Source organism: Capricornis sumatraensis, chromosome 3, assembly GCF_032405125.1.
Source record: "Capricornis sumatraensis isolate serow.1 chromosome 3, serow.2, whole genome shotgun sequence".
Taxonomy (NCBI): domain Eukaryota; kingdom Metazoa; phylum Chordata; class Mammalia; order Artiodactyla; family Bovidae; genus Capricornis; species Capricornis sumatraensis.
The window spans coordinates 7951592-8091398 of NC_091071.1; the positions used below are offsets into that span (position 1 = coordinate 7951592).

At 51.6% G+C, this 139807-nt stretch overlaps 5 protein-coding genes, 1 non-coding gene and 1 pseudogene across 11 annotated transcripts in view; 3 read left to right on the top strand and 4 right to left on the bottom strand.

The window, feature by feature from the left end:
• Positions 1-703: 703 nt before the first annotated feature.
• Positions 704-13836, bottom strand: MDH2 (malate dehydrogenase 2). 2 transcript variants are annotated; one of them, XM_068967384.1, is made up of 9 exons: positions 13680-13836; positions 10128-10296; positions 8561-8644; positions 7995-8104; positions 6530-6655; positions 4497-4574; positions 3511-3610; positions 3039-3190; positions 709-1829 (listed from the first exon to the last, which is right to left on the bottom strand). In XM_068967384.1, the coding sequence occupies exons 1-9, from the start codon at positions 13743-13745 to the stop codon at positions 1698-1700; spliced, it is 1017 nt and encodes a 338-aa protein (XP_068823485.1). In that variant the 5' UTR covers positions 13746-13836; the 3' UTR covers positions 709-1697. The 2 variants fall into 2 exon arrangements, with proteins under 2 accessions (XP_068823486.1, XP_068823485.1); XM_068967385.1 differs by lacking the exon at positions 6530-6655 and having other exon boundaries at positions 704-1829.
• Positions 13837-13995: 159 nt separating this feature from the next.
• On the top strand, positions 13996-43890 carry STYXL1 (serine/threonine/tyrosine interacting like 1). The gene is made up of 9 exons (XM_068969158.1): positions 13996-14105; positions 21682-21785; positions 22702-22763; positions 23456-23600; positions 26412-26557; positions 32580-32725; positions 35541-35638; positions 36190-36302; positions 43759-43890. Exons 2-9 carry the CDS (start codon positions 21683-21685, stop codon positions 43888-43890), a joined length of 945 nt encoding a protein of 314 aa, XP_068825259.1. The 5' UTR covers positions 13996-14105; position 21682.
• A 2154-nt stretch (positions 43891-46044) lies between these two features.
• TMEM120A (transmembrane protein 120A) lies at positions 46045-51375 on the top strand. Its single transcript, XM_068968884.1, has 12 exons — positions 46045-46177; positions 47805-47923; positions 48140-48256; positions 49625-49684; positions 49871-49966; positions 50045-50134; positions 50334-50399; positions 50500-50561; positions 50667-50759; positions 50878-50942; positions 51019-51087; positions 51164-51375. Exons 1-12 carry the CDS (start codon positions 46097-46099, stop codon positions 51275-51277), a joined length of 1032 nt encoding a protein of 343 aa, XP_068824985.1. The 5' UTR covers positions 46045-46096; the 3' UTR covers positions 51278-51375.
• A 265-nt stretch (positions 51376-51640) lies between these two features.
• POR (cytochrome p450 oxidoreductase) lies at positions 51641-106426 on the bottom strand. Of its 2 annotated transcripts, none has more exons than XM_068968883.1 (16): positions 106409-106426; positions 77279-77470; positions 64789-64837; positions 60687-60815; positions 59481-59630; positions 58928-59052; positions 58444-58533; positions 57998-58096; positions 56912-57028; positions 56690-56808; positions 53663-53844; positions 53397-53546; positions 52829-53099; positions 52604-52749; positions 52441-52526; positions 51641-52121 (listed from the first exon to the last, which is right to left on the bottom strand). In XM_068968883.1, exons 2-16 carry the CDS (start codon positions 77461-77463, stop codon positions 51977-51979), a joined length of 2043 nt encoding a protein of 680 aa, XP_068824984.1. In that variant the 5' UTR covers positions 77464-77470; positions 106409-106426; the 3' UTR covers positions 51641-51976. The 2 variants fall into 2 exon arrangements, with proteins under 2 accessions (XP_068824984.1, XP_068824983.1); XM_068968882.1 differs by lacking the exon at positions 106409-106426 and adding an exon at positions 78384-78487.
• Positions 93887-94495, top strand: LOC138076146 (large ribosomal subunit protein uL6-like; annotated as a pseudogene).
• Positions 106427-111420: 4994 nt separating the features above from the next.
• Positions 111421-111491, bottom strand: TRNAY-GUA (transfer RNA tyrosine (anticodon GUA)). Its single transcript has one exon. It is a non-coding gene; the product is annotated as a tRNA-Tyr (tRNA).
• A 24567-nt stretch (positions 111492-136058) lies between these two features.
• Positions 136059-139807, bottom strand: part of RHBDD2 (rhomboid domain containing 2) — an 8054-nt gene continuing 4305 nt past the window's right edge. For all 4 annotated transcript variants that reach the window (XM_068968280.1, XM_068968279.1, XM_068968278.1 and 1 more), the window contains one exon: positions 136059-137000. In XM_068968280.1, the coding sequence (XP_068824381.1) occupies positions 136643-137000 (358 nt within the window). In that variant the 3' untranslated portion in view covers positions 136059-136642. The remainder of the gene's footprint in view (positions 137001-139807) is intronic.

A 139807-nucleotide genomic window follows, 5' to 3' on the forward strand; every position in this document is an offset into this window, starting at 1 on the left:
GCACCACGACGTTCACAGCCATGTTCTTCCTAGGAGTCAAAACCCAAACCACCTAACTACCCAACAAGAGTGGAGTACATCTTATAGTACATTCACCTTAAGGATTACCCAGCAATTAAGCAGGCGATGCGGGAAAACGCATATATACTTACAGAAAAGTCACATGTAGCAGCTCATCTCCATAGTTGGCTCCGACAGGACCAGGCCTTGGGTAGTCAGGCCCTTGAGGCTCTTCCCACTATGGACCAGGGCTTGCCTTGTGACTTGCTTAAGCCACAAGGAAGTAGCAGAAGTGATGCTGTGCTGGTTTCGAGCCTAAGCCTTAATGCCAGGCAGCTTCTGCTCTTGCACTTTTGGGAACCCTGAGCCATCAAGAAGAAATCCGCGCACCCCACTCTGGGGGCCTCATGGGGCTCAGCTGTCCTTTCATCCCCCCTAGTAGCAGCCGTGAGCCCGAGACATCATCTTGAACGGGCCGGGCTGGCCAAGCCCCTACACGTAGCAGAGCAGAATTTTCTGGAGGAAACTTGTCAACTGCAGAATTGTGAGAAATTCTGCACAACTACACTATGCTTGTTACACAGTAGTTAACCAGCAGGACAGGTTGCACGGTGGCACAGGAAGCATTCTCTCTGCTTTTGAAATCTGCAAAATTAACAGCATACATACTATCAACAGTGATAATTTCCTGCTTTATTATTTGGCTTACATTTTAGGTTTTCAACAATGAACATTATCACTTGTGTAAGAAAACAGCAATGTCATACTGACATTTAATTGGGGGGACAGGAAAGCTGCAGATAAGTGTCTGTCCACTGGGTGAAGCTCCACCTACCACCTGCCTTTCACTGAAGGTCATCATCACCTGTCGTCAGGAGGTTCTTTTCTAGGTATGGAGCTCCCAGTTTCCATTTTAGAGGCCATGGCTTCTGGGGAGCAGCCTGTGCCTGAAGGGAGGTGGGCCTCCCCTTAATCCCCTACACTTATCCTAAGCCCAGCTTACGCGCGAAGGCTCCTTCCGGCGACTGACGAGGACAGGAACCCCCCGCCAGGTGTCCTCGGCTCCATGGCGACAGCTGGTGTTCTGGCTTGGCTGTTCCTGGCCCTGCCCAGCCTTTCGCACGATTCTGTCTTCACCGCCACTTAACATCAGGGCTCAACGAGAAGAGGATGAAATCCAGCCAGCGGTGCTGGTTGCTGGGCCAGAAAAACCACGGGACAGGAGACAGCGGTCTGGCAGCGAGCGGGTGAGAGGACACGAAGGAATCAGGCCTGAGCAGGCCTTGCCCCAGCCCACACGCCCGGGGGCCGTGACAGCTCACAGCGCAGGCTTGGGAGAAGCAGTTACTGATCGAGATTTTAGACCTGAAGCTACTGAGGAGACCAGGATGCTTCAGTCTAAATTTTAAATAACATGTAGTTCTGACTCGTGATGGGAGAGATGCCAGACAGACACTCTGCAGTAGGCTCTAATGGGGAAGAAATCGCAGTATTTAATTGGAGGAGACCTCGAAAAAGAAAATCAAAGCCTGCTTTTATTGATGCACCGACAGACTGACCGAGATTGGGAAGGGGTGGTTCATTAATACAATCCTCCTCAACCAAGCAAATTGAAACGACAGAAGTATCTGAAACGGCTTTACAGTGACATGATGCCTTAATAAGTTAAGGAGACCGACTGCTCGCTAAGTGCCTTCTCATTTCATGTTCTTGACAAACTCCTCTCCTTTCTTGATGGAGGCTTTCAGCTCAGGGATGGCCTCGGCAATCATCTTTTCTTCGAAAGGGGAGACCTTGCCGATGCCTAGATTCTTCTCGATGCCCTTTTTCTGAAGGAGAGAGGAGAGATGGTAATATTTTACAAGAAAGCTTCCCTGAATGAGTTTGTTACAGAAGAGCCTGCTTGTAACTTCATCAGCCCTGCCTAGCCTGTCTACACTAGCGGCTGGTGGCTTTGGGCAGCCTGCGGAGGGAGTCACACGCATCGGGGACGGGACGGGATGGGTATGAGCCGTGCTGGGAACTCAGGCTGCTCTCAGCCAGCCCCGGGCTGGGGGCCAGGCCCTGGAACTCACTGTGTGCGCAGCCCAGTGGCTCACACGCCAGGTCTGTCTCCTCATCTGCCTCACAGAAGGCTGCGAGGACAGACCTGGGTCAGCTGGTACACAAAGAATTCAATTAGTAACACGAGTTATCCTCCCCAACACAAGAGCTTACTTCTCGGAGCTAGTTTCTTTCCCAAGTTGGTTAAGGACTGAAGAAACACTTAAATGTCCACAAGAACCCAATGTAAATACATAGGCAAACGCTGGTCATTAGGAAGACGGCAGCCTGGCATCCAGGCCTCCTCAGATGCTCCCTGGTCGGAACCATCAGCCCCTGGGGCCTCATTGTGCCACACACACCTGCTCAATGGGCTCCGGGACTAACCTCTTCAGAGAGTCTCGGGGATTGTGGACACCAGGGGGCTATGGGAAGGGCTTCTTTCTGGGCCTGAGAGGAAGGGGAGCATACACTAGGCTGATCCCAGCAGGTGCCCATGGCTGAGACATGGCAAGCCGCTCCCTGAACACCCAGTAGGGGTTAAGCAGACCGGACGGCTGCCCACACCAGCCTGGCTGAAGCCGGCAACTGGACGAGAAGGGCCCTGTCCCAGCGGCCCAGCAGCGTTGGAACTGAATGCCTAACAGCGGCATAGGCCTCGGCAGGTCCTGGGCTCAGGACAAGCACAGGCTGGTGTGGGGAAGCCACTACTGGGAGCCGTCCGCGAGCCACCTCGGGGCACGAGGGTCCCGTCAGGATGGCTGCCCTGGTGGTCGCTGCCAACCAGCTGTTGGAGCCACGAGAGCCTGTCAGCCTCACAGACGGCGGTGTCTCCCTGCTCCTGATTCGGTGGCGCTTCTACACTCCAAAGGTGGCAGGACGGTCCCTGCTCACGGACATCCGAGTCACGGAGCGAAGGCTCCAGGTACAGCAGCTGACTCTCCACTACAGAACGTGCCCCTCCTTCAGCCAAGCCCCGGCCCCCAGGCACGTACCCCCAGCAGCAACGGTGTGGAGAAATACGGACAGTCCGTTTCTTGGGACTTAACGAAGGAACATTCAACGACTCCTTCCTTTCCGTTCATCGCGTCCACGAGGGAGAAGACAAAGCGGGCTCCGGCGTATGCCATGGACAGGGTGGCAGAGCCTAGGAGGACACAGGTGCGTGAGCCACGCCAGCAACGCAACCTGGAGATCCAGGCGCGCTCTCCCTCCAGCTGAAAAGCCACCTGCGTAGCCTCCAGCCTTCTAATCATCAGGAATGTACGTCAGCATTCCCTGACCCAATAAATGCATGAATGGCATGGAATTAGCTCTGCTGACCTCAGACACTACTCCATGCCACCCAGCAGGGGGGTGGCATGTCAAGTGGATGGATGTGAAATTGGGAAAAGGCCCTGCTCCTTGCCAGGTGCTTGTGTCTTCAGCTCAGACTCTAACCAGGGCCCGGGGCCACCCGAGACCTACCCGCTCCGGCCTTCGCCTTGACCACCTCGGTGCCGGCTTCCTGGATCCGACCGGTGAGGGTGGCCAGCTGGTCCTGGGGCAATTCCACCTTGGGGGTGCACTGCAAGCAGAAGCCACAGGGCCTGTGTGAGCAGGGCCAGGGTCCACGACCCCACGCCCTCGGGGCCCGGCATCGTAGCCATGTGGGAAATCAAGACCCTTTCTTTAAAGAACAAGCTGACTTTGTTGGGAGGTGCAGTGAGATCCCCACTCATGTTTTAAAAACTTGTTGTATTTTGGACTAATTTTAGACTTACCAAAATGCTGTAAAAATAGCGGGAAGATTTTCCTCACCTGCCTTACCCTGACGTTAACATCTCACATAACCAGGGTGCAGCTATGAAGAGCAGGGAGTTAGCATCACGCGCGAGCAACTAGACCACAGACCTTATTCACTCGTCACCAACTGTCCCCCTCCCTCCCTCTGCTGTTCAGGGGCCTGCCAGGGCCCATGGCACTCAGGGATCTCGCCTCTGACTGCTCCCTCTGCCCTCCCATCCTTCATGACAGGGGTCAAGGGCACCGAATGCTCGCTCTGTGGGATGTCCATCAATTCAGATTTGAAGTGTTTCCTCAGTATTTTCTTCCGAGGTCAAGAGGTGATTTATCTCATTCTCAGGGGTGTTTACTTTGTGTCCTCATTTTTATACAAGGAGACCTTGCCTGCTCTGACCTAATCGGGAAGGCAGGAGGTGCTTCCACCGGCAGTTTTCAGTGTGTGTGGGAGCTGGCTGTTCTAACACCTTCTGGCCGCACTCGCTCCCACAGCCCCCAGGCCATCAGGAGACCCCAGACAAGTGGGGTGGGGCTGCATCCACAGTAGGAATCCTTTCCAAGTAACCACGGAGGGTGAGGTCTGCCTGCCCCAGGGCCCCACCGTCAACCTCTGAAGGGCGCTCGTGGTCTGGGGGCCCCCGGGCGAGGAGACACACACCCCTGACACGCACCTGAGAGATCAAGGGGATGATGGTTTTCCCAGCATGGCCACCGATGACGGGGACGTTGACTCGGGCTGGGTCCAAATCCTGGTCAGGAGAAGCGTGAAGTCTGATTAACTTTTAAACAAGCACTTTGAGTGTCAAACATGTTATATGCACCTAAAGCACCAACACTGAGAAAATCCACAAAACTCAAGAACAAAACGAAGGAGCCGGGAAAGAGGCCACGGGCGACGCCGGCCGCGCCCACCTCTCCCACCAGCCCCCGCGCCTGCACGCTCTGACACCAGCTTGGGCACGCTCAGCGAGGAGCACCTGGCATCTGGTGAGGACACTGAGGCTCTCCCTTCACAGCGGGCTGGAGATGGCCTCCCTGGAGGGTCCCAGCGGGTCCCCCTCAGCCTGACAGCTTTCTGGGACCAGAGGCCGACAGCCCTCCTTCCCACACCTGCTGTCGCGCCTGCCTCAGCCCAGACTCACGTGCCCACACTGCGTTCACCGTGAGCAACGCAGATTCTCTTTCCCTCGTACAAGAGCGAGATTCTAGAAGAGGCAGGGCTGAGAAGTCTGTCAGCTCAGTGACTGGGACCAAAAGGAGGGAACCACGTGGAAAGGGGTCATGACGCCACAGTCGGTTAAGTGGCGCTTATTGCGACGGCTGATTCACTTGTTAAACCTGAGGCATGGTGCCGTCCCCCACCCTCCGAGAATCTGCGAATCAGGTATTTCTTATCGCAGAAAAAGACGCTGGTGGGAGTTATGGGAGAGGGGTTATCAGTCCCCAAGTGCTGCAGCTGCTAAAGACAGATGCCCTGAGTTACGAACCTGCTTCACTGAGCAAGGGGAGCCCAGTCACAAGGGTGGGCAGGCCCAGCAGCAGAGGGCTAACGGAGCAGGGAGCTTGCATAGGGTGCCAGGCTGGACACCTGGGACATGGCATCAACAATCCCACTCCAAACACACATGTGCTGAACTGGCTATTCAATCCAACTGTCTCCGGAATTGTTGTCGTCCCGTCGTGTCCAACTCTTTGCGACCCCATGGACTGCAGACTGCCAGGTTCCCCTGTCCTTCACTATCTCCCAGAGTTTGCTCAAACTCACTGTCTCTGGAATTAAAGCGTCTCTTTCCACTTCACTCCACAGAGCTCCCAGGCCCTGGGGCCACATCTCAGGATCTGCCCCGTGGAGACAGAGGCTGAGGAACACGCCACAGCAAGAATGACCGTGGAGAGAGGTGCTGAGTGCAGGGGCGGAAGATGGAGGTCAAATCCTGCGCCTGTCCTTCTCTCCAAGCCACGTGCTTGACAATTATTCCTAACTGGTGGGAGGTAGGATGGGAACCCTCCTCTGCAGAGTCACAAAAAATGGCCTGAAGCTTAGGATGGATGTTTATTGGGGAGGGAGGAAGTGGTTCTGCAGGGTCCACAAGCAGGGACTTTAGACAGTGAGTTGTGAAACACACCGAGGACTCTGGACCCGGTGCCGGTGCCACACCCACCCCAGGACAAGTCTGGCAGCTCAGAAAGAAGTCGGCAGCTGGCGAGAGCAGAGGGGAGTCTAAGTCACTACCGGTTCCCGAGGAGGAGCGAATCAGGACACAGACTGGGGTAACAACGCTGACACCATCTCAGGAGCTTGCCCAAGCCCTTCCTGTTTGCTCATCTTACCGTTTGCCTAACGATGAGCAGGTCAATCCTGCAAAGGTCAGTTATCAGAGGCGGAGAGTACCAGGAGCACAACCCACTCCAGCCAGCGAGAGACCCTGGGAAAGCCCGCACCCTGGATGCCGCGGGGAGGAGACCGAGCTGGTCAACGCAGGCGCTGGCCAGTCTCAGCCCGCAGGCGCCTGCCGTCTGCACTCCCCACGAAAACGTGAGAGCTGCCTCCCATGAAGGAGGTGAGCTTGGAAGACATTTACCACCACCCTCAGGTCACACGTGACCTATCGGGGCCCTGGTGTCTTCCACGCCCATCAGTGAGCCAAGGATGGACACGGAGGATCAGAAAGGCCACGTGAAAGATGCCCGACGCAGCTCTTACCTTCAGCTCTGCAACGAAAGCGTTGGCTCGGACAATGTCCAGGGTTGTCACCCCGAAGATTTTATTGGGGTTGTACACTCCATGTTTCTTGAAAACTTCCGCTGTGATTGGGATGGTGGAGTTAACCTAGTAAATCCAAGAGAAAGGCACAATTCACCTGCATTCTGAGAGCAGAGCCATGCAACAGAAGGAAAAATCTCATCAGACTACTAGCAAGCCTGAAGGTATCACATTAAGTTGCCCTGTCTGGTAACTGAGCCTCACCGTGGAAGGCCCCCTACTCTGCAGGCACTCTTCCCCTTGGTGACCTCTGACCCCAAAGTTCACATATGCACGTGACCCCTCATCAGTCAACTTAAAAATGTGACGAAGGCTCCGCAGGCCAAGCTCTGCTCCAGCTGGGCCTTAGGCCCTAAAGACCATTCTTAAAACAAACAAAAAAAAACAGCCTAGTACAGGGCTACAAGCTCAGATGGCCCAGGGCCAAGTTCCAGCTCTGGCACTCTGCATTGTAACCCTGGGCAAGTTATGTCAACTCCCTGGGACTCAGTTTCTTTATCTGTAAAAATGGAAGACAACGACCTCATGATGTTACCATGAAGGTTAAGTGTCTTAATATATGGCAAATGCCTAACATATGACCTGGTATATGGAAAAAAATAAGACAAAACCAGCAAGATTTATATCAGGTACTGGTTAATCAGCTCCCCAACAACTTCTGACCAGTGGCCCCTGAGGAACAGGGAGCTGCTTGGAAAGGGCAGGACCCTCTTCTCAGAGGTCCTGGCTGCAAGCTCGGGGTGTTCGCCCGCGGCCACGTCCCTCAGTCGAGAGCACTGCCACCACACCTCACCCGGTCCCTCTCGCACTCGGAGACCAGAGTCCAGATTCAATCAGGAGGGAGGGACGGAGGAGGCCGCTGTCAAACGCAACCAGGGGCCCTGCTGGGGTGGGTATTCGCGCCCTAGCTGACTTCTCAGGGGGACACAGCTCCCGACCCGGAGTTTGTGAACTGAAGAACAAGCTTCCTGCAAAAACCAGCGAGCAGGGCCTGGGTAGGGGCGAGTGGGGGCAGCTGTGTACGTGATCAGGTGTGAGTGTGAGGAGGGAGAGGCCGGAGCGGCGGGAACTGCAGAGCCTGAGTGGAGCACAGTGAAAGGAGCTAATAGGCTGCCGCAATCTCAGCTACAGGCGGCCTGAGGAGTGGACCTGCTTTCCAGGTGGAAGGACTAAGATACCGAGAGGGGAAGTGACCTGCACAAAGACACACGCTTGATGGGAAATTCAGGTTACCACTCACGTGGCCACAAAGAATCCTCAGGAAACAGAATTTAAGGGCCTCTTAGTATTCATCCCCTTGATCCACTTCAGCACATCACCCGCTTGCTCCCCCCTCTAAGCACAGCCGCACACGGAGCTTTCAGGCGGCACTTGCGGCACCCACCTGCCCGCGGCGGGCACTCACCGGATTTGAGATGATGCAGATCATGGCTTCCGGACAGTGCTGGGCACAGGCAGTGGTCAGGGTGGCCACAATCGTGGCGTTGGTATTGAACAAGTCATCTCGGGTCATACCTGAGAACGATCCAATTCAATGTTCATAAAGCACAGGACGAATTTCCAAACACGTGCCAAGTGCTGTGTGTTTGTTGTTAAGGAAATTTAAACATGAGGGACACAGGGTCCCTGTCAAGTAAATCCATCTTGTAGGGAAAACAGCCCAGTGTGACAAGTGCCAAGACAGAGGTCCGTGCGGGTGGAGCGTGGGGGGGTGCGGAGAGGGGAGTTATACCCGAGGACGATCAGTAAGCCTTCCAAGGCAGAGGTGTGTGGAGAAAAGGGCGTTCCGTGCGGAAAACTCAAGAGACTGGGCAAGGGGACCCAGTGACTCGTGCAGGGGTCTGTCCCCATGGGCATCTGGGAGCCTGGAATCTTTTCTGCAGCAGAGAAAAGACCGGCTCCACTTTTCATGGAAAGCCATGTCCTTAGCTGACTTTCAGGGAGATGCTAGGCAAGGCTTTCAACACACACCTGGTTTTCTTGGGACTCCTGCCGGAATGACCACCACATCGCAGCCCTTCAGGCAGTCTGGCAGCTGCTCAGGTCCGAGGTAGCCTGGAAAAAAGAAAACAGTTAAGTGAGCAATTTCAGTTTCCGACCCGCAGAGGCCAGCACATCTACACAGACAGAGCCCAGGAGGACAGCCCCACCCAGGTCCAAATCTGACCAAGGCCTCGAGACAGGATGGAAGGGCTATCTGTGAAGGGGTTCCTCTCCTTGAGAACTACCGCCATGGTCTGGACGACTCTGGCTGGCAGGACAGTCCCTTTCACTCCACTTTTCCCCAGCCTCCCTACAGAATGGAATAACCATCCAAGTCGGCCACTTGGCCTTATCTGACCCGACTTGCCAGCACCGCTGAGCCCTGCTCAGCTCCCGCTAAGAGCTGCTTATCCCACAGCACGGTCATTCTAACAAAAGCTCCACTCTGGGGTCAGATCAGAAGGGGCACTGGAGGCCAGGAGAGAGAATCCACGACACACAGGGACTCTACATATTAGCACCAGCTTTGTTTACGCCTATCGCCTGAGGAGAAAAAGGTTCACTTTCAAACATCTCAGGGGAATTGGCCCCAATGACCAAAACCTGCTTTGATTTGACTTTTCCCTATTGTGTGAGCTTCTGGAAACTCTAAAATATACAGCCCAAGAAAAAGTAAGCAAACGAATGCACAGGGACCTTGGAAGGCACGCGAGCGTGTGACCTGACAAGTCAACCTCCTGTGTTGTCTACACCCACTGAAGCCGTGTGCAAACACCATTGGCAGCCTCACACCATCAGTGGAGACGGGAAGCAGTGCAAGCTTCCTGCACAGCAATCTGACATCTACAGTAAAAGCTGTAAAGCAGCCGTACCTACTCATTCTACTTTTACGATCCTAAACAAAGTGTAAAGATAAAAAGACGCTTATCACAGCTTACATAAATATTTATAGAACAGCACAACACGAAACAGCCAATGGCTAACAGCATGGGTATAACAATAAATAAGCTATAACTTATAATACCTCTTAAAAAATGACTTTACCAAGAATTTGGTGACATGGATAAACGCTGCTATAATGAGCAGGCTATATATAACTCTATGTGATTATGAACGACTTCTTGGATAATATACCTATATTCATTTCAGATTTCCCTAAGGTGGCCGTGCTTTGAAGAAGCTGGCGAGAGAAACCCTGGGGTGGAGGGATGGCCCGGCCCAGAAGGCACTGGCAGCGCACCAGGGACAGCGCCGCTTACTGCCCCCACGTCCCTGCAGGAGTTTCCCCCCACCCCTGCCCTCCTATGATTTTAAATCATAAAAAAATTTTAAATGGGAAGATCAGGCCACTGTTGTTTTTCTGAAAGACACTAGTTAACATTTTTAGAGACAAGTCCAAAAAGCTGCAATAATTTATAAAATTAAATTCTAAAATGGACACGGAAACCCCAAGTCTCTGAACACCTAGTTCCACCCAAGAATCTCACTCTAAACCTGGATCCTGGTCTACTGGGGAGAAGAGATGAAAGGTCCATGGGGTAGGCGGGCCCAGTACCTTTAACGGTCGCTCTGGTCTCGATGTGGCTCAGGTCGGCAGCCACTCCAGGCGTGTGAGCGATATCGTAGAGGGTCAGGCGGCTCACCAATGGGCTGTTCTTCAGAAGAAGCGAAAGTGGCTGCCCAATTCCTCCGGAAGCCCCCAGCACGGCTACTTTAGCATTGTTCTAGAAAGAGGCACAGAGAGAGGACTCTGAAGACGGAATCAGCATTAAAAGGATTCACATGGTAAAAACTGCAGACTACGGCCCCTGGCCTCCTTTACTGCAGTGGTCCCAAACGAAGAGGCGAAGGTATTCCTACCACCCATAAGGCCCTGTTTCTTTCAGGATGTTCAGAAGCATGCCTCAGGAAAACAGGGGACAACCTGTGCCTTCAGATACTGTGAGAGTCAGGGCACACTTCTCCCGTACCCTCGAGAGACAAGCAGACTACTCACTCGGCCACTGGACTGCTAACAGAAGCCTTGCCTGCAACGTGCAGTTTTAAAAACTATAAACAAATATTTATGAACTCCTACCAATGGGCCAGTGCTTGGACCTGGGGGCTGTAGGAGTGAAACAGGCCTTGGCCAGCTCCAGAGCGGCCAGGCAGTGAGATGCCCAGGAGCTGAGGGCAAAGAGCTGTCCTGAAGCGAAGTCCTGCCCTAAAGCTCACTCCCCTTACACAAGAGGCACTCTCCCCTCTAGGTCTCGGGCAGGGCCTAACCCAAACCCCAGCCAACCTCAGGGAGGCTGTTTCTAGCCTAAACTCACAAACGAGAAGGGGAGCCTATCCCGGCAAGCAGGCCAGGAAGAAGACAAACTGAGAAAAGAGCAGCCACAGGAGTTCAAAGGCCAGGACACAGTCCTGGAGGGCAGCGTCTACACTACGGCTGCTGCGGCTGCACGTCATGGTCCACAGCAACAGAAGCCAGCAATACTGGCCTTCTGTCAACAAAACCAAACCAACCAAAAAAAAAACCTCAAAAAAACCCACCTCACACACAGTGTGATCTGCTTGAAGAAATTAAAACTTGAAAGGGCATATACTATAAGTAAGATTCAAATTCACGTTTGTTTTTTTTTAAGTTGTACCCCTGACTTCACAGAAAACTAGCTGGACCAACCACCCAGAACCTGAAGTGTGGAGTCTCACTCACCTCCGGGGCTTCAGCGATCACCCTCAGTCCTTGTCCCAAATCCCAGGGACTCCCAGATTCCAACTCCACATCTCCAGTTCTCTTAGGCATCCCACTGGTCCCACTTACCCAACTGTGCAAATAAATTTATCCTCGCATCCTCTCCCATCCCTGTCCCCAAATGGCACCTGTGTTCCCCCACATTCAAACCTTTATTCCTATCTTCTGCCTCTTTGCTTACTGGAGACACCCAGTTAGGATATGAAGGAGCTGGCATCTCAAACATCTCCCTAACCTGCCTCTGATTTCCATTCTGATTCCACTGTCTAACTTAGGTCCTCAGCTCTACCTCTCAACTATCCTCCCCCAAATTCAAAGTTTTCATCATTGCCTTGCTCAAAAATCTTCTCAAGTTCCTCATGCCCAGATTTCTCGGCCTGACTCCCACGACTGACCAGGGTTCCAACACGGGGGGCAAGACACAGTCCCCTTGGTGTGCGGGATGTCAGTGTGGAAGACTGCGTCTTAATTCTGTCTAACAGGTGAAGAATTAATATCTACCAGGAAACAGACAGACCTGGCGTCCTCAACTAGGGTCCTTGGATCAATCAGTCCCCTGTGACAAACAAGACGAATGTAACACACTTTCAGTGGAATGAGGCCACGTTACGTTTTGTACAAGGTTTCATCAGCTCCGCTAATATTTATAAAAACATAACTTGTAAATGGTGGAATCTTTACAGTGAGATGAGAAGCTCTGGTATTGCAGGACAGCTCACGATCTCTTCCTAAACAAGCTGTTGCCAGATTTCACATCCTTTCCCACTGTTTGGCATACTGTTTAGCAGTAGGCTTTGAAAATGGATATATAGTAACACTTCTTTCACAAGTTTGCTTTTTAAAGTCTGTATAACAAACTATTTAACAGCTTGTTTTTAAATTTCTTTCTTGTGTTTATATATTAGAACATTAGTACATACAGAGACATAAATACACGGAGGTTGAATGCTCATTCCATTTTTCCTGTTAATGACACGGGATCTAAAGTCTCTAGGCCAATGCACCATCTGGCTCAAGCTCATCTTTCTGACTTATACACCTGCCTTCTCAACGGCTCTGTCTGTGTGTCCAGTAGGAATTTTAAACTCAATATATCCAAACCTGAGCTCCTGATATCAATACCACTGCCAACTCCCATCACTCTTTCCGAGCGGTTTTTCCTACCTTAGCAACTCAACTGCAAAATCCAAAGCCTTGGTTTTCTCCATGTTCCTTCTTGTCTCAATATCGTTCATGAAATCATACCAGCAAATATTGGTCTTATCCTCGGTTAGTTCCCTTCCCCTACTCCTCAGTGTCACTCTCCAACACTCCCACTGGTCCTCGGGGTCCTAAGTTTACTCACTTTTGGCATAAGTACTGCTTCTCACCCATCCTGCTATCACCTGCAGCACCCAACACAGTTCTGGGCAAGCAGATACTCAAAGGCACTTACGTGTCTATTTATTTTCCAAATGAACTGAACACACAGGAGACTGGTCTGAAAGGCAGAGGCTAAGAAATGCAGAACCTCATTCAACAATCACCTCCCTTTTAGGGCAAGGTACTTAAGAGGCGATGTGGGTATTCCAGGGTTCTCATACTTGGGTTGTATTAGAATCACCTGGGGCTCTTGGTAAAAGCAGAGGCCCAGCGGGTCCTATCTCCTTCACTGACCCTCTGTCTCTGATCTGTATCAGTATTCTGGTGATTCTGATACACACCAGAGTTTAGGAATCGCTGCCCGAGACGGCTAAAAATAGCTTAGGCTTAAGTAGTTCCAGGCCAGGCCAGGCCCAGGCGGTCCACCACAGGCAGCAGCCTTCAAAAGGTCCTTAAGAGGAAGCAGAGACTTCGGGTTCTTAGAGGGAAGGCTTGGTGATCCAAAAAGAAAAAATTACAGTGGTCAAGAGAGGGGAATTTTAATCCTCTGGCCAAAAGACTGTGTAACCTTGGACCAGTGTTTTACCCTGGGTAGTTCTGTCTGCACTATGAAGTTAAAAATTACACAATGCTTGTACGGAAGCTGCAACAACAAGGTTAGTCTCTCAAAACACTACGGAAGGTAAGTTACTTTAGGCCCTACAGCCCTGGCTTCTCAAGCTTGAAGGAGCACAGGTCAAGAGCAGATTCTGGGGGTGAACGGGCAGGCTCGGAGAAGCACCCCGGTACTGGAGCTGGGCTATTTCCCACCTCCCTGACTCCGGGACTTTCTCCCCGCACCTCCCGCCCAGTATCAGGGCCGACCCAGCCGACACAACTGCGGGTCTGCACCAGGCGGCCCTGCGGTCCAAGCTGACTGAGCCGGGGTCAAGGCTGCCCGCGCGCCAGGAACACACGTGGCCTAGGCCGGAGAGCCTCCACCTGCAGGCTGCCCCTCGCAGGGCCTACCTGGGCCGAGGTGCTGAAGCTGCGGCGGAGAGCGGCGCCGGCAGGCCGGGCGAGGGCGGAAAGCATGGCCGGGGCGGGCGGGGCGCGGACAGGCTGGCAGAGGAGCTGTCAGCAGACAAGTGACTCCAACGACCTCCACACTGCACAGGACCTCCCGGCTCTGCTCCGCCTTGTCTCGCGAGAGCGGCGCTGCTTCCGGCGCCCCCACTTCCAAGCTCTCGCGGTATCTCGGCCACATCCGGGCTTTCTAGGAGGCCCGCAGAAGGGTGCTTCCCGGAGCGCATTCTTAGGCTGGGTCGTAGCGCTGGTCGTGTTGCGTGCGGCCTGTGAGGCAGACGCGGTCAGAGTGGGAGGGAGAGTCCGCACTCGAGAGGTGGAAGAAGACGGGCTGTAGGCTTGGAGAGCCTTAGAGGAGCCATTTTGCAGGTGGGGCCCCAGACAAAGGCTCTGACAGGGCGACCGACCGATGTCAGGTCGGAGGTCCGACGGAATGGGTGCGATCCGAGCCGTCCTTCCCCTCCGCCAGCTCAGCCAAACCCACCCATCTTGTCCCTGGGGACTGGAGGAGCTCCGAACTATGGAAAGCTCTGGAAAAGAAACGGGGGAGGGGAGGTTGAGAGCCCCGGGATTGAGGTGGACGATGGGGGCTTTTCTAATCTGTCGGTCCTGTGCACCACCCCTGATCACACACAGTCCGTCCACTTTTCGTTCCTCCTGATGCCCAGGACCGTCTATTAAGTTTACAAAGCTTTAGGGACACCACTGCCGAGAATGACAGATCCTGAGCACTGACTCATCGCTAGAGTTTATAGATGCGGTAACAGATATCCAGGTGATAAAACTTGCAAAGTCACGCCGTCCCTCACCTCTGGTCGGCCCAGCAATGCTGTCAACCTGGCCACATCGTTTAAGCTTTAGGAGCCAAGAAACCATGTTGAGCACAGTTAAAGTGGATTTGTTCAGAGTCCACCACAGAGAAAGTGAAGACATGGTTTTTGCTCACTGGAAGCTTACCATTCAAATGTATCAGTATACTTAGAAGCTTCATTTGCCCTGCTGCTATTTTCTGGGGGGTGCAGAGACCTCCTTGCCCTCCAAAAGTTCAGGGTCAAGTGGGGCAGGTCGTTGTGTTGCAGGTTGTTACCTTGGAGAAGTGTGCAAACCCAGTGAGGGGGAACGGATGACAGCCTACTTGGGAACGGGGAAGCAGGAGGTGAAAAAGAACAGTTAGCCCAAGTACTGACGAACATATAAGTAGGAGGGCACGCGTGATGGCGGGCTTACTCTTTCCTGCCTCCTTTCCATTTGTTCATTGAGCTGCTAAGACCACTTGCTTCACAGGTGAGCGAGGATCCACACATTTTCTGCCTTTAAGGAGCTCACAGTCTAGTGAGAGAGACAGGTACATTGCAAGCAGCATGATATGGGCAACACTAGAGAATTTTGAGGGGCTGTGGGAACGTAAAGTGTAGGTTAAGGGAGTCAGAGAAAGTGAGGTTTGGAGAAAGAATGAGACCTATACTTAACAGGAACAGATCACCTTTAATGAGGCGAGAAGGGGCAGCAGTCAGATGAGTGAGCTGCTGCGCTAAGTTGAGAAAAGAGGAGGTATACAGACAACATAGACGTGGAAATACATTGTCTTGAGGGGCTGTTTTTCTTCAAGATCGTTTGGATTAGTTAACTTTTAACAACGGGGCAAGGAATTCCTGAGACCGGCTGGAGACTGGGACCAGCTGGAAGCTGGACGTAATCAATCTTAATGTCCATTCCTTCCTTCAGGGGGTGAGAGGGGGGCTCCAGGGAGTTCTTTGTCCTGTATAGAATGGTGAGGAAGACCCCACCATTGGAGGGGAGTTTTAACTCCAGGCCATTTTGAGCCGTGTAGCTTTCCTTCACAAAGGAGGTCTATCTAACTCAGATTTGGGGTGGAGGTGGGGGCCATGTGAGAGAGGACTTTGGAGGATGAAACATCTAAGCTGAGATGTAAAGGAAGAACAAGAGTGAGGCCGTTCAGCGCCACAGGAGGGAGAGATCCTTGCACGTGGGCTTTGGAGTTCCCAAAGGAGGGGCGCTGGGAGTTGGGCATTTAACAATAGAAAGTGTTCAGATGGGAGAGGGAAAAGAGCCCAACGGAAAACCTGGAGGAGGGGACAGTGAACAGATCATTTCTGTTGGGAGTTGGGACATGAGAACAGTGTCCTTTATTGTATCACTGACTGTGTTCTCTTGTTAATTGTTTACCCCTGTATCTTACCACGAGAACTGAAAGCATCGTGCAGTCAGGTACTTTGATCTCTATTGTCCAGCACCTGACCAGGTTGAGAGTGGGTTTCTGAATTTGGGGAGAGTCAAGTGGTTTTAGATACAAGACTGGAAAACCCAGATTGTGCAGGGTTTATGCATGTTAGCTGAGAAGTTTGTGTTTTATTCCTTGGGAAGCAAGTGTTTATCAGAGGCTTTTGTGATGCCACCAGAACTGTGTTTGAGGAAGATTAGACTGACCTTGGTATGTCAGAGATTCCAAGGGAAAAATGTGCAAGGCAGGGAGGTTGTTCAGGAGGCTTATCTTCCATAGTATTTTGAGAGACTAACCTTGTTCTTCTTGCAGCTTCTGTGCTGCAAGAGTCTTAGGAGATGATAAATAATCTGAGTTTTGATGGTAGTTTTAGAAATGGGGAAGTGGGGCCAATGAGGGAGAGGGAAGAGTTGATAAGAATTGTTTGTGCCCATCTGGATTTAAATAAAAGTGCTGTGGGAACTCAGCCTGAGAGAAGTTGTGTGGAAGGAGAGCTGTGTGGAGAAAAAGTAAAGAGCTCTATTTTAGATGGGCTGAATTGGAAGTGGTGATGAATTGTCCACATAAAAGTATCAGGGGACACTTGGGGGATTACTCCAGAGGAAGTATGGGATTGAAACCCCTGAGAGAGGCCAGGGCTGAAGTCATCCCTGTAGAGGGGAGAGTTGAGGGCACAGGAGAGAAACTGGAGTCAGATTCTCATGTTCACTGCTACATCTGGGGCTGGGACTTCTCCCCATCCCTGCCAAGTCAGTCAGCCCCTGTCAGCATCTCTAGGGCAGGGAACCCCTACCTCCCAAATTCTCTATTGGGCCATCCCCACCGAAAGTAGAGAAGTGTCCTCGTATTTCAGGGCATTCCAAAAATTGCCATATACTTTACATACGATACAGTATACAGATCTTAAGTGTGCAGTTTGGTAGTTTTGACAGTTTGTAGTCTTGTAACCACCACCCAAAACAAGCTATAGGAACATTTTCTTTATTCCAGAAAGTTCCCTTATGTCCCAGTCCCCCAGAAAATAGAAATACCTGACTTCCTGACTTCTACCACTATAGATTACTTTTTCTAGTTCTTCACTGCCTATCTTTATACACAATACAGGAAATATACTGATGCCCTCCTCGCTGCACCCCCACACCAGCCGCGCACACGCACCTACACTGACCATTTTGATCCTTGCATAGGCTTTGGAGCACAGTCATGAGCTATCAAATTTTTGCTCTTAGGTGCACATATTCTGTGCTAACTTATCTTCTCTTCAACCCTAAAATTGTACCACAAGTGAAGTATTTTACCCAAGTGAAGTATTTTAAAATCTTTCAGATCCTTGGAGCTAAAATGAAGAGTTAGAAAGATGTTAATTGTCCAACCTGTATGAGAGTTTTATTTTCCTCTAGGGAACCTAGAATATTGGAAAATGGGGGCATAAATGTTTAAATAGAGCTATGTTTATATAGCTTAATTTTCAGTCGTGGCCCATCCCTGCTGGGCATCAAAGGTCTTGGCTTTTCAAGTTACGTGCCAGCAGAGCAGCCGGGAGGCGGTGGACTGGTGACAGCAGAGGCAGCCTGAAGGTGCTGGCCAGGAGCTCCCATGAGCTGAGATGCTGATGGGGGCAGTTCTGAGTTGGGAGCAGAGGCTTCAGTCCCCCGGGCCAGCCAGAGGTCAGGGAAGTGAAAACAAAGCTGGGTCCAGAGCTTGGACATGTCCAGGAACCCATGTCAGGAGCAAAAGGTGGGGCACAAGCCTGGCTGAGCACCTCATCAGTATTTGTTTTATGGTTCTGTATAAAAGTTCGATATCAAAATATTCTTAGGACCTAAATGGTGGAACCAAGAACCTCTCATACCCTTCAGAGTTTGGAGCAGGAATTCCCTGGTGGTCCAGTGATTAGGACTCCATGTTTCCACTGCCAGGGGCGCAGGTTCGATCCCGAGTCGGGGAACTACGATGCCTCATGATGCTCAGCGTAACCAAAAAAAGACAAACAACTGTGGAGTTGGGATGGAAGGGCTGTTTGCTGTGTCCAGGCCTCTGCCTGCCCAGTCCAGGGGCGCTCCTCACCGTGGCTCACAAGGCTGCGTCTTCTCTCAGGAGTGTGCAGTTAGGGTCAGGATGTGCATACCCTCCTGAAGGTTGCCAGCAGGTGAGGCAGATTTTGCCTGACAAGTGAGAGTGCACCCTTTGGGAAGGAGAGATGTCAGAAGGAGCTGACTCCTGGGGCTAGACTAGGTTTTACCTGAAAGCCCAGAGACAGTCTGTTAGCTAGTGAATGAAGAGATGGAGGTTGTCATGGGGAGAAGCAGGTGGGAGGCTGAGGATGGACTCTGAGGGATCAACGAGGTATGTTAGGAGCCAGCTTTTAGGTTGGCTTCATGAAGCTTGGGGACGACACAGAGTCCATCCTCTTTCCCTGATGCTCACCACCTCCAAAATGGCCTGAGATCAGGACTTTCAGAGGCAGAGGACCTGGGGGGATGAGTTGGGAGGTCCTTTAGGAGGGATCTGTGTGTGGCATCTAGGTGTATGGCATTAAGTCAGGATGGGCCCATTGGTGAAGGCAGGAATGGTGACTAGTAATAATGTATTCGTTAAACACATGCTGATTGAGCATTGGTCTGCATCAGAAATCCTGGGCCCTGTGTGGGGATACCGCAGTGAACAAGAAGGGCAAGGTCCCCACTCTTGTGAGCCATACATTCCACTGTGAGGAGACTGATGATAAAAATAAGCAAATAAGTGACTACAGGAGAAGACAATGAACTCATACTTCACAAAGATCACCCTGCCTGCCATGTGAAGTTTAGACTATAGGGAGAAAGCAGAAGCAAGAAGCCCAATTGGCAAGTACTGCGTCCTTGGCAGAGAGATGCAAGTACTTTGGTCTAAAATGTTAGCCCTGGAGATGGGCTTGGAATATATATATTTAGGTGTTGTTGCTTAGTCACTAAGTCATGTCTGACTCTTTTGGAACCCCATGGACTGTAACCCACCAGGCTCCTCTGTCCATGGGTTTTCCAGGCAAGAATACTGGAGTGGCTTGGCATTTCCTTCGCCAGGGGATCTTCCCGACCCAGGGCTCAAGCCTGCATCTCCTGCGCTGGCAGCCAGGTTCTTTACCACCAAGCCACCTGGGAAGCCCAAGATATTTAGGTAGTAGAGCTAATAGATGGGAGCTAATGGGAGGGAAATGAGGGATTAGACATGTGACCTCGAGTAACTTGGTGGATAATGGTGCTGTTTATTGAGACAGGGAAGACTAAAAGACAAGAAGATATTGGAGATGTGGGCTTGTGTAATTTAAACCTTCTTTTCTGGCTACATTATACTTGAGCTACCTATCAGGCATCAACATGGAGCCTGGAGCTCAGTGGAGAGGTCAAGTAGAGGCTATGATTTGGGAGTCATTGGTATACAGGGTGTATTCAAGGGACTGGATGAATCCCCCAGACTCTAGGGGAGTGGTGGTTGTCACCTAACGGTGACTTTGCCCTTCTTGCAGGGGACATTTGGTGACATCTGGAAACACTTGTAATTGAAGGGTGGGAGTTGGTCCTGGCATCTACTGGTAGAGGCTGGGGATCCTGCTAAACATCCTGTGGTGTATAGCTCAGCCCCACCACCAAGAACTACCTGGCCCCGCACGTCATTGGTGCCAAGGCCGAGAAGCTCTGTCCCAGAGTGAGAGTAGAGGTAGAGAAGAGAGGAGACGGCTGTGTCTGAGGGTGTGCTCGTTGGGAGAGTTGGAGCCATCTGCGAGGGAAGCGGGAAGCCCAGAGAGTGGGGGGTCCTGGGAGCGGGGAGTGTTTGGGGAAGGAGGCATTCAAGCGGGTTACAGAGGAATGACTAAATGGGTTAGGCAGGAGGAGTATTTGTGATGACCTTGATAAGAGCAGGTTCTGTGGTTTGGGGTTAGAAGTTCCAGGGGAGAAGTTTGTACCAATAGCTAACAATTACCGAGCACTTCCTCCCTGCTCAGAATGTCTTCCACGTGTAATTTCATTGATCCACACACAACAAGTACCATTATCCTTATTCTATAGAAATGGTAATATGATTTTTACCCCTATTTTACAGAGGCAGAAACTGAGGCACAGAAAGGCTAATTATTCCCTGAGGACAGGCAGCCAAGAATAAGTGGCACAACAGGGGTTCAAACTAGAGTTCAGAGGTGAGGAAGTGGAGGCCGTGTAGACATAAAAAGGTCTCAGCTGACAAAGGGAACAGAGATAGGCACAGAGGATGCTGGTGTGCCACTGGGAACGACCTACATGGAGACCGAAAGTGATGTTGGAGGGAAGGCTGAGAACTGAGGTGCTGGTGGAGGCGAGAAGGTTCCAGGGCCCAAGACGAGGGGTTAGCCTTTCTGGGGAGCATCATATTGGTAATCCTGAAGTGGACCCTAACTGTCCACTTGAGCAAGATTGTCCGTGGACTTGACTGGCCTGCAGAGGTCTGCAGGCTGTTCTTGGTCACTCCCACCCTGGCTAAAAGGTAACCTCCTTGCAGGAAGCTGCTGCACAGGCCCAGCCTTCCCCGCTCAGTGTCCAGGGGGCAGCAGAGACAGTCGTACCCAGGAACCAAGAGCAGCCCTGTAAGCAGGAGCCACAGCCCAGGCTGGCCGGGCAGTTCTGTCAGTACAAGTGAGCGATGCGCCACCTCCCAGGAAGCACCACGGTCTTTACAATAAGCCCATAAGGCCCCCACAAGGGACCTGCATCAGCCTCCCCAAGGTCTTCATCATCACTCTCCTCCCACTGCCGTCAGCCCAGGCTCCTTTGGAAACCTCAGGTGCTAAGTTCCCTCCTGCTCTCAGAAGTATTCCCACCTCCTTCATCCTCTCTGTCTCCTCCACCTGCTTAAGTCTTGCCTAACCTCCTGTCTCAGCAATCACATCTTAGACAGCCCTCTGACCACCCATCCCCGCCGACTAGGCGAGGCCCTCCTGTTGGCACCTCCTGTGGCACTGGATGCTGACCCTTTTATAATGCTTTCCCTGCTTAATGAAGTATTTTTTGGTCCAATGTCTGCATTCCAGCCTAGACTGTAACCTTCATGAGGGTAGGTCTAGATGACCACAGGTATTTCCAGTGCCTGGCATGTAGTAGATGTTCAGTGATGACTTACTGAAAGAAGAAACGGATTGGTGACTGTTTTACAACCTGTTTCATTCAGTTATGTTGTGTGCAATGTTTATCTCCCCTACACACATTTCACTTTAAGTTTTTAAAGTTTCCTTGATCACTTTGGTGATTATTTTCACCTTTGTTTGAACACATGTTAAGAAAGTTTAATTATCTTACTTGGTAGTCATTCATCTAAAATAGAAAGATGTACTAAGCTTTTGGGCTTCCCTGATAGCTCAGTTGGTAAAGAATTTGCCTGCAATGCAGGAGACCGTGGTTAGATTGCTGGGTTGGGAAGATCCGCTGGAGAAGGAATAGGCTACCCACGCCTATATCCTTGGGCTTCCCCTGTGGCTCAGCTAGTAAAGAATCCACCTGCAATGCGGGAGACCTGGGTTCAGTCCCTGGGTTGGGAAGATCCCCTGGAGAAGGGAAAGGCTACCCACTCAATAATATTCTGGCCTGGAGAATTCCATGGACTGAATAGTCCATGGGGTCACGAAGAGTCGGACACAACTGAGAGACTTTCACTTCACTAAGCTTTTATTAATACGTTATCGATTCTTTCCTGTAGGATGACTGGTTTGGTTTTGTGTGAACCAACAGAGCTTTACAACATCTTGAATCAGGTCACAAAACTATCCAGATTAACTGAACCCAACTACCTCTGTTTATTGGGTAAGTACTTTATTTATGGCTGGGTAGGTCTTAGCTGTGCCAGGTGGGATCTCCCATTGCGGTGGGCAGACTCTCTGGTTGTAGTGTGCGGGCTTAGTTGTTCCACAGCATGCGGAATCTTAGGGACTGAACCTGCACCCCCTGCTTTGGAAGAGGGCTTCTTAACCACTGGACCACCCGGGAAGTCCCAGTTTCACTTGTTTTTAAGCCAGATAGACCATGTCTCTGACCTTCGCTCAAGACTACGCGATGAAGATTCACTTATGTTGTTGCATGGAGCTAGAGTGTAGTTGGTTCATTTTTGTTATTAGATCATGTTAGAGATAAACAAAGGGGAAGACAGGATTTAATCGGTAGTGTACCATTGCAATAGGGAGGAGCCCCGAGTGGACAGGACTCCAGTTTGCACAGAGGCCTTTGCGATGGAGAGTGAGGGAGTAGAGAGGGGGAACGTGGGGCTCAGAGGCAGGGAAGTGAAAAACTACAAACTGGGTGGGAGTTGGACCATGCGAAACCCAAGGGGGCTTGCTAACGTGCTTATCGAAGTTAGGCTCTTACCCTTCTCAGAGGCGGGGGACAGGGGCCCTGTCTTCAGGTGCCAGCTGGAGCAAGCAGTAAGTTCTTTGGTGGCCTTGAGTGTCCTCAGGCAGGCACTTCACAAGGGCTGAAGGCAGCCTTGGATGTACTCTTCAGCTGTTTCTGAAGGTAAAGATGTCTTCAGATGTCTGTAGTTTTTTTCCCCCATTGATTTTTAACTTCTTTACAAATTCTGGATACAAGATTTTGTTAGTTATATGTATTAGAGCTATTTTCTCTGTTTCTGGCTCATCGTTTTACTTTAATGTATTTTAATGTTCCTGTTGGTCACGTGTTCCTTCGCAAAAGCAGTTGCTCATTTGATACTTTTCCTTTTCAGATGTGCGGTCCAAATGGGAGTATGATGAAAGCCACGTGATTACAGCGCTCCTCGTGAAGAAGGTATAGCGACAAGAGTCCGAAGGTGGGGCAGATGGGCTGCCTTACTGGAGGGCCGGAAGAGTGGGAGATTTTATCCGAGGTCCAAGAGGGGGCACCTCCTACTGGACACTGTGGGCGGCAGGGCAGGACCCCGTGTGTCCACCACGAGGGTCTCTGACATTGTCACACACTCCCTGAGGCCTCTCCCTGTCCTCCGTGGGCAACAGCTTCATTAAGCAAATGTTGATTTCATTCTTTGATGGGCCAGGCAGTGTTATGGACCCTGGGGTTGTGACTTTTGCCCATTCAAGCCTGTCTGCTTACTGCCCTCTTCATGGCGGATTTGGGATTTGGTCTCCATCGCCCACACCCTTCTCCAGAGGGTGTCAGTAGTTCCGGTGGCCACGGCTGCCCTCTCAGCACCTGTGCCAAGGCTCCTAATTGGCTGTGGGCTGGCCACTAGACCACTGTTCTTTGCCAGCCTCTCATCTCTGGTCTAGTCAGCCGTGGACAGCTTCTCCCAGGAGGGACCATGGGTGTGGAAGACTCTTGGAACGTGGCAGCCTCTCTGGTCCACTCTCAGGGTTTCCAGGCCTGTGTGTAGTCAAGGAGGGGGACGCTGTCCCACCTGGGCGCCTCCCAGTGCTGGTGTGCAGGGCGTGTGGACTCAGCCTAACCCACCAACCAACAGGCTTCTCCGGTGGTTTCTTTAGAGGGCAGGCAAATACCTAATCCCGGAGTCTGTGGATCTGGAGTGTGTGGAACACTGTGTGATATACGATAACAACACCATCTCCCCGGAGCTAATGCTGAAAGACGACGGCAGTGATGATGACGGCGCTGACGACGGCAAGCACAGTGAGTCTGTACCAGAGCAGCGAGAAGAGTTAAGTTACCGAGCGCTTTTGCCACGTGCCGGGAGCTCTGCCTGGGCCACCTCTACAGAGCAGCCCGATGGGGACGGCAGTGTCAGAACCTGGGAAGGGTCTGGGGTGTTTCCTTCTTTGCAAGGTGACAAGCGAGCCTGCCGTGGTTTCGTGGATGCTGGCGCAAGACCTGAGGCTCCTGGCTCAGAGATAAAAGACTTTATTTCTCAGAGCAATAGAAGTAGCCAGAAAGCAGTGGGTGGTATTGTTAGCGAACTCTGAGCTTAGGGGGCCTAAATCTTTTCTAACAAACATGCAGAAAGCCTGCCTGCCCTTGACTCTGGAGGGAGGAACTGTCTCTATCAACCAAGGCTGTTTATTACACAGATATTCTTGAAAAGCCAGCGCCTTTGTTCAAACGACATGTAGAAACACGAAAGGCCGTGGAGAGTTGTCTCTTAGTAAGTAATGTCTCTGTTTTATAGAGGAGGAAATTGGAGTCCAGGAAGGTGAAATAACTCATTCCCCATGTTTGGGACCGTGGGTTTCTACTGCTGTGTAACAAATTACCCCCAAACTCAGTAGTTTAATACCATAATCATTAGTTGTCTGTTTGTTTCTGTGGAATTTGGGAGCACTTAGCTGGGAGGTTCTCACCTTGTCCTGAGGCTGTAGACATGACGTCAGCCAGACTGCTGTCCCAAGGAGGTGAGATGGGGCCAGGATGACATGCCTCTGAGATGGCCGCTCCCGTGGGAACACCCAGGAGTCCTCTGTTTCTTACTGCACGGACTTCCGCAGATGGCTGCTTAGACGGCCTCATGACAGGGCAGCTGGTTTCCCCCGAGGGAGTGGGCCAAGACAGAGGGAGAGGAGGGGACAGCCACGCGCCTATTTATGACCTACCTGCCCTTGAGACGGAAATACTAGGTCACATTCTGTTCATGAGAAGCAAGTCACTGAGTACAGCTACCCCTACAGGCTGCTGCTGCTGCTAAGTCGCTTTAGTCGTGTCCAACTCCGCGACCCCATAGACGGCAGCCCACCAGGCTCCCCCGTCCCTGGGATTCTCCAGGCAAGGACACTGGAGCGGGTTGCCATTTCCTTCTCCAACCCCTACAGGAGAGGGGAATTAAACTAAAGGGAAGCATTTGAAAGTGTTTGTGGGAAGAGTTTTTAAACCACCACACGTAGTAAGTGGTGGGGCCAGGATTCAAACCCAGGCAGTCTGGCTCTGTCTGGTCTCCCACGGCTTGAATGGTGATCCTGGAGAACAGTCACGTCATCCTCGAGCTGGACCGTGGCCAGTTCCAGCCTGCTTCACGGAGGCTCCGCTGCATTCTCCATTCAGCCCCTGCTTTGGGCTGACCACGCATTGCTGCTGCTTGCCGGCTCAGTGACTGATAGGGGTGGATGAGTTCCATGGGCTGGGCGTTCATACCAGTGGCCACTGGGTGGCGGTAGGCTTCCACCTGTAATAACACCAGTTTTCTCAGGAGGCCCTTAGCCAGGAAATTGTCCCCTCTTTGCTACACTCATCCCTGGTCTGCAATCCTAGGATTGTCGGCTGAAGCCTAAGTCTTAGGAAATGGTGGTCAGTGAAAACAATCCCCTCTACTGTCTGTGCCTGACCTCACTTTAGCACTATGGAGCCACCATCCTCACTCGGTAAAAAATCACAATCACAGAACAACAGAACCCAAAACCACACACTGATAATTTGCTTACTCAGGGAAGAGTGCACAGTCAGGGACACCTGCAGCAGCCAATGGCTCGATGGCCACAGTGTTCTTTGTTTACTGATGTGGCAAGCAACATTCTTCATCCAGAGTGTATACCAGAGAGAAGTTAAACATGTGCACACAAAACCTTGTACATGGGTGTTCCTGGCAGTCTTATAATAGGCACAAAATGGAAACACCTGAAATATTCATCAACAGATCAGTGGATAAACCACAGGTGGAGAGCCACACAGAGGAATATTATTCAGCTATGAAAAAGGCTGGAGTGCTGACACTTGCTGCAACATAGATGAAGTTTGACAACATCATGCCCAGGGAAAGCAACCAGACACAAAACGCCACATTTATATAATTCCATTTCTAGAAAATGTCCAAAACAGGTCAAGCCATAAGAAATTAGGTTAGAGGTTGCTTAGAGCTGAATGTTTGCAGGGAAGTGAGGAACGAAACCCTCTAACTGGTACATGGTTTCTTTTGGAGGTGATTAAAATGTTCTGACATTGACTGCAGTGATGGTTTCACAACTGTGCATACATTAAAAAACATTCATTTCTATACTTTAAATGGATGAATTGTGTGGTATATCATTTATGATATTGTATATACACAGACGTGGCTCAGCTGGTAAAGAATCCCCCTGAAATGTGGGAGACCTGGGTTCGATCCCTGGGTTGGGAGGATCCCCCGGAGAAGGGAAAGGCTCCCCATACCAGTATGTTGGCCTGGAGAATTCCGTGAACTGTACAGTCCGTGTGGCTGCAAAGAGCTGGACACGACCGAGCAACTGTCGCTTTCCGATACACATGCGCATTCCGCTTATGTTGGATCGTCCTTCCTTGCAACAACATGGAAATGAAAATGAAATCTTGGAGTTTACAGACAAAGATCAGCTTACTTGGTGGCGAATTGCTTTTTAAATTTTAATTGTAGCTTTCATCTCTGTTTATATTCGTTTCAGTTTCCTCGATAGCTGTTTTCCAGAGTGGAGTGCCTGTCCACTGGGCCTCTAGGCAAACGGTGAGCACACAGGGGACAGTCACCTCTTTGGTCTCTGCTCTTAGGATTAGTGCTTGGAGCGGCTGTTGAGTGCGGCAGAACCCTGACCCACCTCACCCGCCACCCCGTCCTTATCCTGAGAGGAGGCTTCGAGCACTTCTCGGCCATGTATCACTTCTTCCGGACACAGAAGATCATCTGGATGCCTCAGGCAAGCTGTGCACTGAGCGCAGGCAGGCTCAGGAAGGAGCGGGGCCTTTCCCTGGGGGCCGAAGGGGTGGCGAGCAGGGCTGGAGAAGCAGGAGGAGGCAGATGGTGTGGAAAAGGTGGAAGAGATGTTGACGATGGCTTGGGAAGGAACTCGGGCAGCCAGGAGGTGCAGTCCAGTCCAGTGTGATGAATTTACGAGTGCCAGATGGAGGCAGAAGCCAGCGTGGTGTTTCGTCGATGGGGCCAGCTTAGAGAGCAGGGATCCGTGGCGGGGGCCTCTGGGCGATGGGTCGTGGTCAAAGCCACACAGGCAGGGCCATCCTTAGCTGTCTGGCCTCACAAACCCTGCCTGGGTCCAGAGGATACAACGAAAGGGTGAGATAGCAGCCCCTGCCTACAAGGATTCCTTTGTCTACTGGCAGAGACAAGGGTTGTAACAAAGTGTGGCCAAGGTGTTACACAGGGTGTCAGGAGCCAGACCAGAGGATGAATAAGGTGAGCACTGAGGGGCAGTGACAGGCAGACAGCGGTGCTCCCTGGGGGAATTTTATGGCATCTGGTTTCTTGAAGAGTCAGAATGAAATGGAATGTGAACCTGCAGGGGTTTCATTCTTTCTAGCAATTACTTCAGCTGTGCTCTCACTCGCCGTGGGCAGCATCATGGGCCGATACCATACTTTCAGACCACTCTCAGTTATCAGAAATTTCAGTTTCGTCGTACTATAAAACAACTGGAGAAATGTGCCTAGGAACTGGAATTTGGTGATAGGAAGGAATTCCACCTGATGCGAAGAGCTGACTCATTGAAAAGACCCTGATGCTGGGAAAGATTGAGGGCAGGAGGAGAAGGGGACGACAGAGGATGAGAGGGTTGGATGGCATCACCGACTCAATGGACGTGGGTCTGAACAAGCTCCGGGAGTTGGTGATGGACAGGGAGGCCTGGCGTGCTGCAGTCCATGGGGTCACAAAGAGTCGGACACGACTGAGCGACTGAACAACAAGGAATTATTGTTACAGATTTTTTTAGGTTGTGATGACATTATTATGGCTATGTTTCTGAGAATGTGAGTCTCTATCTCTTAGAGATACATAATGAAATATTTATAATTAAAATAACATGATGTCTAGAATTTCCTTCAAAATAATCTGGGGCGGGTCAGCAAGTTGGAGGTATATATGAAACGAAGTGGGCCATTAGTTGATAATGAATGTTTGCTGAAGGGTGAGAGATCCAGGAGTTTGTTACATTATTCTCTCCACTTTTGTGTACTTTTGAAATAATTTTTTAAAAGGGAATAAAACGGTCCAGTTCAAGCTAGGCTAGCTTAACGTTCTAGTCTCAACTCACGCCTTCTCCCTTCCCAGAGCTGGGCAGCCTTCCGTTGTCTGCAGGCTCGGGACTGGGAATGGGGAGGAGTGTAGGGTAGCTTCAAGGATACCTCCTTACTTCCCCTCTTCCGGTCCTGGTCCCTTTGGTGCTGGGGGTCCGTGTGGGCCCTGTCTTGTGGGACTGGCTGCTTATCAGTGGTGGGGATGTGCCCTCTTCTCATCCTGCCCCGCCTGGTTCTGTGTGCCACAGATGATGGCCTTTGAGGCTGGTTTCCTTTCCATCTGGTACCAAGGATCCTTCAGAGAGAGCCAGCTGAGAATTCCTGACAGGAATACCTGCCAGGTCCCTTCCCTTCCATTGGCAGCTCATGACCTCCCACCCCGTCCACATTCCTTCACCTGAAGCCCAGAATGAGCCCCCAGAGGGTGTGATGGTAGGAATGAGGCTGCTCCTGGCCTTGCTGGCACAGCTGCTCCAGCCAGCCTGTGTGAAAAGGCGAGGACCCACACCTGGGGTCATACCTGTTCCCAAGCGCAGGGTATACGTGTGGCGCTCTCCAGGGGACGTCCTCACCTTCCACTGGGCTGTAAGTCTTGGCTCAGCAGCTATACAGCCAGTCTTCCCGGGTCCCTCCAGGCGCCCCTCTTTGCCCCCAGAGGAGCATCCTTACTGGCTTTGTGGCGACGAGAGGGGCTCTTTCTTGTCTGCAAACCTCACATGCTCATAACTCCTCTTCTTTCTCTTTTGTTTAATATTCACTTTTGGCTGCAGTGGGTCTTTGTCGCTGTGCATGGGCGCGCTCCAGCTGCGGAGAGCAGGGGCTGCCCTGGGCGTGGCGCTCAGGCTTCGCGTGGCCGCAGCTTGGCTTCCTGCGCATCTCGCGCTCTAGGTGCACAGGCTTCAGCAGTTGCAGTGCACGGGCTTAGTCACTGTGTGGCCTGTGGGATCTTCCCAGACCAGGGGTCAAACCCATGTCTTCTGCGTTGGCAGGCAGGTTCTTAACCACTGGATCCCCAGGAAAGCCCCTTTATTTTTCTCGTAAAGCTTTAGGAAGGTGGAACTGGCATAGGTTAAAACAGCACATATTTAGAATGTACAGTTTGGTCAGTTTTGACATGTATACACCTGAGACTGGTCCTTGCCCCAGTCTTCTTAAGTAGTTTGGGAAGAGGGATGGGGCGGCGGCTGGTGGTATCTAGCAGGGCCTGGACAGGTGAGTTCTATGCTGCTTGTTCGAGGCCTTCATAGGATGTACTTTCCTAGACTGGCTTCTCCCTACTTTGGGACTTTTGTTACTAATTCAGGGGCAAGAATGAAAGCCCCACTCCCTTCCTGTTATGTGTTTTGAGACGTTGTGAAGCAGACGTGTCTCTGCTGCTCCCCAAGGAACTCCTACCAGGGGGATGGAGGCACGGAGTTTAGACTCTGAGATGGCCCCTCTACTTTAGACCAAGTGACTGCTAATTTCCTGTTTTATATGTTGTTGTCTAGTCGCTAAGTCATGTCCAACTATTTGTGACCCAGTGGACTGTAGCCGTGTCGGGGGAAGGCAGTGGGCTCAAGTTGGACATGTTAGTTTGTGATACTGGTTTCTTTTACATTTGTCAATGTGGTTGTCAAAACTGTGTCCTCTAGAATTAATAGGCAGTGGCTGTTTAGAGCAGAGCATGTTTTTATCCATGTCACACCCGCTCCCCCACGGCCCTTAAAACTACTGGGAAAGGAAGCTGGTTCGAAAGCATCAGGAAGAGCCTTGACAGATTTGTGGTGAGAGTGAGTGAGATTATCCGCATGAAACCAGGAGGAGTTCACTTGGCTCCAGCAAGCTGAGTGTCCTGAGGGGGTGGTCACCCTGAACCCTGGGGAGCGCTTTGGGTCACACTTGCAGGTAGTGAGCCTGCCTGCCTGCCTGCATGTGGAAGGGCCGAATGTCTCACAGACTTGGGGGTTGACTCGGAGTGGTGTCTGCTCATTGATAAAAAAGCTTTTGAGGTCGACAGTTTCAGAGGAATGTGGGCTGGTGGTGGGTTCACTGGGAGGGGAGGTGTGCTGAAGCCAGAAGGCTCTGAAAGCCTCAGGTGGACTGCACACTAGCTTGAGGTCTTGAGATGTTGTTTCTGAGTCAAACTAGGAGCCAGAGGTGGTTTAGAACTGGTTTGACCTTTAAAATTATATTGGTTAGCATTTCCTATGGAAAACTGATGAAAAAAGGGGGGTTTCTAAACAGTTTGAACATTCTTTGGCATTGCCCTGCTTTGGGATTGGAATTGGCCTTTTTTCAGTCCTGCGGCCACTGCTGAGTTTTCCAAATTTGATGCTGAAGTGGAAACTCCAATACTTTGGCCAATGATGCAAAGAGCCAACTCATTGGAAAAGACCCTGATGCTGAGAAAGATTGAAGGCAAAAGGAGAAGAGGGCAGCCAAGGATGAGATGGCTAGACAGCATCACTGACTCCATGGACATGAGTCTGAGCAAACTCAGGGACAGGGAAGGACAGGGAAGGACAGGGAAGCCTGGCATGCTACATACAGTCTGTGCGGTCGCAAAGAGTCAGACACAACTCAGCGACTGAACAACCACCACCACCACCAGATCATATTCTATAAATATCAGTTTATTCAATGTTAGTGGATTTCTTTTTCTTTTTTTCTTTTGAGGTTATGCCTAGGTTTTATATTACTAAATATAACAAGTAAGTTTCCGGTCTATGTCAACAATAAACAAGTATCCCCTGTTTTATTACCGACATCTGAACTGCAAGAGGTCACCCAGGGAACCATTAGGGGCATTTTCATTAGTCCTGGAGGCATGCTTTGAGAACAGTCTTAGACTGGTGTGCTTCTCTGGCTGTTTTCCAACTTGTTTATAAGTCTCATTAATAATTGTTTACTAATTATTTTTGTTAATAATTGTTTCTAACCACCTGATGGGTGCTCTAATAATCTTTCCTTGGAAACACGCAAATTTTGTAATCCACCCCCCCCAGGTTTATTGAGGTATAATCGACGTATAAGATTGTGTAAGTTTAAGGCGTACAGCATGATTTGATACACATATATGTTGCAGCTTCTCTGGTGGCTCACATGGTAAAGAATCTGCCTGACATGCAGGAGACCTGGGTTTGATCTCTGGGTCAGGGAGAGCTCCTGGAGAAGAGAATGGCTACCCACTCCAGTATTCTTGCCTAGAGAATCCCATGGACAAAGGAACCTGGAGGGCCGCCGTCCATGGGGTCCCACAGAGTCAGACAGGACTGAGCAACTAACACTTTCACTGTCACTTCATATGTTGCAAGATGATTACCATAGTAAAATGAACACATCCATCACCTCACACAGTTACCGTTTATGTGTGTGTGAGCGATGAGCACATTTAAGATGTACTTTCTAGAAATTTTTCTTAAAATTTCAAGTATATAATACTGTGTTGTTAGCTGTAGTCACCATGCTGTACATTAGATCCCCAGAACTGATTTGCCTTATGTCTGGAGGTTTATAACCTTGACTAACATCTCCCCATTTTCCCCACCCCCACAGCCCCTGGAAATACCATGAGTTTTGCTTTTTCAGAGTTCCACATGTGAGTGAGATCATGCAATTTTTTTTTTTTGACTGATTCACTCAGCACAGTGCCCTCAAATTCCATTCATGTGGTCACAAATGACAAGATTTCCTTCTTTTTTATGGCTGAACAGTATTCCATTGTATATACATGCCGTATTTTCTTTATCCATTCATCCATTGATGGACTTCTAGGTCATTTCTGTATCTTTTGTGAATAATGCTCAAATGATCATGTGGGGTGCAGATGTATCTTCAAGATGGTCATTTCATTTCCTTCAGATATATACCAAAAGCGGGATTGCTGGATCAAATGGTAGTTTTGTTTTTAAATTTTTTGACATAATTTTTTAAAATTAAATTTTGTTTTATATTGGGATATAGTCGCTTTACAATGTGGTGTTAGTTAAAGGGGTACAGCAGAAGTGGTTCAGCTATTTGTATACATATGTCCACTCTTTCTCAAGAGTCTTTTCCCGTATAGGTTATTACAGAATACTGAGTAGAGGTCCCTGTGCCATTCACTAGGTCCTTGTTGATTATCTGTTTTATATATTGTGTTGTGTGTATGTTAATCCCAAACTTGTAATTTATCCTTGCTCCTACATCTTTCCCTTTTGATAACCGTAAGTTTGTTTTCAAAGTCTGTGGGTCTCTTTTTGTCTTGTAAGTTTATTTCTATCATATGTTTTTACTTTTTGTGTGTGTGTGTTTTTTTTTCTTTTGTGTTTTTTTTTGTATCATATTTTTAAGATCCCACTTATAAGTGATACCATATAGTGTCTGTCTTTCTCTGTCTGACTTATTTCACTTAGTTACAATAATTTCTATGTCCATCCATTGTTGCTGCAAACAGCGTTACTTCATTCTTTCATATGGCCAAGTAGCATTCCATTGTATATACGTGCCACGTCTTCTTTATCCATTCCCCTGATGTTGGACGGTTAGGTTGCTTCCACATCCTGGCTGCGTAAATAGTGCTGCAGTGAACATTTGCTTAGTCTCATTCACTATCCCAGTCTGCCTTTCTAAGCTTGTTTGCTGAGCCGCATCTCAAGAGACAAAACAGAAACAGCTTCTTCTCTGGGGATTATTATCACAGCCAGGCTTTCTCCATCCCCTCGTCAGGAACTGGATGCCTTCCAGCCATACCCTATTGAGATAATGCCAGGCAGGATCTACCTGGGAAATTTCAAGCAAGCCTGCGACCCTAAAATTCAGAAGGATTTGAAAATCAATGCACACGTCAACATCTCCATGGAGACAGGGCCATTGTAAATAGATATACCGCTGATATTTTTTTTAATATTAGTATTATTTATTTATATAAGCCTTCTAGTGGCATGCACTGATAGAACTGAAATGGCTTTTAGAAGTCAGTACACACTGGAATGGGGTCTGCGTTGTTTTCATCTGTTGCTAGCCTGCTCTTGACTTCCCGGCATGAGCATAGCACCCTCTGCCCCAGACTGAGGCCCTGCACTTGCCCCACAGCCCGCACTTAAGCCTCACCAAAACTAATGCTGTCTTGGTGCTTTGACATTCTGATGCAAAATAATCCTGGTTTACCCTGCTTTCCTTGTCTCAGGCCCTCTGAGAAGTGACCCCTCTCTTAGTCCATCCGGGCTTCCGTAACAGAATACTGCAGACCAGTGGCTTACGAACGACGGGCTTTCTCATGGTGTGGAGGCTGGGAAGTCCAAGGTGGAGGCACTGGCAGATTCCGTGTCTGATGAAGGCTTGCTGTTGGTTCACAGATGGACTCTTCTTGCTGTGGAAGGGGCAAAGCTCTCTAGGGGTCCCTTTCACAAGAGCACTAATCCCACTCATAAGGGTTTCTGTTTCTGCCCTCATAAGCTAATTACCTCCCCAAAGCCCCACCTCCAAATACCATCACTTTGGGAATTAGGGTTCAACATATGAATTTGGGGAAGACATAAACATTGGATACAGCAACTGTTATGCCTCAGATTTTCCCTGGTGCTAGGGACACACACGCGCGCGCGCGCACACACACACACACACACACACACACACACCATTGTTCATGGAGCAGGAAAGTTCTTTACAGCCTTGCTTGTCAGCCTGTGTCTTCCCAGCCATGTCCAGTCATGATCATCAAGGCCTCTATTTCCTCTAGTTCCTAATCAAAAGCTAATAAAATTCAGCTCAGAGAGAATTTATATAACACAAGAATTCAGTGAAGCATCTGGTACTAAAAATTACTATGTGAAAATCAATAAATCTTAAGAAAATCACATCAAGGCACTTAGTGAGACTGCTGAGAACAAGAGAGAGAGGGAGGAGAAGCAGATAAGTAAGACATGACTTTCAAAGGAACAATAATTAGACCAACGACTGACTCAACAGAAATCAATGAAAGGGGAATATGGAATATGTCTTTGCAGTCTTTCTGGTGATTCCCCACCACCTACCATTCACAGCATTTGGGCTAGACTTGCTGGGGTTCACTAATGGGTGCAGTAAAGCAAAAGTGATGGGCTGTCATTTCTGATACTGGGTCACACATAGACCGTGGCGTCTATCTTGCCGTGTCTTGCTCACTCACCCTGAAGGAAGTCAGCTACCATGCTGCCAGCTGTCCTCTGGAGACAGGTCTGCAAGGCAAGGGCCTGATGGTTTTCAGCGAACAGCTAGTGATGAGCCGAGGCCCTTAGTCCAAGAGCCCGTGAGAAACTGAATCCTGCCAACAGTCATGTGAGTTCCATGGTTGCTCAGTGGTTAGGACACGGCGCTTTCATTCCTAGGGCCTGGGTTCATTTCCCGGTGAGGGAACTATCTCGCAAGCTACCCAGTGCAGCCAAATCAATAAACAAGTTAAATTTAAATTTCTGATTGTTGCTAGCATATGGAAATCCAGTTGATTTTTATGTTAACCTTGTATCCTTCAACTTCCTCCGTCCATATGTCTCCTCCATTGTTAGGCTTTCCCCAACTCCCTCGACTTTTCCCTGCCCCTCCTCTTCAGCAGCATGTGTAGGTCTTTATCCTAAAGCCTAGCTGATTGGATTAGCCATTTGTTTCTGTGTACACCCCTCCCATCAGGGTGAGAGCTCCTTGAAGCTGGGAGAGGCCCTATTTGATTCATCTTGTGTCCACTAGGGTCCACACTATAGGCATTGAGCGAGTGTCTGGGGAAAGAATGAATGATTGGGGATAGATGGATGAATGGATGGTGGGTGGGTGGTCGGGTGGGGAGGGAGAGAGAGAGGAAGGGGAAGGGAAGGATGGACGGACAGAATGAATGCATGCATGCATGGTGAATGGTGCTTGTATTTTTCATAGCAAATGCTCATGAAGAAACTAAACCAGAATATTTTCATTCCTGAATCTACTGCACCTTTCTGCATGCCACAGTGAATGGCCAGCAGGCTGTATTCTTTGTAAATAGCATTTACCAAGTGCTCACTGCACACCAGGCATTGTGCCAAGCTCCTTGCAGGCGTCTTCTCTTGGAATGTGCCTCATGCCTCATCTCCCTCTTCTCTCTCCCTTGTTTATAAAGCTTTAGCCACTCTGATCTCCCTGATGTTTCTCAAGCATACTAAATATCCTGGCCCTTGGAGCCTTTGCACTTGGATTCTCCTCTACCTGGAACACTCTTCGCTCAGATAACCGCCTGGCTTGTCTTGTCACCTCCTTTAAACCTCTTCCCAACACCACCTCCTCAGGAAAACCTTCCTGACCACCCTATCTAAAACAGGAGCCCCACCACTCTCCGTCAGTCTTGCTTCCTCCATTTAACATAGCAGACTCATTACATGTTTCCATCCTCACCGTCTGCACTGTGTTCCAGGAAAGCACCAGGTTTGGTTAATAGCAATAACATCCTGTTTACTGAGCGCTGTCACGTGCCAAGCAGATTGCCAGATGCCTTACATAGATGAGTTGATTTAATCTACACAACACCCCTCTGAGGCAGGCGCTGTTTTTCTGAGAGGGGACCATTTATTTACCCCCATCTCCCTGCTCAGCCTCCTCCCCTTATGGTCCTATTGCTGTGGATGAAGGACACTACAGCCAGGCTCTGGGTGAGTCTGCCCGATGACATGCTTTTCTTCTGCTTAGTTTTGTAGGTGATGCCGACAAGCTTCTGCACATCCAGATAGAAGATTCCCTGGAAGCAAACATTACACCCTTTTTACGCCACCTCTGTCACTTCATTGGTAAGGGGCATTCTTCAACCAGGCCCTAACTGGCCTGTGCCCAGGGAACAGAGAGGGCCATGGCGCCTTGTACCTATTACTGACAGTGACTCCCAGCTCTCAGGAGAAAAAGGGCGGGGTTAAGCATGGTGCAAAACCTCATGAGGCAGGCAGTGTACCATCAGCACATTTTCCAAATGAGGAAACGGTGGCTTCGAGTGCCCAGGCCCCACAACCAGTGCTCACTGGTTGTGGTTCACATCAGGCTACACAGTCTGTCAGCACCCAGGTGCCCATGGGGTGCAGTCTTTCCATCCCCACCTAGGGAAGTCAGCCAGTGGCCGACCTTCCTGGGAAGGAAGCACGGATAGCTCAGAGAAGGCCTTTCTATGATGATGCTAAACACATCATTTGCCAGGCAACGAAACAGTATCCTAGAGCTGTCACGTGACCTGCCTAGACCGTGGTGTGCTGGTTCCGAACCTACTTTTGGGTCCACTGAGGCCAGTCATCTTCCGGATCGTCAGAGAAGGAAGCCACGCACAGCCTCCCACCTTTCCTTCTCTCTCCAGATATTCACCTGGAGCTCCACTCCGTCATCCTGGTCTTTTCCACCTTGGGCATCAGCCGCAGCTGTGCGGCCATCCTGGCCTTCCTTATGCATCGGAACGGGCAGACCCTGAAGGTACGTATTCCCTGGTCCGGGAGGTGAGGTCAGAACTGCACCTCAAAGGAATGGGTCTCCAACATTGCCTCGGGATCTTAACTGACGGTGAGGGGTTGAGAGGGAAGGGTCAAGGGCTTTACCTAACATACCACACCCAAGGACAGGGTGCCAAGGGCTGGGCTAGAGGCCTGGGGCTGGGCACCTGGGGCAGGCCCAGGACGCAGGCTGGGCAAGGCTGTGGCCAGCAGGACCGCCTGGGTGGCCCCCAGTGCTGCCCAGCTCTCTGCTAGTGTTTGTTCAGGGCTCTCCAAGGGAGGGGCGTTTTGGCTGCTGCAACGTACCTGTTGGCCATCTGACGTCTTCTTTGGAAAAATATCTATTCAGAATCTTAGCCCTTTTAAAAATCAGATTATTCGGACTTTTTTGTTAGTTTCTTTTTTTTTTCTTTTGCTGTTGAATCGTATGACTTCTTTATGTATTTTGAATATTAACCCATTATCAGTTATATGATTTGCAAATATTTTCTCCCACTTCTTAGGTTGCCTTTTCCTTCTCTGTTCAGTTCAGTCGCTCAGTCGTGTCTGACTCTTTGCTGTCCTCTGAACCGCAGCATGCCAGGCCTCCCTGTCCATCACCAATTCCCGGAGCTTGCTCAAACTCATGTCCACCGAGTCAGTGGTGCCATCCAATCATCTCATCCTCTGTCGTCCCCTTCTCCTCCTGCCTTCAACCTTTCCCAGCATCAGGGTCTTTTCAAATGAGTCAGTTCTTCGCATCAGGTGGCCAAAGTATTAGAACTTCAGCTTCAGCCTCAGTCATTCCAATGAATATTCAGGACTGATCTCCTTTAGGATGGACTGGTTGGATCTCCTTGCAGTCCAAGGGACTCTCAAGAGTCTTTTCCAACACCACAGTTCAAAAGCATCAATTCTTTGGCGCTCAGCTTTCTTTATGGTCCAATTCTCACAATCATATGTGACAAAAGAGGAACTCCCCAGGTCATTAGGTGCCCAATATGCTGCTGGAGATCAGTGGAGAAATAACTCCAGAAAGAATGAAGGGATGGAGCCAAAGCAAAAACAACACCCAGTTGTGGATGTGACTGGTGATAGAAGCAAGATCCGATGCTGTAAAGAGCAATATTGCATAGGAACCTGGAATGTCAGGTCCATGAATCAAGGCAAATTGGAAGTGGTCAAATGAGATGGCAAGGGTGAATATCGACGTTCTAGGAATCAGTGAACTAAAATGGACTGGAATGGGTGAATTTAACTCAGACGACCATTATATCTATTACTGTGGGCAGGAATCCCTCAGAAGAAATGGAGTAGCCATCATGGTCAACAAAAGAGTCCGAAATGCAGTACTTGGATGCAATCTCAAAAATGACAGAATGATCTCTGTTCGTCTCCAAGGCAAACCATTCAATATCACAGTTATCCAAGTCTATGCCCCAACCAGTAACGCTGAAGAAACTGAAGTTGAATGCTTTTATGAAGACCTACAAGACCTTTTAGAAATAACACCCCAAAAAGATGTCCTCTTCATTATAGGGGACTGGAATGCAAAAGTAGGAAATCAAGAAACACCTGGAGTAACAGGCAAATTTGGCCTTGGAATGCGGAATGAAGCAGGGCAAAGACTAATTGAGTTTTGCCAAGAAAATGCACTGGTCATAGCAAACACCCTCTTCCAACAACACAAGAAAAGACTCTACACATGGACATCACCAGATGGTCAACACCGAAATCAGATGGATTATATTCTTTGCAGCCAAAGATGGAGAAGCTCTATACAGTCAACAAAAACAAGACCAGGAGCTGACTGTGGCTCAGATCATGAACTCCTTATTACCAAATTCAGACTCAAATTGAAGAAAGTAGGGAAAACCGCTAGACCATTCAGGTATGACCTAAATCAAATCCCTTATGATTATACAGTGGAAATGAGAAATAGATTTAAGGGATTAGATCTGATAGATAGAGTGCCTGATGAACTATGGAATGAGGTTTGTGACATTGTACAGGAGATAGGGATCAAGACCATCCCCATGGAAAAGAAATCCAAAAAAGCAAAATGGCTGTCTGGGGAGGCCTTACAAATAGCTGTGAAAAGAAGAGAGGCGAAAAGCAAAGGAGAAAAGGAGAGATATCAGCATCTGAATGCAGAGTTCCAAAGAATAGCAAGAAGAGATAAGAAAGCCTTCAGCGATCAATGCAAAGAAATAAAGGAAAACAACAGAATGGGAAAGACTAGAGATCTCTTCAAGAAAATTAGAGATACCAAGGGAACATTTCATGCAAAGATGGGCTCAATAAAGGACAGAAATGGTATGGACCTAACAGAAGCAGAAGACTGTAAGAAGAGGTGGCAAGAATACACAGAAGAACTGTACAAAAAAGACCTTCAGGACCCAGGTAATCATGATGATGTGATCACTAATCTAGAGCCAGACATCTTGGAATGTGAAGTCAAGTGGGCATCACTACGAACAAAGCTAGTGGAGATGATGGAATTCCAGTTGAGCTGTTTCAAATCCTGAAAGATGATGCTGTGAAAGTGCTGCACTCAATATGCCAGCAAATTTGGAAAACTCAGCAGTGGCCACAGGACTAGAGAAGGTCAGTTTTCATTCCAATTCCAAAGAAAGGAAATGCCAAAGAATGCTCAAACTATCGCACAATTGCACTCATCTCACATGCTAGTAAAGTAATGCTCAAAATTCTCCAAGCCAGGCTTCAGCAATACGTGAACCGTGAACTCCTTGATGTTCAACCTGGTTTTAGAAAAGGCAGAGGAACCAGAGATCAAATTGCCAACATCCCCTGGATCATGGAAAAAGCAAGAGAGTTCCAGAAAAACATCTATTTCTGCTTTATTGACTGCCAAAGGCTTTGACTGTGTGGATCACAATAAACTGGAAAATTCTGAAAGAGATGGGAATACCAGACCACCTCACCTGCCTCTTGAGAAATTTGTATGCAGGTCACGAAGCAACAGTTAGAACTGGACATGGAACAAAAGACTGGTTCCAAATAGGAAAAGGAGTACGTCAAGGCTGTATATTGTCACCCTGCTTATTTAACTTCTATGCAGAGTACATCATGAGAAACGCTGGACTGGAAGAAGCACAGGCTGGAATCAAGATTGCCGAGAGAAATACCAATAACCTCAGATATGCAGATGACACCACCCTGATGGCAGAAAGTGGAGAGGAGCTAAAAAGTCTCTTGATGAAAGTGAAAGAGGAGAGTGAAAAAGTTGGCTTTAAGCTCAACATTCAGAAAACGAAGATCATGGCATCTGGTCCCATCACTTCATGGGAAATAGATGGAGACACGGTAGAAACAGTGTCAGACTAATTTTTGGGGGGCTCCAAAATCACTGCAGATGGTGATTGCAGCCATGAAATTAAAAGACGCTTACTCCTTGGAAGAAAAGTTATGAGCAACCTAGATAGTATATTCAAAAGCAGAGACATTACTTTGCTGACTAAGGTCCATCTAGTCAAGGCTATGGTCTTTCCAGTGGTCATGTATGGATGTGAGAGTTGGACTGTGAAGAAAGCTGAGTGCTGAAGAATTGATGCTTTTGAAGTGTGGTGTTGGAGAAGACTCTTGAGAGTCCCCTGGACTGCAAGGAGATCCAACCAGTCCATTCTGAAGGAGATCAACCCTGGGATTTCTTTGGAAGGAATGATGCTAAAGCTGAAACTCCAGTACTTTGGCCATCTCATGCGAAGAGTTGACTCATTGGGAAAGACTCTGATGCTGGGAGGGATTGGGGGCAGGAGAAGAAGGGGACGACCAAGGATGAGATGGCTGGATGGCATCATGGACTCGATGGACGTGAGTCTGTGTGAACTCCAGGAGTTGGTGATGGACAGGGATGCCTGGCGTGCTGCGATTCATGGGGTCAAAAAGAGTCGGACATGACCGAGCGACTGAACTGACTGAACTGAACTGGAAAAACCATAACTTTGACTAGACAGATCTTTGTCAGTAAAGTAATGTCTCTGCTTTTTAATATGCTGTCTAGATTGGTCATAACTTTTCTTCAAAGGAGCTAGTATCTTTTAATTTCATGGCTGCAGTCACCATCTGCAGTGATTTTGGAGCCCAGAAAAATAAAGTCGAACACTGTTTCCACTGTTTCTCCATCTATTTCCCATGAAGTGATGGGACCAGATGCCATGATCTTAGTTGTTTGAATGTTGAGTTTTAAGCCAGTTTTTTCACTCTCCTCTTTCACTTTCATTAAGAAGCTCTTTAGTTCCTCTTTGCTTTCTGCCAGAAGGGTGGTGTCATCTGCATATCTGAGGTTATTGGTAGTTCTCCCGGCAATCTTGATTCCAGCTTGTGCTTCATCCAGTCCAGCGTTGCGCATGATATACTCTGCATATAAGTTAAATAAGCAGGGTGACAATATACAGGCTTCTTTGTAATCTTTTTTTTTTTCTGACTGCACTGAACAGCATGCAGGACCTAAGTTCCCGCACCAGGGACTGAACCTGTGCCTACCTGCAGTGAGCGTGTGGAGCCTTAACCACTGGAGCACTAGGGAAGTCCAGATTGCCTTTTTAATTTGTTGGTGGTTTTCTTTGCTGTGCGAAAGCTTTTTAGTTTGAAGTAGTCCCACTTGTTTATTTTTGCTTTTGTTTCCTTTGCTTTGGGTGTCAGTTCCTAAAAGTCACCACCAAATTGATGTCAAGGAGTTTACTGCCTATGTTTTCTTCTAGGAGTTTAATGGTACCAGGTCTTCTATTCGAGCCTTTAATCCACTTTGAATTGACTTTTGTGTATGGTGTAAGATAGTGGTTCCACTGGACTGCAAGGGAATTCCCAACAGTTTCATTCTTTTGCATGTGGCTGTCCAGTTTTCCAGCACTACTTATTGAAGAGACCATTCTTTCATCATTGCATATTATTAGCTTCTTTATCCTAAACTGGCCATATATGTATGGGCTTATTTCTGGGGTTTCTCTTCTGATCCACTGATATATGTGTCTATGTTTTATGCCAATACCATACTGTTTTTATTACTATAGCTTTGCAATATAGTCTGAAACCAGGAAGTATGATGCCTCCAGCTTGGTTCTTCTTCCTCAAGATTGCTTTGGCTATTTGGAGTCTTGTTGTACCATACGAATCATAGGACTGTTTGTTCTGTTTCTCTGAAAGATACCATTGGGATTTTGATAGGGTTTATGTTCAGTTTGTGGATGGCTTTGGGTGGTATGGACATTCTAACAGTATCCCTCCAATCCATGAGCATGGGCTATCTTTCTGTTTACTAGTGTCTTTAATTTCTTTTATTGTTGTCATAGTTTTCAGTGTACAAGTTGTTCATCTCCTTGGTTAAATTTATTTCTAGGTATTTTACCCTTTTGACACAACTGGAAGTATTTTCTTAATTTCTCTTTCTGATAGTTTTTTATCAGCGTGTGGAAACGTAGCTGATTTCTGTATATTGATTTTGTATCCTATCACTTTGCTGCTCTGTTTATTCACTCTAACAGTGTCTTTGTGAAGTCTTTGGGGTTTTTATATATAATGTGTTGCATGCCAAGAGAGACAGTTTTACTTCTTCCTTTCCAGTTTGGATGTCTTTTTCTTACTCTGTCTAAGACTTGCAAAACTATATTGAATAAACGTGGCAAGAGTAGGCATCCTTGTCTTGTTTCTGATCTTAGAGAAAAGCTTTCAGCTTTTCACTGTTGAGTATGATGTTAGCTGTCAGCTTGTCATGTGTGGTCTTTATTATGTTGAGGTACATCCCCTTGATACACACATTTTTGAGAGTTTTTTTAAGAGGCAAATGCAAACTATGTGAACATGCTTTTTATTACCATGTTCTCCAGATATCTTAACACATGGCTACTATTTGTGCAACTTTGCCCTGGGCCATCTGGCTTCTAAAAGGTTAATTTTTGGCCCGTGTGGCAGATTAGGGATTCCACTTCCCCAAGTCTACACTTTGTACCAGAACAGCGCTCACCTCTCTTACTTGTGACGAGAACGCCTTATTCTGTTTTCCCCCGCCTTCCTCATATTTTCCCTTAGTAACTTCTGCCACAAAGCCTTCTGCTTTGCTTTGAAGCCCAGTCACTCACTGTCTCCCCACTACCCAACCTTCTGGAAGCTTCTTCCTTTCTTCCACCCCCTTGCTCATTTTGGTCCCTGTTCCTAAGAGTTTTATTCTTTTGGTGCTAGCATAAATGAAAATTTCCTAACTTCCTTTTCAGATTGTTCGTTGTTAGTTAGACACACAGCTGGCTTTGTCTCCTGCAACTTTGTTACATTCTAACAGTTGTAGTGTTGTTTGTTTGTTTGTTTTTACTCTTTAAGGTGTTCTTCATATGAGATCCTTAAGTTCATATCAGCTGCAAACAGAGCTGCAAAACTTCATATTTTACGATTTGGACGCCTTTTCTTTTCTTTTTTCCTAATTGCCCCAGCTAGGACTTCCAGTACAGTGTTGGATACAGGTGGTGGAAATGGGCATCCTCGCCTCGTTCCCCTTAGTCTCACAGGAAAAGCTTTCAGTCTTTGACCACTGAGTATGATGTGACCTGTTTGATATGTGACCTTTGTTATGTTGAGACAGTTTCCTTCTGTTCCACAGCGTGCTGAGGCACCGCTTTTGCCTTTTTCCTTTTTCCTCCATCAGATGGGGACCAGCTGATGACCTTTCCTTCATGTGATAACCTTTCCTGTATTTGGGGATGGGCACGTGAATGAAGGCAGCTTCAGTTTTCCTTCTTCAGAGAATTTGCCCAGGTTCTCTTCCTCTTTCCATTCATTTACCCACTTCTGATGCAAACCTTCATTTTTATTTCTTTATAGTCTTTCTGGCTGTGCTGGGTCTTTGTTGCTACCTGAGGGCCTTCTCTACGTGTGGCGAGTGGGGCTCACTCTTGGTTGTGGTGTATGGGTGGGCTTCTCACTGCGGGGCTTCTTGTGTTGCTGCAGATGGGCTCTAGGGCACGCAGGCTTCAGTAGCTGTGGTGCACTGGCTTTGTTGCTTTGAGGCATGTGGAATCTTCTGGGACCAGAGGTCAAACCCGTGTCCCCTGCCTTGGCAGGAGGATTCTTAGCCGCTGGACCACCAGGGAAATCCAGTGCAAATCTTTTTGAGGCAGCACTGAGTGGCAGGCATGGGCATGGTGCTTCCTCGTCCACAGTAGGTCTCACATGTTTTCTCAGCCTTCACAGGAGCCATCTGACAGAAGAGTGACTTCCGTCTCTGTATTCAGTAGCAGAGGTGCAGAGGGGCTTGCCCAAGGCAGAGCCAGCTCCTTGACTGCTTCGCCCTAGTCTGTTAACCCCAGGCTGCTGCTGTTTCTTTGTCCTGCCCTTAAGCTCTGCTGCTAGCCCCTGGGCAAGTGTCTCTTGCCCTCCTGAGCTGGCTCTCTTCAAGGTGGAAGGGGCCTAGGTCCAACCCTGAAGTCTGCTTTTCTCTCCTTGGTTCACAGAGGTCCTGGGCCTACCTCAAGAAGTGTAAAAACAACATGCGTCCAAATCGTGCTTTGGTGGCTCAGCTGTCAGAGTGGGAGAAGGTTGTCCTCGGAGACATCATCACAGACATCCAGAATCCACCCTACTGATTCTGTGGTCCAGCTATGGGGCCAGGAGAACCTGACTTGGGGGCTTTTTGTGGGTAGTGGGCCAGGGTATGTAGCCAAGGAATAAGAAGGCCTTTGCTGCCTGGAGCCTCGTGTCAGCCTCCTGCAGTGGTTCTTCCTCATTGGTGCCACATAGCAGGTGTTCAGACTCAGCAAGAACCCATCCCGTGGGCGTCTGGATCACCCCCACTGCACTCCCGAGGCTGCCCTGGGAGGAGCATCTGGCTGCCAGAGCAGCTGCCCTCCTGTCTCCCATAACGTGGTCCCTTGGGAGGCTGCCCCGGGGGAGCTCCAAGTCTTCCCCCAGCCTTGTGTTGCTCCACAGGGGTTGTCAAAATGCCCACCCACCGGCAGAGATCCCCAGCCCCAGAGATGCCAAGCCCAGCCTTGGCTCAGGTGCCAGGCTTCACAGCTTTGAGAGACTCATGACACGAGGGCATCTCCTTACCTCATCTCCAGCACTCCTCCATGCTCCCACTGGTCCATTGCTTGTGGGCTGGATCTTTCCTTTTGTTGCTCCCCACTCATTTTTGCCTGGCTATGTTCACCACAAAGAGATTCCCACCCTCCCATCCCCCACACCAGTTCAGTTCAGTCACTCAGTCGTGTCCAACTCTTTGCAGCCCCGTGGACTGCAACACGCCAGGTTTCTCTGTCCATCACCAACTCCCAGAGCTTGCTCAAACTCCTGTCCATTGAGTCGGTGATGCCATCCAACCATCTCATCCTCTGTTGTTCCCTTCTCCCGTCTTCGATCTTTCCCAGCATCAGGGTCTTTTCAGATGAGTCAGTTCTTTGCAGTTCTTTCTGGCCAAAGTATTAGAACTTCAGCTTCAGCATCAGTCCTTCCAATGAATATTCAGGACTGATTTACTTTAGGATTGACTGGTTGGATCTCCCTGTAGTCCAAAGGACTCTCAAGAGTCTTCTCCAACACCATAGTTCAAAAGCATCAGTTCTTCTGTGCTCAGCTTTCTTTATAGTCCAACTCTCACATCCATACATGACTACTGGAAAAACCATAGCTTTGACTAGACAGACCTTTGTCAGTAATGTCTCTACTTTTTAATATGCTGTCTAGGTTGGTCATAGCTTTTCTTCCAAGGAGCAAGCGTCTTTTAATTTCATAGCTGCAGTCACCATCTGCAGAGATTTTGAAGCCCCCCAAAATAAAGTCTCTCACTGTTTCCATTCCAACCCCATGCCAGGGTTTCTAGAAATTCCTCAGGTCTTAAAGGGAGTTTTCCTCAGAAATGGGCTTCCAAGTGAGGGCAGCACCCACCGAAAAAGCCTGGAGTCTACGGACAAGGGGACTGATGGAGAATTTTAACAGGTCTGTCCACGCTCATTCAGCAAACATTTCCACTACCTGGACAGGGCCGAGGCATACAGGTGAGCGCCATGTTGCCTGCTAGGACTCTACAGAGGGTTGGAGGGGCGGCCCCGGACCCCCTCCCCTGACACCCCAGCAGAAGCCTACGCCCTCAAGCAGTGGCTTTCTGCCCAGGGGTTAGGGCTTTTCAGGCAGTAGGCTTTAGTGACCACTTGAACTGGAGCGGAGCCTGGGATGGCTGCAGGTCTTTGGCACCTCCCGGTAAGCAGGGCAGAGACACCGGCAAATTTTCAGCAGGGACACAGTAGGGATTGGCTTTGTGTTTTAGTCAGGGTAGCCTGGTGTCTGTGTGAAGGGGCAGTAGCGGTGAACTTGGAGACAGGGAGACATAAAGAGACCCTCGTAAAAATCCAAGCAAGAGAAGAGGCTCGGAATTGCCTCCCTGCCAAAGAACAGCTTCCCCAGGCGGAAAGTGTTTGAGGCAGAATGCCACCTCCCTGGGCCTTGCTTTACTCGCAGCGTGACCGGCAGGGACACTGCTGGCAGCACCAGCAATTGGCATCCCGCGTAGAGCCCCAGTGGGGAACTGCCGCCGCCCTCCACGCTAGAACTGCCAGGCCAGCGGCTAGCGGAGCCTGTGGCCCCGCCCCAGCCCCGTCCCGGCCCCGGATTGGCTCTGGCTGGGGGCGGGGACAGCGGGCTCGCGGCCCCAGCATTTTCCCCATTGGTGGTCGCGGCGGCGCGAGCCCGGAAGCGGACGGGGGCGGAGGCGGCGGAGGCGGAGGTGCCTCCGGCCGGCCGGGGTTGCGGTGCTGTCCTCGACTCTCGGCTTCTCCGGCCCGCGGCCCGGCCGCAATGCATCCCCCGCCTCCGGGCCCGCTGGGCGACTGCCTGCGCGACTGGGAGGAGCTGCAGCAGGACTTCCACGGCATCCAGGTGAGCGCTAAGGCGGGCTGCCATTGGTTCCGAGCCATGTCTGTCTGGCTCGGGGTCAAGGGTCGGGTAGCCGCGGGTCTGGCTGCGGAAAGCTCGGGGTCGGGGTGGGGGACCGTGGTGTTGCTCCCGACGGCGGCGAGGTCTTGGGTCCCGGTGTCCCCGGTTGGACCCTCCTTTCGGCCTCAAATCAATGTCCGGCGGTGGTATCTTTCTTCCGCGCAGCCGCCGCGACCCCTACTGACCAGGGCAGACCTCCGGTCTCTCGTGAAGATCTCGGAAAGAGGCCCCGACTCCGACTTAGTCCCCTCCCAGGAGAGTCCGAGCTAACCAGGGCCAGTCTTGGGTCAATCACTGAGCAAACGCGCCATGGGCGCTGGCCGGGCCGGCCTTCCCCTCCCTCGGGCCGGGCGGTCTGGGCTGAGTGTGGATGGGGAGCAGGACGGGAGGTCGCGTGGCCTCGGTCCGGAGAAGTGGGATTTAGATGAAGTCCCTGGATGGGGGCGAGGCTGATCCTGGGTGCAGGACAGCTTCCAACCACACAGGACCACGTGGCTGCTGCAGAGAGTGAGGGGAAAGTGGGTGGGCGGGGCCCTGCCGAGAGACCTCATGGGCCTGACAGGGGTGGGAGTCTCTCTGAGACCAGTGGAAGCCAGGCATAGCGGGGGTGGGTATTGTCTGGATCTGGCTGCTATGGGCCGCTGTGCTGTTCTGCGGACAGGTGAACAGGGGAGTGTTGTGGCTGGGGTAGGCCGAGGTGGCCCCTCCTTGAGCATGAGAAACAAACCCCAGCCAGGGTAGAGCCCAGGCCAGCTGGGCACTTGATCAGGCCTTTGCCTCTCTTGGACTGGTTCCAGCCCTTTCCTGTCCACATTGAGCCTCACTGCCCCCTGGCCTGTCCTGGCCAAGTTGCTACCATTTGTGCTTCTCCCCAGGGCCCTGAGCAGGGCAGACCCAGGCTCCCAAGCCTGGGCACCACCATCCTGGCCTCAGCCCCTGCCTGACCTTCCTCACACTGCCCCTTGCCCCCTATCTCCAGGCTGCTTCTTCTCAAGACTCACCCCAGGGGGCAAAGTGCTCTGGGAAGCCCTGGGCCAAAGGTGCTGGGGGGAAGGGTAGAGGAATGGTCTTACAGCAAGAGGTCCAAGGGCTGAAGCCTGGTGACCTTTAACCCAGGAGGAAGATGCTGGGAGTGCCAGAGCAGCAGTCATCTTGGACAGCCTCAGCTCCCCTCTCCCTTGCAGGCTGTCTGGACAGGAGGCTCTGAGAAGGTCATGGATGGCTTTAGGCTGCCTGCTTGGTCCAGACTGTGGACCCGTGTGGGCTTAGAATGCAGACTCAGGATGGGCGGAGAGGGGTGGGAACAACTAGTAAATGGGCTGAGACTAAGAAAACCTTCCAAGAACATGTCTGTTTCTGGGGGCGAGGTGCTGGGGGGCTCCTGGGCTTGCCCGAAGAGCCCTGTCTCCTTGCCTGCCTTGGAGAGAGGACCCTTGGTGCATTCCTGAGGCTGGCTCATCTGGCTGCATCCTTGAAGCCCTGGGCGAATGCGTGCCGCACCCCCTTCCCAGCAGGCTCTGGCTCAGGGGTCCCCTAGCCAGCCTGAGCCTTCCCCCTCCCTGGTCCCCAGGAGACCCACCGGCTGTACCGCCTGAAGCTGGAGGAGCTGACCAAGCTGCAGAACAGCTGTACTAGCTCCATCGCTCGGCAGAAGAAGCGGCTCCAGGAGCTGGCCCTTGTCCTGAAAAAGTTAGGACCTGTCCCCCTGACGTGCTCCCCTGCCCTCCCTCCTCATGTCCCTGGCCGTGGACCGGGGGTGGCTGTCGGGCCTGGTGGGGTAGGGAGCTGGCGCTGCCTCCGAGGTGCCCCTGGGCACGGCTTCTCCCCGCTCTGGGCTCCGTCTGCTCCCCTGCCCCCCAGGGGGACTCTGGCTTCTGACTCTGGCTTCTGCGGCCCCACCTGCAGATGCAAACCCTCCCTCCCGTCAGAGGCCGAGGAAGCCGCGCAGGAGCTGGAAAACCAGATCAAGGAGCGACAGGGCCTCTTCTTCGATATGGAGGCCTACTTGCCCAAGAAGAATGGGTGAGCCGCCCCTCCCCCAAGCTCGGCTCACAGCCCCGTCTCCCTCTGCTTGGTTTCCTGGACCCAAGGGGGCTGTCAGACCTGGTCGTCCCTCAGGGACCGCCTCAGTGACAGTGGCAGCTCACTATGATGACGGGCGCTTTGTGCGGGACGTACGGAGAATCGGGGAGAGCACAGACAGGGGTGCCTCACCACTTGGGAGGCCGGAGAAAGCCTCTTGGGGTAGGTGACGCCTGGGCTGCCTCACAAAGGATTAAGAGGAGGGAGCCGGCTGGACCTGGAGAGGTGCAAACAGCAGGTGTCACGTCCAGAGCATAGGGTAGGAGGTGAAAGGTTGCGGAGAGACCAGCGCAGGAGCCAGCCTGCGGCGCTCCCCTCTGGCCCAGTGGGCAGGAGAAGCGACAGCTCAATTACGCACTTAGATCAGCCGCAGTCGCAGCAGAGGACGCGGCAGAACCCGGGACTCCGGGAAAACAGTCCAGCAGAGAGACCGCGGGGAGAAAGCATGTCCCAGAAGGCAGGGGAGGGAGTGGCCAGCAGCCTGAGATCAGATGGCCCCCCGGGGCCAGTGTGGGGGCCAGCCAGAGGTAACACAGAAGGGGAATGTTTCCTGGAAGTTCGGGTGACCTTGGAGAGAACCGCTTCCAGGAGGGTGGGGCTGGAAAGGTGATATTGGGGAAGACGGAAGAGCCGAGGAGACAGCCAGGTTCAGGCCACGCTTGCGAAGCTTGGAGGTGAGTGGAAGGAGAAACCAGTGCCTGGAAACTAGCAACTAGAGCTCGTCGTGAGGGTTGAGGAGTCGCTTCTGTTTGGGTGTGTGAGTTTGTACACAGAAGGACTTGAGCATCTCTACCTGCTCAGAGGTGGGGCCTGCAGAGGGTGAGACGCGGGAGGGGTGCAGTGTGCACTGGAGGGAAGTCCCTGGGGCGCTGGGAAGGGGTGTCAGGGAGGAGGGGCGTGCAGAGAGGAGGGTGGGGAGGCAGCAGGGAAGATGTCACCTACCTGAAGGTGACAGGGTGGAGGGTTTGGGGGAGGGTTGGCCGGGGCCGCCGCTGGGAATGGGAGAGGGAGGAGCTCGCGGCGAGGCGGAGAGGCAGCCTGGCGTCCAGTCTCAGTCCCCGCTGTGCCCCGTAACCTCTCCGCGGCCTCAGGCCAGTCCCTGAACCACTGTGAGCCCGGGCCTCAGGCTTGCGTGTGAATAGGAGCCCGGACAGGTGCCGCTGCTTGGTACACGGCTATGACTCAAACGAGAGGAGCTTGGATGGGGTGGGTGATGGCACCCTTCGGGGTTGGCAGGAGGTCGCGGTGCGGTCGCGGGTGTGGGTGGCTGCAGTGGGCTTGGGGCTGAAGGCTACTCTCCTCCCCCAGGTTGTATCTGAGCCTGGTTCTGGGCAACGTCAACGTGACACTCCTGAGCAAGCAGGCTAAGTAATTTGTGGTCGCCACGCTCCTTCCCCGCCACCTCCCACCCCGGGCCCCCTCCAGCCTGCCCCAGCCTTCCTGGCCGAGCCTGGGGCTCGGGGGCCACTGCCCGATGGCACCCCAAGCAGCCCGTCGGGAGGCCTGGGTGGGCCCCGCCAGCACCCAGCCTGTGCCATGAGTGTGTGCCCCCAGGTTTGCCTACAAAGACGAGTACGAGAAGTTCAAGCTCTACCTCACCATCATCCTCATTCTCATCTCCTTCACCTGCCGCTTCCTCCTCAACTCCAGGTGGGTGTCCTGCGGGGGGTCTGGCCCCCTGGACCCTCTCGAGGTGCCAGCACCCACCCTCTGCACCTCTGCCCACAGGGTGACAGACGCTGCCTTCAACTTCCTGCTGGTCTGGTATTACTGCACCCTGACCATCCGTGAGAGCATCCTCATCAACAACGGCTCCCGGTGGGCGAGGGCGGGGCCCAGCCCCCGGCGGGTTCGGGGGGAACGCCCCTGGGGCTGCCCTGCAGAGTGGGGGGCAGGGGGTGCTGTGGCTGAGAAGCAGGGTGGTACTGGCTCCTTCCCACTGCAGCCCCACTTCCTGCCCCCCGAGCCCCGATCCTGGGGCTGAGGGGACAGGGGTGACGGCGTCTCCCTGACGCAGGATCAAAGGCTGGTGGGTCTTCCATCACTACGTGTCCACGTTCCTGTCGGGAGTCATGCTGACATGGTGAGCGGGTCGGCTTGGTCCCAGGGCCTCGGGGGAGTGAGGGGCAGGGAGAAGGGGGGCGTCCCTGAGCCCCCCCCCGCCCTCTGCTTTCTGCTCTCAGGCCCGACGGCCTCATGTACCAGAAGTTCCGGAACCAGTTCCTGTCCTTCTCCATGTACCAGAGTGAGTGTCTCCGAGGTCCCTGCTCTGCTTAGGACTCGCCCCCCGGGAAGGGCGGGCAGGGGCTTGGGGCTCCAGCCCGGTCCTGATGCCCCCACCCCGCCTCAGGTTTCGTGCAGTTCCTCCAGTATTACTACCAGAGCGGCTGCCTGTACCGCCTGCGCGCCCTGGGCGAGCGGCACACCATGGACCTCACTGTGGGTGAGTCAGGCAAGGCCGCCCTGCCCCGTGGTCCTGCCGGGGCGCCGCGAGGGCCTGTCCTTGCCTCTGGCTTGGGCTCTGAGTGACGGGGCCTCTCTGCCCCGCTGTGCCCCTGCAGAGGGCTTCCAGTCCTGGATGTGGCGGGGCCTCACCTTCCTGCTGCCCTTCCTCTTCTTCGGACACGTAAGTTGTATCTGAGCCCCCCGTCCACCTGGCTGTCTCGAGCGGGGACTGTGTGTAAGAGCCCCCTCCCTCCCAGTTCTGGCAGCTTTTTAACGCGCTGACGTTGTTCAACCTGGCCCGGGACCCCGAGTGCAAAGAGTGGCAGGTGAGCCGGGCCCTTGCCTGGGGAGGACGCGGGGAGGGCCGCCTGGCTCCCGTCCTGACCCCGATTGCTCCCCCAGGTGCTCATGTGCGGCTTCCCCTTCCTCCTCCTCTTCCTTGGCAATTTCTTCACCACCCTGCGGGTCGTGCACCAGAAATTCCACAACCAGCTGCATGGGAGCAAGAAAGAATGAGGCTGGGCCCTCCCTGCCCAATGGCACCCCTGGCCCGGAAGGGGCTTCTGAACCTCTGTGTGGAGGGGGTGGGGACTCCTCGTGTCCAGGAGGGTCTCGTCTGCCCTCCCCTGGGTTTTGTGGGCTCCGTGGGCCCTGAAGGCGTTGCTGGAGAGGAGGACCTGGGCGCCAGTGGCTTGAATAAAGGAAGACAGCTCCGAGAGCCTCGGTGTATGTGCTCCTGCGGGTGAGACGGGCTTGGGGGTCCTGTGCTGCCACCGCTTGGGACCTGGGGGCCCCCGAGGTGTCTCTGGGGTCTGAGCTAAGGAGACCCAGGTGGAGGCCTCAGATCTGTGCAAGCACTGCCGAGTAAATACAGAAAACAGAACTTTATTCCAAGGGCCAGAGGTTATTTAAAATTATTTACACTCATCGAAAATCACAGGGAGGGGCCAGGCCTCATCAGTTGACAGGCGGACCCCTGTGTTCAGCCACTGAGGGCCGCGAGGTGCTCACATACCTCAGCCTGTCACCCTCAGCTGCGCCCCCTGGGCTGACCGGAGGGCACGGTTTGGGCTGTGAGCAGCCTCTGTTCTGGGCCTGCCTCCGGGGCCGCACCCGGCAGAACCACCCAGGAGACGGCAGAAGCGAGTGAGGCGCGTGATTACAGGATGGGGAGGCAAGTCTGTAGGGCATGAGCGGCGGAGCAGGGCGGGCAGCCTAGCTCCACACGTCCAGGGAGTAGCGGCCCTTGGTCATCAGCTTCTTGACGTAGTCCACGGCCTGGGCCTGCTCCATGGCCCCCTGCTCGGCCACGATGTCATAGAAGGTGTTCTGCACGTCTCTCGCCATGTTCCGAGCGTCCCTGCGCGCAGGACGGAGGAGGCACTGGGGGAGGGCCCTCCACGGGCAGGCCAGCCTCCCGCCCCGGGCCTCTGCCCCACTCACCCCCCAACTCACGCCCCCTCGTCAGCCCCACTCACCCCTCCACTCACCCCCGCCTCTGCCCCACTCACCCCCCCTCCTGCCCCCCTCACCCCCCACCTCTGTCCCCCTCACCCCCTCCTCTGCCCTCCTCACCCCCCTTCTTGCCCCACTCACCCCACTCCTGCCCCACTCACCCTGCTCCTGCCCCCCCGTCGGCCCCACTCACCCCTCCTGCCCCCCTCACCCCCCCCACTCACCCGCACACGTAGATGTGGGCGCCCCCGTCGTGGATGAGTTTCCATAGGTGCTCCTTGTCCTTCTTGAGTAAGTGCTGCACGTAGACCTGGGGGCGGGGTTGCCTATGAGGGAGGCCGATCGCCCCCCGCACCCTCCCACCCTGGGGCCTGGCCCCGGCCTCACCTTCTGGGGCTGCTCCCGGGAGAAGGCCACGTTGAGCTGGGTGAGGGTGCCATCCTTGTGGAAGCCGGCCAGCTCCTCGCGGTACAGATAGTCCTCGTCAGAGCGCCGGCAGCCGTAGTAGAGAAGCGTCTCGCCCACCTCCTTGCCTGGGGCGGGGGCGGCCGGGTGAGTGAGGGGCCCCAGGCCCAGGCCCCTGCCCGGAGCCCCCCTGGGCCGCACACTCACCCTGCTGCCTTAGCCAGGCCCGCTCCTGGATGAAGCCTATGAAGGGGGCGACCCCGGTGCCGGGGCCCACCATGACGACGGGCGTGGTGGCCTTGAAGGGCAGGCGGAATTGGGACTTGCGCACGTACATGGGCACCAGGGCCCGGCCGCCGTTCTCCCCGGCCGGCTCCTTGGCCCGCAGCCAGCTGGTGGCCACGCCCTTGTTGATGCGGCCCGTCTTGGTTTCGTACTCCACGGCCACGGCACAGATGTGCACGGAGTTGGGGTGGACCTGGGGGTGTGCAGGGGTGAGCGTGGCGGTGCCCGGGGCCCCTTCCCTCCTGCCACCCACCCCATCACGGGGTCCCTGCTCATAGCCCCTTCCTGGCAGCCGGCCTGACTGGCTCTTGGCACCAGGGCCGGAGGGCAGGGTGCGATCTTACGGTCCAGCCTTCTGGATACACAGCCCAGGAGTCTTGAGCAAAGTGCCCGCGGACGTGGGGCAGAGCTGGGGCTGCGGCCCAGGGACCCGGGGCTCTCTGCGGAGCCAACACTGTCTTCTCTATGGGGCTGGGCCCGGAGCCCCCACCTTGGAGGACGAGGCGATGGAGTAGTAGCGGGCCTGGAGACGAGGCAGCAGCTCACACAGGTGGTCGATGGGGGGCCGCAGGGATGGGTAGTCCTGCAGGATGGCCAGGATGTGCCGCCGAGCCTCCAGCACCCACCTCAGGTACAGCTCCTGGGGACACAGACGTGGGTGAGACGGCGAGCGGCCCAGGGGCCCAGGCAGCTCGGGGAATGGCCAGGCTTGGGGGGCTGGCGCTCCAGGTGTTGGGGCGCCGGGGGCAGGCCCACCTTGCCCTCGCCCGATGAGGAGGCCATCTTGCGCAGCTGCTCCTGCTCGGCGGGCTCCGAGGCGTACTGGGCCAGCTCGTAGAGCACGTTGGTGCGTGGCGGGTTGGTGATGTCCAGGTAGTAGGTGAGGGCCGTGCGGTAGGAGGTGGGGCAGGGGAAGGGGTGCTTCTTGTTGGACTCCTCTGCAAGGAGAGGGCAGCAGGGTGAGGGATAAGGGGCCACCCCAGGGTGGGTGGGGTGCCACAGGGAAGGGGTGGGCCAAGTCTTGGTGGGCAGAAAGCAGAGCCAGCTCTCTCGGGGTCTTCCTTGGCTTTGGGGCAAGGCCTGAGGCGCCTGGCTACTAGACAGGCAGTCTCATCAGAAGCAGGACACTGCTGGGGGCGGCCTGTCACTGTCCCTATCCAGGACAGTCACTGCTCAGAGAGGGTGGCTGAGGGGGAGCCCCCTGGTGGGGCCTGCCTGCCTGTGGGCTGAACCTGGTCCACCGTGGGGGCTCCAGGCTCTGACGGTGAGATGCCAATACTGGGCCTTCAGCTGTGATGACAGCCCCCTTTTTATTCTTGGACGCAAGCAGAGGTTGGTGCATGGGGCGCCCACATGCCAAGCTTTTGGGGCGGCATCTTGTACACTCAAGTCGCTCCACCAGCCCTTGCCAAGCGGGCTTCCACTGCCATAGTCAACAGGCCGGCTTTACTGACACCTACCCACAGCCAACCTTTGACTGTGTGGATCACGATCAACTGTGGAAAATTCTGGAAGAGATGGGAATACCAGACCACCTCACCTGCCTCTTGAGAAACCTGTATGCAGGCCAGGAAGCAACAGTTAGAACTGGACATGGAACAAAAGACTGGTTCCAAATAGGAAAAGGAGTACGTCAAGGCTGTATATTGTCACCCTGCTTATTTAACTTCTATGCAGAGTACATCATGAGAAATGCTGGGCTGGAAGAAGCACAAGCTGGAATCAAGATTGCTGGGAGAAATATCAATAATCTCAGATATGCAGATGACACCACCCTTATGGCAGAAAGTGAAAAGGAACTAAAAAGCCTCTTGATGAAAGTGAAACAGGAGAGTGAAAAAGCTGGCTTAAAACCAAATGAAGATCATGGCATCTGGTCCCATCACTTCATGGGAAATAGATGGGGAAACAGTGGAAACAGTGTCAGACTTTATTGTTTCAGGCTCCAAAATCACTGCAGATGGTGACTGCAGCCATGAAATTAAAAGATGCTTACTCCTTGGAAGGAAAGTTACGATCAACCTAGATAGCATATTCAAAAGCAGAGACATTACTTTGCCAACAAAGGTCCATCTAGTGAAGGCTATGGTTTTTCCAGTGGTCATGTATGGATGTGAGAGTTGGACTGTGAAGAAAGCTGAGCGCCAAAGAATGGATGCTTTTGAACTATGGTGTTGGAGAAGACTCTTGAGAGTCCCTTGGCCTGCAAGGAGATCCAACCAGTCCATTCTAAAGGAGATCAGCCCTGCATTTTCTTTGGAAGGAATGATGCTAAAGCTGAAACTCCAGTACTTTGGCTACCTCATGCGAGGAGTTGACTCATTGGAAAAGACTCTGATGCTGGGAGGGATTGGGGGCAGGAGGAAAAGGGGACGACAGAGGATGAGATGGCTGGATGGCATCACCGACTCGATGGACGTGAGTTTGAGTGAACTCTGGGTGATGGTGATGGACAGGGAGGCCTGGCGTGCTGCGATTCATGGGGTCGCAAAGAGTCGGACACGACTGAGTGATTGAACTAACTAACCAACCCACGGCCAGGCCAGAGGAGGGCTGGACCCAGGAGTGACTCCACCTCCTAGAGGCACGACCGCAGGGGTGTTGACTCCTGTGCACCAACGAGCCCCAGAGAAGCACAAGGCTGCCAAGCCACCCAGAGAGGAGAGGGCCTTGGCCCAGGACGGATCAGCCTTGAGGGCTGTGGGCCTAGCTTTGGGGGAAGGGTTGAACTCCTTACTGAAGCATGACCTACATACGGTGTACAAGTCACACAAGCAGAGCTTGATGGATTTTCGCGAACTGAACGCCGTTGTGTACCCAGCGCCCACATCAAGCAGCAGGTGTTCCCCGCGCCCAGGCACCCTCAGAAACGGGGGCTCAGGCCTCGCACCACAGGCAGGTGTGGGCACGCCTTCTGAAGTCCCACTTCTGCCTCGCCTTCTGAGCCTCTGCAGCCCTCTCTCACAGCAGCCCTTGGCAGAGAAGGGCCCCCACCACAGGGGCTCAGGCACTCCTGGGAGAGAGTGAGCACCGACAACACCCTCACCCCCAGAAAGACGCTGCTTCAGACGGCACAAGGCCTCCCCCGCCCCCCGCAGTGGGAGGAAGACCAGTCCGTGGCCCACAGGCCAGCAGGTCCCCTGCCAGCACGAGCAATTCCAGTGCAGACCAGCCCCCTTTCCTGTCCTCTCAAGGTTGACTCTGGAGCCTTGAGAGGTGAGGAGGAGCAGCCCAGGCTCGGGTCACCGAGGACACGGGTGGGCGAGTGGGACAGGGCCAGGCTGAGGTGGGCCCCAGGTCGGTGGACAGTGTGGGGCGCTGGGGGGTCACAGTCAGAGGCTCAGGGCAGGGGTGCAGGCTGAGCACCCTCAGTGGACCTAGAGGCTGTCAGGATTGTTGCCTCGGAATCCCTGTGCACAGGTGAGGAGACCCTGGAGCTGGAGGGGCCTGCGGTGGCTGGCTGTGGCTCTCTTCCCCATAGGACATGGGGCTGCGTGGGCAGCTGGGCCTGGCTCTGTCTTCGGGCCCCCATTCCCTCAAGGGGGTATGGCAGTGAGGGGATAGGGAGCCCCAGAAGGGAACCTGCCAGACCCTACAGCTGCCTTCTCCCCCTGCCTCCTGGTTTGCTCCGCAACTTGCCCCTCAGGTCGTGGGTATGAGGGCTTCCAGGATACCAGGCTTTAGGTCTAAGCAGAAACTCAACCTCTGGGCCTTGCCAGGGGACCCATTCCCACCAGCGCCCTCAGGCCCAGGTAGAGGGGAGGCCTGGGACCCAGGACTCACCATCAAGGTTGTTCAGGGACATGATGACGTCCAGGTCAGCACCCAGGATCTCGCCAAGCTGGTTCACCAGGGCAGAGTCATTAGCCGGATAAACAGCCACATGGTCCCCAGACTCATACCTGGGGGTGATGCGAGGCTCAGGGGAAGGGTGGAGGGCAGCTCTGTGTGGGAACAGGAGGCCTGGGCGAAAGCTTTGGGGAGGGGCGTGGCGGCAGCTGGTACCTGATTTTGGAGTCCGAGATGTCTAATTCCAGGTGCATGAGGTGTCGCTCGGTTCCCTGGTTCAGCTTCCGGTTGGTGGTGACGACAGCCAGAAACGGGTTCTTGGCGTCGAAGGGGCTGGGTGGGGAGAGCAGTGCAGTGACTGGCCAGGCCTCTGAATCTCCACACCCACAAGGACCCTCCCGACCACACAGAACACGGGGAACCTCAAAGCTGGCCTCCTGGGTCATGAGAAAACCTCTCCAGTGAGGTAAAGGGCTTTCCCAGCCCCCGCCCAGGTAGTGCTCCTGGCACCTGCAAGGGGGCAGAGCTGGGTTATCAGTGTCCCTGTCTACAGACAGAAACTGAGGCTGGTCTGAAACCTGGGGGCCCTCCACACCCGGTACCCACTGGTGGGCAGAGCACAAAGAGGGCCTGGCCCAAGAAGGTGGTTCCATAAGACGGAGGAAGGGCCTGGGTCCTGAGTGACTGCCCAGGGCTGCATGGGACAGGCTTTCCCACTGGGAAGTCACTGAAATGGGCTGTTGGCTGCAATTGCAGGGGCTGCCTAGAGTGGGGCTGCTGGAGGGTCAAGGAGGACCTTCCTGGGCAGCTCAAGGAGGTGTCTGGGTGGGGCCAGGTGCAAGTGAGGGGCCCCAGAGAGGAACACTTCAGACAAAAAGGTCCAGATATGGAGGCAGATTTGAAGGAAGCGAGCCCTTTGGTCAAGGTTCAGCCTAGACCCAGAGCTGAACTCGCTACATCTTGGTCCAGGAAGTGGTGGGCATCCCCCACCCCCGGATATTTAACAGGCAAATGAAGTACAAACTGAGCAAGTGCCAGTCTCCCCGAGGCCACGCTCTGGACCAAAGGACCACCAAGAGGGGAGGGGTCCCCAGGGCCCTGGGCTCGGAGCAGCCTCCCGTCTCTCTGCTCCAGGCCTCGTGCCCTCCTCTGGGGCAGAAATGGGCATGTGGGTGGCCCCAGCCAGGCCCCTTCCCGATGGAGGGAATGAGGAAGACCACGGGATGGGGCCTGGGAGGAAAGGCCTCGTGGAGACACACGGGACGGCCAGCCGTCTGGGCCCCAGCCACGCTCTTGACTCACGGTTTCTGGTTCTCATAGCTCTTCAGGCGGCCCATCTCGCCCGTGTACACCTTGGCCATGTCCATGTCCGTGTGGACCATGAGTTCGTACTGGCGAATGCTGGAGCGGGGAGACCCAGAGTGAGGCTGAGGGCTGGGAGGGCCAGGAGGCTAGGGGAGGGTCCCCAGGAGGGAGTGAGGCTGTGAGACCATGGGGCATGCCTGGGGGACGCGGGGCCAGGCATGACCCACAAGGAAGGAGATGTGTGAGTGCGGGGCAGGTAGGAGAGGTGGGGCAGCTGGGCCAGCAGGCCCGAGGAGGCCTGGAAGCCCACTCTGACCCTCGCGTGCGGGCACAGCCCAAGTGCCTGGGCCTGGGCCCTTTCCACACCCTGACTGAGCTTCCCCCAGCCCCACTGCGCCCACCAGGCTGGTTCCCCACCCACGGCACCAGCTGCACGCACTCACCTGGACTCCTCTCCGGTGGCTTCCACCCCGAAGTGCTCGCACACAGCCGGCCAGAACTGTTCTCGCCACGTGATGAAGTCCTCCTCCAGGCTGTGGACCGGAGGGGATGAGCCCGGGGCCAGATGGGGCTGCCAGGCCAGGCCTGGACTCTCTGTCCCCTGGCTCCCCCGCAAGCTCGAAGGTTCATTTCACACCAGCCCACCCAGTGATGTAACCCAGGGCAGCAGGAAGTGTCCAGAGGGTCTGCGGTAACCACGGGAAGCCCTGTCAGCTGGGTGAGCTGGAAGGGTGTGGACAAGCAAAGAAGGAGGGCCTGGTGATGGGGGACTGGCCTTCCCTCCCCATGGTGGGGCAGGTCACAGGGGTGCGCGGACACTATGGCTCTGCCCTGCCCTCCTGGGCCCCGGCCAGCCTGAATCTGTGGCTCCTGACACTTGACAGCCTGGGTGGGGGTTGAGGGTGGGGCTCAGGGTGGGGGACTCACTTCCCGTCATCGTCGCCCAGCCCCAGATCAAAGATTCGCTGGGCCCCGAGCTGTTCCAGCCGCTTGTCCACGTACTTGCCCATGGCGTTGAAGTGCTCGTAGGTCTTGTTCCCAAGGGCAAACACCTGTGTGGATGAGGGGCCAGGGTCAGCGGGTCCGGCCAGACACCTCGTACGGGGAGGTCCCGGACCAGCTTTGTTTCATGGACCCACAGCTCAGGCTCCTCCGTGGCCACCTTGGCCTGGACCCTGGCAGCTGCAGGGTGTTCACCCCACCCGATCCCTTGCCCAGCCGAATCTTGGTCAGCCCACTCCTCCTTTCTTGCCTTTTGTCTCTAGAAGCTAATGCCCCTGGGCACGGTGGGGCTGGGACACGGGAAGGGGGCTCTTAGTGCCGGGTTGGGCAGAAGAGGGGTCATCACGTGAGCCCTTCCTGGGATTCCCGCCTACAAGCTCCCTGCCAGGCCCAGGCTCTGCAGATCAAGGTGAGAACTGGAGGTGTCCTCTTGGACACGAGCTTCTGGAGGTCGCACGAGCCCACACAGGTGACTCACCGCATACTTGACCCCAGAGAGGTCCACATCTGTCTCCTGGAGCCAGTCGTAGAAGTCCTGGGCGTTGTCGGTGGGGTCCCCCTCACCGTAGGTAGCCATACAGAACACGGCCAGAGCTTTCTCAATCTCTGGTAGGCTGCTCAGGTCGGCCTGGGGGGACAAAGGCAGGGCCAGGCCAAGTGACCGTGACTGAGCCGGCCCCCAAGTGCAGACAGGCGAGTCCTGGGCTCAGGGGAACGGAGTGCTTCTCAAGAGCGAACGGACAGCAGGCACAGAAGAGCACGGCGAGGGCCTGGGTGTGGACAGCAGCAGCGGGGTTCCAGCCCAGGAGTGGGCACGTGGGACACGCTGCCACCTCTGGGGCACCTCAGCACCCTACAGAGTCCCGGGGAGCCTGAGCTAATGTGATTCCTAACCAACTGTCTGCCAACTCAATACCCAGGTCCTAAGACAGAGGGATAGTGGTGCCATCCCCAAGACCGAAGGGGGCGTGTGTGTGGAGTAGGCGGGGGCTGGTTTGGTTTGGGTGAAGGAGGGGCACAGGTGGGAAGCAGCTGGCACTCAGAAGACAAGGCTTCTCAGGAAGTTCATTCATCACGTTGGAGCCCACGTGATGACTGGCAATGAGCCTGCCCTCCCCAAGCCCAGACACACGAGTTTACAGCCTCCGAGCAAAGGTGAGCTGCAGGGTTGCCAGAGATGGCTCGTCCAACACCCTCATCCCCTCCCTGTAGATGAGGCCCCCAGTGCGGGGCTGGGCCAGGTCCCCTAGGCAGTCGGGCGAGCGGGGTTAGAGTCCAGACACACCCCCGGCTCCTGAGTCCGGCCCCCCTGACACTGCAGTCCAGGAGATGGGGGTTGAGGGAACACGAGAGACGGTTCCTCTCCTGACCTGCTGAGACCCTGTCATTTTTTAAGCCATACCCAATCCACGAGGTGCCCAGGTCCCCTCTGTGGGCACCTGCCCAGCGCTTGTGGAGCCTGCAGCATGGAGAGCCGCAGGCAGCGCACCTGGACACACCTGGGCCAGGGGCTCTTTATGTCTGGAGGCTGCCTGGCTGCTGGGACAAATGACAAGAGGTACCCAATCCCGCCTGTCCCTTTGCCTAACTCTGCCCTCCTGTCTCCACGATCCCGACGCGCCTGCCTTAACACTCTGGACCGCACTGCGCGGGAGGAAGGGGCCGGAGCGCGGCGGGCACTCACCAGATCATATTCCTCGGGGTCAGCTGCCATGCCCCGCATCCCATAGCGGTGGGCGTCCTTGGACAGGCGGTTGGCAAACTCCTCAGCAGTCCCCGTCTGGGAGCCATAGAACACGATGATGTTCCTGCCCTAGAGATGGCCGGACACACGGGGTCAGTGAGGGGCCAAGAGCCACAGGCTTCACTGGAGACTCAACGTGACCACAGGGGCAGGCGGGTCCCTAAGGGCACCCTCTTTCTTTCCTCCTTCAGGTCCTTTCTAAGCCACCCTTGGGCCAACATCTCACTGCCACAGCCACTGCAGCGGGTGGGGTCACAGGCCACCCAGCCGGCTTGAGCCGAAGCCACCAAGGTAATCCAACACACACAGCTGCTCAAAGTCACAGATCTTTAAATGACGCTTGAAAACAGCAGAAAGGACGTTCAGTAAAAAACAACAAAAAAACGTGAAGTGACCAAAGACTACATATAGCATAATCCAGTTGTTACATATCCACCCGATGTGTGTGTGTGCACAGTTTTAGCATAATCCAGTTACATATCCACCCAACGTGTGTATGTATGTGCACAGTTTTAGCATAATCCAGTTGTTACATATCCACCCGACGTGTGTATGTATGTGCACAGTTTTAGCATAATCCAGTTGTTACATATCCACCCGATGTGTGTGTGTGCAGAGTTTTAGCATAATCCAGTTGTTACATATCCACCCGACATGTGTGTGCACAGTTTATACACATTCAGGTAGAAAGGAAAAAAGAACGGCATGAAATATACCAGGAGTCTCTAAGTGGGAAATATGGGTGAGTTTTCCTGGGTGTTTGCAGAAGTAATCACAAATGCTTTATAAAAACCTAGACAGTGGGGGGAGGTACCCCATCTAGACTGGCCCACAGGCTCTGACTGCCCTCCTCCCACAGCACCCTCCGCAGCAGCTCTGGAAAAGCCCCCACTCCATCCCCCAGACTCCCTGCACTCAGGGACGCAGCAGACTGGTCCAGCCAACGGGATGCGCTCTGCAGGACCCGGAATGTGGAAGCAAGGCACAGGCCACCTTCCGGTGGGCCCCTTTCTGCAGACCTCAGCAGCAGGCCTTCCAGTGCCCAAACTGCCTAGAGGGGTCTCTGGTCTGGCTCAAGCCCTGACTGACAGCTGCAGGTGACGAAAGTAAAACGCAGGGGTCACAACTGCTGTGCAGTGTTCTCATACCTCGTTCATTTCCTGAATTTTCTTACAAATCATTTCAAAAGGTATTTTAAAATGATGCTTATGATATCAAGGAAAGGAAAGTCAACATGATATAAAACAATAGTTATGGTAGCATCAAAATACATAAAGAACCTAGAAATAAGCCAAACAAGAACCATGTAAGAAGCCACTGAGTGACAAGGGGCTTCCCAGGTGGCTCAGTGGGAAAGACTCTGCCTGCCAAGGCAGAAGCTGCAGGAGGCTCTGGTGTGATCCCTGGGTCAGGAGGATCCCCGGAGAAGGGAATGTCTACCCACCCCAGTATTCCTGCCTGGGAAATCCCATGGACAGACAGCCTGGTGGGTCGCAGTCCATGGGGTTGCAGAAGAGTCAGGTATGACTTAGCGACTAAACAACAACAATAACAAAAACTGAGTGACAAAGGGCCCAGCCGAGTGGAAAGACCCTCCGATTCTGCACAGAGAGGCTCAACGTGCAGGGTGCCGGTCCTCCATCCTGGACAGAAATAACACGATCCTGACAAAAACTGGTACAGCTCTTTTTTTTCATCAACAACATGATCCTAAAAATCTTGTAGAAAAGTATGAACCCGTTGCTGGAACATCATCTGGCAGCAGAAAGGGAAGAAGTGCTCGCACTTACTACAGCACGGACAAACCCTGCAGACACGATGCTCAGGGAGAGGCCGCGAAAGGCCACGCGCTGTGTGCTTCCACACACGGAACGTCTGGCACAGGCAACTCCACAGAGGCGAGCAGATGCGTAGCCGCCGGGGGCTCGGGGTTGGGGACGGGAGTGACGACTAAGAACACAGTGTTTCTTTTGGGTAAGATGCAAATGTTCTAAAACTGGTTGTGGTGATGGCTTGTGCAACTGAGAATACACTAAAAAATCACTGGTGTGTAAGCTTTAAATTGGAGAACTATATGAGATATGAATTAAATCCCAGTAAAACTGCAATCCAAAATAAGTGAATACACATGAAGTAAAAGCTAGGAAAAGTGAAAAATAAGAGTGATGGGGAGAGGGAGGAAGTGCTTAGTGCTACAGATATTAAAACAAGTTATAATAATTAAACAGTATGATATTGTTTATACACAGACAGCTGGATCAAAGTATCAGAATAGGAAAATGTAGAAATAGACTCAAAAACCAATGAGAATTACATTTATGACCAAACTAATGGGGAAAAGATGGACTTTATTACATGGAATATAGACAGCTGAGTAAAAACGTGTTGGACCCAAACCTTACATCTTACACCAGGATAAATTCCCTACAGACTGAATTTTAAATATGAAAACAGAAATCATAAAGATACAAGAGAAAACATGGAAGAATTGCTTTATCTCTTTAGAGTGGGGAAGCCTTTTACATGATGACTCAAAGTCCAGTAGTCAAAGAAAGAAAAGTAAAACGGACTATGGAATTTTTACATGGCAAAACAAACACACAATAAGCTGAGTAACACACAAACTATCAACTGGGGAAAATATTTTTAAGTCATATCACAGACAAGGGGTTAACTTCCCTAATAATTTTAAGGAATTTCTTGAGAAAGATCAATCCCAACAGAAAAGTGGGCAAAAGAGCTGAACAGAGAATCTATTAAAAAAGAAAAAAGAAAAGCCATCCCATAACATGAGAATTTGCTTTAATTCATTCATAGAAAAAAATGCAAATTAGAACTACAGAGATTAAATCTTTTTTTTAACCTCGAAAATGGGTAAAATCCCAAACTCTGATAGTAGACTGTTGGCAAAGCTGTGAAGGAATAGATTTTCTCACACCCTGCTAGTGACTGCCCTGGTGTGAACCCTGTGGGGTGGGGTGCAATTTGGCAGCTTCTACCACAAACACATGTACCTTTTGACTCAACAATTCCACATTTGGTACTGTACTGTATTTGCAAGTATGCAAACTGATCTACGTGGTCACAGTGGCTCTCTCTGAAAGAGCTAAACGAAAGTCATTCTGTCGTGTCCGACTCTTGGTGACCCCATGGACTATACCGTCCATGGAATTCTCCAGGCCAGAATACTGGAGAGGGTAGCCTTTCCCTTCTCCAGGGGATCTTCCCAATCCAGGGACCGAACCCAGGTCTCCCGCATTGCATGCGGATTCTTTACCAGCTGAGCCACAAGGGAAGCCACAAAAGAAGAGCTAAAGATAAGCAACATTCCAAACGCCCATCAACAAGGCAGTGTTAAAGCAAATTACAGTACTTGTGGCCACGAGTGGAATCATTATGCAATTATAATAAAGGATGAGGGAGGTATCTCTGAATTGCTCTGAGGCAATCTCCAAGACATTATTATTAAGTGAGAAAAAAAAAAAAAGGTCCATAGCAGTGTGTGCAATATGCCACTTTTTGTGTTTATAAAGTAAAAAAAAAAAAGTTTATTTGTTTTCATTACACGCACAGAAAGAAGTTCTAAGAACGGTGATGGGTGACAGGGACAGGAAAGGAGCTTTCCACCTGAATAGTTTGTGTTTTGGATCTAACCACATGAATGAAGTGCCATGTCATAAAACTCGATACTTAAATAAACAAAAACAAAGAGAGAGAACTGTAGCTGCGTTAGGACCACAGCCCTGTGAGGTGGACAGGCTCGCGGACACAGCCTGGTCTGGGAGGAAGGAGACGGGCGGCGTCTGAGACAGAGGGAGGGTCTGTTCCTACAGTTTGCTTTGTTCAAGAAGTAAACAGTCAACAAGCAAAGTAAACTGTCCCGGCAACGGCAGAGCAGCCTCAAGCCTGGTTAGACTGGAATGTACACACATGGGAGTGGAGTCCGCTCCTACCCGCCCTCTCTCCTCCCGTCCAGCAAAGCTGGCCTTCTGCTGGCCATCCCCGCCCACCCACCAGGGCCGAGCAGAGAGAGAGAACTCACCGTCTTCTTCATCTTCTCCACAAAGCTTCTGTCTTTGACAGAGGAGGTCCTGAAATATAAAAGTGTCTGATGGGCACGGGCACGGGAGACACCATGGTGCCCACGCCATTAGCCGCCTCCAGTCTGGTGCCGGGGCTGGGAAGAGGCAGGGCCCAGGCTCCCGGACCTGGTAAACCCAAATCCAACACCTCGCGGGACCAGGGCTGACCCGCTGGGTACAGGAGAGCATGAGAATGAAAGGTCAAGTTCACTCCCTGGGCCCTTACCAGCCCACGGTCCCCATGGCTTTGTCTCACCTCCAATTTCCACCTCTCAAGGCAACCAGGAGTCTCCCACATAAGATTCCAACCAGGCCACTGCTGCACTCTAAGACCTCCCATGGCTCCCGTGACCCACAGGCCAGAGGTGCACAGACCCCTTCAGGATCTGCCCTGGCCTTGACTGCCAGCCCCTCCCGAGGCCACCCCTCCATGACAGCCCCTAGGATCCTGTCAACTCCACCGCCTTGTGTCTGGACATCAGGATAGCTGAAGACATACCCTGGGAGAGACCCACACCAGAGAAGCCATTCTTAAGAAATGGGGCCCTCTGATTCAGAATCCACCCTCCTCCACCGTCTAGATGACTGGCCACAATGACCAGCTGGGCATCTCCTAGTTCCTCCCTGCCCTTGGACCCACTGCCGCCTTGGCCTAGAGCGCCCTTCCTTTAACCCACGGACTCCTGCTTATCCCAAAAACACGAGGCCTAAACTCCTCTCCAGAGCACCTTCCCTGCCACTGACATGAGGCTGTCTGTTACCATCTTCAATGTGTCTTCACGCCTCCGTCCAAACACTTCCTTCAGCGTGTTCTTGCTCAACCTGAGGGCTGGATGTCACAACGGCGGGGAGCTGCCTGTGTATCTCTTTGTCATCAGCATGAGCATGATCACACTTGGCACATGAAGCCTTATCAGCTTCTGGGATGGTCTGTCCTGAGTTCTTGCCCAGGAGGAGGTTGGCTGAGGTGGCCTCAGAGGCCTTTGGAGGCTCCCCCACCCACCTGAGGGTCTGACATCAGTGGAAAAGCTCTCCTCTTTCAAAGGACAGAGGCTTCCATACAAGCTTCAGCCAAGTGCACTTGAGTCCTCACTGAAGACAGGGACTGGGGCACGCCCACCACCCACTGAGCACCCAGCTGCCTGTCCTCCACCTCCAGGTGATGCAGGCCAGCCAAGGAGGGGCGGGCATGAGACTACATGAGGCAGCCCCTACCTTCCCAGGGCCTGTCACCAGGCTCGGAAAATCAAGGAGGAAGAGGAGGGGCCACACCTCAGGAGTAGAGAGGTTCAGGGTCAAAGCCTACTTCTTCTACTAAATGGGACCCTGACCGGATAAGTCAGGCCTCTTGAGGCCTCGGACTCCTTGATTGAAAACTCTGCATCTGCCCTGATGGGGTGCTCCACACTGGGAACTCATCTAACTCTTAGGCATAAAAAGGGAAGGGGAAAGTATTTGGGTGGCTCTGTGATTTCAGCAGGGTGAGGTGTGAGAAGACCAAATTGATGGGGCGTCTGCAGGCCACAGGCTCCAGAAGGAGCAGGCACTGTGCCCAGAGACTAGGCTCTAGTCTCAGGGAGGAAACGGCTCCTGTGAGGGAAAGCTGCGGCAGCTGGGGGGCTCCTGGATGAGGCCCAGGCAGCCGGAGGGGATGAGCTCTGGGGAGGAGGGCCAGGGAGGGGGGGCTCCCTATCCAACTGCATGGAGGGGGTGTTCCAGGCTGGCAGGAAGGGGAGAGGGGGCCCTCTACGCAGGTCTGGCTGGGGGTGTCAGAGGGAAGGCACGAAGTGCTAAGGCCCCCCACCCCCAGGAACAGGGTACCCCTGAGAAAGGCGTGCACTTCTGAAGCCCAGCACTGTCCTTAGCTTCAGCCTCCGGGGAAAGATTATACCCACAGAGCCACGAGGGGGACGGGAAACCCGAGGAGGAGGGGGAGACTCCGTCTGTGCCTCCAGTCACTGCCCGACACAGGGCAGGCTCCTCACGCTCCCACTGCTGATGCCCGGCTGCCAGGCCCTGAGTAGGGCCACACCTGGGTGCCCTCGCCTGGCTTCCCCACTCCTGACCACTCAGCACTGGGATTTGCACTCGGAACCCGATCTTTTACAGGGCGAGGGGTGGGCAGGGCGACTGCGGCCCTCCTGGTTTCTGGTCTAAACCCCTTTCTTCAGAAGCAGAGACATGCAGCCTGCAAACCAGGACCACAGGCGCCAGGGTGGCCGTGCCCTGGCGAGCCCCCAGGGGCTGCCCTCGAGGCTGTGCCCTCCTCGTGCCTCCAGACGTCCCTGTCCAGGAGCAAGTTCCCTCCACACCCCAGTGGGGGTGCCCGCGGGCTTCCACACCGTCTCCCCGGATGCTGTCTGGAACTGACCTCGGGATGGGCTCGTCCTGGTGAGCTGAGTAGGTGCACCCCATGGCTTCTCATGCCCAGCTGCTCTGGACCGTGAGGGCCAGGCAGAATGCTGCGCCCCTGGACGCGTGTGGGGGAACAGCAGCTAGCAGGTCGGGCTCCGTCCATTCTCTGCCGGCGATGGAGGCGGGCAGCCTGGCCCGTGGACACCGCACATCCTCCCGGACGCTCTGTCCTCTCGGGAGCCCCGCCGAGCCCCTGCCTGCCTGACCCCGGAGCCTGGGAGAGCGGCCGCATCTGGCGGGCCCAGTGGGGAGGAACCGGGACTCCCGGCTGGAGCCTCCCATGAGCCCCTGCGTTTGGCACACACCCCTCCTCCTCCTGTATGGACCGAGGGAAGGAGGCAACCTCCCCAGCTGTGGCTGGGGTCTCCTTGGTAACTGTTTATAGCAGAGCCCTTTCTCCCCACAGCCTCCCCCTTTTCCACTTTAAGGAAAAAATAAAATGAAGTCGTGCAGGCTGAACAAAGCTCTTCTGGACCCTGGGAGGCGGTGGGGCAGGTTGCTATGGCAGGGCTGCATCCCCATAAAGGAGCCTGCTGCCGGCCGCCCTGGGATCCTGTTAAATTAGATCTGGCTCCCATCTCCCTCCCTACAAAAGAACTGTGGGCGACAGAGCCTACGACGCTGGGTCCAGTCGCCTGGGGTAGAGGCGCATCTTGGCCCCTCACTGCAGTCTGGGGGATGCCCAGCAGGGTGGGCTGACATGGTTCCACGTTGGGAGCCCCCCTTTGAAGGCACCCAAGTAAACAGCCATCAGGAGAGGCCGCGGCTGGCCCAGGCGTGGAGCTGAGACCACACGGCTCCAGAGTACAAACGGTTCCAATTAGGCTCCCCACCCCCAAACTGGGAGCAGAAGTGCCTCTGGTTTCTGAGGTCAAGTACAGCGGGGGTGTTGGGGGGGACTGGATCGGCCCGAGGGAGGGTAGACAAGAACACTGAGTCACTTGGACCGAGACAAACCACAAGGGCTGGCGTGATTCATTCTGTTTCCAGTCCTAGGCCACGCTCAGAAGGGTTTGTGAAACTTAATTTTCAGCAAAGCAGAACTGACTTCTTCTGAGACTTTCCCTTGCTCCAGGCAACACGTGGGGCAGCTGCTTTCAAGTGGCTCCCTTTCAGAGCCTTGTGGGTGGCGACAAGTTCTCCAGGCCCCAGGGCGGCAGGCCGGGAGAAGGGCCAAGAGCTGGGTGACACCGATGGTGGCAGAGCAGGTGGTGGAAGGGGGCAGACCCACCGGAGCCTCGTGGCAGAAAGATCGTGGCTGGGAAAAGCTGCCGGGGGTGAAAACAAAGTGGCTCCCTGGAGCTTGAACAGGAAACAGCAGCTTTCTCCACTGCCCGGGCCCAGAGTGGGAACTGCCGTGGGCAGAAAGCGGCGAGGCAGGTGGGAGCATGCAGCAGTGTGGGAGGCCAGGGGTCAGAGGCAAGAAAGGGGAGGACCCCTGCTTACAGAGTGCTCCTGTCCACTTCCTTTTCTGTTTCAGGTAATTGCCCTGCCCACCCCCACCGGGAAGGTGGAAAGGATTCTGCCCAATTTGACTCTGGAGGGGAGTGAAGCTTGGGGCTGAGGCAGTAACTTCAGGCCCAGGAAAGCCCAGAGGCACCCTCCCACTCCCCACCAGGGCAGGCTGAGGGTCTGCTCCCCACCCCACCCCCAGCAGAGCAAGGCTGCATCTCCCTGGTCGCCTCGTCGGTCGGGACACAGGACACAGCAGTCCCCATGAACACTTCACTGCCCTTCCCAGGGATTCCTCCCTGTCACTGAGGGTACTCTGAGCCTTGGGGGGAGTGCTGTTCCCCTGGTGGACACCATGGGCCCTGGTCAGCAGGACGCCTCCTGATGACCGTCCTCCAATCTGTGTCCCGGGACCAGATGCAAACCGTGGCTCTCGGGGCTGCCCTGACACGAGCCCTCCCCTCAGCTTCCCACGAGGGTCAGACAAAAACCCCAAGGCCCTGCGGGTCCCTCCCCAGCCTCAGCTCTCCTATCTCGGCTCCCTTCATGACCCCCGACTCCCTTGGTGACTTACACCCAGGCCCTGCCAGGATGCACCTTCCCCAGAGCAGGCCCTGTTCTGGTCCCGGCGCCAGCACACGCGGCCTTCTCCCAGCTTCCTACTCAGCCTCGGGGGCACCTCCCTCCTGACATCCCCCCAGTGGCGCCGTCTGAGCCTTGTCTGCTGTACCACCGTCATGCGTCCCACCTACACGTGAGGCCCTGAGGATCCCGTGTCCCTATGCCCTGGCCCCTGGCCCCCAGAGATGGAGCCACCGGCACCAAGAGCCCAGAGGACACCCAGTGAGGTCAGAAGGGCCACTGACACTCGGCCCTGCATCGCTTTCCCAGACAGGTCACGTCTGAGCTTTGGGGCACTGGCTAGAATGGCAAAACCTCCCCAATCCCAACAAGGGACAGGAGCGGTCCCTCATGGTCAGGTGGCAGCAGAAAACCCCCGACTCAGAGTACAGGGGTGGTGTGAACGTCCTGAGCCCAAGTCCTTGCCGTGTCCACCACGGATGCAGGCGGCTTCAGGCACGGTCCACTCTCCACAGCCTTTCCTCATGCTTGGCTCTTTGTAAAACCTGTTTGCGTTTCCATTGTCAGAGCCAAGGACCCCTGTCTAGGAAGGGTGGCCCTGAGCTGGGTGTGCAAAGAGCCAGCATGCAGGACAGCAATCAGGAGACAGGGAATGGTTAGAGATGGTGTTGGTGGCCTCGACTCCTGGTCTTCCTGGCCTTTCTGCTGAGAGCAAGCCGTCAAACAAAGGTCACGGAGGAAAAGGAGCTTCTTTGTAGCTTTTCAGAAGCAACCCCCAGTGGGATGCAGTCAGTAAAATCTAGACCGTGGGAAACCTGGGGAAACAAATGATCTGGTTTCTTTGACAAAAAATGCTGTGAGGGAGTCACAGGGGTGGAAGGAAGCCTTCGGACTGAGAGAGATCTGTCATTGTGTGATGGGGAAGCAACCAGGCACAAGAGGCCACAGTCCCAATTAGCATGACTTTCCAGAAAAGGCAAATGTGCAGGGACAGAAGTAAGATCAACCGTTGCCAGGGGTGGGGGCTGGGGAGTGCCAACTGTGACGGGACCTGTGGGGGTTGCTTTCTGGGGTGCGGAATGTCCTTGGTTATCTTGACCACAACCCTGGTTACACAACTGCACACACCTGTCAGGACTCATCAAACTGTGCACTTCAAAAGGGGGAATGTGCATGGCAGAAACCGGCATGATACTGCAAAACAATTATCCTCCAATTCAAAGTCATTTTTTTAAAAAAGGAGAATTTGGGGGATTTCCCAGGTGGTCCAGTGGCTAAGACTCTGTGCTCCCAATAGAGGGGGCCTGGGTCCAATCCCTGGTCAGGGAATGAGATCCCACATGCTGTAACTAAGACTCAATGCAACCAAATAAAATAAATGAAATATATTTTTTTTTTAAAAAAGGAGAATTTTACTGCATGTAGACCTGACCCCTCCAAAAGAGAGGCTGAGAAGATTGAGTAATCAATTGAGATGTATGGGTTTAGATCCTGAATCTTTAAAACAAAAAAAGGTTTAAAAAAAATGGCTCGGTCACTCAAGGAACTATGAACAACGCCGGTCGAGTATCCAATGATACCGACACGTATTGTGGACCTGAAGGAGTGGGAGGGAGGCAGTGTGTTGGGTTTAGAAAGGGGAAGTCCTCAAATGTGAGAGAACTGGAATATTCTCCTAGTTCAGGTTTCTGTATGGTTTCATAGGAGATATTTCCAATGAAAGCATGTGATTTCTTTATTCATAATTCATATGAGTTACAGGACTAATGATGAAATCATACGCCAGCTTTAAGATAATCTGGCAAGAGTGGGGAATGGCCCAGAGCAGTGAGCTAAAACGGTGACGGAGGCATGGGTGCCCCCCATGCTTCGGTGTTTGCTTGCAACGTTCTGTAAGAAGCAGCTTTGTTTCTCCTGAGAGCACTCTTAGGCACCACAAGAGGAGCAGGCTGCAGGGCTGAGGGCTTCCCAGGGCTGTGAGCAGAGCTGAGGGGGAGCACGGCCAGGGCTGGCTGGGGGTGCAGGGTGCCGTGCGGACCCCCTCGACACGGGCGGCCCTGCTCAGCCCCAGCCCCTGCTGGCCATGGTCATGGTGGGCTCACAGCGTGGCTAGGTCCTCTGGGATGCTTTTTTTTTTTTCCTTTTTCAAAAAAGGCTATATAGAAGTGAGTTTTAAGTGAAACTGCTAGGGCTTTCAATGTTGTAAATTAAAAAAAAAAAAAAGTAACGTAAGCCACACCTAGCCTGTGAGCCAGTTTGCTCGAGAGGCAGACACACGTGCAGATTTTAGCATTTACTAAGTCAACGGCCTTTCTCTGAGTATCTTCACTCCGACAGGCCCTGGGCTGGGCTGGAGACCCAGACAAAGGACAGAACAGGAACAGGATATTATCTCTGCACCATGGGAAGAGGAAGAAACAAATTCCCATCCAATAGGAAGGGGGCTGTACTATATGTGCAAGCAAAGTGTATGCGGGCACAGAGGGGCCCCCTGAGTTCCAGACCCCACCCTGGGGTCCCCCCCATTGGGAGTTGCCCTGGCCCCACTCGCTCTGCCCAGAGGTACAAGCTGAGCGAAGGGGGAGGAGTGAGAGGGAGTGGAGATGAAAGAGGGATTACTACTGTGAGGATGCGCTGCTTATAACTGCTCTCTATGACAAGTCTTTAATTGCTACTGTAAACTGTTCAAAGAATAAAGGAAATGGAGAAGGAAATGGCAACCCACTCCAGTATTCCTCCCTGGAGAATCCCAGGGACAGAGGAGCCTGGTGTGCTGCCGTCTATGGGGTCGCACAGAGTTGGACACGACTGAAGCGACTTAGCAGCAGCAGCAGCAGCAGCAAACTGTTCAAAACACCTCCCTAGGGGGATAAAACCATGTTCCGGGATTACAAGGCTCAAGGCTCAATACTGGAAGATGCCAATTAATTGAGAGATTCCATCCAATCCCAGCAGGTTTTTTTCCATTTGTTCTGGCAGACACTGACAGACTGACTCTGAAAGTTACATGGAGGTGAGCCCCTGCAAGTCCAGTGGCTAGGACCCCGTGCTTTCATAGCTGGGGTCCGGGTCTGATCCCCGGTTGGGGAACTAAGATCCCACAAGCTGAGCTTTGGCCAAGTAAAAAAAAAAAAAAAGTCACTTGGAAATGCCAAAGACCCCCAGAAGCCACCAGAATCTTAAAAGAACAAAGCTGGAGGACTTGGACTACCAGATGCCAAGTCAGCGGTCACAATAAAATCACAGAAAACAGAACTGCGTGGTACTGGGGAGAGGACAGAAAACAGGTCACCGGAACAAGGAGTCTAGAAGTCAACCCCATCTCTCTGGTCCCCTGATTTATATCCACAGTGATGGCATTTTAGTGCAGCGAGAAAAGAATGACCTTTTTCATTGTAATAAATGGTGCTGAACTGAATACATGCGTATCCGTAAAGGAAAAAATGAATCTCAAAGGGCCCTGACAATTGGCCGATACCCAATCAATTTTAGCTGGATGGCAGATCTAAGATAAAAACTACAAGAATGAAGCTTTCAGAGGAAAATACAAAAGATAAGCTCCATGACCATAAGATAAGATTTCTTAAACTGGACTCCAGAACATTAACCATAAATGTGAAGGCCAACCAAAAGTTCACAAATTGGACCAGTTTAAGAACTTCTGATCACAAAAAGATAGATACTATTAAGAGAGTTAAAAGGCAAGCTACAAAAAGATACTGACAATATGCAGATATCTAACAAAGAACTCAGATCTAGCATATATGAAGAACCGTGACAAATGAAGACGGTCAGTAACCTGGCAAGAAAAAAATGGCCAAAGTCTTGAATGACCTTCACAAAAGATATCTCAGTGGCCAGTAAGCGTGAAAAACTGCTAACATGTGATTAAAACAGGTGCCACCACATGCCCATTAGAATGGCTAAAATTTTATTTTATTTTTAATTTAAAAATTGGTTTTTGCCCATACTATGCAGCTTGTGGAGTCAGTTCACTGTGGTGGCGGTGGTGGTTTGGTTGCTAAGTCGTGTCCGACTCTTTGTGACCCCATGGACTGTAGGCCGCCAGGCTCCTCTGTCCACGGGATTCTCCAGGCAAGGATACTGCAGTAGGTTGCCATTTCCTTCTCCAGGGGACCTTCCTGACCCAGGGATCAAACCTAGGTCTCCTACATCGCAGGCAGATGCTTCACAATCCAAGCCAGAAACCCCTTAGTTCGCTGACCAGGGATCAAACCCAAGCGCTGATAGTGAAAGCAACAGGTCCTAAAAACTGGACCACCAAGGAATTCCCTAGAAAGCCTAAAATGTTTTAATTGATAAAAGTAAGTGTTGGTGAGGATGGGCAGCAACTGAACCCCTGCATGCCGGCGGCAGGGCTGGAAGCTGGTGCTTGCAGGCTGGGAAACTGGCCGCATCTAACAGAGGCACACATGAGCCTTCCCTCTGACCCCACCTCCACGTCCACTACACACCCAACAGAGCTACGTCCACATAGGAACCACGTCCACTTGTACAGGCGTTCCCTGCAGAACCGCTGGTAACAATGCCCGAGGCTTGAAGCAATCTAAGGGGCCTTCATGACGGGAGTGAATAAATCATGGTTTACTTCCACAACTGAACACCATGTAACGATAATAACGAGAGAACTATCACTACACGTGACGTGGACAAACCTCAGGAAAAACGGCCAAACGCGACACAACCTGGGACACAGATGACACTTGTCACGAGAAGTCGGGAGAGTGGGCGACCTGGGGGTGGGGAGACTGGTGGGGGTAGTTTCTTACCTGATTATGTCCCTTTTGTGAAAAATGATCAAACCATGTGCTTAAGATCTGTGTACTTTTGTGTCTGAATGTTATGCATTTCAATAAAGAGCTTATGAAAAATACCATGGAGGCCTTCTAGAACTGACCTTTCCTCGAAGCCCTCCCTGGGCTCCTGAGGTTCTGAAGCCCAATCCAGCCTTGTGGTGAGGGCCCCCCCGAGGCCAGCACACCTCGGAGATTCACCTGTGGACATGGGGGCTCCTTGGGGATCGCCTGCACCCCGAAGTCCGGGGTCAGGGGGTTGCGGACATGTATCCTGTGCTTGCTATCAGACACAGCCACTCCCACTGGCTTGGTTTTTAAAAAACATCCATGCCCAAAGGTCTGGACTCACTATCCCAGGTGGTGAAGGCCTGAAAAGGCCTTAAAAGACCAACTGGAAGCCACTGGGAATCAGTGAGGACTCCGGATCCAGCCATGGGCTGTGGACAGTCCCCACACCGCTGGCTCTCCACGGGCCTGGCGGTGAGGGAGGCGCCGAGCTGTGGCTGGAACCACCTGTGCTCACCAGAAGCACGAGAGAGCAGGGGCAGCATGGAGGGATTTGCAGCGGGAGCCAGCTTCGTGGCCTGGGCGCATCAGCAAGGCGGCCTCTCTGAGTCTCAGCTCTCTCACCTTTAAACTGGGATATTACCCATGTCTTAAGAGACAGAAGGCAGCCTGGCAAAGCGGGGAAAACTGGGGGCTGTGGAGTCTGTAGATCTGGGTTCAAAAAAAAAAAAAACAAAACAGCTCTGCTTCTAAGTTAGGTGACCTCGGGCACACTCAATTGCTAACACCTCAGCTTCCTTCTCTGCCAAACAGGGTAATGATGGTGTTCTGGAAGGTTCCTGTAAGACTGGAGATGGTATTAACGATGAGGGCTCGTCAAGCACCAGGAGCTGGGCAAAGAGCTCTATGACGGAGTGTGTTGGTTAAATTTTTACAGCCCTATGAGGTCAGTTCTACTGTTATCTCCGATTTATAATTGAAGACATGAACTTCAAAAGATTAAGTGAGGGCAAATGTCACAAGACAAATACAGGGTGGGGTGGGATCAGGGCCCAGACCCTAACCACTGCTCTACGACAGCTTCTCTTACAGTGTACATGCAGGACCCTGGCCACAAGGTATTCCGCATGAAACCATGAGGGACGAGAGGGGACTGAAACATGTAGGGTGAAAATTTTAGGATTATGAAGAGGGAGACAGAGTCCCAGCACTCTGGCAAAGGAAACCATTCGAATCTGTGACTCTGTAAAGCCTAGGACTTCTGTTGCGAGTCCATCTAGCCAGCCCAGGGACCCTGGTAACGCGAGAACGGCGGCTCCAGGCTCTCCCATGGCACAGCCTCCCTCGGGGGCAGGGGTGGGGACATGCCTGCATCTTACAGAGGAGCAGGCGCAAGGCCCCTTTAAACTGGGACTGGGACACTGGTCCTCTTATCTTGAGTGCCATACCTTTTCACCAAGAATACTTTGCCACACCACGAATGTACCTGTCCAGTTCCAGGGGTACAGGCTGGCCTCCGCTCGCCTGCCAGCCTCCCTGCCCCGCTCTGGCCTTCTGCTGGCTAAGCCCCTGAAGTCTTGGAATGTGGCCCCCTTCCTGCAGCACACTCTTCTGACCTCTCCAAGAGGGTATGCCTCAGTAGAGACCCCAGAGCCTGTGTCTCCCACCTGCTCACCTCTCCCTCCATCATGAGCGATGAGGCCACCGACTCTGCTGAGCTGAAAGTGTTTCAGAAAACATTTTTTAAAGTACCTTTCCAAGTCCTGACTTGTTGGCTTCTTTAACATAAAGGCCATCCTTGCATACCTGTGGCGTCCAGCGCAGTGCTCGGTATGAAACACTTTGGGACACAAACACCTAAGCAGCTGCCAAGTGGCAGGACTGGAGCTAGTGGATGTCACAGACGTCACCCACAAGAGCCCCGTGAGGGCGGGGTCCCTGCGTTTAGGGTGAGTGACCTCCGGGGAGGGGAGCGGGCCTGGAGGCTGCATTAATGCCCAACGGTCAATGATTTAATCAATATGCATGCACAACGAAACCTCCACAAAAACCCAAAAGGATGGGGTTTGGACAGTCCTGGAGCTGCTGACAACACAGAGGGATTGGGCAGGTGGCAGCCCAGAGGGGCAGGGGAGCCCCGGGCCCCTTCCCCACACCTTGCCCTATGCCTCTCTTCCATCTGGCTATTTCTTTGATTCTTACTAAATCACACTAAAAAATAAATAAATAAATAAATCACACTAAGCGGGTGATCTAGTAAGAAAGATGTTTTCCTGAGTTCTGTGAACCCCTCTAGCAAATTAATCAAACCCGAGCACGGGGTTATGGGAACCTCACCCAGGTAGTTGCTGGCACCCGGACTTGTTGATGGCTGTCTGAGGGGGGAAGGGGGCAGGCCTGTGGGGCTGAGCCCGAAACCTGGGGGAGCTGATGCTAACTTCAGGAGACAGTGTCACACCCAGCTGGGGTCCAGAGAGCTGGAGAACTGCTTGGTCAAAGGAGCGTTCAGTCTGAGCACTGACGGTAGAGGAGAAAAAAATAGCTTTTCTCTTACTTTGTCACCAACCCCTGACCGCAACCAATCTCTAAGCTCCAGGCTCCTCTCTTCATTTAAAAAGAGAAAGGAAATTATCCTCAAATTAAAATAAATAAATTTTAAAAATAAAATAACAAGAGAAATGAGCAGCTGTTAGGTGATAAGGCATGTTAAGGTAGCATCAAACTGCAACTCTGTCCTTGTCAACAATGAAAAGGATTCAAGGGAATCCCAAAAGGACCGGTAACCTTGCGCCCTGGCCCTGAGGACGGTGCCTCGGTAAGCCCGTGTGTTTGCGAAAGGCCCGGTCAGGGGCCTGGAGTGAGACGTTAACTGGGAGCCTTGTGCTGAGGCCCTGGTGTGCCAGAGCATCAGGCTACCTGTTGGCGCACGGTGGCTTCTGCTCTGACTGGTTCCTGCGACGCCTGAATGTGAGACAGGCGTCAAAGGACCTTGACCGGTGTGAGGGGCAGCGTAACAGAAGCGCTTATGAAGCTAGACCAGAAGCAGAGCCCACCAGTCAGGCAAAAGTCAAGATGCTGCGCGGGGCCCTGCCCTTCTCAGCCGGCTCGCTCCTGCCTGAGCACTGCTGGGAGGACGGCAGAGACGTGCTCGGGGGGGACTCTGAGCGTTGTCACTTACGTGGTCTGAATCTTGGTGAACTCGGGGACTTCTTCTTTCTTCTTCCTGAAGAGGAACCAGTATGTCATGACGCCCACGATGAGAGAAAACAGGATCATGTCCGTCGTGCTGAAAAGGGACACTTCTTCAGCCACTGTCTCAAGCGGGGTGGTGCCGGCATCCATATTGGAGTCTCCCATGTTCATCAGGAACCTGTCCAGAGAAAGGACAGATGTCAGCAGGGGCCGCCTGGGGCCTGCTGGGGAGCCCCCTGAAGGCTTCGGTCTGGGCTGTACACCCCAAGGGCTGCAGCAACAGGCAGAGCCCCGGGACCAGAACTGAGAGAGCACACAGCCCGCGTGGTGCCTGGTCAGCCCCGGGCACACCTGGGGACAGGCTGGAACCAGGACCGGGCCTCCGGTGACCTGAGAAGGAGCCACGGGTTCCACACACCAGCCTGCTTCAGCCCCACAAGGACACAGCGGGGCGCAGCTTCCCTTTCCCCGGCAGGCCCGGGATGCCCCGAACCCACCACACTCCACAGGTCTTCAGGGACTGGCCCTTGGACAGCTCCACGGAAACCTCTGAGCCCTTGGAATGTGCCGCCTGATAAGAATGTCTCCACATACCCGCATACCCAAGACCTTGGGTCACCCAGACAGTTTATGCTAATGCTGCGGCTTAGGGGAACACCTGGGGCTCTGAGTCACATCGTTCTGCTGGGACCTCTCGGGTGCTGGAGACTCAAGAGGTGAGCTCAGACACGGGGGCGCCCCAGGCCTTCGAGACTGATTCTCAGTAAGAACCCTGGACGCCAAGGCTCGAGGGGGCCTTGCCGGCTAGCAGCACTTAAGACGTGTGGCCACACGTGGCTGCCGGTGGAGCACGTGGTGTGGCTGCCCCGGAGGAGAGCCCGGCTCCTGCTGGACTGTCTTTTCGCGCCTCCCTCTGCTGTCTCCCTCGGCCCTGATCACCTATGACTGGGAGGAACGCAGCTTTGCCAAGTTCTGTGAGTTCTGCTGCGTCACTGAGGCAGAGAGCGGTCCTGGGGGAACCCACCCCCCCCCCACACACACCGATTGGCTTAGTTCCCGATGATGTTCTCGGGGCCCCCCACCACACCAACCTAGTTAGTCCCCTCGAAAGGTGCTCAACTGGTCCTTCCACCACTGAAACCTGGCAGGTATGTACAGATGAGTCAACAGAGGCCCGGACACTCCCGCGGTGCACTTCTGCTCTTGTCACCAAGGCCGGGCTGGCTCCGCAACGTCACTGCCCTTTTGCAATCGCTGCTCCTACCCAGTGGCTGGCTCTCAGCGCAACCACGGCTCCAGGCGCGGTCAGAAATGCCTGAGTCACAGCTCCGCAAGGAGGGCAGCGTGAGATTACTTCACACGTGACTTCCATTCGCTGTCACTGGCTTCAGGGAACCACGGTGGGGGGGGCCCCCGAGTCAGCTGAGGGCCGGGAATGGGCCCTCCAGAGCGGCCCTCCAGCCTGCTTCTCCGCTTGGTCACTAATCTGAGGGGCTGGTCTCAGGGGCTGAGTTCCCAAGATCACCTCAGCTCACCCTTTCCGATATCTGATGTGAAAAGACAATCTTAACTCGAGTACCAGAAAGCACTGTTTAAAGAACTGACTTATAAACACACTGAATGTTTACTCAGGGTTAGTCACGTCTCTCTGCTTGCCCCGGCAGTGGCGACTGGTGCACCCACAAGGCTTCTGCTGTGGAGGGGACCAGTCCTCATGGTTTCGAAGCCCGCCTGGGGTCCCGCCAGGGCCGACGTGCTGACCCAAGAGAGCCCCCCGCAAAGACTGCCAGCTTCCTGTCCCACCGCCTTGCTGACTCAGGCTGCCCAGTCCCCGTACTTTACCAAGGGGGGACTGACACCCACAAAACTAGACGGCTTCTCGCTGCACACGCGAGTCAACCGCAGCACTCAGACCTGGGGTCCCCACAGCTCTGAGATGGACAGCCTACATGAAGCCTACAGACTGCAAAGAACTCAGGGGGCTGGGAGCAGGCCCATGCAGCAATCCTCCAGGACTGAGGTCCCCTGACTTTCTCGGCTTGTGAAGCCCTTGGCATCTGAGTAAATGGTATCCCTAGGCCAAGAGACATACCGAAGAGTTTCATTTAGGAGTAGTTGGATCCCAACAACTTACAAAAACCCAGCTTTGCAAAGACACACACAGAGTCAAAAGGAATGCAGATCTCACACTGATACTGAGAAACACCCAAGCTGTGCTCAGGGGCACAGATGTGGAGTCTCTCAGAGCACATCTGGGTGCCAGCAATGATGCCCCAAGGCACCTCGGCAAGGTCAGGGAATCAAGACCTTGCTGCATAAAATCACTCTACTCTGCGTGTGAAATATTCAGATGGAAGAAATTTGACCACCCTGCCTGGTGGGTGTTTTCCATTTCAAGTGTGGGGGGCTGACCGTGAGGTTAGGTGTGAGGTCCCCACAGGCCCCCGAGGGAGACTCTGGGAGCCCTGTGAGATCCACCTTTCCATCAGTCATTCTTTTGCACTTAGTGGGAAGCAGGAAAACCAAACAGGACAGAGCTCACAGGGCCAAAAGCAACACCTGTCAGCAACAGAAGAAAATAAAAGGCTGTGAGCACATAGAGGAAGTTTTTAACCAGACCAGGCTCTTGCCACAGGCCTATCGCCAGCTAGGCAAATCCCTTACTGGCAGGAAGGAGGCTTTCATGTTCTTACATGTAAAAATTAGACACAGAAAAAAATGGGATTCATCAAGACTAGCCAAGTGAGTCTCCCCCACCCCAAACAGAGCAGGTCTGATTCAATCTTTATATTATATATAGTATATATATATATATATACACTATATAATATATATACTATATATTAGGTCTGTACCAGACCACCTGACCTGCCTCTTGAGAAATCTGTATGCAGGCCAGGAAGCAACAGTTAGAACTGGACATGGAACAACAGACTGGTTCCAAATAGGAAAAGGAGTACGTCAAGGCTGTATATTGTCACCCGGCTTATTTAACTTCTATGCAGAGTACATCATGAGAAACGCTGGACTGGAAGAAACACAAGCTGGAATCAAGACTGCCGGGAGAAATATCAATAACCTCAGATATGCAGATGATACCACCCTTACGCAGAAAGTGAAGAGGAGCTAAAAAGCCTCTTGATGAAAGTAAAAGAGGAGAGTGAAAAAGTTGGCTTAAAGCTCAACATTCAGAAAACGAAGATCATGGCATCCAGTCCCATCACTTCATGGGAAATAGACGGGGAAACAGTGTCAGACTTTATTTTGGGGGGCTCCAAAATCACTGCAGATGGTGACTGCAGCCATGAAATTAAAAGACACTTACTCCTTGGAAGTAAAGTTATGAGCAACCTGGACAGCCTATTCAAAAGCAGAGACATTACTTTGCCAACCAAGGTCTATTTAGTCAAGGCTATGGTTTTTCCAGTGATCATGTATGGATGTGAGAGTTGGACTGTGAAGAAGGCTGAGCGCTGAAGAATTGATGCTTTTGAACTGTGGTGTTGGAGAAGACTCTTGAGAGTCCCTTGGCCTGCAAGGAGATCCAACCAGTCCATTCTGAAGGAGATCAGCCCTGGGATTTCTTTGGAAGGAATGATGCTAAAGCTGAGACTCCAGTACTTTGGCCACCTCATGCGAAGAGTTGACTCACTGGAAAAGACTCTGATGCTGGGAGGGATTGGGGGCAAGAGGAGAAGGGGACGACAGAGGATGAGATGGCTGGATGGCATCACTGACTTGATGGACGCGAGTCTGACTGAATTCCGGGAGTTGGTGATGGACAGGGAGGCCTGGTGTGCTGTGATTCATGGGGTTGCAAAGAGTCGGACATGACTGAGCGACTGAACTGAACTGAACTGTACCTAAGTTTTTTCACTTTTATCATAAAGACAGTGTACATATGGAAATGGGCATAAATAGACAGACAGGTGCTATTCCTCCTTTTGAACTGCACCAATTAGCCAGTTCCCACTGATGCTGAAGGTTAAAGGCAGCAACGCCAGGGCTTCCCAGGTGGTGTTAGTGGTAAAGAACCCACCTGCCAATGCAGGAGATGTAAGAGATGTGGGCTCGATCCCTGGGTCGGGAAGATCCCCTGGAGTAGGAAATGGCAACCCACTCCAGTGTTCTTGCCTGGAGAATCCCATGGACAGACAAGCCTGGAGGGCTACAGTCTGGGGTCGCACAGAGTTGGAGGCAACTGAGTGGTAGTCCCCGGGGCAGCCCGACACCCTGCAGAGCAGGGTGAACAAATCGCTGGCCACCCGGGGCCAAGGGTGTGGCGAGAGCTAAGTCAGCTTCTGCAGGGACAAACGTGGCAAAAAGAGAAGGGCTCTTTCTCCATCCAACTGTTGACAACACCTGATGTCTCAGATCGTCCTCTGGAAAGGATCCGCAGCTTTGCCGTCACTGTACATAACTTCTCGTCAGTAACTGATCGACTGAGCTGGCGGTGACATCACAGTGAGTTGGCGTGAATGCAGCAACAGGAAGGAAGGAAGGAAGCCAGCGAGCAGTGTATGCCGCCCCTTTAGTGTGCACAACACCCAGGCAAGCAGGCACTGTTGCCTCCAAGGAGCTCCTCCAGGAGCTGCAGCAGGAGTAGGGTCTGCTCAGGGTCACAAACCTCCACCAAGGTTCTTCAAAATGAGAGAGAGAATTCTCAGGGAAACCAAGCCTGCTCTTGCCTAACAGCTAATCCTCCAGAGCCTAAGCGATAAACTCAGGGGAAAGGGCCTCCCCAAGGCAGCCTGCTGAGAGCACTGCTCAAAAGACCAGCTGGAACACACTCCCCTCTGGCTAGAGTGTCCACCTCGTTGACCTTTTAAACCCACACAAGGCCAGCGAGGCTTTCTTTGGGTTCATCCAGTTTGCCATTCACTCAGCTTTTTGAATCTGCAGGTTTAGGAACTTTTCAGCTATTTTGTCTCTAAATATTTCTCAGCCCCATCCTTTTTCTCTTTCCCTCCTGGGGCCATGCTGACCTAAGGTTGTCCCCACGTCCCTGAGGCTATGCTCAGCTTTATCACTCTAGCTTCTCTCCTGGCTCAGACTGGGTAATTTCCATTCTTCTAAGTTCACCGGTGGTTTCCTCTGCCAATTCTGCCGTGGTGCCATCCATGGAATTTTGGTCTTTTCTTTTTGCTATGGTATTTTTCAGTTCTAAGATGTCTGTTCGGCTCTTCTTTATCTTTTGTATGACTGCTTTTTCTCCTTCAAGTTGAGATTTTTCCTAGTTCTTAGGATGTTGAGTGATTTTTTTTTTAAATTGGATCCTAAGCATTTTGGGTATATAACACTCTAAATCTTATTTAAGTCCTCTCTTTTGTCAGGCCTCCTTTGTCCCAACACTGGTGGGGGATGGAGAGTGCCAACCCATTTCTGCCACTGTAGGCATATTCCAATGGTTTCAAACCATGGAGGGGCCACACGTAGGGGAAAATGGAGCTCTGAGGAAGAAGGGAAGATGGTTCAAACAGTCAAAGATGGGTCGCCCAGGGCCCAACCTCTGAGCTGGGGCATGAAAAATGACCAGGGCCCACCAGTCAGGTAAAGGAGGGAAAAGTTCCAGCTGGAGGAAGCATGTGCCTCCTGATAAAGGAGCAGGCAATGGCAGCCCACTCCAGTACTCTTGCCTGGAAAATCCCATGGACGGAGGAGCCTGGTAGGCTTCGGTCCATGGGGTTGCGAAGAGTCGGACACGACTGAGTGACTTCACTTTCACTTTTCACTTTCATGCATTGGAGAAGGAAATGGCAGCCCACTCCAGTGTTCTTGCCTGGAAAATCCCAGGGATGGGGGAGCCTGGTGGGCTGCCGTCTCTGGGGTTGCACAGAGTCGGACATGACTGAAGCGACTTAGCAGCAGCAGCAGCAGTTACTCAGTTGCAACCACTGATACAAATGATAAAAGAGCAGTAGTTACAGAATCTAGTGTGACTCAACAGTGGCAGGACAAGATGCGTTTGTACGCGCGAGTATAAAGGTGGTGAGTAAGAGGCTGGCCTTTAAAAGGAGATTTAAGACTAGTGCGTGAAGGAGTGTTCTACGTGCCTAAGGCCTTTGAGCTCTGGGTGGCAGTGATGACAGGGTGAGGGTGTGACACGGTTAGAACCAGGTGGCAGGGTGGTAACCCCAAACAGTGGCTGCACCCACAGGATCAGTGCAGACGTGGAGCCATGACCAAGGCATCCTAGACTGGAATTCATGCAGGCCCACGTTCCCTGCAGATGCCCAAATGCCCCGATTAGCAGGGCTTCTGGGTGGGATGTGGAGACACATGATGGGCACTGTGTCTGATGCAAGGACGTGAAAGAGGAAGGCAGCCAGGGAAGCTGGATCTGTGAAAGCATGACTTGGCAAGAAGCAGGCAGAAGACTGAGCTAGCATCACTCAGCGTCAACGGAGCTGACAAAGCCCCACGGCCGCTGACCACCGGAACTGCAGCCGGCCGTGGACAGCCACGTGCACTTGTTTCTTCTTTCAGCCTCTCTGGGGCCTCAGCCACCTGGCCTGAACCCAAAGCAGTGTGAACCCACAGATCCCCTAAGCCCTTGGCAATGAACTCTGGGGCATTCTGAGGGTGTAACTTAGTTGACACTACTAAAAGTTAGCAAGGGCAATTTACGGGTACAAGAGACTTCGCACGAGTGCTGTGAGATAATAGAAAAAATTTCTATCCTAAAACTCCTGGAATTTCCTAAAGTGATAAGAGCACCAGGAGCATCTTCTGTTTGAATGCAACTGTGAGTCGGCTCCTGCATGGGGCTGGTTACCAGGAAGACCAAGCGATGAATTTGTTGTTGTTATTTAGTTGCTGAGCCGTGTCCGACTCTTTGTGACCCCATGGACTGTAGCCCCCAGGCTCCTTGGTCCATGGGATTCTCCAGGCAAGGATACTGCAGTGAGTTGCCACTTCCTTTTCCAGGGGATAAGCTTGGAATTTTCAGTCCCTACCCCCAACGCCTTCTCCAGAGAGGGGAGAGGGGCTGGAAACGGACTGAATAACTGATCATCCCTACAGGAGGAGGCCTCCCTCAAATCCCAGAAGCACGGGGCTCGGGGAGCTTCTAGGTTGGTGAGCACAGCCATGTGCTGGGAGGGTGACCCTAAGTCTACAGGGACAGAAACTCCTGGGCTCAGGATCCTCCCAGGCCTCACCCTATGTGTCTCTTCGCCTGCCTGCCCCCCTCTACCCTTCATCAGATCCTTTAATATACTGGTGAATGCGTTCCCCTGAGTTCTGTCAGTGGCTCCAGCAAACTAACCAGACCTGAGAAGGGGGCTGTGGGAGCCAAAATGCACAGTCCATCAGTCAGAGGCACAGAGGACAACTGGACTTGGGCCCAACATCTGCAGCGGGGGAAGGGGGGAGCGGTCTTGAGGGACTGAGCCCTCCCCTGTGGGATCTGACTCTATCTCCAGGTAAACAGCATCAACGTGGAGTCAAACTGCAGGGCACCTAGCTGCGGTGCTTGGTGGGGGAAGCCCCCCACATCTGGCATGAGAAGTGAAGGAGAGACCCAGGAGGAAGGGCTGGGCTTCTCTAAGTCAAGTTCATATGGCTCACCCCCTCAACTACAAATCGGCACTTGTCATCTACCTCTACGAGGATTTAATCATGGGCTACTGCAGCTGCTGACCTTCAACACCCCCTGAAAGGAGCTCAGGGTTGAGAGCAGAAATGAGGCATCTGTGCCCGAGGGAAAAACTGGCAGGACAGGTCTTCAGATAGATATTTTCAGGAGCTGATTTTCTGAGCCCAATTCTTGTATCTCCTCATACCCAGAAAAGCACTAAAATCCTTCATGGTAACAACTGCTCCTCGTGGCTAGCAGAAAGCTTCACGAGATGCACAGAAAGCTTCTGGAAAAATCTGTGTCTGACTGCATGTATTTCCCGTTTACCAAAATCACATGCATACTGTCCCTCCCCCCACCCCGTCTCTCTGGCGCAGTTTCCCAGAGCTGAGGTGCTGTCTCCCAGGCTGCAGTCCTCATTTTGCCCCAAACAGAACTTATCCCACAGCTCTCATGTGCATTCTGAAGCTGACACTCTCCTGACCACCCCATCGTCTTCACTGACTGGGAATACAAAGACGGAAAAGAGAGGCACAGAGCTGCAGACCTGCCCTGCTTTACTTAAGGTCCGGGCAGACCTGTTCTGAGGTTGGCTTCTGCCTCTAGTGCCCGACTGGGAATTAGGGGTGTTGGTGTGATAAGAACCGCCAAAGGGGAATCAGAACCCCCCATCCCCAGCAGGGCATGCCACCATTCCCTGGGAATGTTCACAGAGCAAGCCTGCAAAACAGATCCTATGCCTCCCTTTCCGAGAAAAGGGAATGGGATGGGCCAGAGCTTACGGGGCCTTCCCAGAGTGGACCTGCACTAAAAGCCCCATGACAGGGTTACAAATGGGCTCCACACAGAGCAGCAGAGACAAACCAGAACACAGTCAGAAAAAGGCCCCTGGGACAGCGTGGTCCCCAAAACCTGACACACGAGAAGCTGGAAAGAAACCGGAGAGGTTCACCCTAAAGAGAAGATTGAGAGGCAGCGGGTCCCTGCTTTGGGTGGTCAGGAAACAGAGGTGGCGGCAGCCCTGGACTGCAGAAGTGGTAACGGAGGGACGGAGGTTCCCACACTCTCCAGGAAGAACCTTCTGACAAAGATGCGCAGAAAGACAACGAACCGTGGTGAGGCATGCCCCACTCCCATCAGTGGACATGGGTCAACACAAGGCTAGGTAATCTGCACTTAATGACAGACTGCCTGCCACGCCAGGGGCCCAGGACACAGACCCACCAAGTTCATGACCATAAAACTGAACCAGCTGACTGGTGATGATACCAGGAGGAAAACTCCAAGTCTCTGACCTGACTCAGCACTTCAATACGGATTCCTGACCTTCTTTCCCCTCTTTCAAAGGCTTTGAAACACACACACAGACACACACACATGCTTCTAGCTCACACTGAAGAAGAGCTATGGAAAGTGAAAGCAGAGAATGACGCAGTGACACGTCCGCCGCACAGCCTAAGGGCTCGGGCAACGGGAAGAGAGGCCAGGAGGCGCAGGGCAGACTCTGAAAAAGACAGGAAGAGGAGGAAGTACTAACTCTCTCGATTAATCAAGATCATCAGTCCCAAGATCAGTCCGTGCTTCCCACGGAGCTGGGCTTTCCAATGTGATGAGGGGCATCCCGGGGGGTCAACAAGTCTTTCAGCCCCCTGAAGTCACACAGCTGATGAGGGGTGCAGCTTGAATTAAAACTTGTGTCTGGGGACTTCCTTGGTGGTCCAGTGGCGAGACTCTGTGCTCCCAATGCTGGAAGGCATGGATTCAATCCCTGTCAGAGAACTGTATCCCACATGCTGCAACTAAGACTCAGCACAGCCAAAATAAATAAATAGGCATTTTCATAAGTAAATAAAATGTGCGTCTGTTACTAAGGTCCATTCTGATTCCCTCCCCGAATAATAATAAGAAAAAAATATTTTAAAACAAGAAGTTTTCTCTTAAAAAAAAAAAATCCTTAAATTCTCAACTATACTAGAATTTTTAGAACTCATGATATATACACTGTTCTCAAATAGATCAACCTCAGGCAGAATGACCAGGAGGAAAAGAAGATATAAATCATCAATATAGGGAATGAAAAAGAGGACATCAGCAGATTCTTTAGACATTAAAAGGGTAACGTGGGAAATTATGAACAACTTTATGTCAACATTTGATAACTTAGATGAAATGGACAAATTCCTTAGACATGAACTGTCAGAGCTCACTCCAGAAAAATAGATAAGCTGAAGAGTTCTCTAAAAGAATTCAAATTACTAGTTAAAATCATCACCAAAAGTGAACTCCAGAAACAGACAGCTTCACTGATGAATTATATCAAACATTTAAGGAAGAAATTAGACCAATTCTGTACAAATTCTTACAGAAAACAGAAGGCTTCCCTACTCTTTTATGCCTGTATTATGCTGATACCAAAGCCAGACAGAGAAAGTACAGAAAAGAAGACCACAGACAAACATGCCTCATGAACACAGATGCAAAAATCTAAAATACTAGCCAATCGAATAACACAAAATGTAAAAAAGATACTACATCATGATCAAATGCAGTTTCCTCCAGGAATCAAGGTTAGTTCAATATTCAAACATCAATGTGATTTACTCTATCAATAGGCTTTTTTAAAAAACCTCATGTGATCATCAGTGGATGGAGAAACAGCATCTGACAAAATGCAACATCCATTCATGATGAAAAAAATTCAGTACACTGGGAATAATAGGGAACTTCTTCAACTTGATACAGAGACAAGGACATGTTATTGTAATAGTAATACCCACTTCACTGGGTTATTCTGAGGATTAAACAAGCGCCAAAGAATTGATGCTTTTCAACTGTGGTGTTGGAGAATACTCTTGAGAGTCTCCCAGACAGCAAGAAGATCAAACCAGTCAATCCTAAAGGAAATCAGTCCTGAATAGTCACTGGAAAGACTGATGCTAAAGCGGAAGCTCCAATACTTTGGCCACCTGATGTGAAGAACTGACTCACTGGAAAAGACCATGATGCTGGGAAAGATTGAAGGCAGGAAGAGAAGGGGATGACAGAGGATGAGATGGTTGGATGGCATCACTGACTTGATGGACATGACTTTGAGCAAACTCTGGGAGTGGACCTGCACTAAAGGCCCAGGAAGCCTGGTGTGCTGCAGTCCATGAGGCCGCAAAGATTTGGCCCCAACTGAGCGACTGAACTGTACTGAAACAAGCTGAAATTGTCAAGGATTTAGAACAGTGCCTAGCAAAGGGTTATGCTGCTACTATTGCTAAGTCGCTTCAGTCGTGTCCAACTCTGTGCGACCCCATGGACTGCAGCCCACCAGGCTCCCCCGTCCCTGGGATTCTCCAGGCAAGAGTACTGGAGTGGGGTGCCATTGCCTTCTCCATGCAAAGGGTTATGTGCTATGATAAATGTAGCTGTGACTACTATGAAAAGTCTTAATGATAAGAAGTAAACAACAAAAGATAAGTACCCATGACCATGATAAAGAGTGAACTGCTACTACCCACAGTAACAGTTGAATCTCATGGACGTAATGCTGAACGAGGGAGGCCAAACACAGGAGAGGACCTTAAAGGATTCCATTTATGGCTGAACTTCAAGAAAAGGCAAGAGCAGTCAGTGGTGACAGAGGTCAGAACAGTGGTTATCTTTGGGTCAAGGGTCATGAGTGGAGGAGAAGGCACAAGGGAACCTTCTGGCATACTGGGCAATGTCCAGTATCTCATCTGGAGCAGCAGTTCCTGGGAAGTTTATGTAAACATTCATCAAGCTGCGTATTAAAAGACTGTGCGCTTTACTGTATGTAAGTTACATTGGAAAAATAAGTACCCACAAAACAGCACATGTACTCTAGGATGTAAAATATTTATGCCTGCATCTGCGTAAGATATGTGAAAGGAGCACCAAAATATTATCTCGGGGGGAGATTTTTTCCCCCAGTTTATTCTTAATGTATGACTTGCTTCTTTAAAAATAATGAGTATGTGCTATTTACCTAACTGGAAAAATATTTTTAAAGCTTTTTTCTTAAGGAAAAAAAAAAATGCCCAGACCTTTGGGTCTGGTGACTTTCTTCCTTGACTGTGTCTCTCACTGAGCTCAGCACTGCCTGTACCAGCCCCCAAACTGGGTGCTTATGTTTTCCATTCCAAGAAATGGGATGCTATACAATAGTTAAAAAAAAAAAGTTATGTGGAACTAATGGTATTCTCATTGAAATGCTGTCATTATATATACATAACACAGAAGGCAGTGACAGTCTCATTATGAAACCACTAGTGAAATATAAGGAAAGTTAGGTAGTTCTCCAGAAAAATGATCCAGGAGGATGTATACAATAGTGATTTCCTCTAGGGAACATCTACAATATGATGGTGGTGGGCGGGTGTCTAAAAGGACCTTTGCTTTGCCTATTCTTTATAAGGAGATGACTGCGTTACTTACGATATTAGATTCACAGGGGCTGGATTTCGAGGTGCAAATATGGGAAGAGAGATCAGGAAATGAATGCTGTGGGGTTGGACTGAAACTAGAGATATCAGCATACACCATGGTTTCTTCATATATGAAGATGAACACGGAAATGCGTATGTGTTTGTGTATATTTCCTAGTTTTGTCTGCTGAGAAGAAGTAAAGATATCCTAGGAGCAAGAAGCCATTTAGCATCCAAATCTTGGCTTCTCAACACCATTCTCCAACCAAAGAAACCAGGGCTCCTTGGAGAGATGGCTGACTCAGGAATAAGGGCAGGAAAAGCAGTGAATGAACCTGGATCACTTTGCTGTGCTCCAGCAAGGGAGGGCTTGAAGCATGACAGGGACGTATCTGAAGAAGGCAGGAGTGCACCTGAAGCGGTTCCCCCTGGGAAATCTGGGACAACTTGAGCATCAAGATAAATACTGCCAGCAACAGATTAGAACCCACTGGATAAAAGAATAATGGTAGAGTCAATACTAAAATAAAAAAACAAACGAATAAACACTTGAGTGAGAAGGGAAAGTTCTTCCTTAGAGTAGAAATGCCAGCTAATAAATGCAGGAGTAAAGAAAAGGACAGAATGTCACCAACTGGCAACCATCAGACTAATAACTGTTTCAGACAAGAACCATGAGTGCTAAAACTTGTGGGTAAGTGTCTGATGATAAACTAAAAGATTATATATGAAAAAAGAGAGTTTTATGGTGGAGAACATGGCTGACACCACCATAATCAAGAGATCAAAGTTCAATACCGGGACAAAGTGAAAGCACCTGGTACAGTGCTTTAAGAACAAAAGGCCATTTCTGCGACATTCCATCCAAAACATATCTGAATCATATCAGGAGGAAACAGACAAATCCACACTGAGGGACATTCTATAAAGAGATGGCCTGACTTTTTGAAAAATGTCAAGGTCACAAAAGATAAAGAAAGACTGAGGAACTGCTTCAGATCAAAGAAAAGTAAAGAGGGGGTGGTTCCAGTTCAGTGCAATCTTGGGCCAAGAAAAAATAAAAATTTTTTTTTTTCTTTTTGCTATAAAAGACATTAGTGGTAAGTTTGAAAAAAAGTCTATGATTAGACAATTAACACAGAATATCAGTGTTAATTTCCTGATATTATTAAACCATGGCTATGTAAGAAAATGCCCTTGGATTTCAGAAAAGAAACACTGAAGTACTTAGGGGTACTTCATATGTCCATATGTACAACTTATTCTCAAAAAGATCAAGGAAAAACATAACAGTGAGAGAGACAAGTGTTGGTGTGAATGTAGCAAAGAGAATCCTTGTGCAGTGTTAGTAGGAAGGTAACTTGCTGCAGCCACTATGGAAAACTCTATGGAGGTGCCTCCAAAAATTAGAAATGGAACCATCATATGAGCCAGCAATTCCACTTCTGGGTATTTCCCCAAAGAAAATAAAAACACTAATTTTAAAAAACATAGTGCACCCCTAAGCATTCTTTACAATAGCGAATATATGCAAGCAACCTAAGCGCCCATCCGTAGATGAATGGATAAAGAAGATATGGTATACGTATACAATGGAAGTTTACTCAGCCGTAAGAATGAATGAAATCTCGCCATTTGTGACGACACAGACAGATCTAGAGGGTATTACACCAAGTGAAACAAGTCAGATGAAGAAACAAACACCATGTATCTCATTTATCTGTGGAATCTTAAGAAACAAAACAAAGAGACTCAGAGTCAGAGAACAAACTGGTTCCCTGAATGCCAGAGAGGATGGGGATGAACTGCACCGCGGGGGAACAGAGCCAGTAATACTGTAATGTCTGCTGGTGACAGACGGCTGCCAGACTGGCCACGGGGCCGTTTCGTTGCGCACCTGGGACTAACACAGAGACGCAGGTGGACTGCACTTCAATTTCAAGAGAGAAAGAGAGGGGTTTCTCTGGCTGTCCAGTGACTGAGACTCTGCACTCCCACCGCAGGGGGTGAGGGTCAGATCCCTGGGGAGGGAACTAAGATCCTGCCTGCCTCATGGGGCAGCCAAAAAGTAAAATATTAGCAATAAAAAGGAGAGAGAAAGAGAGGAAATAATAAAGTAAAATGTTAATATCTGGGGAACCTGTGTAAAGAGCACTCAAAAATTCTTTGCACTATTTGTGCGACTTCTCTGTAAATCTGAAACTATTTCAAAATAAAAATAAGTTAAAATAAATACAAGCTTATTGAAGAAAATGTATTACATTAAAAAACATGAAGAAAACACAACCCAAATGCCTATTTGTTTCTGTCCCACCCATTTTTTTACATGTGTACTATAAAATGTATTTATTTTTAACATTATTGGTTTTATACTACAGATAATTTTGTCCGGCTTTTTTCATTTATTAAATTGTGAACATTATAAAAATCTCAAATGTTCTTCCAGCCTATGACTACACAGCAGCTTACTGGATATCTTCACTATTACAAATACCACCACAAAAAACAGGACGACTGACACCTTTTCAAGATAAAACTTTGTGTACCTCTGATTATTTGCTTAAAATAGGGTTTCCAAATATATCTTAGAAACATTTCTGAATCAAAGGGAATAAAGATTTTTAGGACCCTTGACTCACTTTCAAATCATTTTCCACAAAGCAATTTCTTTTCAGCATTTCTCTGCAGCTTTCCCTTTGCATTCTAACCTGGGGGAAGAGGGAGTAATTCCACAAAACACTGCATCCCCATCAGCGTGGGAAGGAAACAGGGTTAAAAAAACAAAAAACAAAAAACCCTACTGATAAGAATCCATATTAAAAAAAAAGAATCCGTAAGGACTCCAGGGAGGCCAGGACCCTGGTACCCAAGAAGGGCAGTCTTTCAGCCACTCCTGGTGGGCTCGCCTTGATTTCCGACATGAAAACCTTAACTCCCATGGGGACAGAAAGTGGGTGTGCACACAGGCCCCAGAAGCTCCCGCAAGGAGACAGGAGACAAGCGCGTGGCAGAGGGCAGACCCAGAGGAGAGCTCGGAAGGTTTGAAATGACTCAAAGAGGTGCCGCAACAGCTCTTCCGGGCTTTAAGAACACACAGGTGGGAGTTGGAACCCCTGCCAGACCCTGGTGGTCCCTGCCTGCACTTTTCTACCATCAGCAGACAAGGTCAGTGAGGTCTCTGCCAACCTCCGTCGGTCGGAATGGAAAGACGAAGGCACGTCTATCCAAGCTCACCTGTCTGCTCTGGTGTGAGGAGTAGCCTGTTCTTGTTCCAAACCATCTTACCAGGAAGACAAAACAAAGTAAACAGAAACCGACCTACCTTTCTTTATTCCTTCACAATGTTAAGAACTGTGGGTAGGCTTTTGTTTACTTTGTTTTATTTATATATTAATATTTATAGTATTATGTCAAATTTCCAAATGCCCCCATTCTAGTATTCTCTAGAGAAAGCGAGTAACTACTTTTTCATCATCTGGTGACCCTTGAATTCCTACACTTCAGTCACATCAAAGGAAAGAAACCAAGGCTACTTTCCAAAAGGAATATTTGAATTGCAACTAAAAATTGTGACTTTTCTCACTACGAGTGGCTTCACAGAGAAGGGGCTGTAACACAGAGGGGAGTGAAATAGCCCCATCTTTCCTTTGATTTCTCTCTAGTCCACTGCTTTATAAAACTAGAAAAACTGGGGCAGGGGGACACAGTGAAAGGGTCTGGGACTTGGCAGGAGTTTAGTGAACCAAACCTGCAGACTGGTTTCACCACTGCCAGCCTGAACCACTTCTCATCTTAGCCAACCAGGTGGTTTTTTAATCCTTGTTTGGCTTTTACATAAATGATGCCTGTGGCAACACTGCAAAGAATCACAGAAATGCTGATGGTGATGCTGATTTGAAGACAACTGTCCAGAGGGAAACTGCCCTGAGGAGAAACCGCTCCACTCGTATCAAGAGTGGATCCTCCATGCCCATGTACCCAGCACCATACTAACTAAACAGGAGAAGACAAGCTAGGTCAGGAGATGTCCTTCCTCTACGGCAAGAGATGGGACACACAGTTACTTCCCTGCCAAAACGAAGAGTGCAGGTTCTGGCCAGAGCAGTTCACGGTTGGGCAGAGGCTGGCTTAGGATGGCTTCCTGATGGGAGAGGGTGAAAATGGCAGAAATGGAGGAATCGGGGAGGGGTTGAGTGAAGAGGAACCAGAAGGGCCTGCAGGTACAATGGGGTCGCTCTAAATAAAATGAGTTCAAAATTGCTCTGCCACTTATAGTTCTACGACTGTGGGCAAAACTTGACTTCCCTCAGCTGCTTGCCCGTCTAAAATAGAGACTCATCATTAGTAATTCCAAAAGGGCTGCTGGGAGGATAATATGGGTAAAGCTGCAGAGAACACATGGTAGGCGCCCAAAGAACGCCAGTGGATCGCTTCTTCAGGGCAGAAGCAGATTAAAAATAAACCGCGTCGGGAACTCCCTGGTGGTTCAGTACTTAGGACTCCATGCTTTCACTCCCAAGGCCTGGGTTCAATCCTTGGCTGGAAACTAAGATCCCACAAGAGGAGTGGCACAGGGTGGGGAATGGGGCATCCTCTCTGCTGCATCTACTGTGGGAAGCCCATTCTCAGCAATCAGACCATCAAGATTACAGAAAAGGTTGACATCACTCTCTCTGAAGGGATGCACAATGATTGTGAAGGGCCCCCGGGCCACCCAGCGGAGGGTCTTCATTTTAATGTAGAACTCGGCCTCCTCGGAAAGGAGAAAAGGCTCCGGGGTGATGAATGGTGGGGAAACAGGAAGGACCTGGCCATCACTGGCATTATCTGTACTCACACACAGAACAAGATCAAGGGTGTCGCACTGGGCTTCCATTACAGGATCAGGTCTCTGTACGCCCATTTCCCTATCCATGCAATCATTCAGGAGACTTGCTCTCTTGTCGAAGTCCGAAATTTCTTGGGCAAAAGATAACTCCACAAGGTTTGGACGTGGCCTGATGGTGCCTGTTCGCTATCTCAAGCCCATGGAGATGAGCTAATTCTTGAAGGAGGTGGCAGTGGAAGTGCATCAAATTCAGCTGCTTCGATTCAGCGAGCCCCAACAGCTAAAAAGCAAGGATATCAGACACATTTTTGGATGGCATCTATCGTTTCTGACAGAGGAATGGTTCAGCAGACTGATGAATAAAATCTAAGCTATTTGGCTACAGAAACAGCAAGTCCATGCCTCAGCTTGGGGCTGTTACTATAATACTGCAGACTTAAAACAACAAGCATTTACGTCTCTTAATTCTGCAGGGTGGGAAGGTCTTGGCATCAGAGCATGCGAAGACTCCATGTCTGGCGAGAGCCCACTGTGCGTTTTGTAGACAGCTGCTTTCTTATATTCTCACATGGCAGAGTAGAGAAGAAGCAGTTAATCATTTTCAGGGTTAGGATTTCAACACTGAATGTTACGGGGACACAAACAGTTAGTCCATAACAGACTGATTTATCTGGTTTTTGTTTTTCCTTTGGTTGCTTATGATTTGCTGTCATATCTAAGAAACCATTGCAAAATCCAAGATCATGAAGATTAACCCTTGCTTTCTTCTAAGAGCTTCACAGTTTGGCTTTGACATTAAGATCTTTGATCCATCTTGAGTTGATTTCTGTATATGGTGTGAGGCAAGGGTTCAGCTTCTTTCTTTCACATGTGGGTATCTGGTTGTCCCAGCACTATTTTTTCCCTATTGCATGGCCCTGACACCTTTGTCAAAAAGAAAAAAAAAATCAATAAATCATACACAAATGTGCTAAGTTCTGGAGGCTCAATTCTATTCCGTTGATCTATCCATTATCTATCCTTATAACAGGACCACACTGTCTTAATTATTGCAGCTGTGAAATAAGTTTTGCAATTAGTATGTATGAGTCTTCCAAGTGTGATCTTTTCCAAGATTGTTTTGGCTCTTTGGGGTTCCTTGAAATTCTATAGTAATTTCAGAATCAGCTTTTCCATTTCTGCATAAAAGGCCATTGGGATTTTGATAGAGACTGCACTGAACCTGTACATTGCTTGGAGCAGAGTGAGGATAATGCCACTTTAATATTAAGTCTTCCAATCCATGAAGAGGAATATCTTTCCATTTAAGTCTTCTTCATTTCCTTTCAGCAATGTTTTGCAGTTTTTAGTGCAAAAGTCTGTCATCTCCTTGTTTAAATTCATTTCTAAGTATTTTGTTCTTTTTGATGCTACTATAAATGAATTATTTTCTTGATTTCCTCTTTGGACTGCTTGCTGCTAATGGATTTTTAACCGTAGGACAAATAAACATTCCATGAGTCCAGATATAAAAATGGGAGGGAAAGAACAAGCCTTTCTCACAGTAGAGTTCCAACTAACAAAGGTATTAGAAGGAAAGAGGAAGAGACAGGACTACCATCAGAGAAACACCACAGTCAGAACTACTGCGGGTAAGATCCATCAATGGATGTGTTAAAATCAGTGGGCAAAAAGTTCTGAGGCAGGGTAGGGTGGGGAGGACAGGATTTACATAGTCTCAAAGTTATCTCCTCCAAGATACCTAAAAAACTGCAAACGGAAAAAATAAAAACTTCACAGTGGAAAACCGCCACAGACACCAACCTAATCAAGAGGTCAAGGTAGGCATCATCAGTAACGGACCCCTGAGACAAGACACTGAGAACACATCACCAGCTTTGTTGTGCTCTTGCACAAATGCATAACCTCACAACAATCACAAGAAAGCACTGGGCAAACCCACACTGAGGGGCATTCTACAAAACAATGGACTGGCCCTCTCCTAAAGCATCAAGGTTATGAAAGGAGAATTGTTAGGGACTGGAGGAGACTCAGGACACCTGACGAGTCGGGGCATTGTGGGATCCTGGGTGAGAGCCTGGAGTAGAGAGATGAGTGGAAAGACAAGTGAAATTCTCATGAGGGGTGGAGCTTCATTCAAGGACTGGCATTCTTCAGGCCGTGCCCAACTTGCTGACTACTTGTGAAGACAAAGTTTTACTGGAACACGGTCACGCTCGTTCATTTACAGATAATCTATGCCGCTTTCTCGCTAAAGCAACAGACTTGGTAGCTGGGACAGAGACCTTCTGGCCCATGAAGCCTCAAGGGTTCACTATCTGATCCTTTATAGGAAAAGTCTGTCGACCCCTGGTTTACAGCTCATGATACTGTGCTGAACTTAATTGCCTGTTCTTGCTAATTTTATTATAATTTTGTAAGATGCTAACATCAGGGGAAGCTGGGTGAGGAATATAAGAACACTCGCAATTATTTTTGCAATTTTCTGTAAGTCGAAAATTGGTTAAAGATAAAATGTTTAAAAAAAAATCCAGTAGCATCCTTACTGTGAGGCCTTCCTATCAGCCCCTGAAAACACACCTGCTACACTGCTGCCTGTTTCTGCTTCACTGCCTTCCCACCGGAGGATGGTCTTCCTTTTCTTTCTGTAGCCATCAAAGCTGTCCCTTCGCAAGTGCCACTTCCTCCATAAAACCTTGGCTCCTGGTTTCACGGCCACTCTCAGCTCTGGCACCTGGCAGCCTCTGCCTCAGGTTACAGTTACCTCCATATCTGCTTCTCTCTCCTGAAGCTCACATTATGTCTTACTCATCATCTTTGGACTTCTCCAGCCAGTCTTGAGAATCTGACAACCAGGATTCCTCATAATCGCTGAGCAGCAAGTGTTAATACCTCGATCCTCAAAAAGCCAGCCCTGAGCACCGCAGGGGACAGAAAGGCTGCAGGGTCCTCATCAGCACCTTGTGCGCTGCCTGCCTGCTCAGCAGGCAGAGGGTAGGCCTAGAGACAGCACCCACCCAAAGGGCACCGTGGGCCAAGCACCATGCTAGGCACTTCACACAAGCTCTTTGGCGCTTATGATTAGCCTCTTTAGGTAAATATTTCACCCATTTCACAGATACAAACCTGAAGACCTAAGGAACCAGCAAATTACTTACGGTCCCACAGCCAGTAACTCAAAGAGGGAGATTTAATAGTTGTGTGAGATCCTGTCACTGCTTTAGCCATCACTGGCTACCCACAGATGAGCAAGGGGGCAGCCCAATCCTGGTTCACCATCCTCCCAGGTGGTTCCCAGGCTGGCTGGTCACCCCAGGTTCAGCCAGCAGTAGATGGTATCTTTTGGTTCAAAGACTGACTCTCTGCCGCGGCAGTGAGGACCAGGCAGCCACACAAGGCCACTCCGGGCAGCAGCTCCGCACCCAATGATGGAGGCGCTGACGGAGGCCAGCACTCAGAGACGTTGCCGTGCGCTTTCCTGGGCCAGCTTTTATCATGAGGTCAGGCTCGGGCCTCAGATGGCATTGTTTTGATCCCAGCTCTGCCTGTATTTTGCCTTGACATTAGGCCACTGCTGCCCATTAAAGGCCTGTTGTCAGTCAAGTTGTATGAACACAACTGAAGGTCACTTCCATGACCTTTGCCTGCCAAGTCACATCACGCTTTCAGGTGGCAGGGTCTGGGCAGATGGGTTATCCGAAGTTCACAACAGAGCAGCACGAACGAGGCGGGAAGAATCAGACCCTGTGGGGACAGAGGACTGTCTCATGGTGTCTGTAAAAGCGTCCGTGATTATTATACCACCTGCACTAAACCATGAGCTGCTGAGCTGTGGACTGCCTGACCGTGTTCTCTTAATAGGAGGAAGAAAAATCCAGCTTATTGGTCTGATTTTTTAAAGCAAGTAGTATTAACATTTTCTTTCTAAAATGTTATTTATTTATTTGTGGCTGGGCTGGGTCTTCGTTGCTACGGGCGGGCTTTCTCTAGTCTCGGCGAGTGGGGTCTGCTCTCGAGCTGTGGTGCACAGGCTTCTCATCACGGTGGCTTTCCTTGTTGAGGAGCACGGGATCTCGGTGTGCGGGCTTCAGCAGCTGAAGCAAGGGGGCTCAGCAGTTGGAACATATGGGCTTAGATGCTCGGAGGCATGTGGAATCTTCCTGGACCAGGGACTGAACCCATGTTCCCTCCACTGGCAGGCGGATTCTTATCCACTGGGCCACCTGGGAAGTCCTGACATAAAAATCAAGATATAATCCACACACTCCCAAATTCACCCTTTTAAAGTGTACGATTCTGCAGTTTCCAGTATGTTCACCTGCTGTGTAAGAGGCACCACTAGCGACCTCCAGGACATCTTCATCACCCCTTTCCCCCTACAAAGGAAAGCTGTTCCCATCAGCAGGCACTCCCACCTCCTGAGGCGTCTTCCCCTCTTTGTTCCAGACATCAGGAAATTCAGGACAAGGCCAGACTCCAGCAGCCATACACTAGCCTTATCCCTAGGTCTCATCATTTTCTATTTACCTCATCTACTTCATTTTCCTAAATAAATACTAACCATAACAACAGTTACCAGGTTATGAAGCACTTTCACTGGGACTTTCCAATATTTATTTTCCTCCTCACACCAATGCTCTGAGGTATAGGAGCTGTAACTAGCACACTGATCAGAGTACCTTGTCTAAAGTCAGGGAACTGATAAGCGTTAGCACCAGGAGTTAAACCTAGACAAACTGGCATCAGAGCCACTTGATTATCCGTTTGCATGCCCTTCACCACCTTTTCAGGACAAGGCAAAGCTTAAAATGCTATTAATATTACGGAGGGGCAGCACAGAAGCTCTTTCCCTTCTTCAATTAAAAACCAACTACTGAATCAACTACCAAAGGCAGGAGGAACTCGAAACATGTAGAATGTCACAACTAGATGGAAAACTAAAATTGTACCAAAAATTCATATTGTGTCTTAGAATAATCTTTAAAAAATTCAGATCAGACCCAACAGTGGCATCTCAGTCAATACGCAGCAGAAAATTTGGCAAGACACTTGGCAGAGAGAAACCATAGGCACTAACCCTCCACTCATCCCACTAGTGTTTCTGAGGGCCTACCGCACGCCTGGCACTGTTCCACGTGCTGGCTGACATATGCGGAAATGGTGGGATTTCTCTGTCCCCGACAAATCACATTCTATTCCAACCACACTGCCATTAGGGAGAGGAGAATAAGTCTCCTTTTATTATAAGTTACTTCCATATTTGGGCTTCCCAGGTGGTTCAAGATGTTAAAGAATTCGGGCTTCCAGGTAGGTAAAGAATCTACCTGTAATGCAGGAGATGTGGGTTCGATCCCTGGGTCAGGAAGACACCCTGGAGAAGGGAATGGCAACCCACTCCAGTATTCTTGCCTGGAGAATCCCATGGATGGAGGAGCCTGGTGGGCCACAGTCCATGGGGTCGCAGAGAGTCAGACTCGACTAAAGCAATTGAACACTTCCATATTCTTGTTGGAAGCAGAGGAAGAAGGAGGAAAAATAAACAGAAAACATTAAGACAGTGAGACTGTATTCTTGAGCAAAGGAAGAGTGATAACAAGCAACAGTACCACGGACAGATCATAAGAAGTGACGGGGGAGGAGCGGGAGGGAGAACTATGGATGCGGGGAGGCCAACCCGAGCGAGGGCTGGCGAGGCAGGAAATGACAGGGGCCACAGAAAGACCACAGCAGTGGAAGGGGATTCAAAGACTAAAAACTGTCGGGACTGGGTGCTGGCGGCAACCCAGAGTGAATATGAGGGGAAAGTGGAAATGTCCTCTGTCCTTAGAGCTTCAGGGACCAGAGGATGGTGAGGTCGCTAGCAGGGGCAGAGACCTCACTGGTGAGGGTTTCAGGAGGGACAGGCTTGCCCATCTCCGCTGTCATGCTCAATGACCTTTTAGAGTTTGCAAATCACATTACATAAGTGACTGTGTCCAATGTGTCCAGGTAACGCCGTGTGGTTTCATAATCACAAAGGTTCTGCAACCCTAGCTGAAACCAACAAATGCCCTTATTCACAAGACCACAAATTCCTAGTGGGACACTTCCCTGTGACTGGAATGCATACCTCCCTAAACCCCACCCCTGAAAGAAGCCGGGCACAATTGGCTGATCCACTGTCCTGTGTTTTTAAGAACCGCCACCCCTGTTTACAGTGTTGAAAGCCAACCTCAAGCAACCTACAGATAGAGTCAGGGCACGGGGTTCAGAGGTGAGCACAAGTTCATGTGTTCCTGCCCAGCCCTCAAACCTTTGCACAGACCCAGCCTACCCGGCTCGAGGACACGGTGTATGCTGCGAGGATCAAAGTTTCTTGAGGTCAAGGTGCTCTTAAGGCGCTCTTACCTGACCAAGGTGCTCCAAGGTGATATGAACGGCTAAGCTCAGGCAGAAGGAATGGGGTGGACAGGGCCACGGGAGGAGGCACTGGAGATAAGAACTTGGGGAGATTTTTAAAAAATGACTAAACATCATTTGTGACTTTCACTTAGAAGCGAATTACATAACCCCACATCACAGTACCCTTACAGAGTCTGTCTTCCTCTCTGATTATAACCAGGGGACAAGAGTCTGCTTATTTCCATTCTATTCTCCTACCACAGGTCACCTCCCAAAGAATCCAGTTGTCTGAGAAACAGTCTTTGGGGGAGGGCACCACAGTTTCGCCCATCATTTTGTTCTAGCTTAGCCTTGACAGATTAATTTTTGGGAAGCACGTGTACAATTCTCTCAGCTCTGTACAGATCAGGATCCCTCTAGCAGTCCAATGGAAGAATAATTCTTAGATGTTCACCCCCACAGGAACCCCTCTTTATAAGTGAAATAAATAAGCCCCCCATGTCAGTGGCTTTCTCCACTAGCCACCCAGAAAAATGACCAGGTCCCCCAGCTGCTTTGTTCACAACATTCCTGAGCATGTTGCCATGCCAACCAGCATCAGGCATAACAGAAGTGGATGAATTTGGCTCCAAAGGACCCAACCAACAGCAGCCACCAGCCTTCAAACAGCCATGGTTTGCACAATGGCACTCCTCTCCCACCATTACACACGCACACACCCGCAGGTGCACAGCTGTTGTAAACACCTCACTTGGGGAGGGGAAGGGGAAAGAAAAAAACACTTTTGAGGATGTAGAGCTCTAAAATGGTATGATACAGACTTAGGCAGAGTCAGCTTCCTAAATGATGGATTCACCCAGAGGGAAGTAAGAAGGTCCAGAAACCCAAGACAAGAATACACTGTTCTGGGCTAGCCACATCCCTGACCTATTTAAAAGCCTTCCTATCATGTAGCATGGTTCACAAGACCCCTTCAGATAAGCCCCAATCACTTCCAAGTCTCAGGCAACCTACACCCTTACATGCCCCAGAGCTGGTGTGCCCTGGTGGGCTCAAGGAATTCCTATCTAACCTCCAAGATCCAACTCAGACACCCTCTCTTCTGCTGAGCCTTGCAGGATACCCCACATAAAGAGAGCTTGTCCCGGGACTTCCCTGGTGGTCCAGTGGTTGGGAGTCTGCCTTCAAACACGGGTTCGATCCCCGGTTGGGGAATTAAGATCCAAACGCCGATGGGCAACTAGAGAAACTCCACATGCTGCAATAGAGACCCAGGACAGGCAAAAAAAAAAAAAAGAAATTCTCTGAAAGAGAGCTCTTCCTGAGCATTCCCCAGGGCACAGTGGGCTCAACACCAAGAGGAAATGTGTCACACACCTTAAATCCAGAAGGAGCTCGACATATTCTGCCATCGTTGTTTACTTCTGGTTTGGTCCCCTCCCCATCAGCGTTTGCCAGGGCTGAACCAGACCCTTCACCAGGGCTGAACCAGACCCTATGCACGGTAGTTTAGATCCTAGAGGCCAAATATGTGTCTTTCAAGTGTCCCTCCTCAGGAATGGAAACGTATCCAAGAACATAGAGAATTCACTGCCAAAAATAAACACCCCTTGGGCTGTTGCAGGAGGTGGTGGGACAGGGACTCTTTCCTCCGCTTCATGGATGAAAAAAGTAAGGCCAGGTGTGGGCCTGCATAAGCTGCTGCTACTGCTAAGTCACTTCAGTTGCGTCCGACTCTGTGTGACCCCATAGACGGCAGCACACCAGGCTCCACCGTCCCTGGGATTCTCCAGGCAAGAACACTGGAGTGGGTTGCCATTTCCTTCTCCAATGCATGAAAGTGAAAAGTGAAAGTGAAGTCGCTCAGTCGTGTCCAACCCTCAGCGACCCCATGGACTGCAGTCTTCCAGGCTCCTCCGCCCATGGGATTTTCCAGGCAAGAGTACTGGAGTGGAGTGCCATTGCCTTCTCCACTGTATAAGCTGGTGCCTGTTAAACAGAAGCTGGAATACTGCCTCCAACCCAGGAGCTTTTCTCCACCTGCTCCTGAGCCTACATTTCTATCACCTGCCAGATAACTGTCCAAGAACACAAGTTTTGTCCTACAGTCTATATAATGATCATGATGATGATGGTGATGATAATAAAAGAACTGGCTTCATCTATCTCTGTATGAGATACTCTCATGTTTCTTACACTGTAATGAGATGCATGGTGAGACATGAGATGCACACACTTGCACGCTGCAGTAACAGAATCGAGGAAGAACAATCACATTACTCAGTAATACCATGTATTAGGAGACTTCCTCCCACTCCCCCCACAAAAACATGTCCTCTACAGTCAGAAAATGAGATAACAGTGCACAAAGAGAGGAGGGAGGGCTCTGAAGGCGAACAGCCCTGCGTGAGGCCTTAGTTTTACCCTCATGGACTTGAGCAAGTGATTTCCTCTCTGAGACAGCGTTCCAAGGGGTGAAGTGGGCATGGAAACACCAGGCTTTGGGATCATCAGAAGAACTTGAAAGAAAAGAAAAAAACATGTATACCTAATACAAACCTAGCACAAAGCATCTCGCACCTACTTTTCCTGAAATAAAAGCATCGCTGCTATTAGTGGCTAGCGACTGGCCTTAGAATTAGGAATTTAAAAATGACGCGTCTCTGTTGGTGGGAACGTAAGATTAAGATTTTTGGAGGAAGTCTGGCAATACCTACTGACATTTAAAGTCATACCTTTTTTTTTTTTTAACAAACACACATACTCCTTTGTACTATTTTTTCCATATGGAAAGTGTCTCACTGTAAGACTATGAAGAATGTTCTCTGTCTATATTGCACATTTCTGTAATTGTCCTTTTTTCTTTTCTGGCTGTGCCACTCAGCTTGCAGGATCTTAGTTCTCTGACCAAGGATCGTTAACCCATGCCCTCTGGAGTGAAACTGAAGAGTCCTAACCACTGGGCTAGCAGGGAATTTCCTATAATAATAGTCTTTTCATAACGAGCACTGAATATTTTTGTAAACAGAAAAAATACACTTTTAGAAAAAATTCATTTCTCCACTTTTTTCTGATTTTAATTTTCAAATGAAACTGACATATAATTAAAAGTTAAGTCTGAAATTACATCATCATTTGACAAGCCATGTGTCAGATCCACAGAGGACCTATTTTCTCCACTGCTATAGGCACGACACCTCAAACAGCACCTGTATATTGGAGGTAGTCACTACCTGTTAAATGAATACTTTTAAAAGGTCATAAATATTCTAGCTCTTCCACTTCTAAGAATTCATTATATAAAAATATTTGTCCAATTGCCAAGAGATAAAGAACAAGGCTAATCCCTGTAGCAGAATTCATAACAGTAAAAGGCCACAAACAAAAAATTTTTTTCAATCACACTGGTTACTGGGCTACTGTTGTTTTTAAAAGGAATGAGGTTTTAAAACAGAAATGAGGTAGCTGTTTCCATCGTGTTATAGAAAGACATCATGTTAAGCAATAAAAAGTAAGACTCACAACAGCATGACTAGTTTCATCTTAATTCTGTCTTAAATTTCAATAGTAAAAAATTCCTGCTGTTTTAAGTAAAAGAACAAAATCTAGGTAATAAGTGTTTTTATATATAAGGAAAAATATCTGGAGAATATATATTACATGACTAGCAGTAACTTTTTTGTCTCAGTGTAAGGCTATGAAGGATGTTCACTGTTATATCACTATCATATTGAGTATTTCTATAACAGTATTTTTTAAAATAATGAGCACTTAGCATTTCCGTAAACAGAAAATATATTTTTATAAAAACTATCATTTTTCTATTTCACTTTTATTCTGATGTTAATTGTTAAATCAATCTGACACCTAAATTAAATCCCATAGCACTAAACTGAGGCCCTTGGGCTTGGGGTGGTTTGGTAGACGGCACACAGTGCTCGTGCCTGAGTTGGTACTAAGGTTCCCTGATACTCCTGGCCCCCACCACCCCATCCAGGGCTCGCCCTTCCAAAGTGTGAGGAAGCAGAGATGTTGCAATGGCAGTTGGGCTCTCTGGAACCATGAAAAGCTCTGCAGTTAAAGAAGCCTCCAAAGGGAGAGAAACTGAAAAAAAAAAAAGGGGGGGGGGATTGCTTAAGAGCTACATTTTTAATGAACTTGAAAAGTTTGCGAGTAAATGTGCTGAATTTGCCAAGCAGTTCTGATTTCAAATGGTCTCTCTCCTAAGTACACATGAACTTTATTTAACTCAGATTCTGATTTTCAAAGAGTTAAGGGATCAATTCAGAGTGACCAGCAGGTCCTAAAATTTCTGGCTTGTCCAAAAACAAACATCTGAAACATCTCATGAATTGTTTACAAACCCATATCACTCAGGAGTTTCACCTGCCTCACTCATGCTGGCTTTGGTCAAAGCTGCTGTTTCCAGGTGCTGAAGTATATCCCTGGGGTCCTTTCACCTCAGACCTACCTGTAACATTTTCAAGTGCTAGACAGGAAGGATTTGGGAAGAGTTACCCATCACTGTGAAGCTGTCAACACTACAACCCAACTGGAAGCCAATATTCCATTCTCTGAAATGCAGACCTATTTTCTTAGACATGATTAAACTAGATATTATTAAAATCATGAGAAGCTCAAGAACTGACCACTCTTCAAAGAGAAAATGAAAATTCCTTAGAGGGACACAAAGAAAAGAAAGTGATTTCTTCTGGGTTCACGGCTTTATTAACTTAGACTTTTGGACTTTTTCCTGATCAAGACAACCCCATAACCACTCAAAAGGGATTTGTGTAGATAGAACTTGTGAGTGGTTAATGAATCAATGTCTTCTCCCTAAACAGGCGGGCCTGTGAACTACAGTAACACAGTGAGGATACTGGATTACAGAGGTTAATTAAACGCTCACTTAGGTGGAATGTCACAGTTCTCAAAGTCACTCTTCAAGACCCTCTCTTTCGAATTTCAACCTGCCTAACAGAGACTGTAAAAACCTGTGGTCCTGCCAAGATGCCAAGGTGTTAGACCCAGGACTAGCCATTCCAGCCCCATCTCCCTTGGTCTTAGCACTATTCTCCACTCCCGCCAAGCTCAGAGAGAAGGCTGTAGTTTGTTGGTCTTAAGAGAGGAGGTAGTCACGTTCTTTGAAGCGGCCCCGAATTTCTCTGTGGTCACCGGCTCACACAATGGTGACTCTCGTGGAGAAATGAAAAAGCAAAATAGTCGAGGTCAAGTGCCCCCGCCGCCCAGGAGACCTCGCCCTTTTACCCAATTGCTCCCAAGAGCAAAGAAGGTCACGGCTGCCCAGCAGAGCCCGGCAATCCCCTGTCTCCCGGTGATGCCGCCGGCACCGAAACCGTTTCCCAGGAGAGGCCGGTCTTGCGGGCTCCCCAGAGTCCACCTGAAGCTGCGCGGCCAGGCTGGGGTCCCACCCACACTCGAGCGCGCCCTACGTGACTGAACCCAAGAACTGGCCGCTTCCTGAGGCCCACTGCACAGACTGAGAAACTGAGGCTCGGAGAGGAAAAGTGGTTTAGCCCGAGGGTGAAGGCGTGGGGGTCTGGAGCCCGAGTTTTCTCACGCCGAGACCCAATTCTCCGTCGACGGGGCCCGTAATGCGCCCTCGGCCGTGGAAACGACGACCCTCAAGCATCCGCAAGAGGTCAGCTCCAGGCGGAGGGGAAGGGCCACCCCCAAGAAGGGCCGAGATGGGGGCCGCGCTTTCCGCGGGAGCGGCGGGCGAAACAGGTAGCCGACCCGGCCTGAGAGCCCGCCCCCGCGCAGGGAGCCCCGGTGGCCGAGGCAGCCAGAAGGCGTCGGGCCCCGGAGCCTCGGCACCCGGAGCCCTGGCGCCCGGACCCCACCAATCCCACCCCAGCGAACAAACGCACTCACCACAGGCGGCCGGCTGCACTCGAGACATCTGAGCAGGACGCAGGCCCACACCACTGAGGCGCTACCACCGCCCGCGCCGGTCGCGGGGGTGGAGGCGTGGCCAGCGACGGCGCCGCTCCGCCCCAACCCGGCCATGAGCTCGCGTCTGGGGGCCAGGCCTCCCCCCTGCGAATCCGCGCTCTTGGTACGGCCCTAGGGGCCACGCCCCCTCAGCGTCCCCGCTTCGCCTAGAGGCCTTGGGAGCCCGGCTCTGTTCCGGGCTGGGCTGCACTGCCCGGGCAGGCGGCGCCCGCGGCCGACGACGCTTTCTCAGGGTCGGTGGCCAGTGAGCTTCGCCACCTGGCCTCCTGCTGACCGCCGATTGCCTGTGTTCGTGGCTTTTTGTCATCCATGGTCCTCAGTTCCCTCGCCTTCGAAAATGGCGAGGCGAGTGTCGGGGTCAGTCCAGCCTAGGGTTGGAATGCTGACCTGCTTTTTGGGTGGGAGGGCAGGAGGTGAGCAAGCTAGGGGCGATGACTGGATCAGAGAGGCGGGAGGGGGCAGAGGGCGCCTCTGGTTTGAGAAGTCTGGCTTCCTTGGTTGAGGGGTAAGACGCCCACCTTGCCTCCTGCTTTGTTACTATGTTACAGGGTTATGAGGATTAAGTGATGTAACTCATGTTCGTAAATAGTTTAGCTTGGTGCGATAGTGCTCTAGAAATGTAAGTTATTATTATAACTATTATTGTTACCGTGTGGCCCCTGCGTTGGAAGCCGGGAGTCTTAACCATTGGACCGCCAGGGAAGTCCCTATTATTAATTTCAGGCTCTGCTACGAATTCCTCTGGAACAGTGGAGGGAAGGGAGGGGCAACTCACTTGCTCAGAACCAGTTCTCCATCTTTAAAAATGAGACCCACCAACGACAACCAAGTATGAATACTTTGAAAACTGTAAAAGCCTGTATAAAGAGAGGATCCTTCCCGTAGCCCTAGTTTTAGGCTTCCTACCTTCCAGTTTGTCCGGAACAGGTCTGATTCACCTCATTAAACCAGTTCCGCCTACAGGTTGCTTAAATGCCAGAGCCTTCAGGGTGGGGCACATCCGTGTCTAACTAAGGGACTGAATGTGTAAGTCTTATATTAGGCCCTCAAGAGTCCTTGTTTCAGTCGCTAAGTCGTGTCCGGCTCTTGGCGACCCCATGGACTATAGCCCGCCAGGCCCCTCTGTCCATGGGATTTCCCAGGCAAGAATACTGGAGTGGGTTTGCCATTTCCTTCTCCAGGGGATCTTCTGGACCCTCAAGACAGCAAGAGGGAAATTCATCTCCCAGACCTCTGATACTCTGTCTCACCTTTCCACCACTTTGTTGAACACCTCCCCTGCATTTCCTAAAGAGGCTTCCGTGAATCCTTGCACTCTGCTTCAGTTCAGTTCAGTTCAGTCGCTCAGCCATGTCCGACTCTTTGCAACCCCATGAATCGCAGCACGCCAGGCCTCCCTGTCCATCACCAACTCCCAGAGGTCACTCAAACTCACGTCCGTTGAGTCGGTGATGGCATCCAGCCATCTCATCCTCTGTCGTCCCCTTCTCCTCCTGCCCGCAATCCCTCCCAGCATCAGAGTCTTTTCCAATGAGTCAAGTCTTCGCATGAGGTGGCCAAAGTACTGGAGTTTCAGCTTTAGCATCATTCCTTCCAAAGAAATCCCAGGGCTGATCTCCTTCAGAATGGACTGCACTCTGCTGATATGAAGCCAAAACACTGCACGTTCAGTTCTCTTTCTCACTGCTAATGGCCTGCTTGGGGCCAGAGATAGGTATCTTCTTTTGCTTTTTCTGGTTGAGCTTGTAACTGAGTCCTATAGATCCCTTCTCCAGGACCACCCTCCCCATCTTCTCATCTTTCCTGCTGTCCCTGCCCTAGTTTAGGCACACCTGGGTTCACCTTTCCCCTGGATGATCTCAACAGTTCCTGTCTCTCATGCCACCTCCAGTTTCTTCTCCACTTGCTGCCAGGGAAACTTCCTCTTCTACTACTCTGCTCACTGCCCTACCTTCCTGTCCCTTACCTTTTTCTTCTCAAAACACACTCTCACTAGCCAGCTGGGGAAAAATGTAAGTTGGATACACACTTCACACCTTACACTAATAAAAACTTCCAGTAGATAAAAGATTTGAACGATTTCTAAAAAAAGGAAGAAAAAGGAGGGACTTCTGCGGTGTTCCACTGGTTAAGAATCTGCCTACCAACGTGGGGAACATGGTTTTGATCCCTTTGGTCAGGAAAGATTCCCCACGCCGAGGGGCAACTGAGGCCATGGGCCGAAAACAAAAGAAGCCACCACAACGAGAAGCCCAAGCACTGTAGCTAAAGAGCAGCCCCCACTCCCCACTACTAGAAAGACTGCATGCAGCAATGCAGACCCAGCACAGCCAAACATAAATAAATGAATGAATTTAAAAAAAAAAAAAAAAAAAGACTCTCTGGGCCACTAATCCCAGTGAAAGAAAAGAGATGAAAAGTCCTGCAAGAAACCCTGGGAGAATTTGTGTTAATCTCCAAGAAACCTTGCTGAATTATTGGTAGAACACAAACCCCTGAAGCCATAAATGACTGAAAAAACTAACTACATAAAAATCAAAACATGATGTGTGACAAAGACCTACCGGCAAAGTCCAAAGGCAAAAGGCAAACAAGGAAGAAATATTTGCAATTGTTGATAATCAATAATCAAAGGACTACTTTCCCTAATAAACAGTCCCTACTAATTAATAAGAAAAGGACTGATTCATATAAATGGACAAAAGATAGGAACCATCAGTTCACAGAAAGAAAAAAACAAAAACATGGCTCTTAACCATGTGAAGAGTTTTTCAACCCCACACATAGAAGAAATGAAAATTAAAAATTGACCAAGATCCCAGTTTTCACCTACAATGACAACAAAATCTGAAAGTTTGATGACTCACGGGGTTGGTGGAACTGAGTGGAAATAGACACTGTCATTTATTGTTGCCACATCCAAACATAAATACCATTCAACTGTAAAGAAGGCAAACAGGGAAGCTCATTGCTGATAGGGAACAATCTCAGATCAATTGCCAAAAGGAAAATTCAAGGTGATGGCCAGTGGGTAGAGAATGTTTTCATCTGTGTTTTAAAAACTATTCTGTGAGAGAAAGTGGAGGGGGAAAAATGTACATACTGTGTATCTGTATTTGGATGTATATGTATGAACTCTCCGGAAAGAAAAAAAAGAGATAGCATTGGTTGTCTCTAGAGAACTAGGACCAGGAGCAAAGGGCGTCATTGTACACCCTTTGTATCTTTCACACTTTGTGCATTATCAGTGTTTTATTTATTCTAAGTCCTACATGAATACTTTAAAAGATTACCCAGACAGCCTCGTCACCGGCCAAGGAACCAACTCTTTTACTGGCTCCCAATATGTAAAGAATAGTGACTGTACACTTCCTTTTTCTTAAATCAAAATTAAACATGTGTGAAGAGGGACTTCCCTGGTGATCCAGTGGTTAAGACTCCTCACTTCCACAAAGGGGGCACGGGTTCAATCCCTGGGCGAAGACTTAAGACCCTGTAAGCCCAACCGCGTGCACCCCCACCAAAAAAAAGAAAGAAGTAAGTAAGTGTGGGGTTGCAAACATCAGTTTCCTGCCAACTCTCCTGTTTCACCTCATCTTCCCTGCCCAGGAAGAATCAACTCCTTACCTCATTTTGGACTTGCTTCTGGTCCTTGTTTCCATGCTGGTAAATAAATGTTTTTGTGGCTGGCTGTTGTCTAAAATTTTAGGTCTTACCTCTAGAGTCCTGCTAATGATGAGTCAGGTTATTAAAACCACAGCCAGCCTCCTCTGCCCACATGTCAACATAATTATTTGTGTACCTGTTTTACATCCTCTATAATCATTTTTATAACTTAAGTAATAGCCTGGGACCTTTATTTCTTTAGTCTTTCACTGCAAGCGATATCTTTTCACACCACACAGCCAAGCAATCAGCATCGGGTCCTCCCCTTTCCTCTGAACCCCTTGCCTCTGCCTCCCCACTTCAGCTGTCTGAACCTCGATATTTTCATTCCTGAGCTTGATAGCATTTGCCGTCTACATAACATGTTCTTTGCTTTGTTTGTCCCTTGAGCCTAAAAGTCAAGTCATCAAGCAGCCTTAGCAGTGTCGTTGCGCTCAGCCGGGCTGCACAGCTGAAGCAAACCACCCTTATGATTACAGGGCTCTTCTTGTGTGTCCTCTTCCTGAAAGTACATTTCCCCTCCGCCAACATGATTTAAAAGAAACAGACTCTCAGTCTCTGCATGGATCTGGTAGATCCAGATTTTTCCTGAGACTCCTGCCAAGGTTCCTGGGCACCCCCAACCCCCATCCCAGGTTGATTACTGTAAAGGATGAGACTGAGTTCCTATCTGTGTTTCAGTTCTCATAAAGGGGCACGACCGTTTGTGGAATGGATGGATGGCCTTAGTCTGGAATGCTAGAGGAGAGTTCAAAACCTGGCCCTAACTTACCTTTCCTGCTTGATCTTTACAATTTTCTTCCACAAATTCTACACTGGAGCAAAACTGGATTCATCCAGTTTTGTACATGCTGTGCATTTTTATGATTCTGCTGAGCCATTAGGAATGTTGATCTCTTCCATGTTTATGCAATATGTCCATCTCCTACCAAAGCTCCCACCTCTGGAAGGTGCTCTGATCCCTCCAGAAGTGATGGCTCCCCACTACTGTCCAGCTCTCCAAAGCCCAGAGTATTTCCTACTTTAAATCATATCTTCAGAGTACCTGTCCCTCATCAGTCTGGAGTCCCTCCAGGGCAGGTCTGTCTCAGAAGACTCCTCTCTCTGCCTCCCCAACCCTGTGCGTGCGAGCGTGTATGTTCAGTCACTCCGTTGTGTCCAACTCTGTGCAATCCCATGGACTGTAGCCCGCGAGGCCCCTCTGTCCATGGGATTATCCAGGCAAGAATACTGGAGTGGGTTGCCATGCCCTCCTCCAGGGGATCTTCCCAACCCAGGGATCGAACCCAGGTCTCCTGCATTACAGGCAGATTCTTTACCACTGAGCCACCTGGGAAGCCCCTCCCCTTCCCCAGATTCTGCCAAATGAAAGCAGCATGGAGGCATTTGCAGGATGAGCCTTAGAGGATTCACGATAGGCAGCCTGGAGTTAAGGAGCTTGGACTTGGATGAACAAGAGTGAGGGATGGGAGCCAGAGCCAAGGCTGGGGCGAGGGGGAGACAGGACTGGACAGAGGTCAGGGCAGGACAAGGATTTTGTGACCTGTCCTGACAGCTGCTCTGTTGGTTTTGGAAGGGCAGTGTCCCCTGAAGAGAACGGGAGAAGATTTGTCCAGGTGAAGGTGCGGGTACCACCGAATCAAGTACTCATCAGGAAGGTGTGATCTTAGTCTAAGGGAGAGACAGGGACCGTTAGTATAGTGGGCCTTTCTCTGCTGTGGGCAGTGCTGTCCCACACTCTGCAACCCAGGGTTCTTTTGAATGTGAACAGCGTGAAAACTCCGGGCACTTACAATAGACAGACAACCTAGGGGCTGGGGAAGGGGGCAGAAACTGGCCCTTAAAGCAAAGCTTCTCTTTGCAGCAGAAGCATTTAAAAATATATATTTATTTGGTTGTGCCAGGTCTTAGTTGCAGCATGTGGGATCTATTTCCCTGATCAGGGATTGAACCCAGGCCCCCAGCATTGGGAGCACAGAGTCTTAGCCACTGGACCACCAGGGAAGTCCTTGCAACAGAAACTTTTACATCCCACAGAGCCAAGGGCTGTACCTTGTATTCGTACCTTCTGATCAGTCTGATCCCTTGAAGCCTTTCCTTGCTCTACAGACCCAAAGATTTGCTGAGCCCTTGCAGTGATGAAAGGAAGAGCTAATTCCTATTTACTGAGCACCACCTAGATCCTAAGCACTGTTACCACAAATCTCAAGTGTCCACTATGATCCCTACTGGACAGATGAGTAAACAGAGGCTCAGAGTAAGTGACTCAGGCCTTGTTTCCACCAATGAGTGTATCGTGCGTGCATGCGTGCATGTGTGCTTGCGTGCGTACGTGCTCAGTCGCTTCACTCGTGTCCGATTCTTTGGGACCCCCATGGACTGTAGCCCGCCAGGCTCCTCTGTCCATGGGATTCTCCAGGCGAGAATACTAAACTGGGTTGCCATGCCCTCCTCCAGGGGATCTTCCCGACGCAGGGATGAAACCTGTGTCTCCTGCATTGCAGTCAGATTCTTTACTGCTGAGCCACCAGGGAAGCCCCAGTGAGTGTGTCAAGCATCTAAATCCACCCAGCTTCACCCCAACCACGGGAGCACCCTTCCCCAGGGAAAACTCTCCCAGCCTGGTGGGGGCTGGGCGAGGGAGCTCCGTGCCACTCTCGCCTCAGAGTGGTACCGTTTCCACACTGGTGCGGGCTCCCCTCGTCCTCTCCCAGGGCAGTGCCTGCCTTGGAGGGTTCAGTCGGCCTGACTCCTCCTTGCTCTCTCCGGCTCCAGCTTTCTCCTTCGTGGGCGCAGTCTCAGACTAGCTCCAAGTTCCTGCTTTACAGGAAGGAAAGGAGTTTCTTGAGCAGGAACTCACGCCAGGCACGTTCAAAGGAGCTGCCCTGTCTACCTACAGGGCCAGGGATGAGGTGGTCACAAAGCACAGACATACAGGCTTCCCTGGTGGCTCAGCAGTAAAGAATCTGCCTGCAACGCAGGAGACGCAGGTTCAGTGCCTGGGTTGGGAAGATTCTCTGGAGGAGGGCATGCAACCCACTCCAGGATTCTTGTCTGGAGAATCCCCATGGACGGAGGAGCCTGGCGGGCTGCAGTCCATGGGGTCGCAGAGTTGAACACAACTGAACGATTAAGCACACACGTGCACACACACACACACAGACCCTCCACCCCGAGATTAGAAGCCAAATTCTGCTTCGGCTGCTCACCAGATGCCTGGCCTCTTTAGATAAGAAATCAGTTTCCTTCTGAACAAAATGGGGAGGAAAAACCCTGTCCTGCCCCCTTTTCCCAGGCGTTCTGAGGTTTGTTATGATGCTCAAAGGATGGCTCTGTGACATCAGGGCAGAAGGCAAGGACACAGGTGAGCCCTGTCATCAAAGAGGAGCAGGAGAAGGAGCCTGAAGCCCCAATTCTTCAGGCTAAGCCCCTAAGCCCCTGGCCAAACCTCCTGCCTGACCTCTTGCCTGGGGGAACTCTGAATTTTCTGAAAGTCTCTGATGAGCACTTGGTCTTGCCCCCATTTTACAGATGGGAAAACTAAGGCAGGGAAATGAAGCAGCCCTGTCTGATTGGTTCATCCCCAAAATCTAATCTTTCTCTTGTCAATGGGATGATCCTCTGCCCAAACCTCTTTTACAAAGGGCAGACATCGCAGTTCCTTCTGACATCAGCGGCAGCTGGCTCAGCCTGACCAAACGCTCTCTGGCTGCTCAGGAGCCAGATCTTTAGAAAATAGATCAGAGGCTTCAACTGTGGGGTTTACTAAGCCAGCTGGGTGTGTGGGGGCCTGCTGGTTGCAGGGTGAGCTGACCAGCTGGGGGCAACTGTGGACATGCAGTCTGAAGCCAGAGTTTGGCAACAACATGAATTGTTTCCGGGAAATACCTAGGAGGAGAGGAGCGCAGAGGCAGCCAGGGAGCTAGAATGAGAAGTCACTGAAAGTGGGGGCTCCAGATGGACCGCGTAGGTACAGGAGACAGCGGAGGCCCAGGCTGGATGTCTCAAAGGGCACCAGTCCCCTACATCAGAATCATCATGGGCCTATTAAGACTCCCAGTTCCTAAGGCATCCTCACCCGCAGCTGTCGGATCAGAATCTCTGGAGGCCAGGCAGAAACTGACATTTTAAATAAGCTTCACTTTTTTTTCCGCATTGGAATATGAGAACCACTGCCTTGTGGGGTTAACGTGACCAGAACAGTGTGGGGGATAGCATGTCCATCGCATAGCACAGCTCAGGTAGATTCAAACACAAAAGCAGATAAAGGAAGGGACAGTTGTTTTGAAGGGAGAAGACAGGATGATGACCAGCCTGGCTCCCTGGGGTGTTAAAATTTCCCCAAACATTTCTCACAGACTCCCTGCCACCCCCCACACTCCTAGGTTCTCTAAACCATGTCCAAAGTTCAGCAAAGAGGCAGCCCTGAAATCAAAGAACAAACTTGGCCTTTGGCAACAGCAGATCAAGTCTCCAATCTGGATTAACACCAAGGCCCAGACAGCTGTGTGACCTTGGATGGCTTCTGTGGATCCTTGTAAAGGCACCCTCTTGGGGTTTGGGTGAGGACGAAATGGGCTAATGGATTAAGTCACCGAGTTTATATATTGGTTCTCAGGGACCAGGATGCCCTCCTCTTTCCAGTTTCCTACAGACAGACTCCCTCCCAGCCCCCTTCCCTTTGTTCCTTTCTCTGTTATGCAACCGAAGTTTAAATCCTTCCCGGTTTGGGGCCAGCTGCCGAGCAGATGGGAGGGTGTCTCTAACGGGAGGTTTCGAAAGTCCCATCTTCCCTGCCTCCCTCCACATTTTTGTCCACGTGCAGCTGGGACAAGACCTTTGCCTGCTCTCCTCAATATTGCGAAAAGTTGAAAAGTCGGGTGTTTACGTTATCTCCTGGCTTCTGCTCCAGCAGTCACCATGGCAACCAGAACCCAGTGCCGGCAGTTGAAAAAGCCTCTGAGGAGGAGCCTGCTTGGTTTGCATTAACATTCAGTTCGGACAGCTCTTGTTGAGAGCATCTGCCTCGTGCCTGTGCTGAGCAGTCACTAAGCAGAAACGGGAGTGATTTAGAGCTGGTCCCTGACTTTGAGGGGCTGGCCAAGATATAGAACCTCTCGGTCTAGTTCAGTGACTCTCAAAGTGTTGGCCCTCAAACCAGGAGTTTTCCCGTTACATTTGAATTGGTTTGAAATGCCACCTTTCAGGCTTCTTTCAAGGTCTACTAGGGTGGGTAGAGGGGGTCCTGAAATCTGGGTTTTAACAAAAGCCCCCTCCCCGTGATGATGATGGAGGCTGGAGTTTGAGAACCGTAGATCTAATTAAAACCTCACCCCATCCCAAGAACTGGGAACTATTGTTCCCACGTCATAGATGAAAAAAGAGAGGCTCTGCCCTGCTCTGTGTGCAGACTAGCTGACAGCTTGTGAAGGGGTTGGGTTCTCAGATCCCTTCCAGTGTCAGATTCTGCCTCTGCAGCACCTGTGACAAGGTGAGGAGCAGGTGTTCTTTTTCCTGGATCCTGGCTGGAGAAACAGAGAGGTACCTTATTCTCTGCCCAGCAGGGTCGGGGCCAAGCGACAACGCAAGTGGAAATGGGAAATCACAATGGAGGGAAGAAGAGCTGGGAGTAGGGTCCGAAAGAGCAGCAGCAGCCCTGGCGACAACCACCCGCCCCAAACGTGGGGACACCGAACTGATGTAATACCCTGCTGCCCTCATAGCCGAGATCATCCAGGCGTCTAAGCCAGATCCTCAGTCCTGAGGCCTCCTCTCCTGCGTTCACTCACCTGCACGCTTGGTTGGTCTCTTTCCGCGCTTTTGCCCCTGCAGGCTCTCAGGGTCCCCTCTTACACTGCATCTGCCTGAACACCCTCTCCCCAAAGTTGGAATCGCCTCTTCGGCAACCAATGGCCTCCAGCTTCTCTCTGCCCATATCTCGTGACTGGGTGCTTCCTGCCTTCTCAGGGAACCCATCCACCTATGAAATCTCTGATGGGCTTAAGTTTCCCTTTAAGTGAGCTGACATCCATCCCCGTGAAATATCCACCTTTTACAATATGAGTTAGTCTAATCCCCCGTAACAGAGATCACAGGCTTATTTTTAAAGTAAGACGATCCTTGCCAACTATTTCCCATAAACCTACCACCCGCATTTGCAGATTAAACAAAGCAGGTAGACGACATCAACACTTTACCTTGAAAACAGTGAGAACAAGATGAGGTGGGAGCAGAAAGGGACAGGCAGAAGGATCACAGGCGCTGGAGGGAAAAGTCACTGACTTGGATGCTCCGTCTTACCACTTCTTGCCCAAGAGACCCTGGCAGGACCGCAGCAGTTTTCACAGGAGCCCCCTTCAAGAAAAAGAGCACAATATTGCAAATATGATTTCCCAGAACTTGTTTCATTTTGTTGAAATCAGTCACAGATGGATGGTTTGTAATGACAGAAAAGGTAAAACTTAGCGTGTCTTCAGTGGTCGTTTTCACATACTTTATTGTTTCAGCAAATGGGAATCTTGAAGCTTAAGTAACTTGAGTTTTGTGGAAATCTGCCCCTGACTCAGGGCCTCAGTTCCTCATCCTATCCCCCATCCAAAGTTGGTTTGAGAAACGAGCTAAAGGAAGGTGAAACCATCAGCTGAGATGTTAGTGTGTCCTCTGATTTCTAAAGATGAATGCTTGCAGCCTGAGCATGAGGGAAGCTGGTTGATTATTCCCATTAATAATCAAGAGCACCAGATGGGCAAGCCAGATTAGCATTCTGCCCTGGGGAGGCCTCAACTGGAGCTCCAGGACCAAACCAGTAGAACCAGTAAATTCAGGGAACTAGCTCTCTTCCTACCAGAAAGGAAATGCTTGTGCAGATACATAAGGACAATAACAGGATTATTTTAATCTTAATTGTTTTGGCAACTCTGGCTCTGCCAAGAGAAAAGGCTGTGGTAGCTCAGGAAATTTAAAAAAAACTCTGGTTTCATTCCCCAGAACATCTTTTTCAAGAGGGATGAGGATTTAGCAGGAGAAGGAAGGAGCGCTAGAAACTCCTGCCTTGCCTTGGGCTGCCCAGCCAGCCTGCAGCCCCTTGACCACCAACCCTGCTTTGCAGAGGGTGTCTCCTTCTCCTCTCCCTTTTTATTTTTTATTTATTCATTTTAACATTTTTTTGATGTGGACCATTTTTTTTAAGCCTTTATTGAATTTTGTTACAGTGTTGCTTGTTTTACGTTTTGGTTTTTTGGCTCAGGGCATGTGGGATCTAGGTGGCTCAATGGTAAAGAACACACCTGCCAATGCAGGAGACACGGGTTCGACCCCTGGGTTGACAAGATCCCCTGGAGGACGGCGTGGCAACCCAGTCCAGTACTCTTGCCTAGGAAATCCCATGGAAGAAGAGCCTGGCGGGCTGCAGTCCATGGGGTCACAGAGAGTCAGGCACAACAGCTGCTGAGCATGCATGAGCACACCTGCTTGTGGGATCTTCGTTCCCTGATCAGGAATCGAACCTGCAACCGCTACACTGGAAGGTGAAGTCTTAACCACTGGACTGCCGAGGGAGTCCTCCTGCTCCCCTTTTTAGAAGGTCTCCAGAGGACACCCCAGCTCCTGGCCTAAGCTGGGGGGTCACCCATTGCAGAGGCTGCTGGTGCCTGCCCCCCTGAGAGTTCAGGAGTTTCCCAGGCTGCAAGCGGAACCCCATCTATCTCTGTAGTGCTGCTTGCAAATGAAGCTTGTTCTCATCTCCCACCCCTTCCTGGGTCTTCTAGGGCAGTGACTTCCAAACCCTTAGGCAGAGAAATCCCTGGACACCACGCATGCCAAAGAGACCCCTTCAGGAGGCCAGGGGTCAGGCAGGCGAACACAGTATCACTCTGCAGGGTGTCCCAGAAGCACAGAGCTGGAGAAATTAGGGCTGGTTCCCCAGGGACTCAGCACCACACCCTTCACAGTTCTGGCCTGCGCCTCCCCAGGCACGAGGGCATCCACATCCTCTCTAATAAAAATGCCTGCCCGGGATGCCCTAGGGAAGAAGGAAGATGACCATGAAGACCTGGGCCCCCACGAGGCCCTGAAAATTGATCCAAAGTCGCCAGTCCTTGGCTTGGGGCCCCAAGACTGGAAGTCTGAAGTGGCTGCAGGAGGGGATGAAGGTGAGAAAAGGTGGTGTGACGAAGAGGGTGGGGCACCCACATCCAGGCCCACCACAAACCGAAAGCTGAGACGGTCCGCCCAGAGAAATCTTTAAGATCATCCCAGGCCACCTCCCTATTGTACAGGTGAGAAAACTCAGATCAGAGAGGTCGCAGCACTTGTTCAACGTCACACAGTAAATGAATGGCAGGGACGGGACTAGAGCCCTTGCTTCAGCGGCCCTATCCACAACTTCCCCTGCTGTACCACCAGGCCTGGGCACAGGCTGGGGACAAGTCCCGCACCAGCTCCTTCCTCTTCCCTTCCCTTCTCACACCGCCCCCCACCCCCAACCCAGTCTGGGACAAGACAGACCCCAGCCAGCTACTCCACCTCCTCACCGAGGCTTGGTTTCAGCCACCCTGCCTTTAGCTACCTGTCTTGGTTCTGGTTGACCTGCCAGGTACAGGCAGCCTGCTCTCTGCCCTCCTTGCCCTGAACCTGGCTTCCCATGAGGGCTGAGGAAGGGTGGGGCAGCAAGGCTGCCATCTCCAGTGTTTAGCCTCTGGCCCCTGCCCCCTTCCTCCTGCCCTGCCCCATGCTGAGAAGACACCCACCTGGGCAGCTGCAGGTGTGGATGCCCTGGACAGGGTCAACCGGCCAGGCCAGCTCCTGGGCTGAGGCACCGTCCTGCCTTCCCAGGGCTTGAGACCCATGGTGGCCTTTTATGGAGTGGAGAGGTGTGGTGTAAGGGATTAGGGGTGGAGCCCAGGGTACCTATATCTAAAAAACGGCCCCACCCCGAGTGCTCCTGCCAGGCGCTGGAATCAGAGCTGGTTCCAGAACGGTTTGTGCCTTGGTCAAGACCCTCATCCCTTACAAAACAGCACAAATGCCCCATCCAGCCAAGCCCAGCCTTCCTGTGGGACTGGTCAGGGCCCAGGCGAGTGAGGCCAGTTCGGGACATGCAACCTGCCCTTGTACCCTATGGTCCTCTCTTGGGGTGACTCAGAACTTTGCACTGTGAGCCACACAGATATGACTGTCCCCACCTACTCTGGGAGCTTGAACAAGTTATTCCACCTGCGGCCCAGTTTCTTCACTCTGAAATGTAAATAATAATACGTACTTCATAGGATCGATGCAGAACCTAGCGCGTAGCTATTCAATCACTATTTGAATGAATGAATGAGTGAATGGAAAGATGACTACAGTGGGCAAGGGGTCTGGAAACCCATCCTTAGCAACCTTATTTCCTCACATCTCACCTTGCTTGCTCTAGACATGCCAAAGTCTCTCTCATTTCCCAGCTCCATCTGTAAATATGTCCCACGTGCTCTCGCGATCAGGCTGTGACTCCCTTCCAGTGTGGAAGGTGGCCTCCCAACAGCCTCTGTGCCCAGACAGTCTCGCCCATGGCACCTGGCTGAGGAGTGACCCATGACCTGGTTCTGATCAAGGAAACAAGGAGGGGAGGTCTTCTGAGGGGCGGCACAGAGGGGGCTCCCAAGAGGAAGACCTCAGAGGACATGCTGCCTCTGTGACTCTGGATGTTGTCAGGCCCACTGGTGACATGGGCTCTCTGGTAGCCGTCATGCAGCCACGAGGAGAACTGGCCAGAGGACGAAGCCAATAGTGGCTCCTGAACTGCCGGTCACACCGTGCCAATTGCCCACCTGCTTCTGGACTTCTTTCCATGTGAGATAATGAAGGTCTTCATTCGTTAAGGCAGTTTGATTTGGGGTTTTTTTTTCCCCACTCACAGCTGAATGTATCCAGCCTGATCTTCTCTCCAGCTCCTGTCTGCACATGCACCCAGCTCCGGGTTGTGTACTGAGGACCCCAAGATGAGCTAGGCTCTGTGTTTGCCCTGGGGAAGCTCATAGCTGTGAAGAGGGGCTGGCAGGTAATTAGATGGTTACAAGCTTGTGAGCAGAGGTTGAGAGTATCTGGAAAGGGACAAACTGACTGTCCTGGGCAGTAAGAGAAGGATTCTGGGAGATGGGTTTTGAAGGATGCCTAGGAGTTTTACAGACAGATGAAAAGAATGTCTCCCAGGCAGAGCTAACAAGGTTAATGAAGGGGTATAACTTTGCTTAGAGAACATCAGTTCAGTTCAGTTCAGTTCAGTTCAGTTCAGTCGCTCAGTCGTGTCCGACTCTTTGCGACCCCATGAATCGCAGCATGCCAGGCCTCCCTGTCCATCACCAACTCCCAGAGTTCACTCACACTCATATCCATCAAGTCAGTGATGCCATCCAGCCATCTCATCCTCTGTCGTCCCCTTCTCCTCCTGCCCCCAATCCCTCCCAGCATCAGAGTCTTTTCCAATGAGTCAACTCTTTGCATGAGGTGGCCAAAGTACTGGAGTTTCAGCTTGAGCATCATTCCTTCCAAAGAACACCCAGGGCTGATCTCCTTTAGAATGGACTAACTGGTTGGATCTCCTTGCAGTCCAAGGGACTCTCAAGAGTCTTCTCCAACACCACAGTTCAAAAGCACCAATTCTTCAGCGCTCAGCTTTCTTCACAGTCCAACTCTCACATCCATACATGACCACTGGAAAAACCATAGCCTTGACTAGATGGACCTTTGTTGGCAAAGTAATGTCTCTGCTTTTCAATATGCTATCTAGGTTGGTCATAACTTTTCTTCCAAGGAGTAAGTGTCTCTGAATTTCATAGCTGCAGTCACCATCTGCAGTGATTTTGGAGCCCCCAACAATAAAGTCTGACACTGTTTCTACTGTTTCCCCATCTATTTCCCATGAAGTGATGGGACCAGATACCATGATCTTAGTTGTCTGAATGTTCAGTGAGGCTCAAATTAGGCCCATTGAGCAGTGGTGAGCAGGGACTGAACACCTCACCCAGGAGTTGTTCCCAGGAGCATACACAGGAGCCTGTGTACACTGGGGAGCCAGTGAAAGCTTCATGCAATATGTGCATCTTGGATCGGAAGAGCCTGGGTGCTCAGGAGAGACGTGACCGAGGTCTTGCCTGGGTGGGGACAGGAGGGTGAAATGGGGGAACTGGTGAAAGAGGTGTTCTAGAGGCCCAACCTTGGGCCTTGGTGACTGAGGGAGAGAGTGAGAGTGGAAGGGGAGGGAAACATGATGGCTAGATTCCTGGTATGTGAGGAGGAGGGGTGACTGTATAAGTCTTGGAGGAGAGAACTATGGTAGCCAGTCTCCAGGATGGCCCCCAACGATCCTGTGCCCAGACAGTCATGCCATGCGTAGTTCCCTTTCACACTGTATCAGGAGACTGAGCGACGGGACCACTAACATAGGCAGAAAGGATGATATGTGACTCCCCAAAACTGGATCAAAAGCCGTCGTAACTTCTGCCTTACTCTCTCTTGCATCACCAGCTATGGGGGAAAGCCAGCCAGCTGGCGCATTGGGTACATTCAAGCAACCTCATGAAGAGACCTATGTGCTACAGGAAGGGGCCTTCTCTCAACAGCCAGCAAGGCACTGGGCTCTCCTACCAACAGCCATGTCAGTGGGTAGCCATGGAAACAGATCTTCCAGTCCCAGTCAGGTCTTCAGATGATACCTTGGTTGTAACTTCAACAGAAGCTTTGAGGGACTTCTCTGGTGGTCCATTAGTTAAGATTCTGCTTCCACTGCAGGGGGCTTTTGATCCCTGGTTGAGGAAATAAGATCCGGAATGCCATGTGACCAAAAAAAAAAAAAAAAGAGAAGACTTGAGCAGGACCACCCCATGAAGTTGCTCCCAAATTTCTGACCCACAAAACCTCTGAGATGATAAATATTTGTTATTTTAAGCTGTTAGATCTGGGAGTAATTTGCTATACAGCTATAGATAATACTGAGACCTAGATCATCAAGATCTTATTTTTGTACCTATCCTTCCCAGAGTGGGAGAAAATTATTATCATCACTGGGAGGGATGCCCCCCAGCCCACCTGGCCCATGCCGTCATCCACCTCTCTTTATAGCTTACAGAGTATTTTTACATAAGGAAACTTTTCACTGTTGCAACCAACTCCAGGAGGTGGTTATCATCCCATTTTAAAGAGGGAGAAACAGAGGCCCCACAAGTTGGCGTGAGTTACTGAAGATTATATAGGTTGTCAGTGGAAAGCCTGGACCAGAACCAGGCTCTGAGTGGATCCACATCCCACCTGATGTCCATCAAAGCATGCCGCCCACCACCCAGTTCTACATGGATCAAGTCATTAGCCACTACAGTTACTGACCTATATACCCTGAAAGGAATTTAAGACCAAAAACAGGACAAAGCACTCTGTGCTTTGAAAAAACAGGCCCCTTAAACAGTTAGATATATCTCAGGAAGAATTATAATAGACCAAGATTCTTGCACTTTCCCATACATAGAAAAAAAAAACAACAACACTAAAATCTAACTGAGATCTCTGTACCTTGTATCTAACAGTGACCTTCTACCGAGAGAGATACTGGATTGCCTGTATTCCGCAGCCAAATCGTATATACATATATCCTGTCTTCTCTATGCCCAAACCTCTTCAGAGTAGTACCCTCAGAGCTATTGAGAGACTGTTTCCCAGGCTAGAGTCCTCAGTGAGTCTCTGAATAAAAACTGAGACTTAGAACTCTTAGGCTGTGTATTTTTGTTTTTTTTTTTCTCAGTCAACACTGAGCACACAGCAGGCCCTCAGCATAGCCTAGGGCCTGACTGGCCAAGTGCAAAGCCGGGAGAGCCCAGCCCAGGAGCCCATGCGGGGGGCTGCTGCCGCAGCCTCCCAGGGCCCCTCCAGGCAGGTGGATCAATTAGCGGTGGCCCTGGCGTTCACAATGATCTTGGAAGGGCAGCCTAGGCCAGATGGCACTCCCTATATTATTCAGTAGTTTTTCCCTGGTAGCTCAGATGGTAGAGCATCTGCCTGCAAGGAGAGGGACTCAGGTGCGATCCCTGGATTGGGAAGATCCCCTGGAGAAAGAAATGGCAATCCACTCCAGTATTCTTGCCTGGAGAATCAGAGGAGCCTGGTGGGCTACAGTCCATGGGGTCGCAAAGAGTCCGACACAACTGAGTGACTAACATTTCAAGGAACCCAGCTTCCTCACCTTTCAGGTCCAAGCCTAGGAAGTGCTTGACGCCAGGGACTAAGCAGCTGGTTCCATACTTTGAGAAGCGTGTGTGCAATGAAAAAATCAGGGAGGGAGCCCAGAAACATCCTTAGCTGGGGCTGAAGGAAATTGGCACAGCATCCCTTGCCTTGGCCTTGAGTTCCACTTTCCATTGCAGAGCCCTTTATGCTGCAGCAGGTGGGGGAGGGACCATGAAGAAAGAACCCTCAAGGGATTTATGCACCCACAAGGAGGCAGGCAGACACCTGGCAGTTTGCCAAGCAGCACAGAGGTGCTGTGGGTTGTATGAGGCCCTGGAGTGGGAGAAGCAGGGTGAATTCAATGCCAACCCATAGGCAAGTAGCAAGGAGGGCTACTTGCTGGCCTCTGTCAGTGGACCCAAAGGGCCTGGTCTCAGCACTGCCCTTCTGGAAATTCTGATCTATCGTTCTCAACATTTCCATATATCCCACTGCCCCCCCCCAGGCATTGGCCATTATTCTCACTAGCCTCACTCTTACTATTCTGCCGTGTGTTCCAAACAGAGGTTTATACAAAGGGCTATGGGAACACCCAAGGAGGGAGTGACACGCTCTACCAGAAGGGTGGCAGTCAGGGAAGGCTTCATGGAGGAGGCAGCTTTTGAGCTGAGGCTTGCGGGGTCTTTGGGAATTTGCCAGGATGAGAAAGAAATTGAAGGCAGGGAGGAAAATGCACACAACAGCATGGTAGCCGTGGTGATTGCTATGGCCTGGGGGTGGATGGCGATACAAATGAGGCCAGCCTGAAGGGCCCTGATGACCAAGCTAAGACGTCTGTGCTTTACCCTGAGAACATTTTTCTCATTTTACTCAAGGGCTTCCCAGGTGACTCAGTGGCAAAGAATCCACCTTCCAGTGCAGGAGATGCAGGTTCAATCCCCGGGGTCAGGAAGATCCCCTGGAGGAGAAAATGGCAACCTGCTCCAGTATTCTTGCCTGGGAAATCGCATGGACAGAGGAGTCTGGAAAGCTACAGTCCATGGGGTTGCAAAGAGTAGGACGTGACTTAGTGACTAACCACCACCAACATCTTACTTGACACCTCAGTGGCATTTGACCTCTTTGTCCCCCTTTCTTCTCTCGCCTTCTGCAGCTAATGACTCCCTGGCACTCCCTTCCTCGGCTCTTGCTCAGGGTCCTCAGTGAAATCCTGCACCTCTACCTGGCCAGCCAGGGTCCTCGGTGTAAGGACCCCCTCACACCTCAACCATGGTCCTTTCCCGCGGAGCATTTGCGTGGTTGGTAATTCGATATTCTATCATTTGTGTGGCTGTGTGATTACTGGCTTTCTCTCCGCCAGCCTGTAAGCTGATCCTGTGCACTGCACCCGGCTCTTAGCAGACCCTTCATGAACCAGCTGATGAACAAAGGGCAACATGTGTGCTGGAGGAGGGGTGGGGAGGGGAGGCACCAAAGGGGTGTGAACTGGGAAGAGCCCTGGCTTGTTTCCTTTATTCTGGTCATTCTGTTGGTTCCTGATCAGAGGGGGCAGGAAGGAATGGAGAATAAGGCACTGGCTGGAGAGGGGAGACCAGAGGGGAGGGAGAGAGGGGAGACCAGAGGGGAGACCAGATAGGAGGCTCTCAGGTCTCTGGTTCTGCCTCTGAGGACCCCAGACCACTCCAGGTAGGCCCCCAGTGAAGCATAAAGAAATTGAGAGATTCCAGCCTCTGCATTCTGCCTGTGTGCAAGTTGTCTCTGACTCTGTGCGACACTATGGACTGAGCGCCAAAGAATTGATGCTTTTGAACTGCGGTGTTGGAGAAGACTCTTGAGAGTTCCTGGGACAGCAAGATCAAACCAGTCCATCCTAAAGGAAATCAGTCCTGAATATTCATTGGGAGGACTGATGCTGAAGCTGAAGCTCCAATACTTTGACCACCTGATGCGAAGAACTGACTCACTAGGAAAGACCCTGATGCTGGGAAAGATTGAAGGCAGGAAGAAAAGGGGACGACAGAGGATGAGATGGTTGGATGGCATCACGCACTCGATGGACATGAGTTTGAGCAAGCTCCGGGGGTTGGTGATGGACAGGGAAGCCTGGCGTGCTGCAGTCCATGGGCTTGCAAAGAGTTGGACACGACTGAGCGACTGAACTGCACTGATGGACTATAGCCCGCCAGGCTCCTCTGTCCATGGGATTTTCCAGGCAAGAATACTGGGTTGCCACTTCCTTCTCTGGAGGATCTTCCTGTGATTCCCACCTCGTGTGTCTCATCTCTGGACACCTGGCTTCTTCCTTGTAGGAAGAAAATGCCAACACCCAGCCGCCTTCTACCCAGCCAATTAGGGGCAAAGGCGGCAAAGAGAGGGCCAGCATGGTTTTTGAGTGAGCCTTCTTTTTGTAGACACAGCTCTGTCACTGCACCAACTGGTCCAGAATGCAACCCACCCTCCAGCCGTTGGCAGGAACATCCACAGAGACCCAGCAATTCCCAGGAAAGCCCTGAACAAGGGACCAGAGCCTGGAGAAGGGTGATGTCTGGTAGCCTTGTTTGCTTCTGAGCAGGGATCCAGACCCCTGGAGAGGTAAGGTCTGCTCATACCCCTGCCCCCTTAACCCTACCCTCCCAGGGCCCTCAGGGAGGTACAACCCCCTGCAAAGGATGAGGCTTGGGTGCAGGGCAGTGAGGGAGGAGGAGAGACAACTTGGCTCCGGGTGTGGTTCTCACAGTAGGACATCAAGCACTGGGGAGAAATGCCCATTATATGGATGAGGCCCAGACTGACTGTGATCTGTCCCCATTCTGCCCAAATTCTCAGAGTTAATGGTCTTCATCACATTCAGCCTCCACAGCATCCCTCAGCTGCTCACCTTGGTAACAGGACCACACCATCTTCCGAAGCAGCCTGCTCATCCTTAGATGGGCCCCGCTACCTCCATACCAGCTCCCGGAGCAGCCTCTGCAGTGGGCAGTATGACCTTCATTTTGCAGTTGAGTGACCTGAACTGGAGGCCAAGGTCACACAGTAAAGCAGGCCTCCTGATGCCCATGCCGCTGCCCCTTCTCTCACACCAGGGAGCAGGCAGCACCTCTGTGGTCCTTCCCTCTCCGGGGCTCAGCCCTGCCTAGACAGCCCCATCCTCCTCCTCTCCCAGCAGAAGACACACACACATGCGTGCGCGCACACAAATACACTTCCAGCACCAAGGTCTGTCTGCAGATATCAGTCCTGGATGTTCTTTGGAAGGAATGATGCTCAAGCTGAAACTCCAGTACTTTGACCACCTCATGCAAAGAGTTGACTCATTGGAAAAGACTCTGATGCTGGGAGGGATTGGGGGCAGGAGGAGAAGGGGACGACAGAGGATGAGATGGCTGGATGGTATCACCGACTCAATGGACGTGAGTTTGAGTGAACTCCGGGAGATGGTGGTGGACAGGGAGGCCTGGCGTGCTGCAGTTCATGGGGTTGCAAAGAGTCGGACACGACTGAGCGACTGAACTGACTGACTGACTATATATATCCGCCAAATATTTGTTGAGTGCCTGCCTGCTAGGTGCTTGGACAGGGAGAAAGAGAAGTGTTCTGGGCACAAGCGAGGGATAACACTGTGGATGGAACCAAGGCTCTGATCTCATGGAACTTAATATTATTTTTTTGGCCACGCTGCTCAGCCTTTGGGATCTTAGTTCCCCAGCCAGGGATTGAACCCACGGTCTTGGTGGTGAAAGCAGAGAGTCCTAATCACTGGAGAGCTAGGGAATTCCTTCATGGAACTTTACATATATGTTGGGGAGGGGTTGGGTGAGAAGGAGGGGCTCCCGAGAGGGTAAAGGGAAGAGGAGCTCTTGGAGGGGGAGAGGGAGAGTGGGCTCCATGCAGGAGAGGGGCTCATGAAGGAAACTGGCCCCCCACCCCACTCACATGCATGCACACACATGCACATAGAAATCCACATGTGTACACACACACACACATGCCTGCATATGTGTGAGAGCTCTGAGAGGACCCAGGTCCTTTCTGCCACCTCCAGAAGGCATTTTGGCCACCCTCTCTGCAAACCCGCTTCCTGGCCATGAGCAGGTCAGGATCAGTGGGCTGAAGACCTGGGTGCTCAGTAAGACTCTGCTTTCACTGGCTAAGTTGCTTTCTTCCCAGAGCCCCAATATGTTCATCCATAAAATGGGAGTGAGTCCTGGCCTCCCAGGGTGAGGTGGCAGGCTCAGGGACCCTGCAGGGCAATGGGGAAGAAAGAAGCCGGGTCTCACATCCTCTGCCCTCACTCTGGCCTAGCTCCAGCCTTCAGAACAGGTGAAGGGGCATGGGCTTGGCTTCTGAAGACTGGAGAGAGCTGGAACTGTTACCTAATGCCACCCGGGGCCTCCCAGGGTGAGCCAGAACCTGACCCGGCTAGACCTTGGTTCTCAGGGAAACTGACACTGGCCCAGGTGCAGAAGCCACCAGCAGGGCCTGGCATCCTTGGGAAGGGAAAGTTCTGGGGCCTGCAGGGAGATTCGGGTTCTTCCATCAGGACTCGGGACTGCAGCATGAAGGCTTAAGGCTAGACTCCAAGCAGAGAGTTTCACCCACCCCAAACATTCTGGAGGGGCTGGCTGGACACCAAGAGGGACCGACCGAGCTGTGCTGGCTGGAGGGGCCTGGGCGGAGGCCGACGCAGGGCAGGGCAGGGGAGGACAGGGCCCCGGCAGTCTTCTCGTGGGAGACAGTCTCTGGGGGCGAATGGGAGGCTGGCATGTGGGGTTTGCGTCCACTCCCTGTGCAGCCTCGGGAAAGGCTTCTTTCCTCTCAGGACCAGAGGGTCTAAGGATCTTTTCAGCACAGTCATCGGAGCTCCGAGGCTGAACCAGGCTGGGGAAGGACCTTTCCCACTGGAGAGTATCTAATAGGCAGCGCCGCCCGCACCTTCAAGCTGATCCACCTGCTCCCACGTTGAACACACAGAGCGATGCACTGGCCCATAACCTCCCCGAGCCCCCATACTCACACACATTCTCAGCTGCTCCTCCATTCATCCCTGGGTTCCTCCAGGGAGGAAGAGGGGAGGGCGATGACATCACTGGGACCTACAGCGCTACCACTCAGGCCCAGCGGAGGTCCAGGTGTCTCCCATCCCTCCTCACAACTCAGATAAGGGATACCAGATGGACAGGATCTGACAGCTGCTCTTAAAGCCAGCTGATTTCTCTTCCATCTGAAGGCCAGGGAGACGCAGGCTCAGGACTGTCCCAGCAGCCAAGATGGTGGCCCCCCCCCACCTATCCCCACCGGCAGAGCCCTCGGGAAGGGAGAGCTGAAATACCCTCCTTTTCCCCACCTCCTACTTCCTCAGAGGGGATGAACTCAGGGCAGGTAGGATCTGGGGGCTGGGACACCTGGGTTCCAACCTTCCATTCTGGGAGTTTGGCTCTGGCCCGCTTCCCCAGTCCTGGCAAGTAACACTTCTGTGCACCTGGAGTCCCGAGAGTTCACAGAAGAGGGGCCACACCTGGGAGCGGAGCACAACAAAGAACAAACAGGAGGCTCAGGGATTTTAGATTTCTTCTCCACCAACCACAGGAATGTTCCTGATGGCTCTGCGGGGGGCAGCGGGGGTGGCGTGGGGAGCCCGCCTATCACACAGAGACCCAGAGAGCTGGCTCACCCTTAGGCAGAGAGCTTGGGTACATGGAAGAACCAGCTCTGCCTGTCCTCCTCCAGCCCCGAGGGCCCTGGGGAGGCGGGGGCAGCCCCAGGGGAGAAGCCTGTGTGAATTTGTGAGGCTCCCTCCAGACTGACCCCAGATTCCTGAACAGGGAAACCCGCAGTGGTCTCCACCACCCCCAGGGTCCACTCCAGGCTCCTTAGGCTGGCCGTGAAGGCCCTTCCCGCCCTCGCTGCCATGGCCTCTCTGTGTCCATCCCTCAGCGCTGGCCCCGTTGGCCCTTCTACAGCACACTTTTCGGGCTGGCTGGGCATCTTTGTGGCCCAGCCCCTTGGATGAGGCCCAGATGCGGCAGATGCTCAGTAACTATTTGATAAGGAGATGAGTGAATGAATGAGGGCAGGCAGTGTGAGGACTCGGGCTCCCGGGATGTCTGACTCTTGACCGTGAACTCCCTGTGGGCCAGGTGGTTAGGTCATCATGGCTCAGAGCACCAAGCTGTGAGCATGGGTGTGGCCTCCCAAACCCAGGCTGCCCACGTACAGATTCCCAGGGGAACAAGCATTCATTGAGCACCTACTGTGTGCATCACCCCAGGCCATTCTCCCCTATGCTCTGCCCTTCCCATCTGGCCCTTTCTTTGTCCTTCTCTCCACCTGGAATGCTCTTCATCCAGATCCTCTTATGGTTCCTTGGATTTCATCAGATCTCTGCAGAAAAGTCACCTCCTCCAGGAGGCCTTCCATGACTTACGGTTCTCCCCTCTCTATGCCTCATTGTCTTGTCTTAATGCTCTGTAAGGGCTTCCCTGATAGCTCAGTTGGTAAAGAATCTGCCTGCAATGCAGGAGATCCCGGTTCGATTCCTGGGTTGGGAAGATCTGCTAGAAAAGGGATAGGCTACCCACTTCAGTATTCTTGGGATTCCCCAGTGGCTCAGAGGGTAAAGAGTCTGCCTGCAAGGTGGGAGACCTAAGTTTGATCCCTGGGTCGGGAAGATCCCCTAGAGAAGAAAATGGCAACGCACTCCAGTTTTCCTGCCTGGAAAATCCCATGGATGGAGGAGGCTGGCAGGCTACAGTATCCTTGCCTGGAAAATCCCATGGATGGAGGAAGAGCCTGGTAGGCTACAGTTCAGAGGGTTGCAAAGAGTCGGACACAACTGATTGACTTGAGTTTCACTTTCTTTCATTTCACTTTAATGCTCTGCACCATGCTATCACTAGCCTCTATTTTTCATTTAGTCATCTGTTTGGCAACTGTTTTTCTCTTCCTCCCTGCCCCCGACACACAGATTGTTAGGCTCTTTAAACGTAGGCATTTGGCCACCTTGCTTTCTGCTCCATTCCCATAACTGGAATAGGGCCTCGCATAAAGTGGGTGTTCAGTAGATGTTCAGTGAATGAATAAACACAAGCCAGACAGTCCCCGTTTTCACAAGGTTCAAGGTGCAATAGACAGGCACCTGCGTGGAGAAGGCCACCCACATTGGCCTTTTCCCCATCCACGGAAGCTACAGTCACGTCATGACAGGTGCCTCTATCCTTTACTGACATCCCTGAAGGAAGGGATGGCTCTTTGAGTTTGACAGGTGAGGGAAGGAAGCTCAGGTGAGGCTGTGTGTTTTGCTCTCAGGTCACACACTAGGAAAAAAGCATGTTTATAACCCCTCTATCTATTACCTGAGGCTTTTCAGGTGGCTCAGTGGTTAAGAATCCACCTGCCAATGCAGTAGACTCGGGTTCCATCCGTGGATTGGGAAGATCCCTTGGAGAAGGAATTGGCAACCCACTCCAATATTCTTGCCTGGAAAATTACATGGACAGAGGAGCATGGCTGCCCACAGTCCTTGGGACTGCAGAGCCGGATATGCCTTAGCGACTAAACAACAGGAGCTTTATTACCTGTGTAATTCTCCCTCTGCCGTCAGTGGCCTGCCCAAGGCCTGGTAGCCAGGAGAGGCTGCTGGAGCCTTGAGGCCCCCCGCTGCCTTCTGATCAGAGCTCCTTCCTGGGGCTACTCATTCCAGCCCTCCCTTCTCTCCCCGGTGGCCTGGGGAACCAGGTGAGGGGCGAGGTCTCTACCCTCCATGATCTGGGTTCTAGCACCATGTCTTTCCAAGGCCTCAGGCCATCTCTGCCTTGTGACCTCACTGGGCCCTACGCGGCAAATCCCCCGAGCCCCTGCCCGCAGACCACCTCCCTCTTCCAGCTACTGTCTCCAGCAGGGAGAGTTCAAAATGTCATTTCTCTTCTACTTCCCTCCCGCTTTTCCTTCCCACTGCATGAGTACAGGATGCCATGGAACTGACCACGTTGCTGGAGGAGAGACGGGGGTGGGGGACCCCAGGTGCAGGTAGAGGAGCCAGCTGTGGGGAGCTCCCCAGATTCTGTGTGGGGGTGGTGATGCCCTGAATGTAGCCATCTAGGGAGATGACCTTGCCTGTTTCCCAGAGCGGCTGTAACAACGCACCCCAAACTGGGTGGCTTCAAACAACAGACATGGAGTCGTCCCTGGCAGTCCAGTGGTTAAGAGGTCGCTTTCCAATGTAGGGGGTACAGGTTCGATCCCTGGTCTGGAAGCTAAGATTCCACATGCCTCATGGCCAAAAAACCAAAACATAAGACAGAAACAAAACTGTAACAAATTCAATAAAGACTTAAACAAACAAAAAAAACCCCCAGATGTTTACTCTTTCACAGTCCTGGAGGCCGGAGGCCTGAAATCAAGGCATCCAGGGGCCCGTGCTGCCCTTGAGAGTTCTGGGGAGGAACACTTTCTCCCCTCTTTTCAGCTTCTAGTGGTTCCTAGCAGTCTTTGGCGCCCGTGGCTGGGAGACACGTCGACCCAGACTCTGCCTCCATCATCACACGGCCGTTTTCTCCCTGTGGGGTCTCTGTAGCTTCATCTTTATGGGGAAGCCAGCTGTTGAGTTTAGGCCCCGCCTGAATCCCATATGACCTCATCATGTCACATTCACAGGTACAAGTCAGGGCTACAGTTAGGACTTCACCGTATTTGAGGGGACCCGCAAATCCCACGGACGGAGGAGCCTGGTGGGCTGCAGTCCATGGGGTCGCTGGGAGTCGGACACGACTGAGCGACTTCACTTTCACTTTTCACTTTCATGCATTGGAGAAGGAAATGGCAACCCACCCCAGTGTTCTTGCCTGGAGAATCCCAGGGACAGGGGACCCTGGTGGGCTGTGGGGTCGCGCAGAGTTGGCTACGACTGAAGCGACTTAGCAGCAGCAGCAGCAGCAGCAACTGTAGGGTAAGGGAATTAGAGAAGGTGAAGGGCAGAGAAAGAAAGAGACGGGCACTTTACAGGAACAGATCACCTTTAATGAGGCGAGAAGGGGCAGCAGTCAGGTTAGTGGGCTGCTGCGCTAAGAGGAGAGCAGGTCTATAGAAAACATATACATGCGGAGATACATTATTTTGAGGGGTCTGTTTCTCCTCAAGATTATTTTTGATTAGTTAGCTTTCAACAACTGGGGCAAGGATTTCCTGAGACCGGCTGGAGACTGGGATCGGCTGGGGGCTGAACGTAATCAATCTTAATGTCCATTCCTTCTTCGGGGGAGAAAGTTCTTTATTCTGTATAGAATGGTGGGGAGGACCTGAAGGGGAGGTTTAACTCCAGGCTATTTTGAGCCGTGTAGCTTTCCTTCACCAACGGAACCCACAGCCCTGACCACAGAGAGTGCAGGTTGGCGTGGAAGGCCCCTAGGTAAGATTTGTGAGTTCAGAATGTCGTGTCTGTTTTTACAGACACGTGACTGAGTCGGGGGTGTGTGTGTGTGTGTGTGTGTCTCTGTGTGTGTGTGTGTGTGTGTGTGCTTTGTGTCCCAACCGCCCCAAGCCCTGTCCAGTGTTGCCTCTGTGGGTAGCCCACCTGGTCCTTGGCTCCAGGGATGCTGTAGCCAGGCCCCTAGGAGGAGGAGTCCATCAAGGAAGTAGCCTTGGGGTGTTTAAGCAGACTCTGACAGGCCACCTTTCATGGGGGAGGAGCTCCAGGCTCAGAACGAGCAAGATCCTGGGTGGCCTGGGACCTGGAGATGGTGTGGCGGTGCTGAGCTTCGAGCCCAGGTGGGGGACTCGCTGCCTCTGGCTGCGGGCAGTTATCCAGGCAGAGATGCTCTGAACAGAGCCCTGAGGGCACCCTGGGATGCAGGCCCGGGGAGAGGCCCCTGCAGGTCTCAGGAGCCAACTCCATCCTTCTCCGTCCCCTCATTCCTCACTTGGGGGAACCTCATCCTACAGGACTTTCCAACCCAATCCTGGGCCCTCCCCCACACTGCCACCTGCGGGTGGGCAGACGCCTTCCGGCAGGGCAAGAGCACTGGACACTGGGTGGGAGAGCTGTGTGCACACGCTTGGCCACTCACCTGCTGTGATCCCAGGAAGTCACTTTGCCTTCTAGGCTCCATTTCTGTCTGTCCCACCCCTCAGCCAGGGCCTCAGGCTGGGCACCCATCACTTCCAGCTCTTTCCTAGCTGCACACAGCCTCTGCCCTGCCGAACTCCCTTCCCATCTCTGCTCACACTATTGCCCTGGGTCCTGCCTGGTTAACTCCCCTCCACTGCCCTCCCCCGTCCCAGCCCGTCCTGCCAGGTGGGCATGCCTCGCCTCTGTACCTGGCTCTTCTCCCACTCCACAGAGCACGTCTCCCACAACAGACTGGGCATACTGAAGCCTGGGCTCCTCCTTTTCCTTCTTCATGTCCCCAGAGCCGAGCACAGGCCTGGAGCTCTTGTTCCCTGCAAGTGAAGTGAAGTGAAGTCGCTCAGTAGTGTTCGACTCTTTGCGACCCCATGGACGGTAGACTACCAGGCTCCGCCATCCATGGGATTTTCCAGGCAAGAATACTGGAGTGGGCTGCCATCTCCTTCTCCAGGGCATCTTCCCAACCCAGGGATCGAACCCGGGTCTCTTGCACTGCAGACAGACGCTTTTACCGTCTGAGCCACCAGTTGCCAGCAAAGCGCTTGTTAAATGAAGGAATGAACCAGCAGGCATCTGAAGGAGCTGGGCGTCCATGCCTCTCTTCTAGACCTTATCTGAAAGGTCACATTTATGCACAGAGCTGGATCCCCGGCCCCACCCCAGAGGGGGCTCCTCCAAGGACGGAAGCAGAGGTGGCCAAGGGGCTGCTTCTCTGCTGCCCCCTGCTGACGAAGAGGGGGAACTGGAGAACGTCTGGAAGCTTCTCTGGCCATCAGTGGGTCCGTCCTAGCCTGGGGAGTGGTTTCTATCATGCGGGGGAACAATGGCCTTCCCTTTGCCTGGTGGTCTGTGTTCTTCATGTGCCTAACAATAGTGAGAGGACTTAGTTAGGGCTTTCCCCTTTCCCTCCTTCCAGGGCCAACCCGCCCCCATGGAAGGATGTGTGGTTAGTATCCGACTGACCCCCAGATCTCCAGGCTGGTCTGGGGGCCTCTTCTGATGCCTGAACAGCGTCACTGAATTACAATTTTTCAATTGTCTACTCTCCCCCACTCCCAGATTGAGATCCCCATGAGTAGGGCATCCCAGTTCATTTACTTGGTCAACAGATCTTCATTGTGTGTCAGCCCCGTGTTGGGGGTTTTCCGCCCTCATGGAGCTCACCTGTCTTGTCTTGAGGCCCAGCCTGAGGCTTGGCACACTCGCACAGAAGCAGGTGCACGTGGATGATTCAACAGGCAAGTGGGGGAGGGCTTTGGGATCCCCTCTACAAGTGCCCCCGCTCTGGTCCAGGCTGCCTGCTGGGCCCCAAGCAAAGCCCAGGGGAACGGGCGAAGAGCCAATTTCAGAGCAGCGGTTGCAGCAGAGGATGGGATGCTGTTGGCTGCTCTGCCAGACCCACCCCACCTCCCAGGAAGCTGGTTAAGGAAACCAGTGGCAGAGGAGACAATGGAACAGAATGACCTCAGATGACCCTCACAGCCCTGCTACTCAGGGTCGCGTGAGGGTCCTTGAGCCTGGCCATCCACAAGGCAGGCCGCCAACCTCTACAGCTCTGGCCGATCCAACCGGGAGGGCCAGATACGAAGGAGGTGATGGTAGCACGCTGAAAGGTAGGTGGCCTCCTCCCCTGCTTCTGGGCACAGGCCTGGGACTGGAGTCTGCAGTGGAGGGATGATGACTAGGGGACACACAGCAGCCTGCCCTCACCAAGTGACCCTATGGGAAAGCTGCGGGCGTGGTGGGATGTGCCAGGCTCTTGGGACTGCAGTCTGGACTCCTCGGCTGGTGAATCCTGTTCACAATCCTCAGGAGCCACCCTCTAGGCTTCGTCCCCCCTCCCTGGCCAGTGCAGGCCACTCATCGCCCTGACCGCTGCTGCAGATCTGTGGGTGTGTCTTATCCATCTCTAAGTCCCAGGCCTCTCCAAAGAGCCAGCCTAAGGTGGCCATCCAGCTCTGGGAATCCACAAAGGCCACGTGTTACGGTCAGAACACCTGCAACGGGAGTGTTTCCTCAACGTGAGCCCACCTGGAGTCCAGCCGACAGCTATCAGAAGCTATGAGCTCCCCCGGGCCTGATCAGGTGCCTGTTGGCTCAGTCACCTTCCTGTCCTGTCCTGCCCTGCCTCGAGGGGTGTGCATGGGGGAGCTGATCCCTGCAGACCACATTTCCTGGGCTTACTTGCCAAAAGCTTCATGGTTAATTTAGCCCATGGGATCTCCTGCTGGGAGATCAGGAGACAGGCAGAGGCCAGGGCTCTCCTCCCTAACTCTTGCTTCTCACAGCGTCGCCGCCAGTGCCCATGTCTCTCCTGTGTAAGGTCCCGCCAGGCAGCCCTTCTCACGGTGACCCAGCCTGGAGTGTGGGGACCACCACTGTGGCTCTCTGCCGTCCACCCATCTCAGGGTCGCCAAACCTTCCTGTTTGCCCTTTCAGCTCTCCAGGGAGCCTCATATCTCCTGCCCCATTTCACATCCCCCCTGGGATATCGTCTGCCCAACTGGATCTGGCTGCAGTTCTCTTTGCTGCCCTCTGTATTCCCCGATCATAAAGACACGGCACACCAGGGGCAGGGTGGAGGCAGTTTCTTTATACAAACATAACCAACGCGACGGACCCGTCAACATACTGCTGGGGCGCACGCAGGCCCGTCTCACCACCCCTGGGGCAGAAGTCTGGGTGGTGGGGGTGTCACTGCAGGGGAGGAACACTGCACAGGCCTGGGGAGTGGCGAGCACACCAGCAGGGAGCTCCCGAAGGGCACACGTGAACACACGGACACTGGATAACCAAGAGCACTACGCACAAGGCCAGGAAGGAACAGAGAGCTGGGATGAGCCGCTGACAACCGATCCCCCTTCCCCGAGGTTTCTCTGGGGTGGGGAAGTGGGTGGGAGGGGCCTGGGCCTGAAGCCAAGTGCCCCAGCTGTGCCACGAGAGCCATGTGTCCTGACCAGGCGCCCTGCTTTCTCCATCTGGGAAATGGGGACAACTGTACTTCACGAAGCTGTCATGAGGGTAAAGGAGATGAACAGGAACACATATCAAAATACTCAACACAGAGCGTGGCACATAGAGGTATCCAATAAATAACTTCATGTCAAGAAAATCTCAGCTCAGAGAGGCCCTTTTTGAGAAGGCCAGGAGGAGAGATCGCATCCCTGGAAACTTTCTCAGGGCATCAGGACCCTTGAGCACTCCTTAGAGCCTGTGGCTGCTGGAGTGGCCAGGGCCCCGGAATACACGGTGCCGGGGCAGTTGAGGGGGGCAGGGGGCTGGACTCCCAGGGAGGCACCCGCGGAAGCTGGGTAGACACCCGAGGAGTTGGGGGTTGTGCCAAAATGATTCTGCACGTAGCACAGGCCGGAGGCAGGCTGGTACGGAGGCAGGCTGGGCATGTGCCCAGGAGCACACGATGGCCAGGCCGCCAGTTTCTGGCCACTGGCGTGCTGCATCTGGGCGGCAGGGTGATTTGGGGTCAGGTGAGGGTGGCCGCTCTGCGTGGGGTAGGAGCCGGGCACAGGGTTCAGTCTGGAAAGGAACAAGAGAGAAGATGGGTGCTGAGCTAGTCATGCCGGGGAACACAGCACCCCGAACTGTCGATCCGCAGGAAAAAGGCCTGGGCTCGCTGCACTGCCTTCTATTACAACATGCTGTGGACGGGCATTTCCTGTAACCAGCTGTAAAAGTGCCACATGGGGAGAAAGAGTCCTATCAACTGAACAGAAAACAGGTGCCCAGAGCAGGCAGGGACCACTCACAGCCCTGCAGTAAGCCAGCAGGATGAGGGGTGACGGACCCATGCCTGAGACCCCTTGAGGTGTAAGGGCGGTCTGCAAGTCGGATGGAGTTGGGGATGGGATCACGGTAGTTAGTGTCTTCTGTGGCTGGCCTAGCGATTCAACCAAAGAGAACAGGTCCACTCCTGTGGGAGGTCAGAGGGGAAGGCTCCACCTGGGCAGCACAGGGCTCGGGCCCAGGCCTTGTCTGCTGGCAGACGGTCTACCCGTGAAGGCAGGAAAGAAGGCTTATAGCTCAAAGTCCTGGCAGGCAGGAATGGACACGACAGATGCAGGGAGCTGTCTGTGTCAAGGTCGAAGACCCCACCACAGACACAGGTGACTGGGACTACAAAGGAAGACACGTTCTAATGGATTTAGCCTGTGAACTTTTGCGGAGATTTCTCAATACAAAGAACGAATGTCAACACCACTGACACCTGTGTTGCTGCTGCTGCTGCCGCTAAGTCGCTTCAGTCGTGTTCGACTCTGTGCGACCCCAGAGACAACAGCCCACCAGGCTCCCCCGTCCCTGGGATCCTCCAGGCAAGAATACTGGAGTGGGCTGCCATTTCCTTCTCCAATGCATGAAAATGAAAAGTGATACAGTGAAGCCGCTCAGTCATGTCCGACTCTTAGCAACCCCATGGACTCCAGCCTATCAGGCTCCTCCATTCATGGGATTTTCCAGGCAAGAGTACTGGAGTGGGTTGCCATTGCCTGTGTTAGGTAATGATTAAACCTTGATACGCTTCAGTCCAAACCTAGGCTTATAAATCAACTGAAGTACAGCCGCACAACATTTAACAGCACTTTCGGAATTTTAAAAATGCAGAGGCTCTGGCCTATAAGAAGCTTGTTAAGAGCCTCCAAGGGAAACAAAGCTGTCCAGGACTGATGCCAAAATCAACACATGCGTCAACGCTGCCCGTGTCCTGTTGTTGGGTCATCAGAAACATCATGTTCTGTTCTGGGTGGCTGCAGCAGGCCAGGATGTTACGGGGTGGGACACTATGCCATGTGGGTCACCATATCCCCAGCGAGGTCTGCACGTTATGGGAAGCAGGATCACTGGGCACCACGAGTGTCACAGTTACAGAAAAGTGAGTGTGATCCAGCGTGCAAGACTGTCCTCACTGGGGGCTGCCTTGTAGAGTAAGGCCCCAGCTGCCAGGGGTCAACATAGTCACCTTAGAGGGGCTTCCTTCACTGAGTGCGGCTGAGGACTTTGCAAATGAGGACCCCTAAGTTCTCTCTGAACTGAACTTAGAACTAAGTTCTCTCTAGATTCTGTGAGAACAGCAATTAAGAACCAAAAAGCTATACAATACAGCTAATTCTAAATTTAAACACCTCCCACCCGTTGTTGTTGCCATTCGGTCGCTCAGTCGTGTCCGACTCTTTGCGACCCCATGCACTGCAGCACACCAGGCCTCCCTGTCCTTCGCCACCTCCCAGGGCTTGCTCAAACTCATGTCCATTGAGTTGGGAACGCCATCTAACCATCTTATGATCTGTTGTCTCCTTTTCCTCCTGCCCTCGATCTTTCCCATCAGGGTCCGTCCAAAAAGCTAAAATACAGCTAATTCTAAACGTCAGCACCTCCCACCCACTGAGACTCCAGGAATTCCTTGCCTGAAATAAAATGAGTGAATGTGCATTTCTATTTTTCCCAGTACCCGTCCCTGCCTTTAAGAAATGGTCAGAGCTGGGACTTCCCCAGCAAGGTCCAGTGGTTAGGACTTGGCACTCTCACTGAGGGGGCCCCAAGTTTGATCCCTGGTTTGGGGAGGGGGGTTAAGATCCAACAAGCCACACAGCATGGCCAAAAAAGAAAAGAAAAGAAAAGAAAATTGTCAGAGGGCTCTGAGTCACTGAAGGCTGAGAGTCCGCCTTCTAAAATAAACTACAAGGAGCAACTTCTGATTCAACCAAGATCCTGCCTCCAGGCCAGCGTGGGGGACAAGCTGGACTCCACAGCTGGCTCAAGGCAGAAATGGGCTGCTGACAAAGCACTCTGACTCTGCAGTGAACTCTTTCTCTGGGAGGGAAACCTCCTCCATCAGGAACTCTCAGCATCGACAAAAACCAGTGAAGGCCACCCGAGGCTGGCAGCACGTGTGCAGGAGGGACAGGAAGTGAGCAGGACCCGGAAGCAGGAGCCCCTGGCTCTCGAGTGGGCACTTCTGACTGTGTTACCTGGATAAAGACATTTGTCCCCTTTGGGCCTCCTCTCTGACAGGAAGGAGGGAGGCTATGTGAGAGCTCCACTGAGAGTTAACGCACCTGGACTGGAAAACAGTGAATAAACTTCGCCTTCTCCCGCCAGGTGGCCAAGAACACCCTGAGGTTCGGGCCACGCCACCTCCTAAGCCTCCCAGTCAGTCAGGTGGATCGCGCTTCTTGCCAGCGTCACCTGCCGGAGCCCAATCCCAGCCTCACAGAAGGCTTGTCAGTGCTGAGGGCTGGTGATGCCACTGATGGGGCTGCAAGTCCCTCGGGATTATGTGCAAGGGCACTGAATGCTCTTCCTGCTTGGACCCCACTTTGGAAGCAGCG

Bases quoted from the DNA above. Each gene is read 5' to 3' on its own strand.
- MDH2 (XM_068967384.1), bottom strand. From the start codon at position 13,745: ATGCTTTCCGCCCTCGCCCGGCCTGCCGGCGCCGCTCTCCGCCGCAGC. The intron at 3,611-4,496 runs GTGCGTGTCAGG...TTCTGCTTGCAG, and splicing joins TCATCCCCTTGATCTCTCAG to TGCACCCCCAAGGTGGAATT. The intron at 1,830-3,038 runs GTACGTGCCTGG...TCTCTCCTTCAG, and splicing joins CCACACCGTTGCTGCTGGGG to AAAAAGGGCATCGAGAAGAA.
- STYXL1 (XM_068969158.1), top strand. From the start codon at position 21,683: ATGACTGGTTTGGTTTTGTGTGAACCAACAGAGCTTTACAACATCTTG. The intron at 21,786-22,701 runs GTAAGTACTTTA...TTTCCTTTTCAG, and splicing joins CAACTACCTCTGTTTATTGG to ATGTGCGGTCCAAATGGGAG. The intron at 32,726-35,540 runs GTAAATAGATAT...TCTTCTGCTTAG, and splicing joins TCCATGGAGACAGGGCCATT to TTTTGTAGGTGATGCCGACA.
- TMEM120A (XM_068968884.1), top strand. From the start codon at position 46,097: ATGCATCCCCCGCCTCCGGGCCCGCTGGGCGACTGCCTGCGCGACTGG. The intron at 46,178-47,804 runs GTGAGCGCTAAG...CCTGGTCCCCAG, and splicing joins AGGACTTCCACGGCATCCAG to GAGACCCACCGGCTGTACCG. The intron at 49,967-50,044 runs GTGGGTGTCCTG...CTCTGCCCACAG, and splicing joins CGCTTCCTCCTCAACTCCAG to GGTGACAGACGCTGCCTTCA.
- POR (XM_068968883.1), bottom strand. From the start codon at position 77,463: ATGAACATGGGAGACTCCAATATGGATGCCGGCACCACCCCGCTTGAG. The intron at 53,547-53,662 runs GTGGGCCTGCCC...CTGTGTCCCCAG, and splicing joins CCTCATCGGGCGAGGGCAAG to GAGCTGTACCTGAGGTGGGT. The intron at 52,122-52,440 runs GTGAGTGGGGGG...TCCTGCGCGCAG, and splicing joins GCCCACATCTACGTGTGCGG to GGACGCTCGGAACATGGCGA.